The following is a 118,087-nucleotide window of genomic DNA, read 5'->3' as shown; positions in this document are numbered from 1 at the left end:
AACTCACCATTTTTACAGTTCCTTTTCCTTTTGGTTTTGGGTTTCTAGCTCTCTTTTTCTCTCTACACACATTTGCCTTTTCTTGGTGCCTTGGCTGGGTGTGCAGCATGCTTGGTGTATAGAGAGAGAGGTAGGTATTGGCAAATCTAGGCTCTTAACACTAAGCTGGCTGAGCATATCCAAGTGAGGGGTGGAGAGAGATGGGTTGTCCCCCCTTCTCTCACACAATCTCTCTTCCTTTCTTCGATCTATAGTGCATGACTATTGCATGGTATTGATTACCCCTCTCTCTTTATCTCTCTCTCTAGCGCATGCAAAGGCTTTCCATGAAACAATGGCCTGGCCCTATGTATCTGTCTTTATGGCCCAATAGTGCTTGGGCTTGGCTCACGCAATGCCAGACATGTACACATGCACATGTACATTCACACCCCGTCCCACGCACAAAATAGTATTAGTGGGGTTTGCACACATGCATACAGCTCTGGACAAATGAATCCCTTGTCTTGCATGAGTGCAACACTGGCTAGTGTCGATCTGTGACCACACACACACAGAAGTCTAGCAAAACACCCCCATCTATATATGCATCTGTGCTTATGTCTACATGTAATACTATACACTTTCCATATATGTAGACATTGTAGGTAATGTTCATCTCTATCTGCACACACGCATGAGAGCTACCTAGCTAGCTGCTGAATCGATCGATTTCGACGGACCTTTCCGGCAATTGACTTCCGCCTGCTTCCCGTTTGCGTTCTGATGATTCGCCTTCGTGTGAAGATCGATTGCACCTGGGGGTCATCAGCACATTCCTTTTTCTGATCTCCATCTCTTGATCATTATATGGCCACTGTTTATATTCTTACTTGTGCTTGTAGATTTGGTATAGCTAGTTCTGCAGTGACACCCCCAGCAAAATTAATTCGCTTGCATATGTGTTTGACTGCCTGCCCCTGTTCCGGTAGAAAAAAAAGAGAGGAGAAAATAGAGCAGTATGTACGTTTGCATATATTGGAGTATGACTTATCATAATGAGACAGGTAGCTAGAGACATAAAAATCCAGCTTACTGAATTTGTTGTCCTCTTTCTGATATAAATTAAATATTGTAGGTCTTCCCTATGGTCGACAGCTCCTAGCGACAATATAGTATCATCTTATATATGGCTAACAGCCTATGTGCATTACACACCGTTGACAGGAATGTTTTTGAATGTATGCTGGTTTCGAGAAGGCACTATTTGATTTGATCTGATTTGATATTGTCTGCATGTGTGCGGCGTGGTTATATAATTTTATATATAATCAAATGTTGTCCCCGGCCTAAAGATACAAATGCATGTGACCAGCACCCTCAATAATGGCCAGATTTCATGTCACTGGCGAATTTACTTCCCACCAGGTTTATGAGTTTATCTTTTAATGTAAAAAGAAGAAGATGTTGTTCTGAATATAAACTTATACTCCCTCCGTTCCATAGTTCTTGTCTCAAATTTGCCAAAAAAAATGGATGTATCTATTCCTAAAAAGTGTCTAGATACATGTAAGATTTCGACAAGAATTATGGAACGGAGAAAGTATATGCCAGTGCAACAGTATACTTTCAACGGATTTTTTTAAAGTGGTAGCTTGTCTAGTGGTGGATAAATAGTTAATTAGCGAAAATGTCTTGCATAATCAGAATCATTTAAGTTGGTCAATTAGATATATTCTATGCATTTCCAATCCATCGATCATAAAGCAAGAGGACATTCATGTACACATTCTTTTTCACTAGTTATTAGTTTATTTAAAAATTGTTGTCACAATTAGTCTATTCAATAATAAGTGAAACCAAAAATCAAAGAGGTATTTTGCTATAAAAAGAAGTAAAACAAAAAATGATAGTGCATGTTATGTACCTTAGACTGATTTATGGTTTCTTAGGATAGAAGAAAATCTAAAGGATACGATTCCAACCCATAGAAATTTTTCCTATGAAAAAAACGAAGAAATTTTTCATATGAAGGTCCTTTGGTGATCTTCCAATATTTCTATGGATTGTCTTACTACACTCCTAACAAGACGATAAGCCTGCTGGATTTTATTTTATTTTGCTCTGAAACAATGATCACAAACTGCAGTAGAAACATTGTAGGAGATGTGCAGTTTGAACTAGCAGTGAATGAACATGCAGGGTGAGATAAATAGTTGTGAAAACATATCTAATAGAATCTAGTTGTGAAGATCCCATCGGAACGAATACAAGGGTGAAAAATGACTAGATTCTATTTGAGAGCAGCGACTTTCTAAATGTTCCTAGTCTATTTTCAGAAAGATGAATTCTTTCTTTTTGAACTTTCAGCAAGATGAATTCGCCTAGCATTTTGCAATGTACTTACGTAGTTCTTTAGAACAAGAAAATACCAAACGTGGTATGCATGAACTACCGAAATGGTATAACCCGTTGGCAATCCGCTACACATTTCCTAAGACGTTTGCAGTTTTTTTTTCAGGGCACTTTCAAGTGCTTTCAGATTAAAAAACTCTTCCACCAGGAAATTCGGCCCGCTCTGCTACAAGCGTCTTCTTTCTCAACGATACTACAGTTTTTAATCAGCCGGGGCCCATTTAGCATGCATGAGAACATTTGGGCCGGTCCAATCAAGACCAATCCACAGATTGCGACCATATGTACTAACGGGCCAGAAGGTGAGAAATGATTGGTCTGGAGAAGGCCCAGGAAGCAAGAACGGCTCATCGTAGAGTATTTTGCTTTCGGAAGGCCGCACGTAGAAGATGAGCGTACTCCTTGCTAACGGGCGGCAGGAAGAGGCGCCGTTGTGCTCTCATCCACTTGAGATTCCCTGGAACATATTCTCGAGGTGTACAAAAAAAAAAATGAACCGGTTTCTTCCGCTTCTCGTAAGAATATTTTTGTTTTTCATACAACGAACCCATCATATCTCCTGCGCGGGATTCGTTTGAAAACGCCGGTAAACAAGGGAGATCTAGTGATCGAGCTTGATCGATTCGTATATATCGATCCTTTAATTTTGTCCAGGTGTGAACATGCATCTGACCCCAGCGTTCGTTTCCTTGCAACCGAAGCTTTTATCTGGACAAATCTATCTTTCTTTTGGAACCTGATTCCTTGGAATTAAATGATCTCAACTTACACTTTGGGTGGTAACGAATATCAAACAGCCTGAAAGCTGATCAAGCAAATAGTCGGAAAGGCTCGCCTCTGAGTCTCTGACGCGTCAAATGTATGGTCTGTTTGGTGCTTTGCATCTCATCTCAAGCTATAGGTGCCACCTTTCCAAGTCATCCTCCGTGCAGCCGCCGCCGCCGGCGCAATCCGGACCGTCGATCCAGCCACCAACTCTCTCCTTGGCTTTCCTGGGTACATGATCTCTTCTAGCTTGTGCCTTTCTTCTGAACAACAGTTAACCTTTGGTACTAGTCGGCTTCAAGAACAATTTCGATTTGTCAAAACCATTGAAACGGAAAAGGGATTTTGTTTCTGTCAGGCAGCGAATCCAGCTAGTTGTCAATCTCTGACCGGACCGCTCTGGACTGCTGCTGGTGGGTTGTCAAAAGGCGAGAGAACCATCTGTCTGTCTAGGCGTGTCCAAAGAGCCTGTTCCCGTTGCGCGCAGCCGGTGGAGTAGTGTGTATATATAGGGCATTTGGATCGTGAAGAGGACAAGCACCCACCATCGGCCAGTTGAATCCCCATCAACATTCAGCAAAGTAAGTATTCGTGATGGAGAACAACCGGACCAACCAGCAGCAGCCTCCGCCGCCGCCACCAGGTCTTGATGAATGAAGTTTCATTGGCATTCAGTTAGCCCTCCCTTGTGTTAGTTAGTGTCGATCGTCTTCAGATACTCAGAGGCTCTAAGACTATGTTGCTGGTGTCTGCTGCTTTTGGTCAATTACAGGTTACCCGACGTTGGATGGGGAGCAAGGCGTCGGCGGCGGGAAGAAGAAGGCCCGGACGTCGTCCAGGGGCGAGAAGGGCTTCCTCGAAGGATGGTACGCTCCATTGATTTGATCCATCGTCAAGCCTAGCTCTTGCTTACTTTGAGTACGTACTGGTGACATCGATTTTCAGGACTGAAATTAACCTGTGTTGTGATTTTTCAGTATCGCCGCGCTGTGCTGCTGCTGGATCTGCGAGATGTGCTGCGACTAACTAATTAACCAGCGAGCTAGAGAGCTTTGTGCTTCCACAAGACGAGCGACTACTCCATGGGCGTATTGTGTCACAGTGTTTGTTGTTTTAGGTTCCCCACGTACGTACGTAGTACTTCGAAATAACTGAAATTATCAGTACTATACCCAGCTAGCTGTATGTCGTGTGTGTATGTAGTGGTATTGTAACATTCATGTACTGTACGTGTTGGTGTGATATTCATGTAGTAGTATTGATATTTCCGATCGGTATAATTTAGCAAGTATTGAAAGTGTGCGGCGCCTGGTGGAGGCGGCCCGGCCTGGCCTTGCAGGAAAACCGTGGGCCGGCCTGGCCCGGCCCAGGCGGGGGACTCGACCGATTACGCACGTCTGCGCCGGCAGCGATCGCGACAAGCACTGTAACTACACATGTCAGCTTGTCGTGACGTTGAGAACGGGTCACGCACGTTGAGAACAGAGAGGTCTGCTGTCAAAAAAAACAAACCAGAAGAGGTCAAATACAAGTAAAATAAACGCGTCTTGATGTGCCAACAAAAGCGTGTCCATCGATCAACCCATCGCGAAGAACAACCAGTATCATTTTCTGAAGAGCGGCAGCACGTGTGGTATCTTCTTCAAAAGTTACTTTGCTTTGTAACATGAGTTTTATATCGTAAGATTCCTTTTCAAAGAAATTATGGATACATATGATTTTATAACGTACTAATACGCCATGTATTGAGAAAAATACGGGGCCTTGCTAGTTCACGGACGAATTCACTTGTCGTCAAATTCAGACAGCCTTGAGTCCTGCAATTCTGAATAAAATGAGGAAGACGGATTCTAATTTTTGTTTATAGATGAGCGAAGACGTTTATTTATACAATTTTAAAATTATAGATGAGCTTTCAACAAATGTTGAAACTTTCAATAAGGGGAAAACTTTTTTCTGTATGAACTTTCAAAATTCTGAGATGGGCTTTCAATAGTTTTGACGAACTTCCAAATTTTCTAGGATGAAACTTATACGAGTATTATTTTTACACAAAAACTCAGAAGAATCAGATAGTTTTTATTTTAAAAACTTACTCCCCCGATTCGTAACAAGGGTCACTGATTTAGCATAATCTTGTACTAAATCATCGACAATTATGAATCGGAGGCAGTACAATTTTTCAGAGACCAACATTTTACTTGATCATTTTTTATCAAATTATTAAAAACCAGATGGCTTTTTATTTTGAACGGGGGGTGGGGTGGGGGTCTCTTAACACTCCCTAGTGCAAAATCGAGGCAAGATTTCGTGAAGTCGGACTGGGTCTTTGTAACTGGGAAAACACGCCAAAGGAGGAAGTCAAATCACGCATCGTTCTCGCTTGACTCGCTAGCTCGCTGCCTTGTCGCAAAAATCGGAAGCTTGAGGCGGACAGACCCAAAGACAGCGACCCCCGGCGCTTCCCCGACCTCGGGCAGGTCGTCCCTCCCTCCCTCCCCCATGGACGACTTGACCTCTTCTTCTTCCTGCCCTTCCCCTCCAGGCCCTCCTCCCTGCTGCTACACCATCTCCACATCTCCACCCTCCACGCCGCATACACGTCCAACCAGCGCCGTCCGTTTCTCGGCGCCGCGCGATGCCGAGGGCGGTGGTGGACGTGGAGGACCTCCTGGTGCGCGTCAAGAACGGCGCCGAGCCCGAGCTCGGCGAGGTGGCAAGGGAGGTGGCGCGGTTAGCGCAGGAGGGAAGGCTCGGGGAGGACGACGATGAGGACGGGCTGCTCGTGCCGGCGCTGCTCGCGCGGCTCGCCGGCGCGGGCGACGCCGAGGCCAGGGTCAGCGTCATGGCCGCGCTGCGGCGGCTCGCGGGCTGCGCCGGCGGCGGGAACAAGGTGAGAGCGCTTCTGCTATGCATGCTCGTTGAGGTTTGGAGCTTCTGGTCGCCCGCACGCTTTGTGTTCGACGGTATGTTGTACAGGAGTAGTTGGCTACTTGGCTGCATTTTGAGGATTAGTAAAGCTATATTTAGTGTTGGTTTGGATCTTGAAAACACGGACAGTTTGTTGGACAAGTCGCCATTTTGGTGCACAGAGCCGTGGAATTACAAGTCTTGCAGTCGATTACTTGTTCTGTCAATTGCCCTGGAAGGATAAATATGTGCATTTCTTTTACTAAAATCATGTGGGCTATCTGATTATACATGTCCTTCCTTGATTGAAAATATGAGTAACCGAAACTAATATTTGATCATTATAGTCTGACGATTAGCTCGATGATGCTTCCGTCTCTGATCGGATTTGTCCATGGCTTTGCAGGAAAAGATGGCAAGCATTGAGGCGCTTTCAAGCATTGTGCGTTCCTTGTCTAGAGATGTTGACGAGAGAAAGGAAGCAAATGCGCTACTGCTGGATTTGTCAGACATCCCACAGGTTCGGCAGAGGATTGGCAGGATCAAAGGGAGTATTGTAATGTTAGTCACATTGAGGAATGCACATGAATCAGGCACCCACCATGACGACGCGGAGAAGTTGCTGCACATTTTGTCATCCAACCCACAAAATGTGCTGCTGATGGCAGAGTCTGGTTATTTTCGACCATTGATACATCACCTGAATGAAGGTATACATACTGACACTTTTGACCTTTCCAGCATTTGTGAACGTGAGTTCTCGTAGTATTCTTCACATTTGAGGCCTGCAAGGTTCGCCCCTTTTCTGTACAACAACTATGCATCTAAAAATTTCAGAAAATTTACATTTGAGATCTGAACCATTAAAAGGTAATACAAGAATTAATCACAGAGTGCAACCCAAACCGTGTGAAAATGAAGACAAAGACTGATGCAAGCTTCCAAAATTAATTTGACCTAATATGTTGGACTCCGAAAGTTGAATGAAAACCTCCCACTAATGCAGCTGTGATCTAACTATATGATCTTCTAAGCTTTATTTTCTGTTTATTTTGCAGGTTCTGATATGAACAAAATCCTAATGGCAACCGCTATTTCCAAAATGTTCCTCTCTGAACAGATGAAATCTTCCCTTGGAGAAGATGGAGCAGTTGAGCCCCTCGTGGAAATGTTTAAATCTGGAAACTTTGAAGCCAAGCAATCAGCCCTTGGTGCCTTGCGTAATCTCTCTAGTTCTCTACGAAATGCAGAACTTTTGATAAATTCTGGCATAACAAGACAACTACTCCAACTCCTTTTCTCTGTCACATCAGTGCTCATGACCCTTAGAGAGCCAGCCTCAGCTATACTAGCAACTATAGCACAATCTGATCGTATCCTACTCCATAAGGATGCAGCTCCTCAGATGCTCTCACTTCTTAACTTATCGTGTCCAGTAATCCAACTTCATCTTCTAAGAGCCCTCAATAGTATTTGTGGACACACAAACGCTAAAAGGGCTAGAGCTAGAATTAGACAAAATGGTGGAATGCAGCTCCTCCTGCCATTCCTGACAGAAAATAATGTTGATATCAAAACTGCTGCTTTGAATTTGATGTTTCATCTATCAAAAGATGCTTCGGCAGAATTAGCTCAACAGGTTAAGGAGACCCATCTTGAGATTTTGGTGAAGGTTATTTCTTCACCTGCATCTGGAAGTGAGAAGGCTGCAGCTGTTGGTGTCATAAGCAACCTCCCGGTGACAGACAAAAAAATAACTGAGTTTCTGACACGAACGAACTTGCTTCCTCTTCTAATCTCCTTACTGGAGGCAAATATCACAACATCGTCAACACTTCAAAGGATGTGGCTACTTGAGGGCATTGTTGGTGTATTAACTCGGTTCACCGTCCCTTGGGATAAGAAACTGCAAAGCTTAGCGGTTGGACATGGGGTAGTTCCTTGCCTTGTTAAGTTGCTTTCAGAAGGATCAGTAAATGCGAAATCTAAAGCAGCGACATCCTTGGCTCAACTGTCACAGAATTCAGTAACATTACGCAAGACAAAATCAGCAAGGTGGCTTTGTGTTCCTCCATCAGCTGAATCTTACTGCATAGTTCACAATTACCAGTGCACTATCAAAAGCACTTTCTGCTTAGTAAAAGCTGGTGCTGTCAGCCCTCTGGTCCAAATACTAGAAGGCGAAGAGCGCGAAGCAGATGGGGCCGTGCTGGAAGCATTGGCTACTCTCATGCAGGATGAGATTTGGGAACATGGAGGCATGGCGATCGAGAAGGCATCAGGTGTTCACGCTCTGCTGAGAGTCGCTGAAGCAGGTGGCTTGTCTTCCCAGGAGAAGGCGATATGGATACTGGAGAGGATCTTCCGACTTGAAGCTCACAGAGAGCAGTATGGCAAAATCGCGCAGGCGTTGCTCATTGATCTTGCTCAAAAAGGAGACCCTCTCCTGAAACCGATAATCGGCAAGATACTTGCTCACCTTCAGCTACTGCAGACACAGTCGAGCTACTTTTGAGCACGATGGACACACCTCTTGGCACGAGATTTTTTTTCAGAGATCTTACATGCAGTGCCTGCATTGATTTATTTTTTTTGTGTGTGAAGCTATTAATCATGAATTGAAGCAGATACGCACAAAGATGCATACATTGTTCATAGCACCCAACATGCCATAAACATGACACACACTCATCTCCTGGAGCTTGGAAAAAGCAGACAATGATTGATTTGATACACCTATACATCAAAGACGTGAATCATAAAGTGGGTTACTTAAATAAGTCTTAGAACAAAACTCAGCAAAAAAATTATTAAGAGGAACTAAAGTGAGCCAACCATACAAGTACAATGATTGTTATTGTATTTAACGCACAGAAATGTCCACCAACGTTATCATACAAATCATTTGCACACAGCTTCCAGAGGCTGCATATACATTGTTACATCCCAGCACCACAGCAATCAAATCTTAACCAGCAGTTCACAAGTTGCTACGGAACTGAAAATCTAGCAGAGCACTGCCATGCTATGTTCAAATCAACAAATATGTACAGAAACATCGGGCGCAAGGTTGCTTATGAGGGAGCCGATTCAGCCCCATCATGGAGAGCACAACACACGGTTGCTTTGTGATGTCCCTGGTACACCCTGATGGCCTCTCCGGTTGACATTGTCCACAATCTTGCAGTAGTATCGGAGGAAGCTGAAAGACAGCAAATAGTGTGCTCAGTAACTTTTGAATTGCTAGCAAGATGAACAGCATGATGTGAGTAGTTAGTGCTTACCAGTTATCAAATAAGCACCATCTACTGAGAATACACAATCCCAGACCCAACGCTGATGACCTGATAAGTTGAGTGTCCGCATTGTTTCAGGATATCATTCAATTTTTGACAACTTTTAACTGAAATTTAGAAGAAAACAGAGGCAGAAAATTACCCACTAAAGTCCGTTCCAACTTGAAGCCATCGACATTCCAAATCTTTACAGTGTGGTCAGATGATGCTGTTGCAAGATACCTACAAACAATGCCAATTATGTCAATTGCTATATCATTTAGATGATTTTTTTTTGGAGATGTAAGTGTGTAATTGGAGCTTTAGAAACTCAATGCTACTGGCTACTAAGACTTCCATGTGCACCAAATGCAATGTAGCAAATGAATGTGAATAGGAACTAGGAAGTGAAAACTAGTCACTATATATACCTGTTAGGGTCACAAAATTCAGGTGAAAGAAGGCACTTCAGGATGTAGCCATCATGTGCTTGCAGCTTATGGAGGGGCTCAAAGCTGGTGATTGTCTAAATAAAAGATTTCATCAGCTTAGAAATCCAGAAATCAGAAATTAATACAGCAGGTAGGACATTATGACTTACTGACCTGAGTACCTTTAAGCAAGCGCCAAACATAACATGTCCCACGGTTATTTGCAGCAACCACCATGCTCCCATCCCACATGACTGTCAGAGATCTTACAGCTGTGTCGACCTCAGGTACCTGAATAATAAGTGGAACCAACATATCAATTGTGTTCTTGCAATTCGTTTTATACACAGTAGTACCTAAAAACTGAAATGTGTGACTCACCAACTCACAGCTGCATGAATTAGCAGCCAAATCCCACACACGTATGTTTCCATTCTGATCACCAGATATTAGTTCTTTCTGAAAGATTGAGGAGACAATGTTGTAACTAAATGACATGGAATGAATGAACAGAATACCAGGACACACATGTGGCAAACAAGGACTATCCTTGTCGGAGTCATCCATTCCACGAGGTAACAGTCCATGCTATTTGGTTGAAGTACACAAAAGTGAAGTTCAAAGGGAAGTTAAAAGAAAGGAGAAAGTTGATAATTTCACGCTGATGCAAGCCTTATTTGGACTCTGATTCTTGAGCTACCCATGCTGAATTCAACTAGGGTGCAAGTGATATTGAGCATTCATGTGGCAAACCTTCTTGAAGTCTCATGAAGGCTTGCTGTAGGAATGCCACATCACTTAGGGGGGGCAAGTTAATGCTCAAACGTAGTGTATTTCAATGGCGTGACTACATAATGAAATTTGCAAAGTTAAGATCTCCCAAAACATATTCTGACCTGATTGGGATGTAGGACCACAGTGTTGACAGCTGCACGACTTTCATATTCTCGTTGGCAAGTGGCGGTCCTGAAACCATACACGCACAAGAACAAAGACGTATCAACGTCATAACATGCATATGGCCTGGAAAGGTAGTAACAAAAACAGTGGATATATTACTAGAAGGGTGACTGACTAGTTAATGCATCAAAACCACCATGCCTTAAAAAAAATTACAAGTACTCTAAGTTAGGTAAACTACAGAATGGCCATTCAATGAGATTTTGATGGAGCATATTTAAAGAGTCGATGTAGTAGGATCTCCCATACATGCTTACTCAATCTTTAAGGGGTTACCGGCAAAAACTACATTCATATGGCTAATCCCATTAAATCTAGTTCATCCAACCAAACCAAGTGGATTAACTTAGTCTGCATAAATAGCACCTAGAGATGGGTTTGCCTTGGATCCTCCTCTAATTAAAACAATTACTTGAGAAGAACTTTTCACAACAACGGAAGGTTAATTAAAATAGAGCTGTAGCCAAGCAACATAATAAGATGTGAAATATTACCGTAAATCCCAGATTCTCACGGTGCCATCCTCAGAACCAGAGTACATCCAGTTGCCATCACAATGGAATCCCACAGCCATCACATTACTAGTATGTGAATCATAGCTAATTACCTGTTAGGTTTATTTTTACTAAATAAGGAATGAAAACATGTTGGCACAAGATTGGTTGCTTTCAGAGAACATGTAACATACCGGTTGTGGGCTATTTGAGTTAACATCAAAAAGCCGTATATGAGAATTGCCAGCAGCAGCTAAGAATCTCTTGTCTGGGGTTATTTCAAGGCGATTGACTTGCTGCAACAGATAAGTTACAAACAGGCATACAGTGCTTAAGATTCCCAGCAAGTATTCAACTTTGTGTTGAAGCAAATCAAGTCCAAGCATTGACCTATAATTAATTATTTGTTTGCAGTCTTTTAGGACTGCCATAAGTGAATAATAGAAGGGATCATCCAGCTACCTTATGTACTTCATTAATTTGTTAGCATAAGAAATTGTATCCTACTAATTCTGACCAGATTAATGCAAAATTCTGAGAAAACACACATCTACAGAAATATTAATCGATTGTCCAACTAAAGCAAGAAAAGAATGAAACATGGGCTTCACAGAATAATAAACAATTGTGTTTTGTTCCAGCAGTTTGCTAGCTTATTTTACTCTGGTAAAACGTTGCAAGCCAAAAGAAAGGAACATTAAGAAACGAGCCAAAGCTAACCGAATCTGGATATTGAATAGTACGGTAACAGCGACCACTCTTGGCTTCCCAAAATCTGATTGTGTGATCATAACTTGCAGTTGCTAGAATGACAGAAGGTTGCGCCATTCACACCCCCAGCCTGCATATACATCAAAACACACTCTCAAAGGAAAAAAAATAAAGTAGCCAAGCAGCAAAGGTCCATATTTACAAACACGTAGATGAGGAAAGTCTAACATGAACAAAGGTACATATGTACCCCTTCTTGACTTTGTACACTTGTGGACTTAGGAAAAATCTCAAAATTGTCATGGTACTGCAAAATGTTGATGATAATTTGGACACAATATTCATGGTTCAACTATCAAGCTAATAGTACTATCAAACAAAAAAGGTGTCATTTTTCTCTTATTCATCTTGTCTCTCTGTAAGATTAAATTGAAACAACAAATTATCGAAAGGGGAATCATCAACTCCTCACATACGCATTGATCTGCACACAACTCATTGCATATCAATTGATCTGTACGCTAATCAACAAGCTCTAAACTAAAGAGCAAAAGATTGGGGCGAGGACAGCGGACAGAGGAGCAAGCAAAGTTGCAGTCACAGATGTGATTTACCGATTGGGTACTGGGCGTGGGAGTTGCCGACTCGGGGAGCCAGGGAGGCAGGACTGCGACCTAGCGCCGCGGGCGGGGCCGGAGGGCAGCCGCCCGTCGCGCGCGTCTGGATAGGCGAGCTGGAGTTGGGGAGGGGAGGGGAAGCTCCTGGAGGCGGTAAGACCGGCGCCGGCGGACTGACGGCAGGTCGGCGGCGGAGGCGGCGGGGTGGCGCAGTTGGGAGCAACGACCAACGAGTGCTCTGTTCCCCGATTCGACTCTCTCTCTCTCTCTCTGCGTTTTCCTCGGCCTCATGGCATGGGCCAGGGAGGTCCGACTGGGCTGAGACGGGCTGGGCCAAGGCCCAAATCTTTCATATTACAGGCTGCGAAAAATATGCACGATCAGGTGCCCAGGGAGGTCCGGCTGGGCTGAGGTAGGCTGGGCCAAGCCCCAAACCTTTCCTATTACAGGCCGTATGTGTGTGTGCGGGTTGACTCGCTCCAGTCAATTCTCAAAAAAAAAAAAAAGTAGAGCGTAGAGAGACCGCAAGGGAGTGAGCCGGCTGTGCCATGCTGGCGCTGGACGGCACGTATAAGTCGTGTTTGATTCTGCGAATCAGACAAGCAGCAGCATCAAATAAGTAGGATGGATTCCGACCGGCGTGGCTTCGTTTCGTTTCCCTTTCGGCGATTTAAACGTGCGTCGCGGCTGGCGATCGAGAGCACGTTCTGGGTTTAAAAGCCGGCCTGGGCCGTCGGCCGGTCTCGTTCCTGGCGATCCAGTCCGGATATGACGCTCGACAGAAGAAAATTTGGATGCATCTGCCTCGTGTCCCGTCGTCCGTCGATCACATGTACAAACAAAATTAACGACTGGATTCCCAGTCTAAATTGTCGCTATCAGTTATCACAGTCTGTAACTCGCTCTAGCGTCTTGCATGCATCGACTACCGGGTTGACCCATTCCGACACCAGGGATGCTGAAGCTAATGTGAGGCAAATCGGGCGGTCTTAACGAGGGTCTCTGCTCTAGATAGACCCCGTATTACGCGGAGAGGCTTTCGGGACGACACTATCACCCTAGCTTGCGGCCACACTATGCAGCCAGCCAAAGCCATGTTCGTCCCGCCGCACGTACATGCATGTCACCGCCCTGGCTTCGTTATTAGGAGCCTGACACCGGCATGCACCGCCCTGGCTTCGTTATTAGGAGCCTGACACCGGCATGCATGTCTATTTATCGGTCGCATAAAAAATACTCCATCTAATTTTAAATTCTTGATTCAAATTTGTCCAAATATGTATGTATCTATTCTTAAAAAGTGTCTATATATACATAATATTTCGACAACAATTTAGAATCGTAGAGAGTAGTTATTTCTCAGTCAACAATCGTAACCATCTAATGCAGATTTTTTTCATCGGACCTACATTAATCCTAAACGAAATGTTGATGATTGAATCAAAAACTTGTTATCATCGACTAAGAAATAGTTACGCCTTTCTCAGTCGTCTAAGAAATAGCAAAACCGTTTGATTTTTAGTTTTTTTCCCGTTTTACTGATCAAGAGTCGAATGTTTTTTAGTTAGAAATCAGTTGACGAGAAGAGAACGAAAATGAACCTCGGATATTAATCCAACAGATCAAATTGTCAACTTATATTTAAAATTTTTTGCTTGAAAATCAGATTAAAAATTAGTCATCCTTTAAAATTTAGTTTTTACCCTTGTGGATCTCAGTCTTCAACACTCACACATGTCGATCGACACGTATGTGCCTTTTTTTTATTTGGCCCCACTGATTTCAGCAGTTCCCAGAAGACCAGGGACAGAGATGTGTACAATTATACATATGCCCATTCCATCATCCCGTGTGCACAGTACACTACATACAATACACCTCCTATTTACTGCCACTCGCGCCCCTCTGACTCGATCAGCAAGACGCGTACGTTCCAGTTCCACCAAGGAAAAACAGAAAGATACACGCGTGCCGTGCTGTGATCTCTCTGGTAATAACTCGTTTTCTTACCAGACATGACGAGCAAACGGTTACGTACGCACGTAAAATGGGCGTGAACGGGGGGCAGATCATCGGCAGCTAGCACTAACTACAAAGCCCTGCCGTAACCACAGGTTTACTCCTACAACCATGTGGTTTGGAGTTTCCGTGCTACTCCAGCTTCACGGCGCTGTTCTGCACGCATTTGGGAAGTCGGCCACGATCGACCTTCGTGGACTGTGAGTGATGGGCTACTAGGAAGGAAGGAAGCTTCCTGGAAGTTTCATTCTTTCCTGTCACTCAGCGTGAAGTGGCCGCAGCATCTATATCTCAAGTTCTCAACTGAACCAACGGCCTCTCCAGCTCCATCGAGTGGGATTGGGAACGGCACGCATTCATTTTGGTGACGCCTTCATCACGCATTCCGATCGTATAAGATATGTTACTAAAGTAAACGGCAGTTGCTGCTGCTATGGAATGGAATTGTACTTGAAGGGATCCACTTAAATTTCGTGTCTCCATCACAAACTGACTGTCATGTAGGAGTAGTCATGTAGTGATAAACCGCGCTCAAGTGTTTTTCAGGATTTTGCAGCCAAACAGCTTCTGTTTTACTCTCTACTTAATACGGAGCCCTCCAGTACTCCTTAAATACATCATCTCCCATAGGATGCTGAATGAGACGTGTAGCGCAATTCAGTTTCCCGAGAGGCGCCAACAGCTACTCAGACACGGCTTTTCCACCACAAGCGGTGCTGTCGACTTGATGAGTCTACATATCAATCGGCAAAGATGGCATGCTCTCTTTTTGCTCGACCTACCTGAGACAGCAACCTTGGGAGTGAAGTCCTACAAATCATTCCCCGATATGATTTAGCCAGACAGAAAACATAAACACGGTATCGAACCGACCAGACACCAAATATACTACGCGATAAAAAATTAGCTGCCAATCAAAGATCTAATCGATCGTAGCTGGTGCCACTGATTGGCGCAGGCTGCACAAGTTGCAAAGATTCTGATAAGTGATTAATCAGCTACGCTTAATCATGGTACGTGCTCCACTAACATTTGACCAACAAGCAACAACCACGAATCATGCATTTGCAAACTGTAGCAATCTAAGTTTTCATATACATAATATCATCCTAATATCATTGTGAGATTGAACCATCGAGACACGTACGCATTCCAGAGGAATCTCGACACATCTTATCAACAAAAACACCCAGAATTATTTGGGTGTCGTTACATATATATCCATCGATGTACAGTAACGGCGACGCACTGTTCTTGCACGTTTATGCGAGCTTTCGCCAACGTTTCCTCTGATCACTGTGTGTATGAACAGCATGAAAATGAAATGTGGTCATCGATGACTGGCGATTTTTTTTAAAAATTAGTTTGCAGATTTTGAGGCCGTCGTTTTCGGCAACGAAGGCAGGTCGGCAGCTGCTGCAAATCCGGACACGTATGCCTAATCATGAGCAGATAAATTCAACTGCTCTCCCCAGAAAAGAAAAATATAATTCAGCCCCACAGACGTCTCGAGTTGGGCAAATTTGAAAAACAGGACAAGATGTTAACTCCACCTACTTCTACAGGGAGGATGGTTAGAGGTACAACCGATGCAGTTAAGAGTCTTTTTCAGATTAGTAATCGGTTGGTATCCATCCTTAATTCGGCCAAATAATAATGCATCAATAGGGTAACCTGCTCAAAGACTAGACCTTGCACAAAAGGGAAACAAATGACAGAGTGCACACAATGTTCTCCGGGGGGAAAAGAGAGAATCAAACTTAGTTTAATTTCCACTAGTTTCCTTGTCTTGTGCTACGTTGTTTGCTCTGTTTGTTGGAGGGTGGAAGCTACATAAACAATGTGAAGATTAAAATCTTGATCGAGCAACTCTGCGACAATTATCCTGAAGCGCCACCCGAATGAAGCCGGATTTTATATGCACAAGCTGACATAAAGCGAGAGACTTTTTCGTGGCAGATATTAAAGAAACATGCAACTAGCTTATAAGATATGGAGTTTTATATGTGCATGTATATGCGCCAGGACTACGAGGCCAACATGCTCCTGCGAAGACCAAAGCTCTGTTCATCCCAAAATATTCAGCGGATCCTCTGCGGCGGCCATGATCATCTCCCGCGCATATAAGATGGACAAAATTCGCGCCACTCGAGAAAGAAAAATATTGGCTAACGCTAAAATGCCAACCGAATCCAGCCGGACCGGACGGGACGGGACGACGAGGACGCAGCAAGCTGAAAATTCGCTAGTACTCCACGAAGGAAGCTTCCGCGAAGCTCACTTCCTCCTTCCCTATTTATCCAGCCCCCGCCTTCTTCTCCTCCTGTCAATCTCTCCATCAACCTCGCGTAGTGTCCTGCTTTCCTGCAAGTGCTCCCTGTGCGCCATTGTTCGTTGTTTGTTTGAGGTCGAGATGAAGCTCTCTATCCAGTCGCTGGCCAGGAAGCTGTCCCCGAAGCGGTCGGGTTCCGGGAAGAAGAAGGGGGGAGGCGTTGGGATCTCGAGGAGCGAGGCGCCGTCGTTCGCGTCGTCTTCGTCTTCAGAGGAGGCGAGTTCGGCGGCGGCGCCGAGCCCGAGGTCGGTGCTGCTGCCGCCTCCGGCACCGGCGGCGGTGGCGGAGATCTCGCGGCGGGAGCTGGAGGCGGTGCTGCGGCGGCTCGGGCACGGCGAGCCGTCGGACGACGAGCTGGACGCGGTGGCGGCCATGGCGGCGTCCGGGGACGCGGCGGGGGCGGATTCGGAGGAGGAGCTGATGGACGCGTTCAGGGTGTTCGACGCGGACGGCGACGGCCGCATCGACGCCGAGGAGCTCCGCGCCGTCATGGCCGCCATCCTCGGCGACGGCGGCGCCGGCTGCAGCCTCGACGACTGCCGCCGCATGATCGGCGGCGTCGACGCCGACGGCGACGGCTTCGTCGGCTTCCAGGACTTCTCGCGCATGATGATGATGTCCTCCTCCTCCTCCTCTTCCTCGTCCTCTTAATTTCTTCGGCTTCAATTTTTGTTTGGCGAGCGTCAAGAGGAAGAAGAAGATGACCACCATCCGCCACGCGGCAACTAGCTGTAGTACTATGAAATACTCGTATGAATGACTAGGTGCTCATCTTCAAGAACACCACCAACAAGGAAGGAAATTTCCTTCCTTGAACAACCACTACCAGCGGCAGCTAAAAGAAACTCGAGTTGTAAAATTTGTTGAAATGAGCACCGAGAGAGAGTTTAATGAATGGCAAATTAAGGGTGATGGATGCTTGACGGTTAAAATTTGGTTTTATTATGTCTTTTTCCTTTGTTATTTGTTGCCAAACCTAACCTACCTACCGCTGGTATAAAACATTCTCTCGCTTGGGAGCAGCATTGAGGAGGAGAATCTGTCCGCATTTGCACGTGGAATGCATGATTGGAGATTCCGATGAATGAATGTTGAATGAATGGTGGTCTTGGTTTGGCGATTGTTTACATTAGGTATATTTGCGGGAAAAAAAACTAAAATTACACTCGATTCAGGAAGCGTCAAGGAAATGGTAATGCAGGACATTAGGTAGGGATTTCCATGCGTCGAGCAGCGTTAATTACCGGATCGACGAGATCATTTCATTGAACGAGAAGTGAGTGGTTGATAAAGGTGGAAGGCGCTGGGTTTATTTTATGTTGGTGATAGCATAAATGCATACAGATTACATTTATCTACACGATTTTTACACATAGATACATCCGTATTTGGATAAGTTTGAGACAAGTAATACCGATGAAACACATAAATACATCCGTATTTGGACAAGTTTGAGACAAGTAATACCGATGGAATTAAGTATCAACATTTCTCTACACCTGCTGCGGCGAAAGATAAAACATTTCTCTTATTAGCTGTTTGATTTAGCTTCAGCTGCTAGACAACGGCATATATATAGACGATTTTTGTCTTCTCTTTTCCTGATAGTTCTTTGAGGCACTCTCCTGCTGGTTCACGAGAGTGCGGTAGCAGACTAGCAGTACTGCATGTGCATACTCTCGTTTATTTTAACTTATCAGAAATGTGTTTCATCAAGTTCCAAAGTAAGCTCGGAAATCAATAATTTTGGCTGTCGCTTATCAGAGCGTGTTCTGGACAGTTATGTGCTAGCCCCCTTGTTTTACCACTTGCACTTGACAGTTACATTTATTTTATTTTGAGATAATTTCGCCACTTCATCTCACCATATGTTTTGTCTTCTCTCTGCTAATTCGATTCCCAATCGCCTTTTTTCAATGCTGTTCAAAACATCCTATTATTTTCCCTAGTAAGTACTCCATAGTACACTAGTAGAAGATTTGCATGTCCAGCGTGCAGTTCTGCCTTTAGTTTCCTTCCTCTTTTTATATATTATGCTTGAAGCAACACTTTAGTGTAGTACGAAACCTGACACCAGATAACGATTAGCAGCTAGCTAGTGCTTGCTTAAAGCTAGTAATCATACACTAATCCTGCAGAAAGAAACAAGAAAGAGAAACACCATCATGTAGCTTCACATACTGTCTCCTAAGTTGTTATTACCTCATGAGGAGAACGGCGGTTGCCAGCGTGGCAACAAAAGGCAGCTAGTACTGTACTACGTGATTTCAGACTTTTAAGTACTAGTATCATAGTAGACCCTAAACAATTTGTCATGAACTTCATTCTGCATGCATGTGGCGCAAAGGAAAAGTTGTAGCAATTGCCTAGCAGATGTTGCTGTCTTGGCAGATACCACTAGTACCACCTTGGTAAACTGCCTTGGAGTTTCTTGGCAGAGACTCGATGCATTGGCAGCATCAGCTGTGTTTGACTAACACAGCTATTTGCGCAGGAAACTGCCCATCTTTTAAACAATCATCCTATAAAACAAACCAGCAACCCAAATTTATCGACCTTTCCTGTCCCTTTTGTTCCCCACACTTTTCTAGCCGCCGCCTATGTTCTGTGAAATTTCCAACCAATTCAGTGCCGCACGCAGCACGCTGGCATTCAAAAAAGAAGAGAGCAAAAAGGAAGCACTGGCGCCATTGCACGTCTGCTCCTACTATTCTCTCAAAGGAAAACACAAGGTTGTCAAATTAAGTGTGCTCTGCCCTGTTCTTGACCAAGGAGGAGGGAGTATCTGTATTAACCCTGTCATTGTAGTAAAGTGTCAATAAGATTAGATCAGGACTGACACGTGTCCTCTGTTTCATGTGCAAAGCTATTCAGTCAACCGAGAAGTAACTTCCCACGCATCTTACACCTTGTTTCCTTTGAGGAGGTTGGGCTCCGCTCCTCTCGTCGATGTACTCCGGTTAACTGAACTTTGCATGCCCCCGGTCCCCGAGCAGCTTTGCGTGGCCGGCTGCAACTCGATCGGCTGGCCAGCGCTGTTCCCGGCAAGTAAAAAAATCTAAGAATTCCCCGCCCATTAACTTGCAGTTGCAGCCTCTCCCCGGTGGTGATGAGCTCGCCGTGAGCGTGCTCTGCATATACTGTATTGCATGCGCCTGCCTTTTCCTCCAACTTTTTGGGTGGAGTTGGAATCTGTCCGTCAGTGATCAGACTCCTAAAAACTGGGTTAGAGCTTCCTCCAAAGCTCAAAGAAAGCATCAGCAACGCTATTACAGTACTGTTATTATACTCCTACTGTCCTGTACTCCAATAAGTCAGGTCATTGGGTTTCGCACGTGGTCAAGTTTGTCTTGTTCACGGCGCCCTGTATGCATGGTTTGGTGCACTTTCCCGTGCAGAGTAACTTTTCTTTTGCATCGATACAGTTCCAGCAGTGCCACCTGCCAATGTACCACTGTCTTTAGCTGAAACTTCAGGAAAAGGGATCCGAGGCGTGAGGTTTGATTTTCTCTTCTCTTCTCTTTGGTTCACGCAATGAGTGCTTGAGAACCTTCCCCGTTCTTTCCTCCTCTGCCTGCTTCACTACGTCTCCAGGTCTCAGGTCTGTCGGAGAAAAGCGATGGAGAAAATGCATATGCACGCTGGATATGAGAAAAGTGCTCTTAAATTGCAGTTTCAGGGCATCAAATGAGTCCCAACTCCCAAGTTTTTAATGAGTAATCCAGGGACTCCATCCCACGGGGGGAACCAGACAACGATTGCACTGGATGATATATGCATCTCTAATAAAACCCCGGGACCATCATTATGGCTGGAAACTGGTGTGCTCAAGTCCTTAACTCATCTGTTGTCCACACTCGTTTAGTACATAGGTAGTGCAAAGGATCAGACAAAACACAGCTAAAAAATATCATGGGCAGAGAGAGTAGTGGCCAGTGGGGGTCTATCCTATACGCTCTGCTCCACGGTAGCACCCACTCAAAGATGCACGCAAAATTCTCTAGCCAGTGCGCACCACAGGCAGTCGCACCTGCCATATTCGCCTCTTCATCAGCTGAATAATTTTCTTTGTAGTGTTCTCTACTTCTCTAGGACTAGATGTCTGGCTAAAGAATGTTTGATTTTTGTTCCTTTTTCTTTACTTCAAGTGCATGACGATGCAATGTCAAAGAAAATTAGAGAAATACAGGATTCTTTCTTTTCTGAATTCTAATGCTGCTCCAGGTTCGAACACACTTGATCTTTAATGCCAAGGCTCAAGCCAACCAATAGGTTGACGTACGATTTGAGATTCAGATAACCAATACTTTTGTAAATTCATCATTCGCTTTTGGCAGAAAAAGAAGTCCCGGGGCATCTATGCAGACGAGGAATCTGCAGAAATAGAGTCGATCTTCGACCTCTCCATATTATAGTCACCATTAAATACAACAACTTGCAAAACACAATAAGTTTGATCCTACAGCTTTTGTTTCTTTGCAGTACCTGAACTTTATTCTCTTTCTCTCTGCTCCACATCAAACAACTAACTTGCTGTGGCTGCGTGCCGCCACGTGTCTGCACATGCTGTTAGCCGAACATATGTTATCCAAATTCATTGAGTTCTTCCAGCCTTTTTCAAACTACACAAAACCCTCGGATGAAACTACAACAAGGAGTGAAACAGAAACCAGGGAAGATAGAGCGTGGCAGAACGTGTCCGTGGTAAGAATGCTCGTGCATATCATACAGCAAAGACCTCATCCTGCATCGTCACCACCAATGAATTCCCCATCAGCATCCCAGGGCCTAGTTTCGAAAGACTTCCCGATCATACTCCTCTTCTTGTTTACCGTCCCATCGTCGCGCGCATATTCAGGGAAATAGTCCAGAAAAGATTTGCTCCCGAGAGAATTCACTCCTTCGAATAGGAACTCTGTCACCAAATCCTGGATATAAAGGCAGTAAATAACTCCGCAAATACCATGAAGTAGGTGTATATAAACAAAGTGATTGCCAGAAGAGCAACCTTGGCATGGCTTTCACCAATTAATTTCTTCAAGAGTGGATAGCCAGGATCCTGCCCATCAGACAAAAGATATAAGATATACCAGGCAGCAGCTGTTTTATGAATGGTAATACCAAAGGGAGCAGTGGCTTGCGGGGAGTAATAGTAGAGCATACAACCACAAAGTCGATGAATATAACTTCCTAATTGCATGGTATTAGTATAAATACAGACCTTCTCAGCTCTCCATGTGAGATATCTATGTTGTGCTTCTCTGTTATGAGCAATTTTTGATGCGTCGTTTTCTTTAATTGCTTGATCAGCTAACTCAAGCCAAACCTGCAAAGTCAGAACACTGATAACTGGTGGCAACACACTAGGGATGATTTCCTCAGGAAATTCTGCCTGAAGATTTCTATTGGATAATTGGAAAAAAATCGGTGCATACCTTGTAGTAATCCATCAAAGCTGAATATAGGACATGATGGTTTTGTTCGGTTGGTTCAAATATAGACCAGATCACAACCGGAGAGAAGAATCTCAGTGACTCGCTCGTAATCTTGCCACCCCATGGCAGAAGCTGCATTTTCTCTAAATAAAGATACCGAGCTATGTATAAAACAAATAAAAGAAGAAGACTTGTGCAGTAATACATTGAGGGAAGGAAAGAACCAAGTACCTCGCTGTACTTCTGTATAAGCGGCATCAAATTCCTGAAGTATTTCTCTTTGTAATCCTTGTATAAAGTGATATCATATAAAGGATTGAGGTCCCTAAAAGCAAATCAAATAGTTCTTTCAGGTTCAGGGCATATTCATATTCTAGATAGCACTTCAGTACTGCACGTGGAAACGGATAACAACTGTTAATTGGAATGGCATGCATTTTCTGGCACTTACAAGACAACAATACTTTGAACAGGGGATGTAAACGCGTTGGCACAAAATATGGGAAGATCGTATTCAGGTTCAGAGAAAGCAGCAAAGTCAAGAACCTGCATGGGCATAAACGAGAACTTAATTAGCACTCTCTTTAGTCCAAACCGAATGATGTTTTGGACACGGGTATGGAAAATTTCACCACTGATTCAACTGTAGTTGTGTATCTACAACATATTGTACATAAAGATACCAATATACGAAGTTGTAAAGTTTTACTGCGTAATAGAAAGAAATAAGTTAAAGCATGCAAAAGACCAAAGTAAAACGACAATAGGATCTCTGGTTGATACTGTTGTGGCAACATGATGGAAAGATGCTCCAAATCTCTCTGAAGCAGAACCAACAAAATTCTTAAACCAGATTAGTAAGTAGCCAATGGTGGCTCATGGCAAACTTAACATGCAAACCAGTCTGGCAGTTCATTGTTTTTCGTGATAATCCTTGGAGTGTTTCAGTCAAGGAAACTTGACCTTGGAGCAGCAAGACAGATTGAAATACCTGAACTGAGTTTTCCTTCTCAATTGTCAAGCTGCGAAGCAGTCTGACTTTGGGGGCGCTGAATGAGAGAGCTCCAAAAACGGTACTATCGTCATTGGCTTTTATGCACTTGAACTTTTCCTGGTAGGATCCAGGACAAAATCATCTATTGCAACGAGAAAGAAATATTTGATAGCAGGTGAAAAAACAAAGGAGCGTGACTGGGGCTGGCTGATATTACAGGATTCATGAAGGGCCAGTCATATTCTAGATCGACAGTCGCATAACAATAGCAGCATGCTTCTTCGCCGGTCTATAATAGGGTCATAGAGAGAGTCATCTCAACTCTCTATTAGACCAATAACCTCAGGTCCTAGTGGGTTCTCCCACATTTTTTTCTCTTCTGAGAATCATTAGGGGGCAATAAAGCTTCCATTATTGAGAAAAGGCTACTTCGTCCAAAACACCACTAATTAGAAAACAACCAAGTGCAATCACTTGTTTGCATCTGCGGAAGCAAGGCTTTTGCTTCGGTCAATGTTTACAAAATCTTTGGTCTAAATTAGACCCAGTAGAGTCAGGAAAAAAAAGACCATAACCACAAAAAATTAAGCCTACGTCACACGAACTTGTTTGCATCTGTGGACACAAGGCTTTTGCTTGGGTCAGTGTTTACAAGAGATTTGGTCTAAACTAGGCTCAGTAGTGTCAGGTTACCAAAAGCACCAAAAATCCAGCATAGCAGCTAATCCAACACTACGATTTTGCTCCTGTCATATACGCACCGAGCTTTACCGAAGCAGGCGCATCCGATTCGCAGACCCAAATGACCTGAAAGGCAGCCTAGCACCAACCACTAGCATGCAGCTAAGCTTAAAAACGACCGGCCTCCTTCCTTGAGCTACATGACCGTAACTGGAGTAGAATAGTACTCCGTACTACTAGATTGCAGGAGGAACCGATCTGCGACATGGATGCAGACCTCGAGAGGGGGGCGCAGAGCCGCAGAGAGGGAAGCAGAAAGAGATGAACCTGCGAGGGATGCGGGGCGAGGGCGGTCCGGAGGCGGGTCTGCTCCATCGCCGAGTGGACGAACCTGTGGTACGACGAGCCGGCGCCCAACACGCCGCCGCCGCCGCTCATCCTCCGCTCCCTCCCAAGGCTACGAGCTCCACGCTGAGCCGCTGAGGTGAGCAAAGGGATGGTGTCCTGTCGGGCAACAGCTTACAGCAGCGTTTGCTCCATTTTTTCTTCTTTTTCCGCCGGAATGACGCTGTGCAAGTGCAACCGTGCAATGCATTTGTGGGCTTGGGCCCTTTTTTGGCACGATGGGCTCATAAAAGCCCAGATGGACCGGACTCGAAACGCACCATATAATATGGCATCTGCAGCCGTACTCATATTTTTCTTCGGCTGAACGAAGCAGAGCAACTTGCATGTCTTGGCAGCCTGCGAAGTGCGACCTGGACATAAAAATATGTGCTGTATTCGAGGCTTCGAGCAGGTACATGTACATCAGAAAAATGAACCGAGACCAAATCTTCCTGCCGCCGAGATAAACAAATTGTGATGCTGCAATCATCGCGGCACAATACTCTACTACTCCTGTATGACACCCAAAAAAATCTGAAGAATATTCCCGGCTTTCGTCCTCACCGGTCCATGTTCCAGCGCGTATTAGTAAAATCCTAAGATTATATTCCGAGATGAACTAGAGAATGTTTTAACAGGGTGGAATGCACAACATGCAGTATGTAGTACTAGTACGTTGGTTGCTGTACTTGTTTAATTCTGAAACGACCTGGGAAAGGTCCAGATCCTTTCATCAGCTAGTAGAAAAACTGCAGGTGCCCTGCAATGACGCCTCACCTCCCAGCCAGAAACGCTCCGTCGCAACTGCCCCGACTGAAAATTACTAGAAGCGACTGTTAATCCTTTTTACTGTTTTAGTAAGTACTCCATAATTCCGTAGTATATATGCCTGGCAGACGTTTGCATGTGCATTCTATGGATGGCAATTTGAAGCGGAATGTCTTAACACTGAATATGGCTTCTATCAAAGAGTACTGCCTTCCAAGTTCAGAAGAAAATTGGGTCTCCGATTTCAAGTGTATGTACTGTTCAATACTCCTCTTGGATCAGTACGTACAACAGGATGCATGCTGACAGTAAGTAGAAATCCATAACGACGGAGTCAAGATCTAGTTCATAAATAATCCGAACACAAAAACCTCTCGGTCTCCTCTTGGATCCAAACGGCAAGGTAACAGGAAGATGGAAGAACAAACGAAACATGATTTGCGTCTTCAGGAGGTTATGTTAATCCAGATTCCGATTAGTGGGAACGGGAAAGCAGATCCAAACATTCCAAATCCACAGACACGCATAGATATAGGAGAAATTGATCTAAAAATAAATATAGGAGAAATCGAAAGCAGATCAGAACAATGCAAAGTGTCACATTAACCTTGAACCGCTGATTTCCAGCCTCAAATTTTCCGAAAACTGATGATGTTCGCATAACAATTCTCGCGATTTTGCGATTATTAGTAGTAGAATCGAATCTAGCGCCTACAAACGATCTTCTTAATCCCATCTTATATACACTTAATTTTCCACGCGCTCGGATTAGGTGAGGAGAGGGGGGGGGGGGGGGGGATATTAGAGGAAACAAAAAAACCGTTGGAGAAATTAATTCGGTTACGCGATCTTGGCGAACCCGCCGCCTCCGTCCATCATGACCTTGAACTCTTCGAAGGAGATGAGTCCGTCGCCGTTCTTGTCGACGCCCTCGATCATGCGGCGGCACTGCTGGACGGTGGCCTTCTCGCCGAGGCCGTGTAGGACGCGGGCAAGCTCGGCGGCGGAGATGGCGCCGCTGCCGTCGGCGTCGAAGACGCCGAAGGCGAGGCGGAGGTCCTCCTCGGCGTCCCCGGGCGCGGCGGCGGCGTTGAGGGCGGCGAACTCGGCGAGGCTGATGAAGCCGTCACCGTCGGCGTCCGCCTCCGCCATCATGCGGGCCAGCTCGTCGTCCGTGGCCGCGTGGCCCAGGCTCTCGAACAGCGCCGCCAGCTCCGGCCGCGAGATCCGCCCGTCGCCGTTCGCGTCGAACTTGCGGAACACCCGCTCCATCTCCTCCTCCGGCGTCCGCGCCGGGGAAGAAGACCCGTCGCCGCACTGCTGCTGCTGGTCCTGCCCCAGCCCCTCCTCCTCCAGCTGCCGCTGCGACGGCGGCGACTTGGAGCGGCTCCGGCGGCGGAAGAGGGACGGCATCTTGATCTTGCCCATGGCTGTTGTCCTTGGGCTTCTTAACAAATCTCTCTCTCGCTCGCTCGTTCGAACGATCTCTTTGGGTTGGGGTTTCGTGTGTTTGCTCCGGCGGTAGGTTTGCGAGTTGGTCTCAGAGGGAGACGGCACCTATATATAGACTCAGGGACTCCATTGGAGATTCTGAGTCGATCTGCCAAGGAAAGGAAGGGACGGAGGAAAGAAGGAAAGAAGGAAGGAAGCCGTGCGAGGTGCGACGGGAAGCCTTGCGTGGCCCACGCTGGCAGCTGCGTGTAAGCTCCGTAACAGGTGGGCCTGCGAGGTCCACATGTCAGTATCACGAGGCGAGACATGCGACCAAAGTGCAAACTAACAAAGACGTCTGATCGAATCCGTCGGCCCCTCTGGTCAGCATCTAATTAAGGCCGGCACACGTAAAAAAGAGGCTATTAATTGTCCAATAAAAAACCCACCCAAAAATCACGCGACCTGCGTGACACGAACATATTATGCTACATGGTATAACACCCATTCTTTTTCGGTTTTGTTATTGATAAGTCGTCCGTTTTTTAGTTAGAGATGAATCGACGTGTTAGCCATGGGATCTTGATCCAACAATAGGAAATGAGAGACGAAAGAATGGGGATGACACTCGGATCGGATCTTAATCCAACAGATTTGAAACATTGACTGATATTTAAAACTTATTTCTCAAAAAACGTGCGATTTAGAAATAGCCACACCCATTCTTTTTTGTTTGCGAAGATATTTAGTCTTCCTTGGATGGATGGCTAGCAAGAAAAATATCCATGTAAGACTCAAAAAAATCATGCCAGCTTAGCAAGATATAGCAAGGCCATGTTAGCTTAGCTTGGCGACCGGGGGATGCCGAAGCAGCGCACGTTTAATTCCCTCTTCGTGCCGGACGGCCGGCGTTTTCTTGTGGTGTGTACTGTTACCCGTCGTGCCTTTTCGTTATTGGGTTAGGCAGATGGAAAGTGCAACGTATGCTAGCGTGCATATGGCACAAGTTTCTTTCTGGCATTGCAGCGTGCAGCTGTTTCTATAGATTCCTACGTACGTACGTAGTGGTGCTACATCACAAGTTCACGCCACGGCCGGTCACGTGCATGCATTCTGCACCGTCCTCAATTCGGTCCTGAAACGGGGGGAAAGCTAGGCTTCCTATGGATAGCTTCACGCGGTTCGTATCTTCTTCTTTCCGGACTGAAAGGAGTTCACGAGATTGAATCGTTGGAGAGATACTCAGTCTTACTGAGAATTTGATCGTGTGTTCAGCACATGGATGATCGTCCTTTGAACATTCGTAGGGTTGATTTAGCCCTTAATTGTAGGTTCCCTTACAAGCTAGTTGCAAGTCTACATGCAATGTTTGCGGTTATATCGCTGTCAATTGTTTGCGTTTCCCCTCATACCGCAGATCCTCAATCAGCGGCATGAATGAATGGCTTCAACCTCTGGACGCGTGACATTAAACAATTTGGAGCGTACTGAGTATATTATGTACTCCGGTCGCACAAATATTCAAAAACCTGCCATTTGAACAATTTGGAGTACATACGGGCTTGATTATCGTTTACTTACCCGGTCGCACAGACATTCTATTTCCGGGCATTCTATTTGAAGAGCAGAGACAAAAACCTGCCATTTCCAATTACGATTTCCTAACGAATCACTAAAACAACGCGCATTCTCTTTCTTTCTCTCCAACAATGCGCGTTCGGCTGGAAATCTAATCAAGACCGGCCTTGATCTAAACTCTGTCCAGCCAAGTGTTTGCTTCCAGCTAGGAACACAACACAATCCTTCACCCGGACGGCGCATGCGCGCTCCGCGTAAGAAGATGGGCATGATTGGAGTTGACATATGATATGAATATATGAGTATATATTCTTGGAACATGAGCTGCCATGCATGTTCACGACGGAAAGAAAAAAAACCAGCAATTTTTTTTTGTTTCAGGTATAATATCTTGAGCCACACGGTACGGAGAACCACTAGGACTGCCTAGCCCATGTCAAGATACTCCACCTCGGAGCGTCTCAGACGGAGGGAAGCGAAGGGCGCCGGCGCCACATAAACAAAGGCTGTCGTCGATGGAACGGAGCTGCTGCTGGAAGCAAAGCCGTTAGGAACGGGGGACCCACGTACTGGCTCTCTCTCTCTCTCCGTGATCGCTGGAAGCGGAAGCCGTTGGTTGGAGAAAGAAAGGGGAGAGAAACCGCGTGAAAAGGGGCTCCCGCTCTGGCCTCTGGCTGGCGCGGACCCCACCCGCCCGTGATTTCACTTTAATTTCCTGGGCCCCATCCGTCGCTGTCGTCTGTGGGGCCGGCCGGTGGTGGGCCCAGCGATCGGGCGCCGTTGCCTGGGTGGTGCTAGGGTGCTGTGTTGTGCTCGGGCTGGCCAAGTGCCGTGCTTGTGGTTCACCTCGGTTCGGCCGCACGGTTTTTTGTGTGGCTTCGGTGCCTCCGCGTGGCATCTCCAGTCTGCGAGGTTAAGTTTTCATTTGTCCTTGCCGTTTTTTAAAGAAATTTTTGACGTTTATTTTACTTACTAGTCTTTGACACGTGGGTCAGGTCGACAGTTGGAGACTTGCTATTCTCCATCCACGTTTGGAGGAGAGATGAGACGGGTGGCCAAGTTTTGTACGAATGAGGATCTTTTTTTTTTTGAGAGCATACGAATGAGGATCCTCGTTAAGTTATTTTCTTGGGAGTTGCCCTTGCTATGCGATCGGAGTGTTTGTCTCTGCCAGAACTGATTCATCATTGAATGTCGTAATTACTCCGTAGGCGGCAGCAGGAGTCCAGGACCGGAGGACGTGCAGCTAAACGTCAAGAGATGGATGGAGGATGTGGTAATGGAGCAATGGATCGATCACATGCGTCGTTGATGGGCCCTTTTATTGCCTTTGGCTACCATGTTGTTGGCGTCGTACGTGGGTGAAAGCGACCGAGTGAGCCCCGGCCTGGCTCTGATCGATTGGCAATCAATCAAGGAGAGGAAGCAGGCAGGCATGCACCGATGCACGAACACGGTCTCTTTCTTCTGCCAACCATCATGCTGTGTGTGTTATTACACATGGCGTGCCTGTCTCCCCGCCGGCCACGACGTACGTTCCTGCGCGCCCGCAGGCTACTTAACTAACTATGAGTACTTTTTAGTATCACTGGATCGCGGTACAATTAATTGGCAGCGGCAGCAGCACACACGCACTACAGCATCCATCGGGTCCGATCCGCGGAAAGAAATTAAGCTTGAGCAGCAACAGATTTACTCGCGCTCTACTGTCTTGTCCGTTGTGTACGTCAGACTGGCACGAACGACGAGAAAATTGCACAAACCACCCATCATTCGGAGAGGGTTGTTGCGCAAAACCCTGCTATTCGTCTAATCCGTTGCACATAACTCATAATCCAAGTTTTAACACGTTAACGACGTTCCTAACCATGGAACCCACCCGTCAGTGCCAACATGACAGCCTGGGCTTGCCTACATGGAGCGGGTCCATGCCGGTCGCCTTGTCTAGAACGGCGGCTCACGAAGGGCAGAGCGCGTGGCGGTGGGCCACCCGGGTGAGAACGTCGGCGGCGGGGTGCGCGTGCAGGGCCGTTTGGACAGCCCAGCTAATAATCCCCCGTTTTTTATAAGAGTAATCGAAAACGAACAGCACGACTGCACGAGTGCTATTGTTCATCCAGTCAGCCATGCATGCATAATCTTTTCCAACCCTTCGCGTGTCGTACTCGTCCGTAACGTAGCTTAGCGAACTGGACACCAAAAGCGCAGACAAGTGATCACAGACAGATAACCCTTTTCCAGATAACTATCGACCGAGGTACGGAGCGAATACACTTTCCAGGTGGAGTATTTTGGAACTGGATCTCGAATTGTTTTCTTCCCGAAGCGGTCGACAAAAGGCGCGCGCTCTCGTACGTGTGTCGTCCCAGTTGAACCATAAACGGAGGAGTATATTATATGTTGAGCAATCCATTTTTTGTAAGAGGTCCGGCCGGCCGGACAGCTCGTACCGCGTTCGTACGCCTTCCTAAAGCAGCAGAATTAATTGCTGCAGTTCGACGTGCGTATTGCTCCAGATCTGTAATGTGCACACGTACGACATGATTCAAACTGTGAACCGCTGCAACCAACTCTTTCACGACATACTACGACTGATTCAAACTACTCCCTCAACATGAATGCACTTTATACATATAATATGCGGCCGTAGGAGTAGATAACACTGCTAATTCAGACTTCGCCAGGCTTAGCTAGCTGCCAATACGTACGTCAAGTAAACTAACCGGTGACCGCGACGTTGGCGCTTAGCTAGCTAGCTAGCTAGTACCAGCTCCTAGCTGGCTAGCTAGCTGCCAATACGTCAAGTAAACCAAAGTACCAACCGGAGTCTGGACTAGCTAAACTAGGCCACGATTAATTGTAGCACTACATGTGTTTATTTCGTGGCAACGATGAGAGCTACGGATCCACTGCTTCCTCCGTTCCTGAATAACTTACGGGAGCTACAGCAATCAGCCGTGCGTTGTACAACTTGTGTTAATTATCTGGTCCACATGAAGTGGCTAATTCGGACAGTGTTGGTTGCTCTCGATCGAGGGCCAATGAAATGAGTAGTGGCATGCAATCCGTGGCCTGTGGCTGTGGGTATATGCGTGTGGTAACCGTTCGCCGAAAAAGGCGTAGAAATTGCAGTCAGTCAGTCACAGCACTAGGCAGGCAGGCAGCGAGAATATATAGCGCGAATTGCTGCAGAGTTTGATGTTGACCAGAATCAGGCTATACATATCCGGAGCAGAGCTTTGCGAAAACTTTTGTCCACCCAGAGGCGGCGTGTTCAGATTCTCAAAGACACAAAAAGGAATGGCGGCGTGTTTATACGAGCAGAAAGAATATGATGTAGCTGCATGAAATTCCATATCGTGGCATGAGTTTTGTTTCCTTCATGCACGCTACGGAGGTAAGTGGCTCTTTGGAATTTCGTCGCAACGCTGCCCGGGTTCCTTTTTTCTTTCTTTCTGTTTTCTTCGGACATTCGGATCCTCCCAGAATGAGCCATCGACGTCGGATTCCAGGCCGGCCCGATCGATTCCAGTCGAGGCCCTCTCTTTCTTCGTAGCCCAATACGCGTGTGCAGCCCAGGTAGGATGATGGAGCTCGTCCGGCAAGGCCCAGAATAGCGAAGGGTCGGCGGTCGGCGGCCTGCCGGGTGCGGAGGGAGCCCGGCACACAGTTTTTTACTGAAATGAAATTCGGAGACGCAAATATATTTTATTTTGACCCATCAAAATTTAAAATGTTGATGTTGGTGGAAATGTCTCTAAACTATTGTTAGGACAGTCTTGGCTTTTCGGTGGCAGCAGGTTTTTGTCCCATAGTGCCCAGGCCGACTCGGGCTGGGCGCAGTGGATTTTCTGTTGGTGTCCGGATCCACTTCTTTCCGCTTTTTTTTCATTCCTGTTCTTGCTGTATAACTATTTGAGACCTTGTTATTTCCGTTTTGAATGAAATGGAAAGTGGGGAGAGGCCCGATTCGGATTTTTTTTAAAATGTAAACCTTTGGTCGTTACATCTGGCCGCTGACCTTTATGTCCCACCGGCAGAGCAATCCGAGCCTAGTTTTTCCAGATACTATTCATGACTCTTTTCACTTTCACACGAAACAAAACTTCAGGTCGACAGTGTGTTTTGGGCAGCTGAAATGCTCAATCTTCCAGGCGAAGACTAGCAGCAGCAACGAAACATTGACCAACGACAGCTCCTATCTACTATAAATTACACCAGCCGTTTCTTGCAGTATCACCACTTCACTTCAGCACTAAACGACTTGAAAAATCCCCACAAACAACAACGATCGATGGGCGACGCGTTCGGCAGCGGGTTCAGCCACCGGGTGGAGGTGGCCCTGCGGCTCAAGGGAGTCCCCTACGAGCTCATCCTGGAGGACCTGAGCAGCAAGAGCGAGCTGCTTCTGAAGCACAACCCCGTGCACAAGATGGTCCCCGTGCTCTCCACGGCAAAGCGGCCATCTGCGAGTCGCTCGTCATCGTCGAGTACGTCGACGAGGCCTTCCACGGCAGCCATCCTCTCCTCACCTCCGACCCCGGCGACCGCGCCAACGCCCGATTCTGGGCACACTTCATCGACCAAAAGGCAAAGCTCTTAAGTACTGCAGCTCTCTATTATTGCAGACGATTGTCAACTGAACAATCAACAATGGCAAGGTTGCTTACTGACAGACACACTGTGCTGCAATGCAGTTTGCGAGGCCGTTCTGGATGTCGTTCTGGGCACCGGAAGACAGCGGCAGCAGCATAAAGCAGGAGGAGCTGATGAAGGAGGCCAAGGGAAACCTGAAGCTGCTGGAGGAGCAGCTGGACGGGAAGAGGTTCTTCGGCGGCGACGCCATCGGGCTCGTGGACATTGCCGCCAGTGGGCTGGCGCACTGGCTGGGCGTCTTCGAGGAGATCTGTGGGGTGAAGTTGGTCCGTAACGACGAGTTCCCTGAACTTTGCCGCTGGGCGAAGGCGTATGTCGAGGATGAGCATGTGAAGCGGTGCTTGCCGGACAGGGGCCAGCTCGTCGCATTGTTCTCCGCCTGTAGGGACATGTTTCGAGCAATGGCGACGGCGGCGCACAAGTGATCAATGGATGTGGTCTCATCGCCATGGCTGCTAGTTACGGCTAGTGTGGTTTTGGATGTAACGTGACTTTGTGTCTCCCTTTCTCAAATAATGAAATAGAAACGCTTCTGGTAATTCGCGAGCAGATACGGTCAAAGTGTCAGAAATGGATCGTCTAGGACTCCCGCTTCGCTCAATGGGATTGAGGGAAAAGATAAGTTTCTTTAACCTTAAGCGTTGACAGAGTACTTCCTCCCATACAGCCATACAGTGAGATACAGTACAGACAGGACGAATCGACTCTCTGATCGAAGTCAAAAATTAAACAGACACAATGCAGAAATAAGCTCAATCTTTCAAGAGAAGCAGCCGCAACGAAACATTTTACGACAAGTTGCTAACTTTTTTTCTTCGAGAAACCACACATCACTGCCACTGCACCAGTGAAGAGTTCGCTCTGAAGTTGTGGAAGCAAGAACACAATGATGGGTGACCCGGCCGTGAAGCTCGTCGGAGCCTTCGGCAGCGCGTTCAGCCACCGCGTGGAGGTGGCCCTGCGGCTCAAGGGAGTCGCCTGCGAGCTCGTCCTGGAAGACCTGCGCAACAAGAGCGAGCTGCTGCTCGCCCACAACCCCGTCCACAAGAAGGTCCCCGTGCTCCTCCACGGCAAAGCGGCCACTTGCGAGTCGCTCGTCATCGTCGAGTACGTCGACGAGGCCTTCGCCGGACCGCCGCTCCTCCCAGCCGACCCCCACGCCCGCGCCGCCGCCCGTTTCTGGGCTCACTTCATCGACGAAAAGGTACTGAATTACTTGCACGTCTGCATTGGTGTTGTTGCAGAAGACATGTATCGATCTCTGAAATATTTTGTTGATGGAGAGCACATATGTATGTGGATGCAGTGCATGAAATCGCTGTGGGCGGCGCTGTGGATGGAAGCCAGCGAGGCGCAGAGGACGTCCATGGCGGAGGCCAAGAGGAGCTTGGCATTGCTGGAGCAGCAGCTCAGCGAGAAGAGCAGGTTCTTTGGAGGCGACTCCATTGGCCTTGTGGACATAGCTGCCAGTGGGCTGGCTCTCTGGCTGGGAGTCATGGAGGAGATCTCCGGGGTGACGGTGGTCACCGACGAGGAGTTCCCTGCCCTTCGCCGCTGGGCAAGGCGGTACGTCGGCAATGAGGACGTGAAGCGGTGCCTGCCGGAGAGGGACAGGCTCGTCGCCATGTTCTCTGAGTGCAAGGAGATGTTTAGAGCAATGGCAATGGGTAGTGACGCTGAAACGGTGAATTGATCCAGGTCTCGTCTGCTCTTGGAGTCTGCCAGTTTGTTTCTGAGTTTCATCCCCTTCTCGCCTAGAGCCTCCTTATGAGCAGTGATAACGTATCAACTCAAAAGGACTTGCATTTATATGGTACTCAATAATTTATATGGGATTACTTGTGCCAGCTATACATACACTGAACGCTAGTGAACTAATACATTGCACGGTAAGTAGAGGTAATCTAAAGGGAGGACCCTTTTTTAAGTGGTTACATGAACTGATACCAAGTTTTTCAAGGGCGCCATGGCACATAAGACACCACCATGCTAGAGTAAACAAGGGATCTTCACAAACGATGGCACAAAATCATCACGAACGATGACCGAAAGACCAGCTAAACCGTTAGTGTGAAACCAGGAGCATCCTTAAGCCCACACAAGCTGGAAGATGTTTCTGCTAGCCCCTGCGTTTACCATACTGCTCTTGTTCTTCAACATCTCCTCTTGGGCACGCGTATTGCCATCCTTAAACATCACAGGGATTAAATTTAGTTCACAGAGATGTTAAGAGTATTTTCTGAGAGAAATAATAATAGTGCTAGGAACATTTGTTCTCACTTCTGAGTACAATTAAGTGCCGTAAATGAAAAAACATTGTATGAGTTAAAAGAAAGAGGTCTCACAAGCATGGAGTATGCCTGAGCAAGTGAGTGAAGAGTTGGGTAGAGATTTGTAACAGCAAGAGCAGCTTCTTCTGTCACTTGTGGCACCTGTTTTGTGTGCAAACCGATGAGAAAACTATGGCATCAAATGATCTGGCCATCTAACTTTGGTGAGGGTATTGCCAGGTTACCTACCTGCATAAGCTGACATGCGAATATATCACTCAAAGTGACCCTCTCGTTCTCAGAACACCTTTTCACAAACTCTTCATAGGTCAGGCAAAGTCGAGAAGCATCAGCACCGGTAGAGAAGTTTGTGCTGTAGTAATCAATTATCGAGCGTGTGAGATAGCCAAATCTCCTTTCAGTATCCGAATACCCTATGGTCCTTTGGACATCGAATCCATCAAGAATTTCAGTGGTGAAGCAACTGAAATAAAAGACAGGGAGCAGTTAAAAGGGCAGACACATGCTGTCCAAGTGTAAGAAACAGTAGAAATATTGAATAACGAGTAAAAAGTACTACTATTCAGGGATAACATGATCAATCAGGTTTCATGAGAAGTGTACACACGCTGTTTTAATGCTCTCTGATGCATCTACAGTGTTTGGATCACCTTCAACCAGGTATATGAGCTTCCTTAGCCCACATTTCTGCAAACGGTAGAACGAAGGATAGTGTCACATCTTATTGTTCCTAAAACAAGCAAAAACTGCTAGGAAAACTCGGTAACCCCTGCAAATCCATAGGAATGGACAAGAAATGCAATTTCTCTGGGAAGAGAGCAAAAATCTACAGGTTCAAGCTTAAATCTCCCAAGAATGCCAGCCTTCACCATCAAATTGCCCAATATGGGTTATGCTTTTCAATTAAGGATAACAAAAGAATAAGAAAAATGTCCTCAGTTATCATTAGAATCAAGCCACATTAGATAACTGGGCATAGCATGTGTGCATAAAACATGATTGGTCGGAAAGACGCATTCAACATGTTGAGGTACAATATAAAATCTAAAATAAACATGATATCTAAGACAAGTTATACTGAGTTCTTTGTCTAACTTTTATACATCAATACATGCATGTCACTATGCTGCCAAATAGGCTCACGAAATGGCCATCAATTTGATAGAGATATAGCCCATTGGCTGATGACAAAAACAATGTTTTGTGTTGCCACAATTACTGTTTGGGATTATGATAAGAATCTACAACACCAAATTTCCCGTCACTGTCTGTGAGATACTGAGAGCATAAAATGGGGAAGATGGGAGCAGGGGAGATCAACATGGAAGGTTTAAAATAACAATAACAATAAAAGTCAAAGCTAGTTCAGATGGTACCTTCAGCCTTAATTTTTGATCACTGTATCTGTTGTCTCTAATTGAGCCAATTAAATCTTCAACATTTTTCCTTTCAATAATGAAATCCAGAACATACTCTGTGCCAAATCCTCTATGACGAGCAATCCAAATACAATCTCCAACAGGCAAGTGTCTGATCTGGGTGACATGGTTGAAACAGCACGATCAAAGACTTTCTTTGGCACAATACATGACAAATTCAATCCATGGATAGCATTGTTGCTACTGTCTCCGTCCCGAAATAAGTGACGTGAATTTGTATAAGAATCCACGTCACTTATTTCGGGACGGAGGGAGTACAATATCGTCCACTTGTACACAAGCAATCAAACACTGAAGCCAGCAAGCATCCAGACAACAGGACAGAGACAAAAATAAATCAGACAACTAACCTAGCAATATACAGGACATCTAATTTAGACTTTAGAGCTGCACTGACGCAACGGAAATGATAATTAGTGACGGAGATGATATGTGCATGAATAATGCCCAAAGAATAACTAGTGAAATGAGAATAGTAAACATAAAACTGAATCTAACTAACCTCTACAGATAAGCGAAACTGTGAACTTATGTTAGCAGCAACTTTTCTTTTGTCATGGGGCCTGCATAAAAAGGTAGCTATCAATATATCATGAGAACTTCTAATACTTAAAAGCATATAAATGTGTGCGTCAGACAAGAACATAAACAGGTAAAACTTAAACATGATAACATGAAGTCAAAGTGTCTTCAAATTCACAACATGCTCCAAAAGAAACTAGACAAGTATGTGATAACCCTTATTTATCTTTTTTTCTAACAGAGCAATTATTAAATAAGAAGAGTTGGATGTCCTTTGAAATCAAAGAGAGAACAAAGACAGATGCTCAAAATCCACAGTTAGAATCCTAATATCCTATCAATCAAACCTTTCAAACTTGCTTGCAATCAAGGAATTGATTAAAGTTTTTATGTTGCTACGATCATACAAACCCTAATTTTTCACGATCATCCAATATCAGCACCACTTCATATGCTTCCAGAAAATTTTCATCAGATCGACGAAGTGGCATAGCCAGTAGAGAATCCTGGTGGGTGGAAAAGAAAAAATGTGTTATGTTCCATTTGAAAAGAAGAAGGTACAGTATGGGTATTCTCCACCCAGTCATGTGTACTAACCAATTGCTGTCCAGACACTCCTTGAGATGAAAACGGAGAATTAGAACATGAGCTTGCTGGCTTTCCAAAATTAGTAGTCCGTTCCTTGTCTGTAAAGAAAATGTCATTAACTAACAAGGTCGGTACAAAATAATATTTTATATTTTGATTGCATATCATTATGTTATCTGAACAGAAAGCATACTGGCATTGAGGGAACTGGGACTGAGTGCTTTCAATTTTGGAAGACCGCTCCTTTGAGTAGAATGTTCAGAACCTGCCATTGAGTAATCAGAATTTTTCTAGTGCCGCAGGAGTCAAATAATAGGTTATTTGCAAACTCATATGAACAGAAAACCAATCAATACCGATCAGAGGATTGTTCCCTTTATATGGTTCATCAGAATCAGAATCGCTGAGAATGACTTTTTCAGAATGGCTGGTTGTCTTTGGAGGTCCTGCAGGATCGTCTAATCCAGACCGTGCGAGACAATCACGAGCAGTCTCTTTACCTTTGTCTGTTAGCTTATACCTACAAAAAAATTACTTGTTTAGTAAGCTCCAAGCTGTCTTTGGCAACTTGAAAGAATATGTATGCTAGCAAACAAAGCCCCGACTAGAGAAATGAAATGTAAGCTGAACATCTTTCAAAAAGAAATGCAAGTTGAACAGATTTAGTTTCAGCTCCTACTCAGTATGTCAGGATGGAAACAAAATAAAGGGAGATAACTGTAAGATCAAAATACTGGAGAAACGTATCCGTTTTCTGCGGTAAAAAGCTGGCAGATATCTGGATCATGCTGCATGTGGTGATGTGGAGCTGTACACATTTGCAAGTTCATATTGAGTACTCCCTCTGATCCTAAATTCTTGACTCAAATTTGCCCAAATATGGATGTATCAATTCTTAAAAAGCGTCTAGATACATGTAATATTTCGACAATAATTTAGGATCGGAGGGAGTACCTAACAGGTGCAAAGGAGCTGTGGAATTGGACAAACCTGCTTCGCAGCAGAGGTGCATATTTAAGAGTTCTCTTTTCTCAATTTGTGCAAAAGATTAGAGACTTTTATTTTCCCTAAAGTGCATACGAGCATCAAATGGAAAATTATCAGATGGTGATTATCTGCTACTGTAGATATGTCTGTAAGGTGATACTCCCTCCGTCCCATATTAAGTTACTTTCTATTACATGTATCTAGACGCTTTTTAGGCATAGATACATCCATATCTGGAAATTTTGAGTCACTTAATATGGGACGGAGGGAGTACAATAAAAAAACACCAAAGGTTTGCCTGCCTATTGGAATTCCGTCCAATCCACACTCAGAGAAAAACAGGTAAAAGACTTTTATATCTGGTAAGAGGTAATGCTGAATTTATTGCGAGAACATAAATCTGATAAACTAGCACAAACACCACCCTATAGCTAATCTTTTGCGATTGCACCGAAATGAAACAAAACATATAATCTTAAAGAAAAATGGGATAAGAAAGGTTATGGTAGACATGGAGATGGGCCTAGCACATTACTTTGCAGGGTTACTCCACTTATGAACCACTTCATTAGATAATAGTGTCTTCATGCAGCTCCATCCAGTGTAGAAGTCCTTCTGAGAACTCCCCGGTTGTGCTTTATAGTTGTTTGCCCTACTCATGAAACAATGTACATACTTAGTGATGCACTAAAAATAGCAGCTGAAATTAGCAGCAATGTGAAATACTGAATCATTAAATATGTACCCAATTGCAAATTGTGACAGGCCACTGGCTTCAGCGGCATCAATAAGCTCTTTCTTCAACATAACATCCTTCCCTTTTATCATTTCCCTGTGGAGGAAACCAATTGTCATTGTCCTCTTGCATATTCAGGTACCTTCTCCTACTTTATATACATGTGTTCTTTGTTCTAAGGCACCCCACCCCCCCCACCCCCCCCAAAAAAAATAAAAAAATCATACCTGTAGAGTGTGATCACTATTGCATAAGCAGCGGAATTCTTCTGTGGCACATAAGGTTTTGTCTGCTTTCTTTTCTTCCCTGCAGAAAATAACAGTACTCTTTAGAGTTTAATGGAAAAAAACTGTTGTCATTAACTTCACGGTTGATGCAGAAGAGAAGAAGAAGCAACGGGCTGATGACGAAAAAGACGAACAGATTTCAGAGGTCACAGAACCAAGCATGAAAACTGTTACCCTTTTCTCCTGATGTATTGCTTTTTGGAGAAGACAAATCTAGGCTGGACTCTGGAAAGGAGTCTTTCATGATGTGAATGACCCATTCTCCGACGCCTCTGACAAAAATAATAGAAGAGAAGAAGCAATAGAGGTGATCAAATAATTAAAATAATGTAGGACTTCTGGTCAATCTGAAGCAATTCAAAGCACAAAATAACATTTGGTGCTCGATATATTCCATACATTAATCTAGTAGTGGAATGTTCTTGCGATTTCCATCTCTCAATTAAACACATAAAAAAAAGCACGGGGTTCTATGTGGATCCAAATTAAAACCATATGTTATAGGTATAGCACTCCTTTCGTAATAGACTTGCAAGTAAATCCCAAGCTGAACCGCAACTTTTAAGTGATGTGAATGTATTTAGCAACAGCAAGCCCATGGGTGAAAAATAGCTATCTGATTTGCATCTCTCAGACAGAAATGGGTATGTCCTAAAATCGGTTTCACCGTACACATGCAGCATATCAATGGTCATAGTAGATTTAATACATATGGAAAGTAAACTTATTTTGGCAAGGTATGCAATCTAGACCAATAGTATTAGTTTACAAACCAACTGCATGATGAGTCAATGAGATCAATTCAGCTGGGAACTCAAATCCACTAGAGGCCTGGACACGGAATATCATCAAACCATATTCAAATTTCTGAGTTAAGGTAGTGTTTGGTTGAGATCATGAACTGGAATGTAATGGAATGGCTCCAAAAGTTGAGATGATTCCTGTGTTTGGTTCTTAGAACACAGAGAAGTGGAATAGAACCATATGGTTCCTCAAAAGGGAATATTCTCTCAATATACCTAACCATCTCATTCCTCAAAAATGTAGGAATGAGTTGGTTCCAAGTAGAACCAGTGATCTAAGTGTTTGGTTCTTAGGATATAGAAAAGTAGAACTGTTCCATTACATTCCATTCCTATAAGAATAGAACCGTTCCGTTCCATTCCACCTCGCTCTAGAACCAAACACTACCTAAGGCAACCAAACCATCGACATGTCAACATCATACACAAAAATCCGCTCGTCTTAGAATGTTCCCACAATAATAAGGCGCATAAATAAACCTCTGATTCCCGTCTAACCCCGACTCCGAAGGGCAACATTGCCATCAAATCCAAAGCATTCGAACCGAAATCTACGAAAACCTAGTCGCACCATGAATTTCATCCCCAACAGGACAAACGAAAACAGTAGAAATGTGCGGGAACATGCGCATACTTGATACGGCGCAGGTCGTCGAGGGTTCGGATGGGATCCTTGGCGGAGCAGACGTTGCGGTACGCAGTGGAGAGCGTGCGATTCTGGTGCTCCGTGAGTTCGCCAAGCTGGTCCTTCATCGACCGGTGCTTCTCGCGGAGCACGGCCGCGACCTCCTCGTTCTCCGGGAGATGCACCTTGCCTTTCTTCGGCACCGACGGCGCCATCGATCTGCACGGGTTTGGATTTGGAAGGGGGGAGTGGTGGCGGGGGCAGTTGCGATGGAAGGGGAATGCCTGGCTGTGGGGGAGCTAGGGTTTGGGGTTTGGGACTTGGGAGTGGGGAGGAACAGCCCGCCATTATTTGGCTCTGGAGAGAGATCGGCATCTGCTTTTTTTTTAACAACTTGACTTGATCTGCTTATTGGGCCGCCAAAGTCTGAAGGGACACGCGGAGAGCCCATAGCGTTCTCGAGTCACGGGCTGGCCCATCCAGTCCTCGTCGCCCTCAGAGAATCCCCAACCGTATTTCGCCGTCTACGGTGCAGAGGCGGCGGCGGATTCGCACCGCAGAAGATGACCAAGCGCGGCAGGACACGCGATGAGATGGGCGGAGCCGGAGGTAATTTTGCTCCCGACCCAATTTCCTCCTCATCCATGACAGATTGTTGCATTTACTTGTTCGTGTTGCGATTTTCTATAGAGGATCAGGACGATCACGCCGACGAGATGACCAAGGCCGGCGGCGCAGTTGAGGAGGAGGAGCTCGCCTCCTTCACACCCAAATCTCCAATCAGCAGGCCTTACATTCCTGATGATCAGCTAAATGCTCCGACTGCCTATCCGGAGACGCACAACGCTTTCAACGAGGCCAATGCCAAATACGAAGCGAAATTACGTAAACCCCTCTACCTCCAATCCATCTATTCTTCTCAGGTTTTGCAACCTCCCGTTGTTGCGTGCTTAGTTAGTTGTACGATTCTCTCTAGGTCGGCGCTACCATCTCTTCACTTTCTCAGATGAGGGCAACTTGGCGCCTTCATGCCTGTTTAGTCATGAACATCTTCTTCCGATCCGTGAACCTGCAAAAAAGGCCGCGCTTCATGCTGCCAAATCCATCATCAGGCTCTCATCTTCTGTCGGTGCGTATGTTGTAGCATCGTGCTTGCTGATTAATATTTGCAGACAGGGGGAGCTAGCCGCTGATCGACCAAACGTTGTGATTTTCTGACTAATATTTGCAGGCGGAAAGCCGCTCGCCGACTGCTGTGGTTTGTGGATCAAATGGGAAGAGGAGAGCAAGACAGGCATCGTTTTGACAACCGCACATTTGATTCGCACAAACCATCCCACAAGAAACCACTGGGAAGGTAGAGATGAGTACAATCATAAAGCTAACGTGAGTCTCTTTCTTAACAGTCCATTTATATTTCCTTCGTCCACTTTTGTTAGTTTGTGCTGTCTCATTTTAATTATTTGTCATGTCTCTGTTACTAAACTCAGTTGGTTGTGTAGTGTCTTAATATTTGCAGCTGGCGTTTCAGGTTATTGTTCACTTGCTGGATGACACCACTGCACAAGGCCACTACCTCTACCACCAGGAGCATTATGATCTTGCTTTTTTTAAGGTTAGAGTGGATGAACCTGTTCAGGTGCCCTCTTTCAGTAGCAGTGTGCATTGTGGCCAAGACGTTTTCCGGCTTGGAAGAGATGACCATATGAATTTAAGGATAACCCATGGTAGGGTGGAATATTTGAATCCAGGAAGATATGAGAGGCATCACTACATGTACTTTTTTCATGAAAAAAATGATGATCTTCCCCATCAAAGAAATGATGGTTACCTTCCCCGTCGAAAAAATGATGACTATCTGGTACGTGATACTACTTAATTCTGACCCTGTTTTGCAATTCAATGTTGCTATTTTGTTGTTGTGGGTTGTAATTATTGTCTTGTTTGTCACTATTGTAGTGTGATGACGATGGAGGGTCCGTCATTGATTTGGATGGGAAGGTTGTGGGATTGGTTAACAAACAACTTAAAAAGCCTTTTGTACCTTCTTCTATTCTGGTTAGGTGCTTGGATTTGTGGTGCCAGTTTGGGTACGACTTTCCCCCTAAATTTGTTATCCTAACACATTCTTCTTTTTCATTTTTTCTGCTTGTTATTGGAGTTGAAAAACACAATTGATGACCTAATTAATGAGGGTTTTCATGAATTACTCGTGCATGTCCACATTGATTAAGAACATGGATCATCTGTAAAACAGTCATATTCTTCTGTATACCATCTTTTAGATGTGCTGTTGTGTTAACTGATTATGTTTGGTAAAGGTGCATCCCTCGGCTCCATCTTGGAATGAGGTTTACTTCCATCAGGCTTCTAGACCCTATTCATGTTGAGAAGATGTGACGCAAGTATAAAATTGAGGACGGCCTTGTTGTTTTAGAGGTATATAGTGTTTACTGTTATTTGCTTTCACACTTGTTATTAGTATTTGTACAAGTGTTTCTCCTGTGCATTTTATGGAGGAATCACGATCAATTGGCCATTAGGTGTCAAGAGAATCGCATGCTGAAAAGGTTGGAATCTGCCTTGGTGATATTATCGAACGTTTTAATGGAGAATACATTTCTACGACAGTTGAGGTAGGTGCATTGTGTATATATTGAGTTTCAAAATAAATGGAACGAGGCTATATATATTTCTGTTACCCTTATCCTCATGACTTTGTATTTTCGTCAGTTGGAAAACATGTTGCTTGGCAGATGCATGGACCATTTTGATCAAGGAAATCACTTGAATGCCCAAATTGATGTTTCAGTAAGTTACTTTTACGTTTTAACTTTAACTATGATTTACCTGATTAATGTCAATCATAGCAATAACAAATAAATTGTGGACTTTACAGATTCAAGTATTTCACACAGAGGAACGTCTCCGGAGGACTATACATTTGGCTGTAGATGTATCAGATGGTGGAGAAATTGTTAGAGGAAGTAAACATCTCACCTTTTAACATTGTAGAGTCAATTCCGATTGTGAATCTTAAGTTATCACATTTACCTCTCATGTAGATTCAGTATGTTTAAAACCAAACTCGCAGGTTGTATCTATTATGCAATAGACTCGTCAATTATATTCATGCAAAGCCGTACCTGAAAAATTCAGGGTCCAGTTTCAAATCCTAAACTAGACCTCAGATAGGAAAATGTAATCACAAAATAAGCAAGTTTATATATACTCCCTCCGTTCCAATGAATAGAGCCTATATCTTTTTTTGAAAAGTCAAGCAATGTAAAGTTTGACCAAACTTTTAGATAAAACTATCAACATCTATAATACTATATAGGTATCATATGAAAATATATTTCATGGAGTATCTTAAGATATTGATTTTGTATTATAGATATTACTCCCCCAGTTCTATAATTCTTGTCTCAAATTTGCCTAAAAATGGATATATCTATTCTTAAAAAGTGTCTAAATACATGTAAGATTTCGACAAGAATTATGGAACGGAGGGAGTAATAATTTATTCTAAAAACTTGGTCAAACTTTACATAGTTTGGCTTTTCAAAAAGACAATAAGCCTTATCCATGCAGCGTTTTTATACAACACCACAGCTGCAGCAGCAACAACACCATGACGGGGACGGGCATGCCTGCTAGAGGACGGCAGCACCTGGGCATGAGATGGACGGGGAAGGCGTTTCAAGCCCTCTGCAACCCATCCTTCGCCAGCGTGCTCCTTGTTTTCGCCAGAGCAGACCGCCCTTTGATTTCGCACCGGCTAGCTCACACCGGCTCCCCGTGGCACAAATTTCCTCTTCTCCATGAGCGATTCGGGAACCTCCAAGGCGCACCGCTCTTTCTTTCTTTCGTCGAACCGTTTTTCTTTTCACTTATCGGTGGCAACAGCAGGTAATTGTCATCAACTCTAGGGGCAAATAGGTCCAAAAAAGGCTGATAAATAATGTGTGTATTTATAGCTTGCAGTGCCTTGTTACTCCGTGCATCAGCTTAGAGGAAATTTGTTTCTTAATTTACATGTTTGCAGACCATTCGCCTTAATAGAGATGTTTTTATTTGTGTAGGATCTTACCCCATCACTGCTACAGAACGGGCGTCTGCTTCAGTGCAATCTAGCCAAAATGTGGCAGGCAAGTAAAGTAAACGTGCACGTTCACTGCATCTACAAAAAGAAAAAATGTATTGCAAACACTAAAATTCAAATGGTTGGATATCATGAAACAGCATACCTCTTTTGTCCAGTTACAAAAATAAGTGTGACATGTTTTCGCTGAAGCCATGAAATGACCCGAATTTACCATCGAGTCTTGTCCATCTCAATTTAGTTGCAGAATCTATCCCATGATTTATTCACTATGAAATTCTTCGAACGTGATATTTCATCGAGCTGCCTCGGCCATACAGATGATAGTTGGGAGGCTCGGTATTGTGCTTGGGAAGCTCGGCAGTGTGCTTGAATGCATCTACTGGAAAGGTACGCCTGTACAAAACTGAATGAATGTCCTTTCCATCAGTCTTTAGTCAGATTTATCTCGTAATATGACTGATGCTAGTAATGTCTCATGTAGCAATTTTTTTAAGGGAATAATGTAACTCGGAACACCTTTTTTTTGTTGTTAAACCAAGGTATCCATAAGCACAGATATGCCATTGGCAAAAAAAAGTGTGCATTGCCATAATCTTAATCACATATAAAGTAATATGAAAGAAATGTAAAATATGTACATGAGCATGTGTAAATCATTTGAAATTTGCACTATCTGAACTGAAATTAACAGGAGTTTCCACTTTCCTTGGAAGCATCAAACTCAAACCAGAACGGACCATACCATGTTGTTTAAGCATTGTCAAGCGGTATTAACAATTTAACATACTACCTCTGTTCCATAATTCTTGTCGGAATCTTACATGTATCTGGACACTTTTTAGGAATAGATACATCCAATTTTGGACAAATTTGAGACAAGAATTATGGAATGGAGGGAGTATATTCCACCAGACCACCACTTGAGCAAGAAAAATGGAAATCACAAAACATAAGTATGTAGTGTCCCCCTGGCAACGAGCATGGCATGGCAACGAGTTGAGGCTTCTCTCGTAGTAAACCTCGACAGTGATCTTCATTCACTTTGGCAGCCACGTTGCAACTTGCAAGTCATAGAATGTTCCGCAACCAACAATATACTCCAGTTGGACACATGTGCAATACAGCCATCAAATAAATACATGTTGCCTGCTCTCAACCGTCTAGAACTGCCATCAAATTAGTTGGATTAGATCCGCCCATGAACTGAACTGAACTGAAACCATCTATTAGTTGGATTAGATCCGACACTTCTGGTTGTTGTGTGTGCATAAATTTGGGTGGTTTTAGAATAATTATAGTTCGTTCCTTTAAGTAATTTAGAAATTTGAACCAACGGAGATGTTTGACATCAATCCTTGCTGTGTGCCATTCGAAGAAGGTTTTGAGATTAATCTTGTCTAGATGATTTTTGCAGGTTCAAAATGTCTTGCTGCCTCTTGAGCGGGGATGGAGAAAAGGCGCAGTGTTGGCTGCGTCTCGTAGACCGACTAGTGCAGTTATAAACTCTCTCCGTCTCATATTAAGTGACGAAATATTACATGTATTTAGACGTTTTTTGGTATAGATACATTCATATTTGGACAAATCCGAGTCATTTAATATGGGACGGAGAGAGCAAGTATATGTATGTAGTGTAGTACTCGTATACTTCAAATTATGGTGCTTAACCAGAGCAGAACCTGTTGTTTCTGGCTACTTATTCACATCCTCTTTGACTGACTGACTGACTGATCAATTGGCTAAGCTATAGTGAAATGTTGGCACAAGATTAGGAACCAGCGATAGAAAAACTGGTGCATGAAGCGTGCTGAGGAACGAAAAGCGTACGTACATCCAGCCCATCCGGCTAACTAGTAACCAACCTGGGCTGGGCCCATGCAGGTCTCCAAGTCCAAGAGAGAATTTCCGGCGTTACCAACCAACGCAAGGTAGCACCGCTAAAAAGTTTTTGAAATTTTTGAAATAAATTGAGTGGGTTTACAAGATATGTGTCTACCACCTTGTAAAGTTTCAAACCCAAATTCATTGTATGCGTAGAGAAACAAAAAAGACAAATCCTGATGTGAATAGGTCGCAAAAAGACAAAAACACAAAGGACAAAATTCCTGACACTATTCATGCTTACATTTGTCTTTTTTTTTTCTTTATGCATATGATGAATTTGGGTTTGAAACTTTGCAAAGTGGTAGACACACATCTTATGAACCTACTCAACTTATTTCGAAATTTTTGAAAACTTTTTAGTGAACCTACTCAACTGATGCAGGAGCAAACCCCAGATCTAGAGAGAATTAAAAGAAGGGACGGACACTGAACAAAGAAATCATTGGACAGTGCTAATTCAGACCAAGCATAAGTGTCAGCACCCAGCAGACACAAGATCTCCAACAGAGGAATGAATTCCACACTATTATCATCCTTTATTTATTCCCCGTCATTTCCTCATGCGCTACACGAACGAACATACAGAGATGGAAACAAGAAGCACAACCGGATTCCTCAATTATTTCTTTGTAATTTTGTACTAGTATACAAACATCCAATCGTGAAGTGATCGAATCGAATCCGTGGCGTCAAACGGCAAGCCCAGGTACTCTGCTTGGATCATCATCCCAGAGGTGCGCGCGGCGAGCCCGGGGTTTGGCCGCGGCGGCGGCGGCCCTGGAGCTCCTGCGGACATGGCAGAGCACCCAGTACTCGTCCTCCTCCCCTTCCTCAACCCGGCGGTAGCACCTGGGGTCCGTGATCTCGTACTCCGACATCACCCACCCGGCGCTGCTCCTCGCCGCCCCTCCACGTACATAGAAGCAGTACCGGGTCCGGCGCCACGGCACCACCACGCCCAGCTCCGTCGCCGACGCCCCGTCGCCCTTGGTCCCCCTGTGCATCCAGCTGCCTCCCTTTCCCCCGGCCGGGGACCGCCGCACCGTCCCGCCCCTGCGCCGGCGGGGCGCGAAGAAGTAGCCCCGGCCGCGGCGGCGCAGGCCGTGGCGCGCGAGCAGGTCCCAGGGCGCGCACCCGCAGGGGTCGGCCTCCTCCGCCACGGCGCCCGCCACCCGCGGCTCGAACCCGCGCAGCTGCGGGCGCAGGAAGTGGAGCACCAGCTCGTCCTCCGTCGGCTCGAACTCCTCCTCCTCCTCCGAATCTTCCTCTTCTTCCTCCTCTCCGGCGGCGGCGCCGGCGTGGTCTTCTTCTCTCCAGAGGACGCCGCCCAGATTTGCCCCGTCCTCCATTGGCAGAGTCTCTCCCCTGCCCTTCCGATGAAGTCAAGGCGATAACAAGGACAGGAGACAGCCACAGCGCAGGCCAAAGAGTCGTTAAATAAAGTCGAGTCCTTGGAGCATCCAGTCTTTAAAAAAACCACTTCTATAAACATCTCTAAGGGTCTCTAACCCTTGGAGGCTGCCTCCAAGCACTGCAAGAATGTGCCTCCAAGCAAACAAGCTAGAAAGTGCCGCTTCATCTGGAGGCAATCGCTAACAAATAAAAACATAATCGGGAGTTGGAAAGGTGGGGTTGGAGGACTAGTACTTCACGGTGGAAATAGTTTTTAATTACATGGTGGGACCCAACTTAGAGGTGAAAAGAGAGCTAACATCGCAGCATTCGGTGATAAGAATAAAGGCTTTTGTAGGTCCCAGCTTAGAGGCAAAATTGACTCTATATACTGTGGATGCCCTTAACCAAAGAATCTCTTTTCTGATTGAGCCCGCCCAGCACGAGAGATTCTTGGATTTATAGCCCGAGAATTTGGCCTACCTGAACCCAACTGGGGTTGCTGGAAACCAGTTTATTTTATTATTTTATTTTTGCAAGTAGGGAAACCAGAAACTATATAGTCCGGCAAGGCTGTAATTGGCAGTTAATCAATTTCGTAATGTTCGTGGTACGAATGTGGGGAGCATTAACACCGTGGTGACGATTATTTGGGATGAGCAATAGATGCGCATCAATCCTGTGATTGCAATATCACAATCGCCCCCCGTTACCGTGGAGGGACAACGTTCATGTCTGGCAGGAAGTCTTAGGGCGCGAACTCGCTCGCTGTCTTTGGATTTGCGTTGGAGGCTGAAGTAGAGGCATGGGACAGGGAAGAAGAGGAAGGGGACATTGATGCTTGGCGGCGACGGATCCTGCGGGTTTTTTTTACTTTCTCGTGGAACTGGGATTTGCGGTAACCACATTAATCGAAACATCTTGGTCATTTACCGGACAAGATGTTCGAACCAAATTTTGAATTTTAAAATTTGCTTTTGAGATAATTATGTATTGCATATAAGTGATCTCACAAAATGCAATAGATGGAGCTATCTCTCCCAATTAGTGGGTCACGTGTTCATTTGTGGCTTGAATTCAATTTTTTTTTAACATTGTTTTTCGTCCAATAAACCCCTTTTCTCGGAGAGGGGGAAGGCGATAACCAAAATCTCGATGGCGACAACAATGACGAGCTTGACGGTAAGGCATAAGGTAATGAGCTTCCGCTAGGAGTAGGAGGTAACACTTGGCAGCGGCATGAACTCCTCCTCGGCCAGTCGGATCGTGTGTGAGGAAGGAGAAGGGGAAGGAGGAAGAGGAAAGGAGCCCTGCCCTCCACGACATGATAAGCTTGAGGGCAGTGGTGACGGCCATTGGCGTCGAACGGGAACATGCTTCCGTCGGGAGTAGAAAGCGAAAGAGGCGTCAAGGTGTGGCTCGATGGCCATAGGAAGGGGAAGATGCAACGATGAGAAATGACATACACAGGAGGCTGTGGGGAAGGAATGTCAACATTTTCCATTGAATCAGAATCTATGTATGCATGTGGTCATGGCCAAAAACTAAAATAATAAATGGGTTTGCTATTCTTAGGTGATTGACATAACTATTTACAAGTCAGTGTCAACAACCATCCGATCTAATCGCCGAGATTCATGCAAGAACACATGGGTGAGGTGATCTTCACCTGAGACTATGATCTTCGGTCAATAGATAATTATTTATAAATTGACTAGGAAAGATACACTTGTACTTAACTAAAATCAAAACCTATTTGCAGACCATCAGAGTATAAGTGCTACAGTTTACAACCATTTACATCGCTCCTTAGATCCTCTCATCTATAAAACAATCACCAGCCCAGGCAATCACTGTAAAATGCGGTGCTATCAGAGTATAAGTGCTACAGTTTACAACCATTTACATCTATCACTCCTTAAATCCTCACCTCTATAAAACAATCACCAGCCCAAGCAATCACTGTAAAATGCAGTGCTATCAAGCAATTAAAAAAAGGTTAAAAAAATTCTCAAGCTCTTCCATCCAGATCCAGTATTAGATCACCTCAAGAACACACGGGGCTTGTGATCATGATCATCCTTGGTGCCCTTTTCATTCCGCTGCTCGTCGTCGCCATTCTGGCCGCTGGGCACCCACCAGACCCTGATGCTCTTGTCCAGCCCTCCGCTGTACACCATACACCCGTTGCTAGCCCTGCACCAGGACGCCTGGAGGCACTTCACGGGGCCCTCGTGGCCTCCGACGGCGCCGATCCTGGCGAGACCGCCGCCGCTCGTCTGCCGGCGCCACAGGCCCATGGTCTTGTCGGCGGAGCCGGTGCACACCAGGTCCCCTGCCACGCACAGGCACAGCACGGCCATGGCGTGCGCCTTCACGTCGCACGCCAGGCTCCACCGGACTTCCCCACCGCCGCCGAGCCTGTCCCAGCCAACGAGATGCCCGTCGGAGCCCGCGGCGTACACGCGCCGCCGCCCGCCGCCGTCGGCGCTCACGGCGACGGCGTTCCACGACACGCCGTCGCGGGCGATGAGGATGCCCTGGAGCGAATGCGATCCCCCGGCCTTGCCTTTCTCCCACGCCTTGACGCGGCCGTCGGCGGACGCCGAGTAGATGATGCCGGCATCGGCAGCCACGGCGTTGATGGCATCATCGTGGGCGCGTATCGACTCGACGCACCTGAGATCCGCCATGCGCCACACCTTGAGCGTCTTGTCCCAGGAACCCGAGTACACGTTCCCGTCGTGGAGCGCCAGGCAGGAGATGCTGTCGGCGTGCTCGATCCAGAGGCGGCGTCGCCCGCCTCGTCTCCGGCGGCTCTGCTGGGCGGCGCCGTCGTAGCTCGCCTGGCGGAACACCTTGCCTAGATAGTCTCTGGTAGTGGGGAGCGCGGTGACGAGCTTGAACGCGTTCTCTGACCTGTAGCACCGGGACACCCGCCACACGCGGACGCGGCCGTCCTGGTGCGCGGAGAACACCCTGCCGCCGGACGCCGCCAGCGCCTTGACGGCGCCCTCCCCGCCATGGCCGAAGCGGGCGAAGCGGCGGAGGTCCGGCTGCTGCCAGGCCACGATGTCGGCGCCCGTGGACGCGCTGAGCAGGAACTCCCCGCAGAGGGAGAGGCAGGACACGGAGCCGCCGCCCGGGTGCGCGTCCCGCAGCACGGCCAGCGCCTTGCAGCACGCGGTGTCCCTCGGCATCGGCATCGGCGCCGCTGCTGCTGCATCCGCCGCCGGTGAGGAGGAGGCCGAGAAGGAAGACGAGGTGGAGAGGGAGACGGGCCGCGGGAGGAGGGGTGCGGACAGTGCGGCGCGGTCTTGATCTGGCATTATCGCCATGGATCGATGGAGGGAGCTGGAGAAGGGAGAGACTTTGGGGAATTGGAGGCCTATAATAGCAGGGGAGACAGAGAGGCCGGGCAGTTTTAAGACGACGACCACCGGCTCTCGGTCGGTTTGTTTCCAGTAATAAAAAGGAGATTTTTAAAAGCGCGGCCGGGGTGTGGTCGGGTCTGGGGACGAAGGCGCGGTTCAACGGCTACTAGGCGCGGGAGGATGACTGCATACGCTTTACGTCTCCGTTTTCTATTCTGCAAAGCGGAGCTTCAGCGGGACAACCATTTCTCAAATTCCGTCGTCTAAAAAACCACTGACTATTCATCGCATATACATGTAGAACAAGAATAGCCATGTTAAATTAAAGGAGAAGAGCGCCATCTTCCATTTGTAAACTCTGTAGCAGATCGAGCAGAGTGGACCCTTTGATTGGAAACGTCCTTCCCTTCTTAGCTCGCTCTAATCTTTTAAGTCAGTTGATGCCTTGATGGAAGTATGATTACAAAGCTAAAGGGCACATGCGCGCACAAGCTTGTACCTGTAATATACTAATACACCTTTTGTTCTCGTTCGGACATTTGGGCAGTTAACTGCTCGGGCAGCAATCGGTCGGAACAAGCTAGCTAGCAAAGCAAAAGCAAGCAGCAACAGTTTGAATTAAAGTTGCATGAGCTATTGAGCTAGCTGCATGCATGTCGTCGTCGTTTCCGGACGAACCGATGCCATGGCATGCCATAACGTGCATCAGTAGCTGGAGTTCCCTTGAAGAGTAGTGCTCGACAGACTTTGTCTACTGAACTGAACAGTCTGAGAACTAATCACAAGTCTGCAGGCCGGCCGGCCGGTACTCGTATTATGCACCTACCCCTGTTACGAATACTGCTATCTGTCCACGGACCAAATTAAACCGTATACTAAGCCGGCCTTTTGTCTGTGGAGGAAGCAATTCGAATGTAGGGTACGATCGAGTAGACTACATAATGACTTTCTAAATTCAAAGCACATCGTCAACCGGCTGCGTCCAAATACACGAACTGCCTTTTTCATACCCGATCGAAATTCAAAAGGTGCTTTCTCCAACCGTAGGCCGGCAGTTGCTTTATGCGTGAGCTAGCTAGATAGTTTTAGCGAGGGGCCGATTTTAAAAACCAGATGCCGTACTGTGACTTTTGCTTGGAGCGTATAAAAATGCTCCCAAAAACTTTTTGAAATTACCTACCGCAATAGCGTTACATCATGCCTAACATCTCAATTTAAGTATACATCGCCTATCAGCTCGCGCGCTGAAGCCTGAAGCCTGTAGTTTCGTTTCTGCTATCAGTTCGCCGGAGTATGGAAGTTCATTTTACTGACCCGCTCTTGGTGTGGGTCAGATTTCCTGTCGTCAAAACTATCGCTCTAGATAGCTGAGAGTTTCAGCTCGGTGTAGTTTTGTTCTTCTTTCAGACTTTCCTTTTCTTTTTGTGGCCTACGGGCACACACTATTTGTAGTCTAAACTATGGTTTCCTTAATGAAACTGGGGGAGTTCCCCTTTGATCAAAAAAAAAATCAGCTCGCGCGCGTGGGTCAAAACAATCAAGCTAGTGACACCGTGATGACACAAATTGTGATTTGTGAGAACTGGACAAGCTTTCGACGATAGCTTGTCGTTGTTGCTGCTCAAGTAGAACCAGATATGCTCATCAGTTTCTACGTATCTCGATTTGAGACGAAGCATTCTAAATTGATCCCTTAATTTAGCCACCGTACATGAGCTGAATTAAGAGTTATGTTTTCTATTTCTCGGACGCTTCAGTTTATGCTAAATTCAGACGTGGCTTATCACTACCCATGCTGATGAAGATGTACAATTCCGGCCCAAGTATCCTCTCTCCCTTTACCTTGGGTGTAGCAGCTACAAGGAGGTGGGGCTCCAATCCTGCTGAACCTGGCCTCAAGCTGACGAAGACAATGAAGATCGAGGCCGTTCCTGGTTGTTTCCTGCCCTCCTATTTGTTTGGTGCCTTGTGTTTCTTTGCCCTTTAACAAGGTGGGGTTGTAGTTCTGGTCATCGATGGCGCGAGGGGTCACCACCACCGCAGGAGTGGTGTGGTGTATTACATGGAGGGAGAAGCTGCACGTCCCTGAATGTTTCTGATTAGTTGGTCTGTCAGGGTCGAGGTGCCGATCGATGCTGCAATATGTACAAGCACAATTACGGCTTCACAAGCTAGTCTCCTCTCATCCGATCGAGCTTACAATAAGTGCCACCGCTGAACACTTGCTTCCATAGCCTGGCTCGCTCGTCGCATATGGACGCCGCCAACGACGGGTCGTCCTCCCCGCTGCACATCGTCGTGTTCCCGTGGCTGGCTTTCGCCCACATTCTCCCCTGCCTGGAGCTCGCCGAGCGCCGGGCCTCGCGCGTCTGCGAAGCAGCTCCACGATCGTGAAGCAGCTGCACGAGATGGCTCTCGCCCTGGAGCTCGCCGGGGCGCGCTTCCTCTGGGCTCTCAAGGACGCCGTCCTGCCGCTCCCCCGGGGCTTCGAGGACCGCGCACGGGTTAGCTGGGTGCCGCAGACCGCCTACATGACGCACTGCGGCTGGGGATCCGCCATCGAGGCGCTTCAGCGCGGGCGCGCTCCCCATGGTCATGCTCCCGGCCTTGGTCGACCGTGCGGCTAATGGCGGACCGGGAAGTCGGGGTGAAGGTGCACAAGGACGAGGACGAGGCGTTGTTATTCCGGCGCGACAGCATCGCGGCAGAAATACGGCCATACGGGATGTCATGTGTGACGAAAAGGGGAGCGGCAGCAGGAGGATCTTTGCGGCGAATGCGCGCAAGATGCAGGAGATTGTGGCGGACAAGTGCCATGAGAGGCACGTGGATGAATTTGTTCACTACCTCAGATCCTACAAGCTGGGGATGAAAGAAGCTCGAGCTACATGACAATATGCACGCGGTAACTGAACGTGCGTTACTCATTGATCGAAATTCAGACCTCGATCCTGTTCAGTTTTTCTTCTTCATGATTCTACCTTACTCGTTGCAGCCAAGGTCTTGGACCTGAAATTCTCATACCAATTTGTTTTTCTGAAGAACTAATCTTTCAGAAATGCTTCAATATTTGTTTCTGTAGCTGCCGCAGCATGTATTCGAGCCACATGGACAGATGGATCATCAGTTTCTACAAATCGACGTTGGCGATGGGCCCTCGGAACCAGAACCGGGCGTGGAGCACCCAGGCACCGACGCTGAGCAGCAGCACGCCACCGACGGCCACGGGCGTGTAGTTGAAGTTGTCCTGTGCGACCGGGTACGCCACGGGCAGCGAGAAGAGCACGGTGAGCAGCGCCACCCAGAGCACCGCGGCCCAGCCGACGAAAACCCCATACCTGCCTAGGTGGAATGGTCCCGGCACAAACGACTTTCGTGCCGTGGTCACCCGGAAGAAGATGGGCAGCGCGTATGCGATGTACTGCCCCAGCGTGGCGATGGACACCATGGCCTGGAACGCCACTTGGCTCCCCAGCGACGTGAGCGCCATGGCGAAGGCGATCACCACGGAGAGCCACACCACGTTCAAGGGCACCTCGTGCTTCGTCACCCGGTGCCACACGCGGGACATCGGCATGGCCCCGTCCCGGGAGAAGGCGTACCCCATCCTCGAGTTGCTCGCGATGCACGCCACCCCGGCCAGGAAGATGCCCACGGCCACGACCCCCACGCACGCGATGCCGCCGGCGCCGCTGCCGTACCGCCTCCGGAACGCGTTGTGGAGCGCCTGCGCCACGGCGTATCCCCCGGCGTCGTTGCTTGTGTCCAGAAGGTATTGTATGTCGTCCGTCACGATCGATGTCAGCGCCACCATGAAGATCCAGCCGAATGCCGTGGACAACGCCACCGACGACACGATCCCCATCGGCCCGCTCCAGTCCGCCTTCTTCGTCTCCTCAATCTAACACACACACACACACACAATGAAATCGATCCTAATCTAAATTGTAATTACCAAGTCCTAATTTGAGGTTGAAGGAGATTTGGAACAAATGTCTGTGTACCATGTGGGCGGAAGCGTCGTAGCCGAGGAGGGAGTACTGGCTGGTGAGGAGGCCGAGGGCGAGGATGTAGGCGTTGCCATGGACGCCCATGCCGTTGTCGGCATTGAAGTGCGTGAAGATGAACTCCGGGCTGGCACGCTCCGTGGCGACGGAAGGGATGAGGACGACGAGCACGAGGGCGCCGGCGGTGTTCCAGAAGGCGCCGAGGTGGCCGAACCAGGAGAGGCAGCGGATGGGGAGGCTGTTGATGAGGCCGTGGAGGACGAGGACGAAGCCGTGGATGGCCAAGACGACGTACTTGGACGCCGTGTAGCCGCCGCCGTTGGCCCCGCCCGTGCCCAGCAGCACCATCACCTGGATCAGCTGCGCCAGCGAGAAGTCCGTGCTCGTCGTCGCAGCCCACTGTACATAGCACGTAAGTACAGTTCAAACAAGAGACTGTTGTCCTCACAGTAGCATTGCATTGTGGGACACCAAATTGGCTGTTGTTAGATACTTAGATGCTGTTGACGTTTGAGCATATATATACCTGGCCCACGATGTTGAACCTGTAAAATGGAGCACATGATGGAAGGAATTAATTTAGACTTGCACTAGTACTACAAGCAGTTGGGCTGTGATAGCACTCTGCTTTGTTCTGAAGAAGAGTTGAAGAAAGCAAGAGAGGCGTTCGTACCAGCCGGTGACCCAGGAAGCAAGAGGCGCCCAGTCGTTGCCGGCGAGCTTGGCGCTCCAGTAGTAGAGGCCTCCCGAGGTCGGGTAAGCGGAGCAGATCTCGGCCATGGACAGCGCCACGCAGCCGTTGAAGAAGGCCACCACGAGCCAGCCCAGGGTCATGGACGCCGGCCCGCCGTACCGGAGCCCCGCGTTGTACGTCGTCGTCACGCCGGCCATCACGGAGATGATGGAGAAGGAGAAGGCGAAGTTGGACATCAGGCTGCATACATACACGGCCAGACCCCAAATTAAAGAACCTCAAACACTTGCTGGTGATATAAATCGATGAAGCTCGAAGCGGCTGCAGGGTTCGTACGAGAGGCCGCGCTTGAGCTCCTGCTTGTAGCCCAGCTGGTGCAGCCGGGCTTGATCCGCGTCGCCGGCGGCGGCCGAGCCGGAGCGTGACACGGCCATAGATCGTCGTCTGTAGAGTGTATCTACCAAATTCCTCTGCTTTGGCTATGCTGCAGGTTGGTTGCTGTCGAACTGTCTTGTTGTCCTCCGTAGTATTTACTAGTTATTTACCAGTGAGGCAGCGAGTGACCCAGTGAGCTTGTCGGGAAGTAGTCTTTGGAGCAGAGGAGCCGCCGGCCAGTCAACAGGAGAGAGGAGTGAGCGGAAAAGATCCACGCCCGGAGCCATTATTTCTGGGAGGGGGTTTCCCTTTCGTAGAATTCCCCATTGTTGACGGCCGAGAACTCTAGTTTATGATTGCAATTGGCTTGTAGCGCGTCTGTCTGCGGAAGCAAATTATTGCTGTTGGAAAGTCACCGTTTGACAAAGATTCAATCGCGTGAATGTGAGTGGCCGGATAAGACGGCAAGATCGTTTTCAGTTGATTTTGATCTTCATCTCTCCTTTGATTTTTCTTCTTCTTCTTCTTCTTCTTCTTCTTCTTCTTCTTCTTCTTCTTCTTCTTCTTCTTCTTCTTCTTCTTCTTCTTCTTCTTCTTCTTCTGTCACCATGAACGGGTCCTCTCCTCTGGTCCAGGAGTGGACTGTATTTATTTGGGAAAACGACCTCCCATTATAAATGCAGTGCGAGCGATCACTCTCTCTCTCAGGCTATCCACATGTGACTTTCAGGCTTTGCATTTCCGGCTGCCAACATTTGTACCTGGGAGTCTTCACGTACCATATACAGTACCAAAATCCTTATCTCTGACCACTAGCGATACATTTTAGCGCCTATGTGGCTAGATTGAATATCATATCGATTGCACCCAAAAAATCTAGCAGAGAAATCAATACCAATCTGTAGCAAATCTAGTCACACGAAGAACTAGTAATTGAAGTGTACAAGATAGAAAATTTTAGTATGTTTCCGTGTTTACAATGGGTCCTTTGAACCAGAACCGTGCATGGAACACCCATGCGGCAACACTGAGCAGCAACACGCCCCCGACGGCCACCGGCGTGTAGTTGAAGGTGTCCTTGGCGACCGGGTATGCCACTGGCAACGAGAAGAGAACGGTGACAAAAGCCACCCAGAGCACGGCCGCCCAACCGACAAGAACCCCAAACCTGCCTAGGTGGAACGGTCCGGGCACAAACGACGTCCGTGCCGTGGTCACACGGAAGAAGATGGGCAATGCGTAGGAGATGTACAGCCCCAACGTGGCGATCGACACCATCGCCGTGAATGCCACCTGGCTCCCCAGCGATGTGAGGGCCATGATGAATGCGACGACCACCGAGAGCCAAACAACGTTCAAGGGTACCTCATGCTTTGTAACCTGGTGCCAGAAGCGGGAGTAGGGCATGGCCCCGTCGCGGGAGAAGGCGTACCCCATCCTAGAGTTGCTGGTGATACAAGCGACGCCGCAGAGGAACATTGCAACGGCGACGACCCCTAGGCAGGCGATCCCGCCGGCGCCGCTGCCGTACCTCCGTTGGAAGGCAGAGTAGAGAGCCTGCGCGATGGCATACCCACCGGCGTCGTTCTCGGTGCTCAGTAGGTACGGTATGTCCGTCACTATCGATGTCAGTGCCACGAGGTAAACCCAACCGAAGATGTTTGAGAGAACCACAGAGGTGATGATCCCGATCGGGCCGTTCTTGTCCGCGTTCTTCGTTTCTTCGGTCTGCACATATGTAAGAGCAAAAGACATCATAATCTGGCTTCCAGTTACATCAATGTTTCGGAGGGTGCGGTAACTGAAGTTTAATCACAAGGGAATCAACACCGAGAGTCTACCATGTGAGCAGAGGTATCGTAGCCGATCATGGAGTACTGGCTCATCAACAACCCCACGGCAAGAATGTAAGCGTTGCCATGGATCCCCGTTCCGTTGTCCTTGTTGAAGTTGGTGAAGATGAACTCGCTGCTCGCCCTTTCCTTGGCGACAGACGGAATCAAGATCACCAGCACGAACACGCCTGCCAACAATCATCGTTCAGAGTTCACACATCAGAAAACTTAATCTTAGACCGGTGCGGTAAGATCAAATCTTAAACTACAAATGACCTGCGGCGTTCCAGAAGGCGCCGAGCTGGCCGAACCAGGAGAGCCAGTGGATGGGGAGGCTGTTGATGAGGCCATGGAGGACGAGGATGGCGGCGTAGATGGCCAAGACGACGTACTTGGAGGCCAGGTAGCCGCCGCCGTTGGCCCCGCCGGTGCCCAGCAAGACCATCACCTGGATAAGCTGCGCCAGCGAGAAGTCCACGCTCGTAGAAGTGGCCCACTAGGCCGGTCAAAACAAGAGGCTGTCAGTCAGTAACGTAATACCAATATTCTACTACAGTAGTAAGTTTTTTTAATCAATTTTTTCGAAGCATGCACGAGTTTGTTGGCTGGCAGAATCAAGCCCGTATCGTTGAATATTGACATGGGACGATCTGAGCTGAGCTCTCATCACGCTACCATTATTATTTTTTGTCCAAACTATAATATAATAAAGTAGGAAGGAATATATGGTTCAGGGCGTCATGCAAGTACAAGGCTACTGATAGTGTGGACATAGCAATACGTGGGCGAACTTGGTGTATCCCGTTATCTTTTGATAGTGGAATCCTATCGTATGATCGTTTATAATAAAAAAATACAAGGCTACTGAGTCCCTAGTACTTGTATTTTACTTGTTGTTTCCAAAAGGAGAAGTGGAGACACTCTGAAAATAAAGCGCCAGAGCTCTGTATACGAAAGCTGCAGCCAAATGTGCAGAAATGTTCAACGGGGCCTGGCAAGAAGCTGGAATACCTGTCCCACGATGTTGAACCTGTAAAACAGAGGATAAGACCAAGATTAAAGTCTTAGACAGAGAAGCAAGCTCATTTTTCCTCCGATGGAAGTAAGAGCGCAGAGAGTTGTTTGTTTACTGGACGATCATATATATGGCCGCGTTTGTGGATATTGAAAATTTGAGAGAGATAAAAATTACAAGAAAGATGAACTTTGTGTGCAAATGTTTAAAGTAGACGAACCAGCCGGTGATCCAGGAGGCAAGAGGCGCCCATCTCTTGCCGGCGAGCTTGGCGCTCCAGTAGTAGAGCCCCCCCGAGGTCGGGTACGCGGAGCAGATCTCGGCCATGGAGAGCGCGACGCAGGCGTTGAAGGAGGCGACCACGAGCCATCCCAGAGTCATGGACGCCGGACCGCCGTAGCGGAGCCCCGTGTTGTATGTGGAGGTGACCCCCGTCAGCACGGAGATGATGGAGAATGAGAAGGCGAAGTTGGACACCACGCTGCCAAAGACGAAAGAATCGCGTTCCATATTTGCACAGGACGTCAGAAATCAAATCAATGGAATTATGGAACGATCGATGGAGCTCCTGCTAGAAGCTGGAATACGTACGAGAGGCCGCGCTTGAGCTCTTGCTTGTATCCCAGCTGGTGAAGCCGGGCTTGGTCGGCGTCGGCGCCGGCGGCAGCCACGGACACGGACACGGCGGCGGAGCGTGGCGAGGCCATGGATGGAGCGATGTTCAGCGTACCTCTTCCTCTCTACCTTGGGAGGAAGGAGGATTGCACGCGGCAGGTTGCTACTACCCTTGTGTTTATAGCCGTGTTTGCTTGCAACTCTAGTGCAGAGTCTGCAGACGGGGGTTGGGTGCGTGGAATGGAAACGATCCACGTACGGTTGCGCCGTTGCGGCAATCGGCATGCGCGAATCGGTATACGGCTAGTCAGCTGCTACTTGAAAGGGGGGAAAATGTATTACGTACTACTAACAAATTTAAAAGGGAAAATGTTTTTTTAAAATATTTCTCTGATCCTAATTTCTTGACTCAAATTTACCCAAATATAATGCATCTATTCAAAAAAACATCTAGATACATGTAATATTTCGACAACAATTTAGGATCGGAGGGAGTACATCTCAGGTGTATATATTGGGATACGCTATGACTATGCTGTAGGAGCCAAGAATCCACCATGGGTTCCACAGTATCTTTTCCTTTTTTTGCCTAAACGAGGGATGATGCAACGCCCAAAGCCAGAATGGCCGGCATATACATGCAGAGATCACCCGGGGTCACGATCCGCCAGATCCGAAGGCACGGAATGTGAGTGTTTTTGAGTGTTGGAGACGAAATATCAGGCGACGAGTGCAGCTACTTACACATCACCATGATCTCTTGATGGTGAGCAAATATGCAGAGAAATCAAGATCAAAACACAACAATACACAGTAGATATGGTCGCACAAATGCGCGAGCCGCCCTGTTGATTAAGTTTACAAGACAAAAAAAACTCTAGTCTATGTCAACATTTACGATGGGCCCTTCGAACCAGAACCGGGCGTGAAACACCCAGGCGACGAGACTGAGCACCAGTACACCGCCGACGGCCACCGGCGTGTAGTTAAAGTTGTCCTTGGCCACTGGGTATGCCACCGGCAATGAGAAGAGCACGGTGACGAAAGCCACCCAGAGGACGGCTGCCCAACCCACGAAAACCCCGTACCTGGCGAGGTGGAACGGCCCCGGCACAAATGACTTCCGGGCCGTCGTCACGCGGAAGAAGATGGGCAGCGCGTAGGAGATGTACAAGCCCAGCGTGGCGATTGACACCATCGCCTGGAATGCCACCTCGCTCCCGAGCGACGTGAGGGCCATGGTGAAGGCGATGACAACAGAGAGCCAAACGACGTTGAGGGGCACCTCTTTTTTTGTCACCCGGTGCCAGACGTGGGAGTAGGGCATGGCCCCGTCACGAGAGAAGGCGTACCCCATCCTCGAGTTGCTGGTGATACAGGCGACGCCGCAGAGGAACATGGCGACAGCGATGATGCCCAAGCATGCTATCCCGCCGGCGCCACTGCCATACCTTGCTTGGAATGTGCTGTAGAGAGCTTGAGCAATGGCGTACCCACCAGCATCGTTATCGGGGCTGAGGAGGTATGGTATGTCTGTAACGATTGACGTCAGCGCCACCAGGTAGATCCACCCGAAGATCGTCGCGAGGCCGACGGAGGTGATGATCCCGATCGGGCCGCTCCGGTCCGCGTTCTTCGTTTCTTCGGTCTGCTCATACAAGGAACCATGTTTAGTTGGGAGCCTCTGTTAATTCCTAAGTAGCTTTAGAGATTCTTATTTCTAATTCAATGATCATGAGCATTTAATCATTATGCAGTGTGAACTTTGCAGCTGCATATTTTACAAGCTTTCCCCACCTGCATACAAGGTTTTAGAAGTTGTGTGTAACTCTATCAACTTTTTTTTTTTAAATAACCAACTGTTTACCAGTTTCAGAAATTTAGCATGATTTTGTTATACTCCACGTGAAAGGAAGTGAGAATTATATTCCAGTACCATGTGGGCAGATGTATCGTAGCCGACGACCGAGTACTGGCTCATCAACAGCCCCACGGCTAAAATGTAGGGCTTCCCATGGATACCCGTGCCATTCTCCGTGTTGAAGTTGGTAAAGATGAACTCGATGCTCGCCCTTTCCTTGGCGACCGCCGGGATCATGATCACCAGCACGAACACACCTGCAGTTAACACGCCGTTGTTCAGTTTTCAGACAAAGTCCCAACTTAAAGGACATCAGCAACAAAGCTGATATCTATGACTTTGCATTTGTCTGGACTCTGGAGCTAGCAAGGATCAGATGATATATATACCTGCGGCATTCCAGAAGGCGCCGAGGTGGCCGAACCAGGAGAGGCAGCGGATGGGGAGGCTGTTGATGAGGCCATGGAGGACGAGGATGGCGGCGTAGATGGCCAAGACGACGTACTTGGAGGCAAGGTAGCCGCCGCCGTTGGCCCCGCCGGTGCCCAGCAGGACCATCACCTGGATTAGCTGCGCCAGCGAGAAGTCCACGCTCGTGGTTCCAGCCCACTGAACAGTCAAAACAGGAGGCTAGAGTTCATATTTTTTAAACTGTTTGAAGCCTGAGTTCACTGCATGTATGCTCGCTAGCAGCCGGACAGGGGTACATCTTAAGTTGAAATAGTACTAGTTAAAAGTATCATGTACTTATTAAACATTTGATTAACTGCACTTGTATACAGTTGTATACTCCCTCCGTCCCATATTAAGTGTCAAAATATTACATGTATCTAGATGCTTTCTAGACATCGATACATCCATATTTAAACAAATTTGAGACACTTCATATGTGACGGAGGGAGTAGATAATACTAGTACTAATTTGAAGCTGCAGCCAAATGGCCTGCATCACTCGAGGATCGAGAGAGCCTGTGAAGTTGGAGCGCACGACGTACCTGTCCCATGATATTGAACCTGTAAAACAGAAGATGAGATCAGCTAAATCAGTCTTCAGTTTTCTCTCTGAAAGAGACGTGCAGCTTGTACGTGAGCGGCGGCCGCGCGTGTTTATATGACTAGGAAATGCACCAAAACGACCAAAGATAGACCAAATCCCCAAATCGAAAGATATATCAAAACGATCAAAATCATGCATACAGACCACATATATCAAATCAATCAGCCAATCAATCATCACCCAACAACACGTCCAAATCAAATCGGTCTCTCATTTCCTCATGACAAAAGAGAAGATTACCAAGCATGAACATATGCACGTACCAGCCAGTGACCCAGGAGGCAAGGGGCGCCCATCTTTTTCCGGCGAGCTTGGCGCTCCAGTAGTAGAGCCCGCCGGAGGTCGGGTACGCGGAGCAGATCTCGGCCATGGACAGAGCCACGCAGCCATTGAAGGAGGCGACCACGAGCCAGCCCAGCGTCATGGACGCCGGCCCGCCGTAGCGGAGCCCCGTGTTGTATGTCGAGGTGACCCCCGTGAGCACGGAGATGATGGCGAAGGAGAAGGCGAAGTTGGACACCACGCTGAGCCCGCGCTTCAGCTCCTGCTTGTACCCCAGCTGGTGAAGCCGGGCTTGGTCCGCGTCGACGCCGGCGGCCGTGTCTTCGTCGCCGCCGGGGGCCACGGCCACGGCCACGGAACGCGGCACGGGCGCCATCGTCGTCTTCTACCTTCAGTTGGGGTAGCCACAGCCCACAGAGGTCGCCAGCTGCTGCCGTGCTAGCTAGCTCCAAGTTCTTGGTACTAGTAGTGGTAAGCTTGTTTGAAAGTCCTCCGTGTTTGGTGCAGAGAGAGTCAAGGGGAGGAGTGGAAGAGATCTCCGCAGTTGTTGAACTTGCGCCGGCGGCATGCATAGAATTCTAGCTGCTCCAGAAGTAGAGATTCGGTTTTGTTTGACCCAAGAATCCAAGATGGAAAATATATACATTACGTTGTGTGACCGCAATTCACGTGTAGCCAATCAACGCGCCGTAAATACCACATGTCCACGTTAGCAACGCCCTAATTAGAGACAATAAAATGGGACGGACTCCGAGCGTTCTCAGGCCATCTGCCGCGCCAGCCGTCCGATCTGAACCCTGATGAATGCCTGACCGTCCGATCCGTTGTCTCGATGGACGCTGCTCCGCCAGGAAAATCCCGATGCGCTGGTTCATTGGGCCGAAAACGAGGCCCATCCACGGACAGACGAGAAGGAGAGAACCTGTACAACCGCATCGTCTCCCACCGCTGCCTCGCCTCCTCCTCCCTGCCGCCTTTGTCTCCTCCCTGCAGTCCCGTTGCCTCCTCCCTGCTGCTCTGTCCTGTTCACACGACAAATACCGTCCAGCATCCTCACATCGCCGACTCGCTTCCTTGCGCTTGTGTCGCTTCTCCTCCCCGCCGTGTTGGTCCTCCATGCCCCCCGCCCAGTGCACTGCTCCCATCCGGCTCCAGGTGGCAGTAGCAAACGCCGTCCACCGTCTTGAACCACTTATGTGTTGAGGAACGCGGTATGCTACGCTAGCACAAAATAAAAAATTCTACCGCTTCCACCCGGATCAATGCTGTAGATAATGGATCACGAGATTACCACTAGACGCGCAGACCCGTAGTGGAAGTAGAGTCGATGTAGCGCGTCGATGCCGAGTAGTCGAACAGCCTGCTCCTCCTCGCCGATCCCACGAACAGTTCGTCCAAGCGCCGCAGGTGCAGCGCCTCCGAGGTATCCACACGTATAGGGAGGAACTCCGTGCGGCGGACTGCTAGATCTGATCGCAAGGCTTTTGGGCATGGAGGTGTGATGGCCGAGTCTAACTCGCGTCTGTACTTGTGTAACCCTAGACGGTTTGGTCTCCTCCACTTATATAGACGTCCCTAGTGGGCTCAACACTTGAGGCCTGTTAGGAGTCTAAGCCCGATACGAGTTGGATCCGATCCAACTCGGTTCCCACCCCTTAAGCGTGTGACCCTTCAGGTTCGCGGTTAGTCGGACACGACTACGAGCTCGGACTGCAGGTCCAAGTAACACCTTACTCGTCCACTGGCACCGACTCAAGTCGATAGTTGGTAGCGGCGCCTAGCAGCACGTGCCAACTCTCGAGTAACCACAAGGTATATTGACGAACCATACAATGTGTCATATGCAACATTCCTTTTGCCTCACGATATGTGTGTCGAGCTCAAGGCGAGTGCTTGTCATCCTTGTGGATAGCTCGACTCTCTTCTCGTTCCTGTGATACAGATTCCCGAATGGGTTAACACTTAACCCAAGTCGCATGGCCATGCTTTCCGAATCTGATCACTCGAGAGGGCCCAGAGATATCTCTCCGAACAAGAGGGGCAAATCCCATTTTGATCAACCATGACTCGCAGCATGCTTCTCAGCAAACCCGAAAGCTACCTTTATAACCACCCAGTTACGGAGTAGCGTTTGGCAACCCCTAAGTAAGCCGATTCACATCCCAAGCTCATGCGATGACCTCAGGTCTAGGATTGGCATATACATCGTACTTGAGACTAACAAATGACAATCATCTTGTTGTGTCTCAGTGCGGGTCTGTCCGACTCAACAATCTCATTGTGGAGTCCATGCTATCAGTCGGCAACACCTTGCCCTATGACTTGTGAAACATAGTCATCATATTGATTCACATTGCTAGTCTAAATTATGTGTCCGCATAACCTCAATGACCAGGGACCATTAGAACAACATCATAGAATACATAGTCTCACAAACAAATCATGTATTTATTGATACATATCAGTGATGATGTTCAAGGACAATAACAATAACTCATGAATACATAGAAAATAACATCATCACATGATTGCCTCTAGGACATATCTCCAACATTATGGCCATCTACGCCGCTTCTCCCACAAGCGGCTCTACCTCTGCTTCTCCCCGACCCTGTATCCGCCACGGCCGCGACGCTTGTTGCTGGGTTCGTTTCTATTAGTTCGCTGTTGTACAGGTTCTCTACTTCTCGTCTTCGATTCTGACTGGATTGTTGTGGTTCTAATTACTTCTCCCTTCTCCCTTCAAGTATCTAATATAATCATGTGTTCCTGGATTAGTTAATCTGTAACCTGTCCCTAATGAGGTCCTCAATTTCAGGAATATGATGCCACCGATAGCTGGAGAAGGGTGATTAGCTACTATGGCCTATGGCTAACCAGGAATGGAGGTTATTAGTCCAATTAACATCCCTTTTTTGCTGAAACAACTGCAAGAATATAGGCCTAGCAAATTAATTATCGTCTATGCATCATTTGTCTGCTGTGAATACATGACTCTGTTCCTGCCTCATCCTTGTCTCTAATCTCTAGGCCAGTTCATTGTCTCCAGGATAGGTGTAGTGCTTGCTTTTATTGTTTTTCTTCCTTGAGAATCTGCGCTTATTTATGTTTTTTTGTTCATTCTTCTTTTAATCTTCATTGATGTGGCAATATCTGATTTCCTTAGATGCAGAACACATGATCACATACTATGGGAGAAGATACAATGAAAGCAATTCTACCCAAGTCAAATTATATTGCTCTTGCAGATACAGAGCAATCTCACTGTTGAACACGGTAAAAAAACAAATACTTGTATTTACTTTTTTTGAAACACAAATGGTTAGGATTATGCTGGTAGCAACTATGTCCATTAATTTGATTCAATCCAAAATAGATGGAAAGCTGGATGAGTACAATTGCTATGGTGGTCATGGAGCTGATATATGTGTCTGAACATGAGGTGTAATGCAGCAACGAATTAAGCTTAATTTTCTCCCCATGTTCAGAGATTAGCACAATTAATTCTTTTGGCAGCTTAGATAAAGTGCCAAGAGATACTTCACATGTTATCTGCTTAAATTAGTTGATGTGCCCGGTACTTACTTTATATATAGCTCTGCTAAGGTGCTAATACAATGATCTTACACTTGCAGGGCTTTTTATCATGACTCTAATACATGCTTGTTTGATGATATACTTAGTGCGGTTGAATCACAGGGTTCATCATAGATCATGCAAAAAAAAACATGATGGAGCCCAAACTGAAAGGAAAACATGATTATTAAGCACCCCCAGTTTCCAGGTAATTGTATTTTAATCTCACCCAAACAGACTGTACTATGAATATAAATGACACCAAAAATTTTACTGGAAGAGTTAGACAAAGTTCGCAAAATGATCACAAGGGTTTAAATAGGCAAGCCTTTTTGGATTATGCTGGCAACAACCTTGTCCATTAATTTGATTTGATCCAAAATAGATGGGAAAGCTAGCTAAGTACAATTGCTATGGTGATCTTTGAGCATATATACGTGTCTGAACATGAGGTGATGATGCAGCAACGTGTGAAGCTCAATTTTCTGCCCATGATAAGAGGTTAGCACAATTAATTCAGGCTTTGGCAGCTTAGATAAACTGCTGAGAGATTCCTCATATGTTCTCTACTTATATTAGTTGATGCACCTAATACTCACTTTATAGCTCTGCTAACAGAAATGATCTTATACTTGTAGAGGTTTGTATCATGACTCATATACCTGTTTGATGACATACTTATAGTGAGGTTCACTCACAGGGTTCATCATGGACCCTGAAAAAAAAAACATTATGGAGCCCAAAATGAAAAAGGAAACACGACTATTATTCCCCTCCCCCCCCCCCCCACCCCACACACCACCACCACAAGTTCCCAGGTAATTGTCGGCTTCTTCAGTTTACTTGTTTACTTGGAACTCTTATTGTTGCTGTTGTGTTATTCGGAGATGAAAATATAATAATTTTACTATGAATTTATAATGTGGGAAAGTATTGTACTCAAACAAACTAATCCACCTAGCTTTTCCTATCAGGCCAGCTTATTTGCAACGAAGTACAGATACAGTAGATCCATTTCTTTTATCATTCTTCACATGCTTCCATTTATTTATCATGCCTTTGAGGACCTCCATCCACAGAACTAAAAGGACATTGCAAGGAGCAAATGTGCGGTAGTTCACGGTTCATCTTGTCAGCCTAAAATAGATTTACAATGTGGCTTCGGATTTTTTGTTTTTCTTTCTATAATTGGTATAACAATTTATTACACTGTATATATGTCTTTACTTTTGGAGCAATAAACTAAGGTTATGTGCAATTCATTATGTCATTATATTAGTTTGCACTCACATCTGTCCTTCGCAACTATAAGGTCGGGCGCTGCAATGCGCGCTATCATGATCTAGTACTACTATATTACCAAACCTAAACTGTGCACAAAACCTAAGTGTTTGTCCCAAGGAGTACTATTTTTTTTTTATTTTTTTTTTGATATAGCTAGAGATGAAGAGGTCATTCAAGCTGATCGATCAGGAGTCAAAGATACGCCCTCGGTTCAACCTGCAATTATTTGCTTGTGGCAACACGACGACCTGGTCGCCCGTGGAACTGTTTTGATTTGATTTTTTGATGCAATGCAATACAGCTGCGTGTATGGGTATGATTCGCGTGGTACTTACAGAGGAGGGCTCGAGAGATATGCGTTGTGTTTTCCTGATTTTGTTCTACGCTGTGGACAACCGAATCGCAGATTCTGCTGGAGAAAAACAACTGTGCACAAATTGATAAGGCACAAATCGAACAAAATGAAAATCAGCTGATTCGGTTGCCTGACACCGTCTACCTTATCTGTTGTTGTGAAACTCTTGGCACTGTATGTAAAGAGTTTTGTTTTTTCCAAATTATGTGTGACTTTATTCAAACTCGAAAACGTAGCTCCACAATTATGGAAAACTGAAATCCCATAATTAAGAACTATAATAAAATATTTCGTAGATTTTTTTTTGTACCAAAAAGCTCGAGAGAAAAAAGACCAATCTATGGATTTCTGTAGGATCTTTTTCTTTCTTTGAGACAACGGATTTCTTAAGGAGGGTAGTAAGCATGATTGGCACCAAGCGGGCTGAGCCCAGTTGCCGCCTAACCCCGCCACGGCCCACTGGGCTGGCGAGTATGAACCGTGCAGGAGACAGAGTTATGCGACACCCTTCTCCTTCCTCTCCTCGATCTCTTCCCCCGCCAGCGCCATGGGCCTCCTCACCGCGGTCCGACGAGCAGCCGCCGCCCTTCCGCAGGATGCCTCACTCCGTCCTTAGCATCCCATCTCCGCCGTTTACCCCTTCAGGTGCTCGCTAGCTCATCCCCGCCTGCCACTCTCGGCGCTCCGTTTCTGTCCAAATGCCAATCTCTCTGAAATCTCTTGTTTTTTACTTGCTTGTGTGTGTTATGATACGTATGCAAAATACTTTGATCTATCTATCAAATAATGCTGGCTACCTTTTTTTTCTTACTGTGATTTGATAGAATGGAAGAAGCAATATGTTTTATCCGTTTCGGTCACAAGACTGTTTCATGTCAACCACAATTACGGCTGATATCTTCTTGTTGTTTGATGTCTTTACCATAGAAATCTCCATTCTCCTAATGGATGGATATGAGCATGAGGTCTCCAAAAGTTACTAGTACTATTGCAGTCTTTGTTGTTCCATAACCACATTGTTTTTCTTCCTTACGAGTCGTGGTATTCACATCTGTACAAAATTTCAGTTGATATGCAGGTAGACTATGAGAGCCATCCCCCACTCGATGATACAAAATCTCTGGCGAAAGAGTCAACGCTAAATGTTGCAGTCTCTCAACTTGCAGGTGATTTTGATAGAGAGTCTAATTTATGTTTGGAGCGGTTCTCCCGGACAAGGCGTGCATCTGTCATTCCTACTGGTTCTCTTAAGCTTGACCTCGCTCTTGGCATTGGAGGATTACCAAAGGTTGTAATTCGTTTCCATAATATTCAGAAAATCAGAACAATATATTCACATGATAAATTATTTAGATTTATGATTTTTTTTGAAAAGGAGATTTATGATTTTATAAGTATACTCCAAGCTAAATTTAGTTGCCCCTTTCAACAAATTACTGAATTTATTTATTTGACAGGGTAAAATGGTTGAAATATTTGGGAAAGAGTCATCTGGGAAGACAACACTTGCACTTCATGTTGTCAAGGAAGCCCAAAAGAGTGGAGGTCGATATTTCTGTTGTTTTTCCTGTAGTTTTTATATTGGATTATCATGAAATCTAGCTGTACATGAGATTACTAGCAACCTTTCAGCGTTTTTGTATTGAAATATCCTGTAGTTTTTGTTCCTTTTTTCTTCAGTTTTTAATACTTTACCCAACATGCATTAGTAATGATTTTTGTTAGCATACCCGTGTCGGTACTATGTAAAATTGCCTCCTTGCAGGCATATCTAAACAGTACTCATTCTTTTTAATGGAAATACTGTTCTAATTTGATGACTCTTTTCTTACATGTTACAATACTGGCTAGTGACCAAGAAAAAGTTTAATCCAACCGATTAAAGTATTCTTCTTTTGAAGTACTTCCATAGAGCTATTCTGTACTTTCTCTTTATGCTTTGTTGTTCATTACACTTGATGCTTGATATGCTTTTCTTATTGCTAAGTAGAGTATCTGATCGTTATCTGTGATTTGGCATGCTTGCAGGTTATTGCACCTATATTGATGCAGAAAATGCTTTCGACCCTTCATCTGCGGAAGCCATCGGCGTGGACACTGAAAAACTCCTAATAGCTCAACCTGATTCTGCTGAAAACTCTTTAAGCATAGTGAACACTCTTGTTGGTGGATCTATTGATGTTGTTGTTGTGGATAGCGTACGTTACTTCACTACACCATTTCCATGAATCTTTCGGTTCTCTTTTGTTGCTTATTATGTTTACTTTGTTATAACTGAACTTTTAAGACCACACATTTCCTAGTTATACAAAAAAAATGTAGATGCGTCAGTAGTTATTTTGTCTGATAGTTGGATTATTAAATCAATGATTTAAGAGCAGTGCATTATAATTGGAAGAACTGTTAATCTGCATCTTAAGCACGCTGCGTTTGACATTGTCGGGACAGGATATGCTCTTTCAGTTTTAGATATTTTTTTATTCAAATATACAATGCTCCATCAACTTTATGCATTTGTTATATAAATTATATTATATTTTGTTTACCTTTTGTAATGGATTTATGACAGGTAGCAGGACTTATTCCCAAATGTGAGCTTGAAGGCGAAATGCACACGAACTATGGAGAAACGCAATCCCGTTTAATGACTCGAGCACTTCGAAAATTCAATACACATTAAGTCGGTCAGAAACACTTATTATTTTTGTGAATCAGGTCTGAAGTTCATTGTGTTTCTTGATGTTGTTGCATTGAATCATATCCACGAAACTATTAATTAGTTATATTTATAGGTCAGAACAAGGCGGAGCTCAAAAGAATTTTCTGGGCTTTACAAGGAGGTGGCCTGTGGTGGCAACGCATTAGGGTTCTATGCAGCAATCAGAGTGAGGACTTCGAGAAAGGAACTGCGCTACACTGATGACCAGGTATTGCACATAGTTTTTCTCGATTCTTAGTTGCTGTTTCCCCCTTAACCTTAGCTGATTGCACTAGAGAGACCAATGCACATTGTTCTACTAAAGGCTTAAGGTATCCATGACTTTAGCTTAACCATCAGGTACATTCCAACCTTGCTATGATGGTAACAAATTCTGCCTTTTCAGGCTACCGGCATTGGCATATCAGTGCAAATCATCAAGAACAAATTAGCTCCAGCAGTTCTGAAGGAAGCTGGCATCGACATTACGTTTGGGAAGGGAATCGCCTACGAATCGGAGATTCTGGAAATGGCTTCTTCTCATGGAGTTATTGTGAAGGAAGGGTGTGGGTATTGGATCAATGGTGAGTTCCTGACAGACAAGGCAGCAGCTGAGAAATACCTACTTGAAAATGTTGCTGTGGCAGATGACATCTGCAGTACCATGAGAAGCCAATTATTTGAAAGATGACAAACGAAGGCCATTGGAAAATTGGTTCTCTATAAAATTCTCATCACCAAATCGACAAAAAGTAAATATTGAAATTTGGAGAGAAACTGTGTGTACAGTTAGGGCACCATTTAAGTAGCTAATTTGTCATTTATGTGGTCTGGTGCCGATAAGGGGTTGGTGGTCAGTCAGGGTTGATTGCCATCATCAGGCAGAGATATATATTGTGATGCCAGAAGGTGTGAATTTCTGCCCTCTGGATGTATACTCTAGCTTCAGTAGTTGTTGTATCAAATGTACTTATGTATTTCTTGTGTAACTTCTAGGGACTTTTCTGTAACTTAAACAATTTTTTTACAAAAGTAACTTATACATCGTTAATGGATCCCTCGAGCATTGGAACTTTTGAGTCACATTTACGAATTTTACCATGTATCATTTGTGGTATACCGGGTAGTAAGGAACACTCGATGTACAGTAAAAAAAGGAACAGTCGATGCTACATTAAAAGAAAAGGATAGGTTATGAGGTGTGGACCTCTAATTCCAAATTTGCACGCCACAAACATGGTTTGGGCATTTGCAAAGGTTGAACCTTAATTGACTCTTATTTGAAAATTGCTAATGAGAAAGAAAGAGAAATATGAAAGAGAAGAAAACTAAGAGTCAGCAACATATTCAAATCCACCTCCACACATGGATGGATCCAACTCAATGACAACCACGATGGAAGTTAATCAGCACATCTTTTGATTAATCTGGTGATATCTTACCAGGGCACCAGATTTAAAAGGAAATGCATAATGGTCACATACTCTTTAGAGGAAAGGAATGATTGAATGGATATAAATTAATAAAGCTCGAAACGGACAAGAAGTTTAATTTAGTTGTCGGAATACCAGCTCCTCTCCTCCTGGTCACCGGCTCTTATATCTGCAGAAAAAGGGAAGTTTTGAACATGCATTTTTCGTCACTCGGCCCGTGCCAGTTGCGGATGTGATCGTTAGTCAGTCGAGAGACGATCACAAATAATTTGCCAAAGAAAGATCTTGATCTTAAAGGGACCACAACCTCCAAACCTTGCCGAAGTGGCCAAAAGCTACCCCTTAACAAATATGGTCACATGCTCTTCCATTTGGTAAGTTCTCATATGTCCAGTTCTCTTATGGTGGCATGGGAAATGAATGCTGGGGTGTCACATCTGATTATCCAAATTCAAGTCTAAGTAAGAATTCATGGTCATTGATTCGAGAATAAATACGGCACGCCAGCTGCCGATTTCCATTTAAGGCAGAAGGAGGGTCGTATCCCCTTTGATACCATAGATCAAACTACTCCTGTATACGGTAAGGGAGAGATCAGCCATCCATAAAAGCAAAACCAGAAACAATGACAGGTTTGACCCTGTAGAATCCGGTGCCCTTGCACTGGTGTCGTTGGACCCTGGCGTCATTTCGCAGGCTGGCCACGAACATAAATACAGGTGCCCCTGCCGGCCGGCCCATATCAGCTCTTGTAGATACATCGATAATCCAGGGCCGTCGGATATGACGATGATCTTGTCCGGATCCGGCGAGCAAGGCGGCCTTGCTGCTCCGATGCTTCGTCTTGCATCGGCTCTGCTACTCGTTGGAGTTCTCATCGCCTCCGTTCCTGCAGGTATGTTTAGGCCCGTTTCAAAGGCTAGGTATTTCTTCCTATAGATTTTTTTTTGAGAGGTCCTATTGGATTCTTGGAAACAACAACGACGCGTGTGATGGTCCTTTATAACCGTGGAGAATTCTCTGTTAACTGACTTAACTTAAGTCATGCAAGTTTATATATCTTTCTTTTCTTGATAGATTTGTTGCTGAAGAAAGAGAGAATTTTGGTAATGAATTATATGTCGTTATACATAAATTTATGATCAGAATCGAACAGCTTGAAGATGCAGGTCGATTGCAGAACAGCTCTAATTAATGTCTCACCACGGGAGTGCATCTAGACTATCGCCTCCTTGGGTGTATCCAGACGCCATTAGCGATTTGGCTGTTTAATTTTGTGAACGTTAGACAATTCGGCAGCCTAATTACCTACAGAGAAGAAAAATCGTCAAATTTTTTTCTTTATACATCTACTACTCCACTAAAGAAGCAGAGCATGGATCGTAAAACAATTGCATATCATTGGGCGTTTTATTTTGACGAAGAAGCCACATTTGTTATCGCTCCCAAAGTGTAAGAGACACGAAGGAAAAACCTCTAAAAAAAAGAGAAAGAAAGAAAAAAAAACTGAAAATGACCAATCAATGTGTACCATCCGATATGATACACATTTTGGGTAGTTTTACATTGTACCGCAATCATCTATCATAAATATCCATCCAAGCAAAATCTGGACTATACTAATTGCATATATATGCTAATGCCAGGCGTGGAGTCCATCGGCGCGTGCAACGGCGTGATCGGCAGCGACCTCCCACCAGCCCACGACGTGGTGCAGCTCTACAAGTCCAACGGCATCACCGCAATGCGCTTCTACAACCCCCAACCCGAGCTCCTGGACGCGCTCCGCGGCTCCGGCATCGCCGTGATCCTCGGCACCGCGAACGCCGACGTGCCGCTCCTGGCATCCAAACCGGGCTACGCGGCCTCCTGGGTCGCCACCAACGTGCAGCCATACTACCCCTCCGTCAACATCTCCTACATCACCGTCGGCAACGAGATCACGGGCGACCCGGCCTTCAAGTCCAGCATCCTGCCGGCCATGAAAAGCCTCCACTTCGCTCTCGCGGGCGCTCTGGGCGCCCGCGCCGCGGGCGGCATCAAGGTGTCCACGGCGCTGCGGTTCGACGCGCTAGTGGACACTTTCCCCCCGTCCAAGGGCGCGTTCAAGGACGCCGAGACCATGGTGCCGCTGGCGGGGTTCCTGGCGTCCACGGGCGCGCCGCTGCTGGCCGACGTGTACCCGTACTTCGCCTACAGGGACAATCCCAAGGACATTGCTCTCAGCTACGCCACGTTCCAGCCCGGGAGCACGCCGGTGAGGGACGACGGGAGCGGGCTGGTGTACACGACCTTGTTCGACGCCATGGTGGACGCGTTGTACTCGGCGCTGGAGAAGGCCGGGGAGCCCGCCGTGAGAGTCGTCGTGTCCGAGTCCGGCTGGCCGTCGGCGGGCGGGTTCGGGGCGACCGTGGAGAATGCCAGGGCTTATAACCAGGGCTTGATTGACCATGTTGGCAAGGGGACGCCCAAGAGGCCTGGGGCGCCCGTGGAGGCGTATATTTTCTCCATGTTCAACGAGAACCTGAAGCCCGGGGATGAGACGGAGAGGCACTTTGGGCTGTTTTACCCCAGCAAAGCGCCGGTTTGCCCCATCAGTTTCCATGGGGTTCAGCAGCCAGCGGCAAAGCAACGCCAGCACGCTCCCCTGAAGAAAGGAGCCAAGAACCACACAAATTACTAGTTGTGCGTATAGCATGGGTTTCGTAAATATTATTAGATCATTTAGATGTACTTTGTATTGAGAACGAAATGAAATTGAAATAAAGCCCTGATCGATCGATCTGTGTATCAGTGTATGTGTTTGATCTGCCGCCCTATGACGAACGTGGAATATTAGTCGATCGAACAAAATGAATAGGGGAACTCTTGGATCTTTCTTTTTTTTTGATAAAGGGGAACTCTTGCATCAATCGAACGGATGAATTGTTGTCTTAAACCTAAGGGCCTCTTTGGACTGAAGGATTTCCAAAGGATTGTTACGAGATTTTAGTTCACTGGATTTCTTACATGGAGGCTCTTTGATTCAAAGGAATGGATCTTCAAAATTTTCTAAGGTTTGCTTTTCTACTCTCCAATCCTATAGGACTTACGGCATGATGTTTGATTTATTGGAAAAAAAAAATTATCATTTGTGACCAGGACAACGATGCCATGCACTAATGGCCTGTACGAATTCGAATTTCCTACATTTTTCCTACGGTACAGCCAAACAATCTCTATCACTGATTCAATATGCCATTGTGGTTTCAATTCATGCATTATTCAATATGCCATTGTATCATATTCCTACGTTTTATGATTAATCCTTTGATCCAGATAGTCCTTAAATTTTTCCAATTGTACGGTTTGCACGGTGTTCTACTAATCCCGAGTAAAAAGCACCCCAAGCATATCAATTTTAGTGACAAGAGCAGTTTGGTTCATCTACTTGTAAAATGTAGCAAACACATCTATAACTTGCCATTCTTGTACAGGGTAGGTTAATTTTAGGTTTAGCCTGTAAACCGTGTTCGTGCGGATGCGTCAACACGCAGACGAGGTTTTGGGCGCGAAATGTTCACGCATGTAGCAGGGTTGGTGGCTTTTCTAGTAATTTAGTCAAGGTTAATAAAGTTTAATTTAGAACAACCAAAAATATACTTTGAGCAAATATACTACGGAGTACGTTAAGAAATAGAGACAGTAGAGTACACTTTGATCGCTCCAGTAGGACCAGTACTAATTTTCGAATGGGCTTTTCTTTATCTCGAAATAAAACAAAATGAAACGAAAGAAAATAAAATGGGCTCGCACCTTCGCACAACGCCATCCTCCTCTCCCCTCCGTCGCGCTCGGCTCACCGGACGCTGAACACACGACGGCGGCGCCACAAGCTTTCCACCTGGCGCCGCCTAAATCCACGCGCACACCTAAGAGGCCCAGAGTGTTGCCTCTCCCCCGCCTCCGTCGTAGCTCCCCCCCGCTTGGATCGACCGCCGGGATCCCGCGCCCACCTCGACGCCGGCGGTTTCCCTGCCCACCGATGGCCTCCCCCAGCGACTACGAATGCGGCTGTGCGAGGGACATCAAGGATGCCGTGAGGGAGAGTCGTGCGCCGGCGCACGCTGCGGGGGAGCTTGTGTTCCTGCAGGCTACAACGACATCAGCCGATTCGCGCCCAACATCGCGCCTTCAAGCTCCTCGCTTTCCTCTCCTCAAGGTCCATAACCAAAAGTATTATTACTACTGTTTACATCTATTTAGTTCATTCAGTTGGCATCGCAGCAATGCCAAACTTGTCAACCAGACCATGCTAACCTGTTAACAATGGAGTAGTAGTAGGATTATTTTTCTTCCGGTCTTCACTGACCCCAGTTAATGCAGTTGTTGCTACTGCAACTCGAAACGCAAACCTGGGAAGAGAGATGGACACCACAACTACTCCCTCCGTCCGGTTTTAAGGGGCATATATTTTGAACTGCTTCGTCCAGATTTAAGGGGCGCATTTGCACTTGTGGCAGTTGCAGGACCAAAATGCCTCTCCGTATACATGCTTGCTTGAATTGATTTATGGTACCTTCCTGAGGCAGCGGTTTTCTCTTCCTCATGCAGGTACCTTTTCCTCTTTACTTGAAGAACATGTACTACACGGATACCAAGACAGAAAAGAGGATGACATGTGGGTCCATCAAGAAAAAGAAATTAATAAAAAAACAAGAAAACATATTGAAAAGGACAGAGAAGAAATTTAGTATCAACTAACATTGGAGATACCCTGACAACCAACAATGAACAAGTCCAACAAAAAGATGGACGACCCAACGTCTTCCACAGATCACAGCACTAGGTGTTAATGTCTTGGAATGTGAAAAGTCTCCGTGAGAAATACTTCACTTTATAGGTGTGTTGCTACCCTTCATGAATGACCATTGCCTCTAGTCTGGCCTTTGTTGCTGCCCTTTCCGTCCCTTGGAGCTCCCTTCATAAGTAAGCTTTGGATGCTCGATCCCTTTCCTCTTGAAACATCCTGAATCCTACAGCACCTTGGTAAGGTTCTTCTTACAAATCTCACTCTTCGTTTGCAATTTAACCATGTGTCTTTTCATCTTCTGCTTTGATTTCTTTCTTTCGACAATGAATAAGCAGACCTCAGGGGCTCAGGGCAGCATTTGCTGAGATTTCTTTGTTGTTATTGTTGTTTCTAGACAAAAAAAAATCCATACTCTTGGAAGATTTTATGAAGTGCGTTTGGTTGTAGATATTCAGAGGTGGAATTCGGAATTGGTATTCCCCTGCCTCTAATTCAGGTGTTCGGGTGGTATTAGAATTGAAACGAGGATTTTATGTCATCATTACTAGTAGTCTTGAAAGATCTTATGGCATCTCACCAGTTACACAAACAGAGGTTTGAATAACGCCATCTGACATTCTTATGATGCGTTTTATAGGAAGTCTCTAAGATGAGAAATCCTTGCGGATGCTGCCAGAGTAAGATACGATTTATCAGGCATATAAATGGCAATTATATGCATAGCATGGTTAGCTCTCTATATTTTTCCTAGTTCAGTGAGTTCCCTCAACCTTTTAGGATTTTTTTTGGTTTGGCCTCAATTTTTCTTTGCACCATTGCTGCTTGCGACAGGTTATACCTGAATGGGTTATAAACCATTTTGGAAGAAATATCGTGGGGAGCATCAAACTAGAAGCCCCTAATGGTAACATATATGATGTTGGAGTTACTGTGAAGATGAACACAACATTCCTCCAGTCTGGATGGAGGGCATTTGTGGATGCCAATCAAATAGAAGAAAATTTTTGTTTGATGTTTCGATACCGTGGAACCTCCCGATTTGAGGTTACAATATTTGATTCCAATGGTAAGGAGAAAGTCCCCTGCCGTGACTCGATGGGTAGTGATAGTGCTTCTCAGTCATCAGCAGGCGAGGGATCAGATTCAACAGCATATTCTTCTAAGGAACTGCCAGGTTAAGTAGTGTACTAAGAGTAATCAGTCACCCACCACCATATGCTCTCTTATGCTAGAAATTCTTTTGCAGCAGAAAACAATCCATCTCTAGATGACTCTATGGAGTCAGATGATCTTCAAGTGCTTTCAAAATATTATGTCTTATCAGGGCTGTGCGATCTTACAGAAGAACAGCTGACAAAATTACATGCACTTGTCGGGAAAATTAAACCTGAAATCCCAGTGCTTGTTGTACTGATGAAGAAGAGCAATGTAAATCATAACTTTACTCTGGTACGTTAGTCTTACCATGCAAATTTCGTGTGAGCTATTAATTTCCTGCAGGAACAAACATTTTCTCCTTTTGATATTGTTGGGGAAGTGGGTGTTCTGATCATAACTGTCGCAAACCTCTGAAGAATACTTTTATACGTTACTGAATCGGCAGTATGGTTGCTCTATTTTACAGTTGAAGTCATGTGTATGACAACAACCTAGCCTTTGTGACAGTCTTGAGTACTTTAGCTATCAGATAAAACAGCTCATTTTGCCCCTTTTTCAATTAGATAATACGGAAGGATTATGCACGCGAGTACTTCCCACCCAAAAATACAACTATCATACTCCAGCTGCCTGGGAAGAGCAAGCATTGGAACTGCAAATTCTACATCCTGCCATCTGGCGAGTCTAAAGCAGGTCGGTGCGACCTTAGTATTGGAAACTTTGTCCGCGATAATCATGTTCGAAAGGGTGATATCTTCCTCCTGCAACCAATCACAAAAGTTAAGGGACACATTTTTACGGTGACGGTCCATCCACTTCACAAAGCAAGCATTGATCACTCCCCTGATGGAAGTACTGATATTGGCTTAAATCACGGTTGTGCAAGCACAAAGATGGCCTCGACTGCCAGTGTTAAGGAAGAACCAATTATCGATGAAAGCACAAAGACGGCCTTGACTCCCCGTGTTAAGGAAGAACCAACTATCGATGGTACGGGCGTACGGCACATTTCAAATCACATATTTTCAATTCATTGCCCATGCCAGATCCATATGTCACATTTCAGTTCACATCTTCTTTGTTTGATTCATGTGAAATCTTGTCCAGGTGAAGAGATATCATTTTGGGGCCATGCAGAGCATGGATCCTCTGACAGTTCCGAGGAAGATTCCCAGCCTCGCATCCTGTTAAATCACGGTTGCGCAAGCACAAAGATGGCCTTGACTGCCCGTGTTAAGGAAGAACGAACTATCGATGGTACGGCACATTTCAAATCACATATTTTCAATTCATTGCCAACGCTAGAATCCATACGTCACATTTCAGATCACATCTTGTTTGTCTGATTCATGGGAAATCTTGTCCAGGTGAAGAGATATCATCTTCGGGCCATGGAGAGCATGTATTCTCTGACAATTCCAATGAAACTTCTGAGGCTCGCTTCATGCCGCTAGACACATCCTGTCTATTGCGAGCGCAGGAGAAGAAAATGATGGAGAAAATTGAAGCCATTAAGTCAGAACTGCCCATTTACTGGAAGGTGATGAACAAGAGCGATGTTTGTGTCCACAAGCGTGGCAGCCCCTCTCCAGTAAGTTCAGAAGAAACAGACGTTTTCCTGTACTCAGTTTGTCAACTGTACCTGTATCCTTGGATCACATCTCTGCATCTGTTTTGACTCCCAACATCCTTCCTGCGTATGTACATAAACAGGTCTTTAGCTCGCAGTACATATCCCGGTACCTCGCAGAAAAGTATGCTACGGGACTAACTGGTGTTCGTGGAAGGAGGGGAGCAATCAGTTTGCTCCTTGAACGGGATGGGAGGAAGAGGAGGACGTGGTCCTGCCAGCTGCGACGCTCGATTGATCGTACGAGGATCGCTAAAGGATGGCCGTCTTTCGCCCGCGACAACCACCTGCAGGCGGGTGACCTCTGCCTATTCGAGGTGCTGAGGAACGAGGAGCAGCTGAAGATGGTGGTCTACATCATTCGCCGTGAAGAGTGTTAGCTTCAGGCTCTTGTGTGCTGCTTGGATGATTTTGAACTCCGGAAGTGAAAAACAATGCGTCTTATCTTTCTGTTTTCTGGAACCTGGCAATGCTGCTTAATTATCTCCTAATGAGTCCGGTAAGAAAAAAACTAGCTATTTGTATATCGTTAGAGGTTAGCTCAGAGGTTTCTTAGTTCTGTGAGTACATTTGTTGGAGTAGACAAATTTTGAATGGTCAAGTACTAAAGTTTGAACAACTTCTGATAAGTTGCTGGTGTTTGAGGGAACATGTTTTTGCATGGGGTTTTGTGGGAGCTGCGATATGATATCTATTGAGAATTAGAGACACCGCGGTGTTAATTGGGGAATGAGTATGCACGGTATGATAAGTAACCTGAACATTATAATGAGTAGCTATGTTTAGCTTCGATCAAATTAACAGACCCGTAATCTGATCGGGAGGGGATTCGGTCATCGATTTCGTCGGGGACACGCAAGTCCAAATTTGGTCGGGGTTAACTTTTGGTACGAGTATGGGCCGTGCTCGTTGAGTCGGCGGCGGCCCGGGAGGACGGTCTCTTGATGGCGAGCAGGCCCGTCAATGACCGCCGGCCTCTGTATTCGGGCACGTTTGAGGTGTCGCGCTACGACGAGCGGCGCCGGGCTCTCAGCGCCATCCGCACCGCGTGTGGCTGGAACACATCCACGAGCCTTCATACGCCCCAGTACGTACCCAAGCCCAGTAAAACCTGGACCAGGAAAGTGCATCTCAGCCCAGGCCCAGTCACCATCGTCCTGGATCAAAACACCGACCGGGCTCGCGTTCCCGACGCGCATCATAGGCTGCCTGGTAGACCGCTCAAAAAAAAAAAGGCTGCCTGGTAGAGGGCACAACGTCAGCTTCTGCGTACCGGGGCGTGGTGTGCAGGGGCCCTTTTCGTATCGCAAATTCCAAAGCTGTTGGTTTTTGCCGTACGTTGCACCAGAGTCTCCTTCGTGCAGTTAGGTTCAGTTCAGCCAAATAGGCAAGGAGAATTTAGTGACCGTCCTTTTCTTGTGTGGCTTCAAAGAGTTCTCCAATAAAACAAGTGTGGATGTTGTTAATTTTATGTTATATAAGGTTGGTCAAAATGTAATATATTTTTTGACAATCAATAAAAAATTTAGTACTGCATCTTGCATTTGAGACAGATGGAGTATTTAGTTGGTCCGGAGTCACTAACATTCTAGCCAGGCATTTATGCAGTGAATGAGGTTAAGGAAACTAATTAACGACCATGCATTTTAAGCTCCGCGGCGCGGAGGTTGCAACCAGCATCACGAGCATATTCTCTGCCTACGACAACAATCCATCCGCATATTCCAGCCCCTGGCTGATAAACCTCAACAAGTGTCTCTGTCTAATAAAAACCTGAGTAGGAGTAGTATAATCTTGTGCATTCCTTTTTCCCTAATCTAACATTACCAACGTCCAACGATACGTCTTCAGCGGCGGCCCGATGAGAGGCAGGAGATGAAGAAGTGCCACGTCTGTCCTGGTCTGTGATTGTGACGCAGGAGCAGCTGCATTTCATGGCACCAAGAAGAAGAATCTGCTTTTCTTCTTGGAAGTTGAAACTTTTCCCCAATCCCCAAGACTTCGGATTAAAGTAAGACCAGCTGCCACCGCCACACTTGACAATCTCCCCAGCTCGATAGATCGCCACCGAGAACGCACGCACCGGATGCGGCGGCGCTGGCAGCACCTCCTCGCGGCGGCAGCCGGGGCCCTCCTCCTTGCGCTGGCCCTGGGGGGAGCCTCGGGGCCGGCAGAGCACCACCGGCGGCCGCTGCCGCTGCGGTTCCCGCCGTGCGGCCGGTTCAAGGCGGCGCTCTTCGCGGACCTGCATTACGGCGAGAACGCCTGGACCGACTGGGGCCCCGCCCAGGACGCCGGCTCCGACCGCGTCATGGCCGCCGTCCTCGACGCCGAGAAGCCAGGTCCGGTTGCTTGTCTCTTGTCTATCTGTCGTCTCCTTCCGATTTCACTGCGCCGCAAGCGTTTTAGGGCAAAAATCTCTTGAATTTTTTCGAATTTCTGGTAGATTTCGTGGTGTACCTGGGCGACCTGGTGACGGCGAACAACGTGCCGATCCGGAACGCGAGCCTGTACTGGGACAGGGCGCTGTCCGCCGCCAGGCGCAGGGGGATCCCATGGGCCACCGTCTTCGGCAACCACGACGACATGCCCTTCGAGTGGCCGCCCGAGTGGTTCTCCCCCGCCGGCGTCCCGCCGCTGCGCTGCCCATGCCCGCCGGCGTCGGTTTCAGAGTGCTGCAGCTTCCGCGGCACGCCGCGGATCGAGCTGATGGCGGCTGACATCGCCAACGAAGGGCTGTCGCACTCGTCGAGCGGCCCCGAGGAGCTGTGGCCCGGCGTGTCCAACTACGTGCTGCAGGTGCTCTCGCGCGAGGAGGAAGAAGAAGATGACCCGGCTCTGCTCATGTACTTCCTCGACTCCGGCGGCGGGTCCTACCCGGAAGTCATCTCCGGCGCGCAGCTCAAGTGGTTCCAGACCCAGTCCCACTTCCTTAACCCAGATGGCAGGTCGAAAGTTGATGATAGCCTGAATGAATTCCTACTCTGCATCAATATAATTCCCTGGGATAAAATTTTGGGAGCGCTGCAGGATTCCTGAGCTGATATTCTGGCACATACCCAGCACGGCATACGCGAAGGTGGCTCCCAAGGCCAAGACCCGGATAAGGAAGCCCTGTGTTGGATCAATCAACAAGGAAGATGTATCACCGCAGGAAGCTGAATGGGGCATGATGGATGCCGTCGCCAAGAGGCCATCAGTCAAAGTACTACTACTACTAGTAAATTTCAGAATTTCTCCTGTTCTTGAGAATGTGTAAGATGTGGTTGTGTGTGTTTTTGGACAGGCGATCTTCGTGGGGCACAACCACGGGCTGGACTGGTGCTGCCCCTACGAGGAACTGTGGCTCTGTTTCGCGCGGCACACGGGGCACGGCGGCTACGGCGACTGGCCAAGAGGAGCAAGGATCGTTGAGATCACCGAGAAGCCCTTCTCCGTCGTGTCCTGGATCCGGATGGAAGACGGGACGACGCACAGCCGTGTGACCTTGAGCTCTTAAACTTGACCTCTTTTTTGCATCCGGACTGGTCTGGAGTTTGTAGTCGAGAAGATTTGTAATTAACTCGCGGTGTATTTAATCTGTGAGACGAAACCACGAAACAGGGGCGCCGCAAAATTAAACCGGAAGAACGCCATCGATAGATCGATCGCCATGAGCAGCTCGAGCCTGCCGGACGAGGTGATCCTCGAGATCCTGGAGCGCCTGCCGCCGTAGCCTCAGGTGCTGGCCCGCGCCTCCGCCGTCTGCAGGGACTGGCGCCGCGTGCTGAGCGACCCCGGCTTCCTCCGCGGCCGGCCGGCGGTCACCATGGGCTTCTTCCACAACTTCGGCGCGAGCACGCGCAGGTTCGAGCCCGTGCACGCAGGCCTGCACGGCCCCGCGAGCTTCTCCTTCGATGTGCACGGCCTGCGAACGCCCTGGACTGCCGCCACGGCGCGCAGAACCGGTTCCTGGTCTGGCACCCCATGACCGGCCACCGCAGCCTCGTCCTCGCCAGGGAGCTCAACGCCGCCCATGGCGCGCCCCGCGAAGACCACCGCTTCAGCGCCGCCCTGCTCTGTGGCTGCCACGGCGATGATGTCGACCAAGGCGGCCAGATCGCCGCGCCGTGCCATGCCAGCCCGTTCCGCATTGCCGCCTTGTTCAATCACAGGCAATCAGGGAACCTACGAGGAAGCGTCTTCTCCTCGCGAACCGGCCGGTGGATCCCGACTGCAGGGGAGCTCCCGCCGACATGCGTGGTCCGCCATGTTCCTGGCGCCGCCATCGGCAGCACGTTCTACCAGCCGCTGCACTACCATCTCGTGGCGGCCTACGACACGGAGGAGCAGAGCCTGGCCACGTTCGAGCAGCCAGACGACGTCGACACCAATAATGTCCGTCTCTTCAGCTTCAAGGCGGCGGAAGGCGGCGGCGTGCTCGGCATTGCCGGGGTGCAGGGGTTCGTCCTGCGGCTGTGGGCACGGGAAGATGAAGCTTGGGTGCTACGGAACACGGTTGATCTGAGCGAGGTTCTGCCGGAGGTGACGCTGTCGATCAGGCGGGGATTCGGCCCGTACTTCGTGCCGCCGGTGAAGATCGTCGGGGTCGCCGAGGAGAGCGGTCCGCTGTTCCTGTGGAGCACGGTCGGCGTGTACACGCTCTGTCCCGAATCCATGGAGCTGACCAAGGTGCGCGAGGTTACCGATGAGGACGACACCATCGCCATGGAGACAGTTTATCCTTACACCGCCTCGTATCTCCCCGCTACTGCAACATTCGCGCCGCCAATCTAAGTCCGTTAGAGCGTCTTCGGCGGTAGCCCATAAACAAGGTCCCTAAATTGCATACAGGAACTCTTCTCAAATTTTAGGATCCTAAAAAATACAATTGTCTTCAACAGTGCTCCCTGTTTCACAGTCCCTATTCTATTTATGACATGCGGGACCGACTTGTCAAAGATAGAGTTGCCTTTTCTTTTCTTTTTCATTTTTTCTTTCTTCTTCTTCTTCTGCCTCCTCCTTGATCCCAATCCATCGTCGTGCGCGAGGAGAAGCAACGTGGTGCCGTTGCCTTCTTCCCCGAGGGCGCCGGCCATGGACGACGGAGGCGGCGCGGCCAAGGGCGCCGGGCGCGGCGTGGCGGAGGGGCGCGGAGGCAGGGGAGGTCGTCGGAGGCATAGGGGCGCGGGGGCGCCGCAGGCCGACGATGCAGTTGAACAGGAGCGAGGGCGATGCGCGGGGCGGGGCAGCGCCACTGCACGGGGAGTAGAGCAGCGGCGGAGGGAGGGCGCGGGGCGGCGGCGGTGCTCGGCGGCCAGGGGCAAGAATCGACGGCGCGCGGAGAGTTGGCAGTGCATGCGTGGGAAGAAGACAGGCAAAATATGACGTGGAAGGTAATAGGGGCTCCCTTGGGTCCCTGGGAATGGGGGCTTGAGGGGGAAATCTAGGAAGCTCCCTAGAACAGGATCCTCAATAGGGACCCTGCTGAAGATTTTTTTTTGCCTCCAGCCCCTAAAGACAGGATAGAGGCCCTGCTGAAGATGCTCTCAGAGCAACATGGTAACTCTCAGGTATCTTTTGACTCTCTTTAGTTCAAACAAATGAACTAGATTTTTAAAAAATTGTGCCATTTTAAAATTTTAGTTCATTTGGTTGAACTAAGGAGAGTCAAAGGGTACCCTGAGGGCCACAATTTTGCAGCTCTAAAGTCCGTCCACCATGTGTTTGCTTCAAAGTTAAACTGGGTAGTGCAATAAACCGGCGCACTACGTGGTCCGCTTTAGCTTCTGACTTCCGTGCCCTAGCCGCCACCCAAACAATAGATCACATCGCCACACGTCTTTACCTCCTCTCCTTGCAAGCCACACGTTTTAACCCCCAAAAAGTTAGAATTTGGGCAATCGGCAGCGGCGCTATAATGGTGATGACGGCGTTGTACGGGTTAAGAATAAATTTTTTCCAACTCCTTGTCTATCTCGTCGACGGCGATTTTGCCAGTGGCGTTGAGGAATACGGTGATGTTGGTCGCTGCTTTTCCGGAGTGGTTGATCTAGATTTGTGTTTGTGTTTTGCAGATAAGTTGTGTGTCTTGGTTTATTGGGTTTCTTTTCCGATCGGCGAGCTCGGTCAGTTTCGACCTCATCGTGGATTTAGTGAGGTCAGGTTTTCTCGGATCCGTCTGGCCGAATCAGGGGTGATCGTCCAACCCTCTTCGTCGCCTTCTTCTTCGGAACAGTGCTTTGTTTCTCATATCACTGTCGCCGGCGTCTTCTGGCTTCGACCGGCGATTTTCCGACTGCTACGTCAACAACGTTTTTCTGGCTCCGACGTGGTTCGAAGGTCCAGAGGCAGCATCGAGCTTCGGTCACGGTGCGCCACCGGCGAGTGCAGGAGAAACTTGGGCCAGGCCAACTGGGCGGACTGCTCGTGGGCTCTTGGCTGGCGGACTGGCTAGGCCCATATTGCAGGAAGGGATGCAGAGAGAATCGCGGCGGCGGCAGGGGCAGCAGAAGTAGAACGCGCGTCGCGCGCGGAGACCGCAGATCAGCGATTGGAAAAAGGAGACCCAGAATAGCAGCTCGCCACGACCAACTCGCCCAACTATTCTCGACCGGAATCCTCTACTATATATATCCAGGGTGCTTTCGCTGCTCGGGCACACATTCATGCAAGAAATTACTAGCAGGACACCTGCCTAGCTAGTGCCCTGCAACCGCTCGCAGAGTCGAGTACGTGCATCAACTGTTTTCCAGCTACTACTCCTCCACTACTGTATACCTGGATTAATCGAGTACCTGCATCAAACGGGCGCCCAAGATGGCTGCAGCTTCTGGCCAACGCGCCTCCGCGCTCGCCGTGGCGTTGCTCGTCGCCGGAATCCTCGCATCCCTCCCCACCGGTAATTAGCAAGCAATGCGCGTGAGCATAGCAGAGCACCCATGAATCAAGAGAAATCTACTCTTAATTTGCACTAACTGTTGTGGAATTGAACCGGGCAGAGGTGCGATCCATCGGCGTGTGCTACGGGGTGAACGGCGACAACCTGCCGTCGCCAGCGGACGTCGTGGCGCTCTACAAATCCAAGAACATCGCCGGCATGCGCATCTACGCCCCGGACGAGGCAACGCTCAAGGCGCTCTCCGGGACGGGCATCGAGCTCGTCATGGACGTGGGCGGCAGCCTGGCGGCGCTGGCATCGGACCCGGCCGCGGCCACGGCCTGGGTCGCCGCCAACGTCAAGCCCTTCGTCCCGGGCGTCAAGATCAAGTACATCGCGGCCGGCAACGAGGTGGAAGGGGACGCCACGGCCAGCATCGTCCCGGCCATGACCAACCTCAACGCGGCGCTCGCCGCGGCCGGCGTCAGCGGCGTCAAGGTGTCCACGGCGGTCAAGACCAGCGTGCTCGGCACCTCCTCGCCGCCTTCCGGCGGGGTGTTCAAGGACGCGTACATGGCGGAGGTGGTCAGGCTCCTGGCGTCCACGGGCGCGCCGCTGCTGGCCAACGTCTACCCCTACTTCGCCTACGCCGGCAGCCAGGGCAGCATCGACCTCAACTTCGCGCTCTTCCAGCCTAGCTCTACCTCCGTGCCGGACAACGGGTTAACTTACACCAACCTCTTTGATGCCATGGTGGACGCCATGTACTCGGCCATGGAGAAGTGCGGCGGGCCGACCGTGCCGATCGTCGTGTCCGAGAGCGGCTGGCCGTCGGCGGGGGGCGGCCCCGAGACGACCGTCGACAACGCAAGGACGTACAACCAGAACTTGATCGGCCATGTCGGGAACGGCACGCCCAAGAGGCCCGGGACGCCGCTCGAGACGTACATCTTCGCCATGTTCAACGAGAACCTCAAGGGAGGGGCTGAGACCGAGAAGCACTTCGGGCTGTTCAACGGGGGACCGGACAAGGCGCCGGCCTACCCGATGACTTTCTGAAGTGTGCGGATCAAGTACGTACATAGATTTTTCCATGTCTATAATCGTTTTTCTTTTCTTTTCAATAAGCTTTCCCGTAAGATGCATGCAAAATAAAAGCGGGAACTGAATTTATTGGGTTATATGAGATCATATGAAGAAGAGAAGAGATTATTTTGTAAAAAAAAGAGAGATTAACAACCATTAGGATGGCAAGATCCAAGATGGGTGGTTTTGATACCGTTGTGCTGTAAACTTGTACTCCCTCCGTCTCAAAATAAGTGGCGTGGATTTGTATAAAATCTACAAATCTATACAAATTCATGCCACTTATTTTGTAACGGAGGAAGTAGTATGTATTTTATCCAGATTTGCTATTTCTCGGCCTCTTTGTTTTAGAGAGGAATTTCTCAGGCTTTCTTGTGCTGTAAACCCGAGAACCGTCTGATTTATTGCTGAGATTCATGGAGAAAAGCCTGTATATATGTTGACGTTTGGACCGGAAAAACAGGATCTGGGCCTTTTGTTCATCTATCTGGTTTGGGCCGATCAGGGACTTCTGTTTTTCCCTAAGCATTGGCCAAGAGTTTCCCGTCCGAACGGGCCTGGGGCAGAATGTAAATTTTTCTTTGAGATTCGAGACAAGCATCTCATATCATAACTACGGAATTGACGAGGAGCAGCAGACAGAAATCTACTTTATCTTACTGTGTATAGAGCCAATTCCTAAGTGGCTAATTTCCGAGTAGATTAGTGGCCTTGAGGCTTTGATGTTTCAGTTGCTCACCTGATTCCCCGAAGGAGTGCTAATACTATTAAGGGATCGGAGAGCCACGGGAGAGCAACAAGGCTAGTTCATTTCTAGAGCAGCTAGCTAGCGCACCTACAGCCAGCCTCTCTTGCAAAAATACTAGGTATACTACTCTCAAAATCACTAATGGCAGGCATTGTCAGTTCTGCAATTGTTGGGGAAGCAGTTAGCCTAGTCTTTTCTGGTATTGCCACCACCACCAGAAAAGACGAGGACACATCAGATCAAGAAACAACGGAAGGTGGCCTGGAGAGGCTAGAGATGGCGCGCATCAAAATGGAGGCTGCGCTGGAGACGTCTGGCAAGTGGCATATCACCGACGTGTCGCTGCTCCACTGGCGGAAGAAATTGAAGCGCGCAGCTCAGGACTGTGACGATATAGCACGCAAATGCAGGCGACTCTCTCAGGAAGAAGATGAGAGGGAACAGTTGGTAAGCCAATCCTCGTTTCCTAGACGGGTCGCTCATGCGACCAAGGCATTCGTCTCTTCCCTTTTTGGTCGCAGCAACGACAATGATCATTGCTCAGCTGGCGGTAGCATCGTCGCCTCTGTCAGAAGATTTGAGAGGCTCGCGAACGGTGCTGGTGAATTCATGAGGTTTGTGGAGCTCGGCGGAACACGCCATCGACCGCATCTGTTCTTTGACCCTCTCGTCGGGCACATCTTCGCAGGCGAATTGTTATTGTATCGGGTGTCACATCCGGGAGGCCAACGTCGCTCTTTTGGCATACGGCCGATGGATTTCAAGGATCGTGGACTGGAGGTAATGCTGTCATTCATGTACGAAGATCATAAGAGGCTTGAAAACAATTTCCGCCTCATGTTCATGTTGCGACTCTCTGAGAGCACAGACATAATAGGAACCATAGTCAAGTGCTTGCGACTGGTTACACCTCACTTCAAATCCACGGCTGATGACGCCATCAAAGAGATCACCCAGTTGCCCACACAAGATTTCTCCCGTGTATCATCAGAGGTTATGTATGCCCAGAAGGAAAAATGGAATCCGGGTATAACTTTGACCGGATGGTTCCGCCCAGATCCATTATGTTGTCAAGGATATGAGCACAGAAACTCACCTTCTTATGGCATCGGCAATGGCGTGAACAATAGTAATGGTCGTAGTAGAAACAAATTGAGGCTTTCAAACATATTTCCAGAACCAGTCTCCCAAGTGTTTTTGCAGCGTCACATCTCTCTATCTGAGTATAATAACCTCGGGCATGTATCATCAACCGCAACCACCAGTAGCTATAATGATGTGTCTGCTTCTCTAGAGAATTCCCCCCCTTTGAAGCTCGGGATTCTAATCCTGCCTCATGATTCTCTGGAAGTGGACCCAAAGTCTGCAGGAGAGTCCGGCTCTACGATAGAGGCGATCAACGGAGAGAAGCAACAACACCTCTCACATGTTGATGTTCATCCGGACCAAATTGACGAGATGCTTATGCCCAAAGCAATAGATTATCTTTATCATAATGACGAGGCTACCACATACCAGATATGTTGGAGGTCTAACCATGGCAGCGCACATATATGTGTGGAGAAGAAAAGCATATTGGTCGGAGTACGTAGATCCACACGACATCATAGGAACATAGGTAAGGTGTTTAGTCAGATGCAACAGGATCAGGAAATAAGGAAAAGGCAGTGTAGGGAGATAGCCAGAGATTTTCTCAAGCTATGGGTTGTGCGTTGCTCTGAGAGGTTGCGGAGCTCGATTTTGGCGTGGCTGAAACAATGAGGACAAAATTAGTGGTTAATGGCCTAATTTCATAGGAATCCATGCTATCTACTTTCCCCGTGAATTTCCTTCAAACTTTGTTTCATGTATGGAAATTAAAGAGAGCTGCAGGACCATTTGTTTAGTTGTACCTCTCGCATCCGTTACCTGTATACCATATACTCCATCTGATCCATAATAAGTGTCTTAGTAGCCAGAGATTTCCTGAAATTACCGGTGGTGCGTTCCTCGGAGAGGTTGCAGTTGCAGAGCTCAATTTTGGATGGCTGAAGCAATGACAAAATTTGTGGTTGATAGCTAATTTAATACTAGGAACCTTTGGTAGCTAGTTTCCTCATGAATTTTCTTTGAACGTTCTTTCATGTATGGAAATTAAAGAGAGCTGCAGGACCATTGTTGAGTTGTACCTCTGTGGCATCTGCTACCTGTACTTATCATATAAGTATACTAGAAGACTTCGACATGCAACTGCAACCAATAAAATTACTCTGAGACGCAAGAAAAAAAAATGACGCATCAAAGTAAATAACAGTCTATCATGACTAAGAAACCATTGTAATGGCAAGATCCAAGCTTCGGTTCTGGCCCAGATCGGAGGGCTATAGTTCGTTATGTATCCCCGCCTCCGGCCGCCCATGACTGGCCAACTACGCGTGGCAAGCCCGGCCCCTTCCACGTGCATGGCTGTGGCCCCTCCTGCAGTCCTGCTTGCCTGCCTGTGTCTTGTGAGCTGGTTTCTAGCCTACGCTTTGGACGGACAGAGGCTGATCGCTGTCTCCTGATCGACTGCCAAGAATATCCGGGTCGTTCGGGTCGAGGAACGGGAACCCGGGTTATTCTATTGCTGTGCTTGTTCCTAAGTGCCTAATTTGAGAGTAGATTAGAGTTCTTAATTGTCTAATTGTCTGCAAATATTTTGGAGGTTGTTGTAAGCTAGTATAAAGCCATGATGGTCTTTTTCACTAAGGCTTACGGTGGAGTTCGGATCGCAAAATGACGACAGCGATGTCGTATCGTATCGTATAAAGATTGAAAAGTGTCAACTGTCAAGCACCTTCAGGCTTTGATATATCAGTCGCTCACCTGATTAATTCACCCAAGGAGGAGTAATAAAACCAGTTGAACTGAGAGCAGCGGAGAGCAGCAAGGCTAGCCCATTTCTTTAGCAGCTAGCTAGCGCACCTCTATACTAGTACTCAAAATCAATAATGGCAGAGATCGTTAGTTCTGCCATCGTTGGAGAAGCTGTTAGCCTGGTCTTTTCTGGTATTGCCACCAACGCTACAAAAGATGAAGACAAATCAGACCAAGAAGCAGCAGAAGATGGCCTGGAGAGGCTGGAGATAGCGCGCATCAAAATGGAGGCTGCGTTGGAGATTTCCGGCAGGTGGCAGATCACCGACGTGTCGCTGCTCCACTGGCGGAAGAAATTGAAGCGTGCTGCCGAGGACTGCGACGACGTGACACGCACATGCAGGAGGCTCTCGAAGGAAGAAGACGAGAAGGAACAGTTGGTAAGCCAATCCTCTTTTCCTATACGGATGGCTCATGCGACCAAGGCATTCGTCTCTTCTTTTGTCGGCAGCAACAAGAACAATGATATTGATCATTGCTCAGCTAGTGGCAGCATCGCCGCTTCTGTCAGAAGATTTGAGAGGCTTGCGAATGGTGCTGGCGAATTCATGAGGTTTGTGGAGCTCGGCGGCACACCTCATCGACCACATTTGTTCTTTGATCCTCTCGTAGGGCACTTATTCGCTGGCAAAATGTTGTTCCATCGGGTGTCACATCCGGCGGGCCTACGCTCCTTCGGCATACGGCCGATGGAATTTAAGGATCGCGGACTGGAGGTCATGATGTCATTCATATACCAAGATCATAAGATGCCCAAGAACAGTTTTTGTCTCTTTTTCATGCTTCGACTCTCCGATAGTACAGACATAATAGGAACCGCAGTCAAGTGCTTGCGGCAGGTGACGCCTCACTTCAAGTCCACGGCTGATGTCACCATCAAAGAGATCATCCAATTACCCACTCAAGATTTCTCATGTGTACCGTGGGAGGTTATGAATGCCCAAAAGGAACACTGGAATCCAGGGTTGTGGAATCACATCCATATAACTTTGACTAGATGGTTCCGTCCGGATCCATTATGTTGTCAAGGATACGAGCACAAAGACTCACCTTCTTGTGGCATCGTCAATGGCGTCAACAATAATAGCAGCGGTAGGAGAAACAAATTTCCAGAACCAGTTTGCCAAGTGTTTTTGCAGCGTTACATCTCACTCTCTGAGTACAATAACTTACAGCCGGTATCATCAATTGCAACCTCCATTAGCTGTGATGACGCGACTGCTTCTCTGGAGAATTTCCCCCCTTTGAAGCTCGGAATTCTAATCCTGCCTCATGATTCTATGGAGGATGACCCGAAGTCTGCAGGCGAGGCCGGCTCTGCGATAGAGGTGATCAACGGAGAGAAGCAACAACACCTCACACATGTCAATGTTCATCCTGACCAACTTGACGAGATGCTTATGCCCAAGGCGATAGATTATCTTTATCATAACGCCGATGCTACCACATACCAGATATGCTGGAGGTCTAATCATGGCAGCGCACATCTATGTGTTGAGAAGTCAAGCACAATGGTCGAAGCACGCAGATCCACACGACAACGTAGGAACGTTGGTAAGGTGTTTCATCAGATGCAACAAGGTCAACAGATAAGGAAAACAGAGTGGAAGCATGTAGCCAGAGATTTCCTGAAACTATGGGTGGTGCGTTCCTCGGAAAGGTTGCGGAGCTCGATTTTGGCATGGCTGAAGCAATCAGGACAAAACTAGTGGTTAATGGCCTAATTTCACAGGAATCTCTGCCGGTTTCATGTGAATTCCTTCAAATTTTATTTCATGTATGAAAACTAAGTAAAACAATCCGGACAAAGCAGTTTAGTTTGATTGTATTAACCAGTTTGATTAATGGGTTTCAGAAACAAAATCTCATTGGTGACACAATTTTTTTTTGTTCGGATAAACGTTTAATCTTCTTGTTTTTTTCTTTTTACTTTTTTCCACCTTTTTCCAGAATATCAAACTAAGCATTCGTCGTTATGGATGGCACCCGACGGGTTCGGGTTCGGGTCCGGGTCCGGGTCCGACAATACAAAACCCGGACCTGACTCGGGTCTTCCAGACCCGCGGGTCTACCCGACCCGGCGACTGGTTCCAGTGAATTTACAAGAAGGTCCTTCACTTTTACACAAAGAACCCTGAAGCAAAATAAAAAAAGCAATCAAGTCCTCACCACAGCTTGACGTCGTCGAGGACGAACCAGGGCTCGACTGCTCGAGGTTGCCGTCGCCTCCCTCCTCTCTTGTGTCCCTGCCTAGCGCGCCGGATCTGAGGTCGCGTCGGAGGGGTGGAGGGAGGAGGGAGGAGAGGGAGAGGGGGGAGCTCAGGGAGGGTATGGCCGCTGACGGGCTGTCCGCCGGCGAGTGGCGGCGCACAGGTGATGGAGACTTGGGGGAGAGGTGGCATCGGGTAGAGAGAGACGGTGAGAGAGCACGGGATCGAGAGGAGCTCGGGAAGATTCCCGATCGTGGAGACGTGGAGTTGTGGACTCGTGGTGGCAAGTGGGAATGGGATTGGTAGGTAGTTGTTTTGTGTATGACCGGGCTTATGCACTGGGTCTTATGTGCGTGGGATCGAGAGACGTGGATTGGGCCTGCTGGGCCAACGATTGCTTGTCGGCCGGGTACGCGGGTTTTCGGGTTGGGGTAAGACACTGCCAGACCGGGACCCGTCAGACCCGACGGGTCCGAAATTTTCCCATTTACATTTTCTCGCATCTAATCGGATCTGGATCCGTCGGGTAATCGGGTTTCAGGTACTCCTTGCCATCCGTATTCGTCGTGTGTGGCAAGCCTCTCATCCTCAGAAATATGCAAACAAACGTGCGATTAACATCTGAATTTGCAAATAATTTAATATGATGAATGAGGGAAAAAAACATGCCAGAACAACCTCCTCCAAGACCGATGTGTGGACCTAGACTAGCCCAGATTCTAGATTCCAAGCTGGCGGCAGCGGATAATTCTCTTGGGCCATAGTATTATAAGCCGACGGCAATAACAAAGTTGTTTAGGGCTTTCAGGACGGCTTCCCCGAAAATGGGCCAATAGTTAGTAAAGTCGCACCGGGCAGCGGCCTGCGGCCCAAGAAGCTATGATTTCCGGCCCCGCGCGCGCGGCGCTGCCACCGGGTGCAGCGATAAGAAGAAACGGCCGCGCGCATTGGGCCTGGGCTGCTTTACCGCCATCTCTCCTCCGTTCCGTTTCCCTTTCACTGAAACAAATTAAGGACCCTTTCTTTACCATACTCACTCAGTTTGCAGTTTACGAAAATGAGTTGAATATAGCTTGATCACTGCAGGTTTTCAGTGTAGCTGTTCCTGAGCCCTCTCAAGCGGAACCAAATTAGGAATACTAATTAACTAAGCGGCCCAGCCCAGTGTGGAATCCTGTATAAATACTTAAATAGGGCCTGGTTGCCTGCTTGGTAGATACACAAGTTTGCAAGGAGCAAAAGGAACTGGATCTGCACTACAGCTCTCCGTATAAAAATGGCACGGCAAGATGGTGCTACCTCTGTGCTTGCAGCCATGCTGGTCGTCGTCGGGGTCTTTGCATCCATCACTGGTATGAAACTATGAACTATATGAACCATATGCATGCTAAGAAGTACTATTATTTGCCTGGTTAATAGTTAATTTTGCGCCGTGAGTTAACTGATGAGACGACGACATGCATATGCAGGGGTTCAATCCATCGGCGTGTGCTACGGGGTTCGCCGACGAGAACGTGCCCCGCATCGCCTCCTCCGCCTCCGTCGCCGCTGACTGGGTCAAGCTCAACGTCCAGCGCTACCCCGGCGTCGCCTTCCGCTACATCGCAGTCGGCAACGAGATCACCGGCTCCGCAACGCAGAACATCGTGCCGGCCATGAGGAACCTCAACGCGGCGCTCTCGGCAGCCAGGCTGAGCGGCATCAAGGTGTCCACGGCGGTCAGGATGGACGTGCTCGCAGCCTCCTCGCCTCCCTCAACAGGCGCCATCAGGGACGCCTACATGACGCAGGTCGTCAAGATCCTGGCCAGCACGGGGGCGCCATTGCTGGCCAACGTGTACCCTTACTTCGCCTACACGGGCACCAAGGGCATCGATCTCAACTACGCGCTCTTCAAGCCCAGCTCCTCCACGGTGCGCGACAACGGGCTTACTTACACCAACCTCTTCGACGCCATGGTCGACGCTCTGTACGCGGCCGTGGAGAAGGCCGGTGGGTCGAGCGTGCCCATCGTGATCTCCGAGACCGGGTGGCCGTCGGCCGGGGGCGCCGCCGCCACCGTCGCTAACGCGCAAGCGTACAACCAGAACCTCATCAACCATGTCCGTGGGGGAACGCCTAAGAGACCTGGGGCAATCGATGCCTACTTGTTCGCTATCTTCAACGAGAACCGGAAGACAGGAGCCGAGACTGAGAAGCACTTTGGGCTGTTTAACCCGGACAAGTCGCCCGTGTATCCAATCAAATTCTGATTGATGTCAACCGTGTACCATGACATATGATAAAGCTGCAAAATTGATGCATGCAATTAGTACTTTAATTTGTGCTAATTTTTTCAGTTGTGATCTGAATTGATGTATGCGTGACATGACATATATATTTGTTTGCTGCATGTAGAGCTGGTTTTCTGAAATTTCGACAGTAGTGATCTGAATTTTCTGAAAGTTAACCTGTCGGGTTGGGGATGTATCCGTAACAGCTATACTTACAGCTGCTAGATAGCTGTTTCATTTTTTTTCGTCAAAAAAATGATGCTTGTTTCATTTCAATGGAAATGATGCGGGACATGAGTATTTGTGCTATTTGCATCTAACTAATTTTGGCACAAACCATTTAGATAAACATGATTTTATACAGTTAGGGACACTTAATAATAGTATAGTATTCTATTCAAACATGTCTTGTAATTTTTTTTCTCCGAACCAACACACGGGTATTGTGCTAGTAATTTACATATTTCATCAAGTTGTTGCAAGAAATCCTCCTCTCTAATCCATCTAGGAACTAATGATTTCCTTCTTTGCATCAAGAATTGATCAGAAGAATTGATCAGGAGTACTGGAGTAGGACCATATGGATAACCCGCCGGGCGTACAATCAGAACCCGGTCAATCATGTCCGGAAGGGCACGCCCAAGAGGCCTGGGCCGCTCGAGATGTACATATTCGCCATGTAACATGGCCCATGTTCAACGAGAACCCCAAGGCATGGGCTGAGACGAGAAGCACCTTGGACTGTTCAACAGCGCCAACAAGTCGCTGGCGTAACCTTGAATTTCTGAGATTCGACTACGTAGATTGTCATTTATACTCTTTTTTTTCCGAATAGATTGTCATGTATACATTTGTATGTAGCTACTATGATGACGCTTTCAATAATCTGTCCCGTTAAAAATGCATGCAAAATTATGCGCAAAAAAAAAGTGCATGCAAAATTCACACGGGCGCTGGATTTACTAATACAGTATGATATATGAGATCATATTATGAATAAAAAAACATTATGATGTCCCGACCCTAGCGTCGGTGGGGCGTCATCGCAACAGCCCAGCAGGCACCAGCTGGCCGGCCCAGGAGGATACCGAAGCCCAACCCACGTTTGAGTTCCGGACGGACGGCCGGCCCAAGACCAAGGTTGGAAAGAAGGACGAGGCACCTGTTCTCTGTCACGGATTATGTTCCCAGTCTTTGCTTCATGTTCCAATACCTGTAACGATCTGATCCAGTGATCCTGAGGAGTGAATGAAACCAAGAGCGTAACATATGATGGCAAGATCCATGGATAAGTTGTCCTCGCGCGTTCGATGGACAAGTAGAAATTGTATCTGTTCTTCCTCAAGTTTTATGCTTACACACACTGGCTCATTACATGGTCAATGCTTTTTCTTTGGCTCCCGGAGGACTAGGAGTTTGTTATGACAAGTACGTTGGATTCTCGCCTCTGCTCTCTCAGTTCAGTGTATTCTTTGGGACGAGACATGCACGTGCGCCGCAAAACTGAACGAACGCGATTCCACCAAAATCCTCAGACGTGCATGCATATATGCGCGAGAATTCTAATTCGGTATTGCCGAGGAGGGGGATGCTTTGTTTCTTCAGTCAGACCAAGATCGGCATATTCATGCTCTCTCCTAGATCCATATATGGAGGCGATGAAGGGCACGAGACTAAGCGATGATGAATTTAAATTTGCTCTGAGATTAGATCATTAGAGACAAACATATACTGTACTATGCATGGAATTGAGGAGGAGTAGCAGACAATTCTACTTTATCTTAGTGTTGTGCTAATTCCTAAGTGCCTAATGTCCGAGTAGATTAGTGCCTTGACTAATTCTTGTCTCCTAATATTTCGGAGGTTGCTGTAAGTGAAGTCATAATGGTGTTTTTCACGAGGCTTACGGTGGAGAGTCCGGATGGCAAAGTGACAGACAGCGATGCCGTGTTGTAAAGATTTATGCACAGCTGCACTTTGATGTTTCAGCCGCTCACCGGATTCACCGAAGGAGTGGTGATAAAAGCAATTGAAGTGAGAGCCGGGGGAGAGCAGCAAGGGAAGTCCATTTCTCGAGCAGGTAGGTATAGAATCAATAATTAATGACCGAGATCCTGAGTTCTACCATTGTTGGGGAAGCAGTTAGCCTAGTCTTTTCTGGTATATTGCCACCACCACTAGAAAAGACGATGACAAATCGGACCAAGAAGCAGCAGGAGATGGCCTGGAGAGGTTGGAGATGGCGCGCATCAAAATGGAGGCCGCACTGGAGACGTCCGGCAAGTGGCAGATCACCGACGTGTCGCTGCTCCACTGGCGAAAAAAACTGAAGTGCGCTGCCCGGGACTGCAATGACGCAGCACGCAGATGCAGGAAGCTCTCTGAGGAAGAAGACGAGAAGGAACATCTGGGAAGGCAATCCTCGTTTCCTAGACGGATCGCTCATGCGACCAGTGCACTAGTCTCCTCTTTTGTCGGCAGCAACAACAACAATGATCATTGCTCAGCTGGCCACAACGTCATTGCCGCTGTCAGAAAATTTGAGAGGCTCGCGGATGGTGCCAGTGAATTCATGAGATTTGTGCATCTCGGCGGAATGCCACGTTGGCCGCATCTCTTTTTCGACCCTCTGATTGGGCATATGTTTTCAGGCGAATCATTAATGTATGAGGCATCGCATCCAGGAGGCCAGTACCACTGCTTCGGTATAGGTCCAATGTGTTTCAAGGATCGTGGACTAGAGGCCCTGTTGTCCTTCACGTACCAAGATTGCAAGGTGCCCAAGAATAATGTTCGCCTCGGCTTCATCTTGCGTCTCTCAGAGAGTACAGATATAATCGGAACGATAGTCAAGTGCTTACAACTGGTGACACCTCACTTCAAGTCCATGGCCGATGTCGCTATCAAAGAGATCACCCAGTTGCCAACACAAGATTTCGCATGTGTGCCAGCTGAGGTTGCGAATGCCCAAATGGAACAATGGAATCCAGGGTTGTGGAATCATGTCCACAAATCTTTGACTGGATGGTACCGTCAAGATCCATTATGTTGTCAAGGATACGAGCACAAAGGCAATGAATCTTCTTGTGGTGGAGGCAGTAGCAACGATATTGAAAACTACTTGAGGCTTTCAAGCATATTTCCGGAACCAGTCTGCCTAGTGTTTTTACAGCGTCACATCTCACTATCCGAGTACAATAATTTGGTTGTTCCCGTATCCTCATCCACAAGCTCCGTTGGCTATGATGACACATTTGCTTCCCTAGACAACTCCCCCTTGTTGAAGCTCGGATTTCTATTCCTTCCCCATGACTCTTTGGAGGAGGACCCAAAGTATGCAGTTAAAGCCGGATATGCAATAGAGGCAATCGATGAAGAGAAGCACCAACACCTCACACATGTTAATGTTCACCCGGACCAACTCTGACAAGATGTTTCTGCCTCAGGTGGTAGATTATCTTTATCACAACGTTAAGGCTACCACCTACCAGATATGTTGGAGGTCCAACCATGGCAGTGCACACCTATGGATGGAGAAGATAAAAATGGTTCGAGCACACAGATCCATGAAAGGTAGGAACACTAAAAAGGTGCTTCATCCGATGTTGCAGGGTCCGCTAATAAGGAAAGTACGGTGGAAAGAGACAGCCAGAGATTTCCTAAAATTATGGGTTGTGCGTTCCTCAGAGAAGCTGCAGAGCTCGATTTCAGCATATATCGGTGAGAAAAAAGCTATTGGTTAGTGGCCTTTCACAGGATTATCTGGTAGTTTCCTTGTGAAATTCCTCCAAAAAAGTTCATGCAACTAATTAAAGAAAGTTGTGGAACCGATTGTTGAGTTGTGCTTCTTATTTTTCCATATGATCTTTCGGTCTAAGTCCACTATCATCAAGATAATGGAACAAAAGCAGTCCCCACCACATATAGTGTTGAGTGGTACTTTTAGCATTTGTTGCCTATCGTTGTATCATTTTCCCCCCCATCCCATAAATTGCTCAACTGTCTAATATAGCCTTCGGACTTGGATAGGTCGACCATGCCGAGCTTGACGTAAGAAGCTCAAACTTTGTTCTTCCCCGCAAAAAAAACACTTTGTTCTAGTCCTTTTCCGAGGTAAAGGTCAGGAGAAGCGGACTGCTAATATCTAGCACGCCTCACGGCTTGGCTCGGTTTGAAAAGAAAGTGTTTAGTTTGATTGTAATAAATTGGTTTCTTGATTATGTAACAGCGTGGGTTTTGAAAACAAAATTCTCATATTTGTGATACCATCTTTCGTTAATTTTTTTATGGTCTGGTTAAACAACCTTTTCTTGTTGTTTGAACCTTTTTTCACGACAGAGTATAAAAAAGTGTTACTCCTGGGTGACCGATAGCGAAATAGTACCGAGAGGGAAAGGTGAAAAGAACCCCCAGTGGGTAGTGAAATAGAACGTGAAACCGTGCTGAACTCCCAAGCAGTGGGAGGGGAAAGTTATCTCTGACCGCATGCCTGTTGAAGAATGAGCCGACGACTCATAAGCAGTGGCTTGGTTAAGGAACGGAACCCATCAGAGCCGTAGCGAAATCGAGTCTTCATAGGGCGATTGTCACTGCTTATGGACCCAAACCTGGGTGATCTATCCATGACAAGGATGAAACTTGGATAAAACTAAGCAGAGGTCCAAACCGACCGATGTTGAAGAATCAACGGATGAGTTGTGGTTAGAGGTATTTGTTAAATCGACAACCTTTATTAATCAAGGATCGTATGGATCCTAGCTTCTCCTGCTCTGATACATGCAAAAAATATGATTAACAATTGAATTTACGAAAGAAGTCTGTTTAGTGCCGAAAAAGAATATGCCAGAAGGGTCTAGGGTTTAGGTATGGTTGCCAACCATGAAGAACATCAATGCCGCACTCTCATCCGCCGGCCTCAGCGGCGGCATCAAGGTGTCCACGGTGGTCCGGATGGATGTGCTCGCGGCGTCCTCGCCGCCGTCCGCGGGCACGTTCAGGGACAGCTACATGACGCAGGTGGCCAGGCTCCTGGACACAGCACGGGGGCGCCGTTACTGGCCAACGTGTACCCTTACTTCGCCTACACGGGCGCCCCCCAGGGCGCCATCGACACCAACTACGCGCTTTTCCAGCCCGGCTCCACCGTGGTTTATGACAACGGGCACGACTACACCAACCTAGCTCTTCGACGCCATGGTCGATGCCCTGTACTACGCGCTGGCGAGGGTGAATATACTGTCGACGGTGCAAATCGTGATCTCAGAGACCGGGTGGCGCTCAGCGGGCGGGGCCGGCGCCACGGCAGCGAACGCAAGGACGTACAACCAGAACCTGATTGACCATGTCCGTGGTGGGACGCCCAGGAGGCCGGGTAAGGCCATCGAGGCCTACTTGTTCGCCATGTTCAACGAGAACCAGAAGACAGGGGCCGAGAGCGAGAGGAACTTTGGGCTGTTTAATCCGGACAAGTCGCCCGTGTACCCGATCAGATTATATGATTTTAATGTCGTTTCTTCATGCCAGTGTGCCGTGATGTACGATTTCAGTTAATAAAAGGTGCGGTTTTGCTAGTGATAAGTCGCATGTTTTTTAGTTAGAGATCAATCGACATGTTAGTCATCGGATCTTAATCCAATGATAGCAAGTGAGAGATGAAAGAATATGTTAAACCAACGGTTATGAAACGCCTATTGATATTTAAGGCTCATTTCTTAAAAAACAGGCAACTTAGAATGCAATCACCTTTTAATTTACAAGATGAATCTCGCGAAGCAGCTGAATTTTCTGTTGCGTGCGTGCGTGCGGCAAGGTAAGATTCCAAGGAAAGCCTACGTACCTTAACGATGCAAGTTTGATAACCAGCTGGCTTTGTGTTCTCACATAACAGATGAGTTTCCTTTCTTTTCAAAAAGAATTATGTAGTATATGTAACTTTTTTTCGAGGAATATATATGTGAAAAGCAGCAGCTGCATTACGTAACCTCTGTGGTATTACCACCACCGTTAGCAAAGAAAGTGACAAATTGAAAGAAGCGGTGGGAGGCTGGGAGCTGGCCTAGAGAAACTGCCAGAAAGTCTTATGAAAAGCCACTAACCATTAGCTTTGTCCTCAACAAGCCATGCCGAAATCAAGGTGTACAACCTATCCGAGGAACGCACGACCCATAATTTAAGCAAATCTCTAACTACCTGTTTCCACCGCGATTTCCTCATCTGTTCATTCTGCTGCATCCGACGAAACACTTTATTATTACTCCTACCTTGTGTGGGTCTGCCTACTCTGAACATTTTTGTTTTCTCCATGCATAGGTGTGCACTGCCATGGTTCGACCTCCAACATATCTGGTACGTGGTAGCCTCAACGTTATGATAAAGATAATCTATCGCCTTGGGTAGAAACATCTCGTCGAGTTGGTTCGGGTGAACATTGACATGTGTGTGGTGTTGTTGCTTCTCTCCGTCGATCACCTCTATGGCATAACCGGCCTCACCTACGTACTTGGACTCCTCCAAATAGTCATGAGGCAGGAACAAAATTCCGAGCTTCAAAGGAGGGAAATTCTCCAGAGAAGCACACATGTCATCACATCCGGTGGAGGTTGTGGTTGATGATGCTGGCACCAGGTTATTGTACTCGAATGGTGAGATGTGACGTTGTAGAAGTAAGTTGTAGACTGCTTCTGGAAATATGCTCGAAAGTCTGAATTTGTTTCCACTATCACTGCTACTGGCTACGATGTCGCTGCCACCATAAAAAGGCACGTTGCCTTGGTGCTCGTTTCCTTGACAACATAATGGATCTGGACGGAACCATCTTGTCAAAGTGTTGTAGACATGGTCCAACAATCCTGGATTCCAATGGTCCATGTGGGCATTCGCAAGCGCCGGCCGCACATATGAGAAATCTTGCGTTGGCAACTGGGTGATCTTCTTGATGACGACATCTGTCGTGGATTTGAAGTGAGGCGTCACCAGTCGTAAACACTTGACTAGAGTTCCGATTATATTTGTGCTCTCTGAGAGACGCAACATGAAGTCGAGGCGAAAATTGTTCATGGGCACCTTGCGATCTTCGTACACGAAGGACAACATCGCCACCATCCCACGCTCCTCAGAGTCTGCCGGCCATATGCAGAAGTTGTACCGTCCATCCATATGCGACACCTGATATAACAACGATTCGCCGGCAAAAATATGCCCGATGATAGGGTCAAAGAACAAATGCGGTCGACGTGGTGTTCCGCCAAGCTGCACAAATCTCATGAATTCATCGGCACTGTTTGCGAACCTCTCGAATCTTCTGACGGCGGCGGCGACGCTGCTGGTAGCTGAGCAATGATCACCGTTGTTGTTGCCGCCGACTAAAGAGGAGACGAATGCCTTGGTCGCATGAGCGATCCGTCTAGGAAACGAGAATTGTCTTACCAATTGTTTCCTCTCGTCTTCTTCGTGAGAGAGTTGCCTGCATCTGCGTGCTGCGTCATCGCAATCTCGGGTAGCGCGCTTCAGTTTCTTCCGCCAGTGGAGTAGGGACACGTCTGTGATCTGCCACTTGCCGGATATCTCTAGCGCGTCCTCCATCTTGAAGCGCGCCATCTCCAGCCTCTCCCGCTGCTTCTTGATCTGACTGTCCTCATCTTTTTTGGTTGTGGTGGTAATATCAGAAAAGACTTGGCTATCTGTCTCCCCAACAATGATCGAACTTGCGATCTCTGCCATTATTGATTGTGAGTAGTAATATACCTGGTACTATTTTGTACTAAGAGAGGCCGGCCGTAGGTGCGCTAGCCGCTAAAGAAATGAACTAGCCTTGTTGCTCCCCCTATTCCCTCCTGCTTCGGTGAATCAGATGAGCGGCTGAAATATCAAAGTGCAGCTGTGCAGGTGCTTGACAGTTGACACTTTCCAATCTTTACAATACCACATCGCTGTCGTCATTTTTTGAGACCCGAACTCCACCCCGTAAGCCTAGTGAACAAGACATTATGACTTCAAAATATTAGCGGACAATAATTACTCAAGACCACCAGTCTACTCGCAAGTTAGGCACTTAGGAATAACCACATTAATAAGATAAAGTAGAATAACGTCTGCTACTCCTCGTAATTAAATTCCAATGTGATGCTTAATTGTCTTTAGTCTCGTAGCAAAATTAAACTCTTAATTGATTCATTGATTAAAATTTAATAAATTTCAGGCGGCGATGGTGCATTAACAGGACAGGGAGCTCCAGTTCTCGTGCACCTTAATCCCCTCGGGAGATTAACTGAAATTAGTAGACGATTATGCATTTTAGCAATTCTGTATTTCTATTTTTTTTAGGGTTGCTAGTCATGGGTGGGTGTGTCCAGCCTGGGTCAGGCCAGGCTAAAATCCCAAGCCCACTAGCCCAGGCTAGGCCCGTCCTGAAACCCAGAAAAAATGACCTTTTGTATTAAGTTAATCATTGCAGGATAAAAAATGATTTTTATGCCTATTTTAAAAAGTACTTTTAAATCTATTTCGGGTTTTCCTTGTGTGACTTTGGCGGGAAATTGAGGCCCAGGCCCAGCCCAACACGCCGGGCTTCCAGTCGGGCGTCCATGGCCAGGTCTACTGGTCTAGTGTGTACTTCCAGGAATAGGCTACTACTACGAGCATCTTGTCCTCTTTGCTACCTCGCAGATGCAACTTTATTATATACGGCGACAGCAAGATCAATCGATGTGGATTTTTTAGCTTATCTTTTGCTTAATTTGAAATCGTGTTTCTAAACCTCTACCCTGTGAATTCCCATTCTATTTCAACTGCATTCTTGGATTGTTTCTTCCGTTCCTCCCTTGACAATAAATAACGTACTCGTTGAAACTATTGCATAAAAAAATGGATAGGTTCCAAGTAGATTAAGTGACAGTTGGGATGGCCAATAAAGTGACAGGCTGACAGCGACCGGAAGATTGAAGCGTGCCACACTACTGGAAAATCTGTCTTTGCCTGAAGCCCAGGGCCGCCGGCAAAGGCTTTGCCGGAAGCTTTTCCTCGGGGCCGTCGGCAAAGGGCATCGGTATCAAGCCCAACCGGTAAAGGCCTTTTTGCCGGCGGCCTTTTTCCGCGCCTTCAGCAAAGTCTTCGCCGTAGGGTTTTTTCTACTCTTGGCAAAGAAAAGGTACAGACGGTAGGAACTAGACGGAGACAGAGTTTTCTTTGCCGTAGGAGGTAGTTTGTAGCCTTCGGCAAAGAAATTAAAGGAAAATAAAAAAAAGAAATTTGATGCTCGTCCCGCCGCTGCATCTCGCCGTTGTTGCACCCACCGGCTGCATCTCGCTGCTCGCGCCGCCGCTGGTTGCCCCGCGCGCTCGCCCGTGCATCCGCCGCTGCCACTTCTGCTTGCCCCGCCCGCCTCCGTGCGCGCTGCTGCAACTGCAAGCCGGAAGCTGCGTGGAGGCCGTGGCTCCTTCGGCGATGGCCCGCATGGAGAGGGAGAGAGAGGGGGTGGGAGAGGGAGCTACGCCCTGCTGCTACTGCCACTCGCCCCACGCCGCCGCGGGAGAGGAGGACTGGAGGAGCTCCAGCGCCTGGACGGAGGGAGAGAGGGCGCACAGGGAGAGGCCGGGCTGCCGCCTGCCTGCTGCAGCTGCGCACCGGCAGAGGGCGGCGCCAACATCTGGAGAGAGGAGAGAGGAGAGAGCAGGGAGGAGGGAGGAGGCGAAGGGATAAAGAAGAGATGAACAGCAGGGATTAGAAGAGATGAACGGACCATAGCCTGCCACGTCATCGATCCGCGCCGCAGTCACCCGGATCGGTGACGTGGCAATTTTATTTGCCGGCGGCCAGGCCTACGACAAAGATATTTTAGTCTTTGCCGGAGGCAAGCCTCCGGCAAAGATTTTTTTTTTGGCTGTACACATCTGATAACGTTTGTCCCATTTTAATTTCGTGTATTGATCTAAAATTTTTATGACAAGCTTATATAGCCATAATGTAGCACCATGCCAAAAATTGTTAATTTTTGATAAAATTTTAATATTATTCATATTTTCCTATTAAACGGCTCTAGAAAATGATAAGTAATTATTTTTACATAAAAATTGGTGGTTTTAATTCACATTAGTCATCATTAATAGTAAATGAAACCATAGTAAAAGAGTAAACTCAAAAGGTGAAAAAATATTGCAAAACTTGGTTCGGGTCTCAAATTGGACGTTTGAGTGCTCATTTCGGGAACTTATATGAAGATTTTGCAATTCGTGAATCATGTACCATTTTGATTTTGTGTATGGACCTGTAGTTTTTATCCCAAGTTTTTATATCCATGAAAGAACACCTTGCCAAAATTTGTTCTTTTTTGACAATGTTTTAGTATTATTTCATTTTCCCCTATTAAACGGCTATAGAAAATGATAAGTAATTATTTTTACACAAAATGTGGCGATTTTAATTCATATTAGTAATCATTAATGATAAATGAAACCATAGTAAAAGTTTCAACTAAAAACTGGGTCAAACTAATGCAAAGATTGGTTTGGAACTCAAATTTGGAGGTTCACTCTTGAGATCGTACATTTTGTGAAGTATGTACCATTTTCCATTTGTGTATTGACTTGTAATTTTTATCCTAATGTTGTATACCTATTAGTTGGTACCATGCCAAAAATTGTGAATTTTTGACAAATTTTTAATATTGTTTCATTTTTCCCTATTAAATGGCTCTAAAAAATGATAAATAAATATTTTTACATAAAAATTTATGATTTTAATTCATATTGCTCGTCATCAATGCTAAATGAAAGTACAGTAAAAATTTCAACTCAAAAAGTGGTGGTTTACATCAAATTTGAAACTAGAGAGGAAAAGGATACAAAAGAAAAAAACATCAAAGAAGCTCATCCATTTTCTCACCGTTAGGCAGCGGTCAAGTACACGTGGGCCACCTTTTTTTGCCGGCGGCCTTTTTATTCTTTGCCGGAGGCTTTTTTTTGCCGGAGGCCTTTTCTATTCTTTGCCCTAGGTATTTTCTTTGCCGGAGGTCTCTTCGGTTTTGCCGTCGGAAAAACCTTCTTTGCCCAGGCCGCCGGCAAACTGGATTTTCCCGTAGTGTCATGAGTTCGTAGAGTACAAAGATGAAACATTAATACAGTCATGATGGACAGTAAAGATGAGACTAATTCAGCACAGAGCAACAAGACGCCTAGTCCATTTCTTGAGCATGCAGCAAAGGGCCGGTCTCTTATATACTTAAGTAGCTGAAATATTCTCTGGTGTTACCACCAGCAGCAACAAACAAGATGACAAATTGGAAGCAGCAGGAGCTGTCCAGAGAAACTACCAAGAACCCCGTGAAAAGGCCGCTAACCATTAGCTAGCTTTGTCCTCACTGAGCCATGCAGAAATCGAGGTCCACAACCTCTTCGAAGAACGCACAACCCAGAGTTTGAGGTAATCTCTGGCTATCTGCTTACACGGTGCTTTCCTTATCCGTTGACCCCGCTCCATATGACGAAGTAGCTTATTATTGTTCATGTGTTTTGTGGATTTGCGTGTTCTCACCATTTTTGGCTTCTCCAAGCACATGTGTGCACTGCCGTGGTTGGACCTCCAACATATCTCGTATGTGGTAGCCTCAGCATTATGATAAAGATAATCCGTTGCCTTGGGCAGAAGCATCTCATCGAGTTGGCCCGGATGAACATTGATATGTGTAAGATGTTGTTGCTTCTCTCCGTCAATCGCCTCTATCGCATAGTCGGCCTCACTTGCAGATTTGAGGTCCATCTCCCAAGAGTCATGAGGCAAGAATAGAATTCCGAGCTTCAAAGGGGGGAAATTCTTCACAAGAGCAGACGTGTCAATATAGCCAGTGGAAGTCGTGGTTGATGACACGGGCACCAAGTTATTATACTCAGATAGTGAGATGTGATGCTGCAAAAACACTTGATAGACTGGTTCTGGAAATATGCTTGAAAGCCTCAATTTTCTTCCACTATCACTACTGCTGCCTGTGGCATCGGTGCCACCACAAGAAGGTAGTACATTGCCTTTGTGCTCGTATCCTTGACAGCATAATGGATCTGGACGAAACCAACCGTTCAAAGTTTTGCGGACCTCTTCCCACAACCTTGGATTCCAATTGTCCATGTTGGCATTCGCAACCTTTGGTGACACACATGAGAAATCTTGGGTGGGCAAGCGGGTTATCTCCTTAATGATCACATCGGCTGTGGATTTGAAGTGAGGTGTTACTAGTTGTAAGCACTTGACTGCAGTTCCGATTATGTCTGTACTCTCTGAGAAACGAATCATGAACCCGAAGCGAAAGTTGTTCTCGGGCACCATGCAATCTTCGTACACAAAGGACAACATGGCTTCTAGCCCACGCTCTTCATAATCCATGGGTTGTATGTATAAGCGGTGCCGACTTCTCGAATCCAACACTTGATACAACAATGATTTGCCTGCAAAAATATGTCGGACGAGAGGGTCGAAGAACAGATGTTGTCGACGTATTTCGCGGAGCTGCACAAACCTCATGAATTCGCCGGCACCGTCCGCCAGCCTCTCAAATTTTCTAACAGAGGCTGCGATACTACGGACAGCGGAGCAATGATCATTGTTGTTGCTGCGAGTGAGAAAAGAAGAGACGAATGCTTTGGTCGCATGAGCGATCTGTCTAGGAAACGAGGATTCGCTTACCAACTGTTCCCTCTCCTCTTCATCCTGAGAGAGTTGCTTGCTTCTCCGTACTGCATGGTCGCAGTCCTGGGCAGCGCTCTTCAGTTTCTTCCGCCAGTGGAGCAGCGACAAGTCGGTGATTTGCCACTTGTCGGACGTCTCTAGCGCGGCCTCCATTTTTATGCGCGCCATCTCCAGCCTCTCCAGGCCGTCTTCTGCTGCTGCTTGATCTGATTTGTCCTCATCTTTCCTGGTTGTGGTGGTAATACCAGAAAAGACTAGGCTAACTGCTTCCTCAACAATGGCAGAAGCCGCAGAACTAACAATCTCCGCCATTATTGATTGTGAGTAGTAGTATACCTAGTACTATTTTGTAAGGGGCTAGGTGCGCTAGCTGCTCAACAAATGGACCTGCCTTGTTGCTCTCACTTCAATTGCTTTTATTACTAATTGGCTGAAATACCAAAGCCTGCACATGCTTGACTTGACACTTTTCAATCTTTACATTACGACATCGCTGTTGTCACTTTGCCATCCGGACTCCGGCCACCGCAAGCCTGGTGGACAACATGACTATTTATGACTTACAACAACCTCCAAATAGCAGACAAGAAGTAGTAGTCAAGGTCATTAATCAACTCGCAAATTAGGCGCTTAGGAATTGGCACAACAGTAATAAGATACGTATATAAATTCGAATTGTCTGCTACTCCTCGTCAATTCCATACGAGTAGTATACATGTTTGTCTCTAATCTCACAGAAAATTTCTTATCTTATCTTACTATTCGTTCCGTTTCTAAGTAGTTGTCTTTAACTGTTCTTCGTACGTCGTCTGACCTCCCCCGACGCACGCCTTGGGTCGAATCGTTTTTTTCCTCGTCCCCCCCCCCCCCGACCCCCCTGCCCCAAGCCCCCAGCCCTCGCGCGCGCATCCTCCAAACCACATCCTCCGCCGATCCAATACCCCATCCTGATCCAAAGCTCCGCCGCCGCCTTGATGGCCGTGCGTTGCAACGTAGAGAGGCGCTGCCTCCTCCGTGCCCTTCCCCACCTCCGCCGCCGCCCCAACTCCCCGCCGTCCCCCTTCCCACATGAATGAGAGGCACCGCAGACATAATCGATGCCCCGGACGGGTTGACTACGACCTCCGACGCCGTTCCCCGTCGTTGATGAGCGGGGCACCGGAGGAGGAGGATGGAAGGTCGAGAGCTCGGAGGCCGGCGTTGTGTACGGCGGCGGCAAGGGATGGTCCAGCCAGCGGGTCGAGTAGGCGGAAGCGAGGGATCCGGCGCTGCGCCGCTGCCTTCATGCCGCCTTCAGATCAGCGGCCGCACGCCTCCTCCGTTCGCCGCTGCGCGCCTCTGTTCTCCCTCGCTAACCATGGCGCCTCTCCTCCCCCTCCGACCGAACCGCCTCTGCCCCTTCCTCTGGCCCCCGTCCCAATCTCTGGCCGCGGCAGCCGCCGCTGGAGATCCCCTCCAGACCCGGTGCTCTCTCCTCCTCCTGTCCCTTGATTTCTCGAATCATGCTCTGATTTAGCTGCTCTGCATTTGAGATGCTTCATGTCGCGTGGTAATTTGGTTGTTTGCTTACAGGAAAAGAAAGCATTGCCAGAAGGGAAATTGAAACAAGAGGAGAAGTTCATGTGGGCAGTAGTCGATGGCACTAGAGAAAAGGTCCTATTTCTGCACTTTGATTTTCTTGTAAACTTACTTTGTTGAATCATAGATCTTTCCTTTCTTTTTTATTTATTTGTTATCATGCATTTGTGCTAGATAGACACACTTTCTTATTAGTCAGCAATAGATAGGTTGACATTACTCAATCAAGATTTTTACACCAGATGCACATAATTACATGTTAACAATTGATAGATGAATTCCTTATCAAGAATAATTGTTACGTTGCTGTTCCAATACCTGGCTGCTTGTACATGCATAGCAGTTGTATCTTCTGGGGTAAACTGTGTTCATTTCAGGTTGGCACTTTCAGAGTAGAACCACCAGGCTTGTTCAGGGGACGGGGAGAGCATCCAAAGGTGGGGTTGGAGAATGTTTGCTACTCCCTCCGACCGGTATTACTTGTCTCAAATTTGTCCAAATACGGATGTATCTATGTGTAAAAAGCGTCTAGATACATGTAATATTTTGACAAGTAATTCCGGCCGGAGGGAGTAACATAATTTGCTGTTTCTAAGTGAGGACCTTCATTTTTAAGGCTTTCTACTGTTACATTGTTTCAGATGGGAAAACTGAAGCAACGTATATTACCAAGTGATATTTAAATAAACATTGGAAGTGGAACTCCAGTCCCAGAGTGTTCAATGGAAGGAGAAAGGTACCATAAAATCCTCTCAAATCCGCCTGATTCTTTTTAGGTCTACCTTGATTACCGCGATTGGTGATTAGTGTTGTTTTGGTTCTCCTACAAAGATTATCAGTCATGATACATTTATAATTTTCAGAAGGAAAGGTATTGTTGTCTTCTTCTGAGAGAGCCGATTATAGAGACAAGTGTCCGATGAAAGGCAAGATCCATGTGAGATATTTGCGAGCAGTAGATAATTTGTGAATACCGTTGCTGTTTGGCGGGGATGACTTGTTGTCACAGGTGTTCAATTTCATATATCTCATCTTGTGTTGTAGTTTCAGTGGCCATAAGTTCCAGTACGTTTTTTCAGTTCCATATAGGAGTTTAACTCAGGCTGAAAACTATTTTATGCGCAGAGGTATATTTGGGATAAACTATTGCTGTTGGAGGACAGAGACCTGTTTGACTTGCCCTACCTGTCATCATGGGTATTCAGTTTCAGATATCTCATTTTGTGCTTTGTCCAAACTTTATTGGTTCTCTTTTAAAACGACGATTCAGTTTGTATTATTTGGTAATTTCATAGATGGGTTTAACCAGAAATTTTATACCTGCAGAGTAGTGTTTGAGGGCCAAGAGTCTTATGATGAAGATCCATATAGCAGATGGTATGAACTGCAAGATACTCTAGGTAGCTACTCTAGGTAGCTTTTGCTGCTGTTGTTGCCTTTGGACTGCGGCTTCCTTGTCATCACAGGTGTTCGATTTTCAGAAGGAAATGTATTGTTGTTTTTTGAAGTAGAATTTAGAGAAGTTTTGATGCATGTCTTTGAGTATGTCATTTTATTTTGTTGTTCCGTTTAACATCATCCATTATCTGTAGATTGTGGCTGGACGGGAAGGAGCAGAGGTTCGATTACTCACAAAGCAACAAAAAAGAAATATTACTCCTTATATATCTCTGCAATTGAATTATATTTGTCCAGTACATATTTTACTTTCCTATGAATCTGAAGTAATCTTGTTGTACACCCATTCCTCTTGTTAGGGATCAGCTATCATAACATTAGCCATTATGCTACTACTATATACCCCCTAGCTAATTCCTTTTTCTATTTATTAACATAGATCTTAGAAATACAGAGACATGCCTGATGTCAATTGAGTCCAATAAATGAACCGTCAGCCTAACAAGAGGCAGGAAAGAGTGTTGCACAAAAATCATGTGCCTACATTTTTCCTTAAGTTATACTTTGTCGTTGTTTTAGTTCAAATTTGCACTAAAACAACGACAACAATTTAGGATTGGAGGTTTTGCAGAAATAGCAAATATGGGGTGTGTATTAGTTTTGAGGTCTTGTACTAAGGTGAATTAAACTCTGAATACGGCTATGGTTTGTCAATTTTTTATCCTTCCATAGAAACTTGTCATGGAACACTTGAATTTTGACTTGTTAATCCAATGCACCCCATATAAATAATGGTTCCATAGAAACTTGTTTGTATATAGGGTTTAATTTGTTCAATTGTTTTGAACCTAAATAATTTGTGAATACCGTTCCAACGCACGGGCACTTAGCTTGTGCAGTCAGGGTGGTTTGAAGGGCATCAGGAGAGAGGTCATATCATATTTTCTATCAACTGTGCTCTGGAGCTTCTCCTCTTCACAGAAGTAATCACACCGCCATATTGATGTTCTTGTTGTTGCAATTGGAGTTATATTAAGGGTCCTCCTGTTAAGGAACACATGTATCCCGCATTTCTTTGTATCTCCTCTGTGCCATTTTTCTAATCTGTTATATGCATGTGCTGTTGCAGAAAAAATATTTCTGAGAGACGCCGATTATTACAATTACTTGAATACGCCTATTTACACTAGATACAGTCAATACGCCTATTTACAAAAGTTCACTGGTTGATTTCGTCCAACAGGCTATTCGAGACGGAGCTAGGAAAGGATAAATGGGCGAGCAGTTTAGAGATCATTGGAGCTAGGTAACTGAATTGGAAGTAACAGATCTGTCTTGCTTGTAATGTTCAAGTGTGTGAAACTGAAGTACTTGTATTTTGACAATAAGTACTTCCATTTTGACGATATGGAACATTGTCGAAACTTCAATTTTGTTTTATCAGTTAAATTTTGCTTCATATCTTTTGGGAAGTGAATTAGTCTGAAACCATTGGCTTTCATTTGATTGATGTATATTAGGTCTAATTTTTTAGCCAAATTCCCAAGAGGGACAAACCAAGACAAAGCCTCATTAGAACCGGAGAAGATGATCGAGGATGCGTGAGACAAAGTAGCAATGATGAATTCATGGTCCACATATGGGGATACATGGGTTAGTAAAGGAGAAAACATTCGTTGAGACGAGGCAAGCTATGGCATGCTGCATGGTTAGCCGTAGCAACGCACGGTCTTCTAACCAGTAAACTCTTAATTGGTTGATTAACACACTCGAACGTGTGCCTACTTTTTATATAGAAGAAAGCCGAGGCCAGTCCACAAGTACAACAAAAAAGGGGCCGAAATAAAAGACTCACGGAAAATACGCACCTTGTCTTGTCTGCTATTATGCGCACGATTGCCAGTAACATCGAGATAGAAGGTGGCGTAAGGATCAACTCAGTCTGCTGCACCTTCATCGGCTCCATGGTTCTAGGAAAGAGCATGAATATGCTGACTGTGGTCTACAGAAACAACGCACCCGGCCCAGTCCTACGCAACCCCGATGATGCGCGGTTGGGAGAAAGTAAAAGGGAGCGCCGTCTGTGGCAACTGGCAACCGCAGGGAGAAACTTGGCGAGAGGATCGATATCAGACGAAGGAGCCGTTGTCAGGCGGGCCAGCCACAACACAATCACCCAACAGGCCAAAGCCATATTTTCTCTAGTTGGGCCGAAGAGGCCGCTGCGCCATGCGAGCTTCTTGGTGGCCCGATCCATCAGGTCTGTCAGGCCTGTCCTGTGTTCTGTCATCTGGAATCGTGGCCCGATCCATCAACCCCCACCATCCATTTGTTCTGGCCCAACAAAAGTATTCACTTTCCCTAAAGAAAAAAGTATTCAGTTCGGCCATTCGAACGATCTGAATGGACAGACTCGAAAATTTCCCCCATTTGAAACTCGGAATTCTTCTGCCGAAAGCTACTAATTGCATGCATTAGTTTGCAACTTTTATTAACTGAAATCATAATCATATGTCATGGTACGCGCATACATGATACGGTTGACATCAATCAGAATTTGATTGGATACACGGGCGACTTGTCCGGATTGAACAGCCCAAAGTGCCTCTCGCTCTCGGCCCCCGTCTTCAGGTTCTCGTTGAACATGGCGAACAAGTAAGCCTCGATGGCCTTACCCGGCCTCCTGGGCGTCCCCCCACGGACATGATCAACCAGGTTCTGGTTGTACGTCCGCGCGTTCGCTACCGTGGCGCTGGCGCTGCCCGCCGAAGGCCACCCGGTTTCCGAGATTACGACTTGCACCGTCGACAGTATATTCACCTTGGCCAGCGCGACATACAAGGCATCGACCATGGCGTCGAAGAGGTTGGTGTAGTCATGCCCGTTATCATGAACAATGGTAGAGCTGGGCTGGAAGAGCGCGTAGTTGACGTCAATGGCGCCCTGGGGGGCGCCCGTGTAGGCGAAGTAAGGGTACACGTTGGCCAGCAGCGGCGCGCCCGTGCTGTCCAGGAGCCTGGCCACCTGCGTCATGTACGCGTCCCTGAACGTGCCCGCGGACGGCGGCGAGGACGCCGCGAGCACGTCCATCCGGACCGCCGTGGACACCTTGATGGCGCCGCTAAGGCCGGCAGATGAGAGTGCCGCGTTGAGGTTTTTCATGGCCGGCACGATGTTTTGCGTGGCGGAGCCCGTGATCTCGTTGCCGACAGCGATGTAGCGGAAGGCGACGCCGGGGTAGTAGCGTTGGATGTTGAGCTTGACCCAGTCGGCGGCGACGGAAGGGGAAGAGGCGAGGCGGGGCACGTTCTCGTCGGCCACGTCCATGATGACGCCGATGCCTGAGCCGTTGAGGGCCAGGAGCGTGTTCACGTCTGGCTCGTAGAGGCGCATGCCCGTGATGCCGTTGGAACGGTAGAGCTGCACCACCTCGGCCGGCGACGGCAGCCGGTCGCCGTGCACCCCGTAGCACACGCCGATGGATCGCACCCCTGCATTTCAAGTTATGAACCCATCAATCAACCAACAGTGCACGCAAATTTAACTACTACTCGGTCAGAATTACTTGTCGCGGATTCATGACAAACTTGTACTATATCAACGACAAGTAATTCCGGCCGGAGAAAGCAGTATATTAAGTCATTAACCAACCTAGCGCTGCATGATGTTGGCTTCATACCAGTAGGGATGGATGCAAAGACCCCGACGACGAGCAGCATGGCGGCAAGCACGGAGGCAGCAACACTTTGCCGTGCCATGATCTTCGCGGCTCAGATGATCAGTTACTTGAGGTGTACCTGGGCTTGCTAGGTGTGGTGTAGCTAGCGTATACCTCTACATTTATACAGGATTCCACAGTGACGCTAGCTAGTTACTCCGTATTAGTGCAATTGAATCCCTGAAAACGGGCATAACTGGTAACTGCAGAGTGCAGACTGGGATAAGCAAAGCTACTCTCTCTCTGCAGTCAATGTAACGCCAGAGTTAAAAGGAAGAGCAGTCTCGGCGCAAAGAACGGGAAACGGAGGAGATCAGGCGAGGTCACTGGCGGCAAAGCAGCCCAGGCCCAGGCACGAGCAACCGGGTGCGTGCGGCCGTTTTTTCTTGTTTTGACCTTTAAAATCCAGACTTGGCCCCGGCGGCACACCCCGTGTACGCTGGGGCGGAATTTATACTCCCTCCGTCTTAAAATAAGGGAGTAGTATTTTAGGTATGTGATCTATAATTAATAAAAAAATTGAAAACAGTCTCTTATGCTCTGTTGTCTATAAATACACTAATATCTCACATAGTTATTAATTAACAATTATTTTAGATAGAAAACAGCAAAAGGTCATGCATTGAGGCGGTGGTCTCTTAGCATTTATTTGCACGAAGAGATAACACCTAAGATATTATGTAATGGGAGAAACCCCAGGCGGGTAGGCGGTTGAATCCATCCGAGTCCCTTATCCTCTCCTAAACCGCCTCCCACTCCCTTATCCTTCTATTCTATTCCCACGTCTCCCTTATCCTTCTACCACTCCCTTATCCTCCTATTATGTGTCTATATCTCTCCGCCCCTTATCCTCTACCTTCCGCGCGAGAGAGTGTTGCTCCACCCCGCACACCGCCTCCGCGTCTCCTCCTCACCGACAGACCTTGCTTCTCCCCATGTGTCCCGGCTACTCTTCCTTGCCGCCCGACCATGCCATTCTCCCACGCATCACCTCTACGGCTCTTCCCAATGGATCGAGTCTAGCCACACCATCTCGTACGGCCTCTACAACAACTAGCCGAATGGTCTAAGGCCTAAAAGTTATTTCAATAGATTGAAATTTTAAAAAAGGAAGTCAGAAAAACTGAAAGTTAAAAGAGTAAAACTTGAGAAAATTGAATGTTCTTTTCAAATGAATAATGAAAGTGGAAACAACTGAAAGTTCTTTTTAAAAGAGTGAAAATTGATTTTTCTTTTTAAGTTATTTCAAAAAAGTGAAGGTTATTTCAAAACAGATTGAAAGTACAAAAAATTGGAAGTGCAATGATTTACCGAACAAAATGAGAGGTACTCCCTTCGTATGGGTTTACAAATCTTCCTTTAAAAAAATGATATAACCAAGACATAGTAAAAAAGTAAATATCGATTTAACTAATGCTGAAAAATATTAGGGCGGCTGCAGGTCGGGGGAAGTAGGCAAGGAGGACACACTCCAAAAGGTTTATGCATGCTTCTGAGACGGCATCCTAGTCACCACCACGTCAACCTGACTAGTGGGCCCAACCAGTCAAAAGCAAGGAAAATTATTAAATGAGATAAACCTTGTCACAATGTAAGAAGATGAGGATATAATAATATGTCATAAAAATTTAAATGGGGTAATTATTTTCACAAAATTATGAACAAATGGTGAAAAGTGGAATTCACTCTAGTCTTCTTGTTTTTTCGAGTTGAAGACCCTTATTGTTTCCAATCAAAAAAGTTGAAGGCCCTTACGTTTTTCAAAGTAGATAATTACGATTCGAACACAAACATCAGGTTTGCCCACTATTTATATGATGCTAGCCAGTGTGCTGAGGCACTTCTCACCCGCAAGCCCGATCGAACAATAACGAGTTCTTGCCGAATCACAAGTTTTCCAATGGTTCATATATAGTGGCACTTACTGATCTAGTAAATTGAAAGTGCTAATTGCATGCATCAATTTTTCATCTTTATTAATTGAAATCATATGTAAACCATTGACATCAATCAGAACTTGATTGATGTACACATACATGAGACAATTGACATCAATCAGAATTTGATTGGATACACGGGCGTCTTGTCCGGGTTAAACAGCCCAAAGTG

The 118,087-nt window shown here is 47.0% G+C and overlaps 22 protein-coding genes, 2 long non-coding RNA genes and 5 pseudogenes across 35 annotated transcripts; 16 read left to right on the top strand and 13 right to left on the bottom strand.

Annotated features, from left to right (window-relative positions):
- Positions 1 to 3,617: 3,617 nt before the first annotated feature.
- On the top strand, positions 3,618 to 4,450 carry LOC112270553 (cysteine-rich and transmembrane domain-containing protein WIH1-like). The gene is made up of 3 exons (XM_024458211.1): positions 3,618 to 3,802; positions 3,932 to 4,025; positions 4,137 to 4,450. Exons 1-3 carry the CDS (start codon positions 3,754 to 3,756, stop codon positions 4,183 to 4,185), a joined length of 192 nt encoding a protein of 63 aa, XP_024313979.1. The 5' UTR covers positions 3,618 to 3,753; the 3' UTR covers positions 4,186 to 4,450.
- A 1,132-nt stretch (positions 4,451 to 5,582) lies between these two features.
- On the top strand, positions 5,583 to 8,724 carry LOC100830917 (U-box domain-containing protein 43). Of its 2 annotated transcripts, none has more exons than XM_003565015.4 (3): positions 5,583 to 6,052; positions 6,476 to 6,779; positions 7,128 to 8,724. In XM_003565015.4, the coding sequence occupies exons 1-3, from the start codon at positions 5,798 to 5,800 to the stop codon at positions 8,582 to 8,584; spliced, it is 2,016 nt and encodes a 671-aa protein (XP_003565063.1). In that variant the 5' UTR covers positions 5,583 to 5,797; the 3' UTR covers positions 8,585 to 8,724. The 2 variants fall into 2 exon arrangements, with proteins under 2 accessions (XP_003565063.1, XP_010232817.1); XM_010234515.3 differs by having other exon boundaries at positions 5,941 to 6,125.
- Positions 8,725 to 8,908: 184 nt separating this feature from the next.
- LOC100830609 (protein LST8 homolog) lies at positions 8,909 to 12,832 on the bottom strand. 2 transcript variants are annotated; one of them, XM_003565014.4, is made up of 11 exons: positions 12,555 to 12,832; positions 11,950 to 12,070; positions 11,424 to 11,525; positions 11,230 to 11,342; positions 10,672 to 10,741; positions 10,157 to 10,234; positions 9,950 to 10,066; positions 9,776 to 9,870; positions 9,508 to 9,587; positions 9,354 to 9,413; positions 8,909 to 9,271 (listed from the first exon to the last, which is right to left on the bottom strand). In XM_003565014.4, exons 2-11 carry the CDS (start codon positions 12,055 to 12,057, stop codon positions 9,144 to 9,146), a joined length of 951 nt encoding a protein of 316 aa, XP_003565062.1. In that variant the 5' UTR covers positions 12,058 to 12,070; positions 12,555 to 12,832; the 3' UTR covers positions 8,909 to 9,143. The 2 variants fall into 2 exon arrangements, with proteins under 2 accessions (XP_003565062.1, XP_024313978.1); XM_024458210.1 differs by lacking the exon at positions 12,555 to 12,832 and having other exon boundaries at positions 11,230 to 11,316.
- Positions 12,833 to 16,646: 3,814 nt separating this feature from the next.
- On the top strand, positions 16,647 to 17,850 carry LOC100830303 (probable calcium-binding protein CML35). Its single transcript, XM_003565013.4, has one exon. The coding sequence runs from the start codon at positions 16,681 to 16,683 to the stop codon at positions 17,557 to 17,559; it is 879 nt and encodes a 292-aa protein (XP_003565061.4). The 5' UTR covers positions 16,647 to 16,680; the 3' UTR covers positions 17,560 to 17,850.
- A 3,414-nt stretch (positions 17,851 to 21,264) lies between these two features.
- Positions 21,265 to 24,605, bottom strand: LOC100829998 (phytochromobilin:ferredoxin oxidoreductase, chloroplastic). 2 transcript variants are annotated; one of them, XM_003565012.3, is made up of 8 exons: positions 24,346 to 24,605; positions 23,335 to 23,454; positions 22,795 to 22,889; positions 22,575 to 22,668; positions 22,344 to 22,475; positions 22,130 to 22,234; positions 21,917 to 21,967; positions 21,265 to 21,836 (listed from the first exon to the last, which is right to left on the bottom strand). In XM_003565012.3, the coding sequence occupies exons 1-8, from the start codon at positions 24,454 to 24,456 to the stop codon at positions 21,648 to 21,650; spliced, it is 897 nt and encodes a 298-aa protein (XP_003565060.1). In that variant the 5' UTR covers positions 24,457 to 24,605; the 3' UTR covers positions 21,265 to 21,647. The 2 variants fall into 2 exon arrangements, with proteins under 2 accessions (XP_003565060.1, XP_010232816.1); XM_010234514.3 differs by lacking the exon at positions 23,335 to 23,454 and having other exon boundaries at positions 24,346 to 24,603.
- Positions 24,606 to 25,750: 1,145 nt separating this feature from the next.
- Positions 25,751 to 26,829, bottom strand: LOC100829687 (probable calcium-binding protein CML10). Its single transcript, XM_003565011.4, has one exon. It carries the CDS (start codon positions 26,599 to 26,601, stop codon positions 26,014 to 26,016), a length of 588 nt encoding a protein of 195 aa, XP_003565059.1. The 5' UTR covers positions 26,602 to 26,829; the 3' UTR covers positions 25,751 to 26,013.
- A 4,515-nt stretch (positions 26,830 to 31,344) lies between these two features.
- Positions 31,345 to 33,377, top strand: LOC100843045 (annotated as a pseudogene).
- Positions 33,378 to 33,422: 45 nt separating this feature from the next.
- On the top strand, positions 33,423 to 34,668 carry LOC100842742 (glutathione S-transferase U8). The gene is made up of 2 exons (XM_003567420.4): positions 33,423 to 34,042; positions 34,145 to 34,668. The coding sequence occupies exons 1-2, from the start codon at positions 33,725 to 33,727 to the stop codon at positions 34,529 to 34,531; spliced, it is 705 nt and encodes a 234-aa protein (XP_003567468.1). The 5' UTR covers positions 33,423 to 33,724; the 3' UTR covers positions 34,532 to 34,668.
- On the bottom strand, positions 34,622 to 41,475 carry LOC100829380 (crossover junction endonuclease MUS81). Its single transcript, XM_003565010.4, has 15 exons — positions 41,126 to 41,475; positions 39,863 to 39,960; positions 39,629 to 39,707; positions 39,411 to 39,497; positions 39,201 to 39,317; positions 38,035 to 38,198; positions 37,872 to 37,943; positions 37,688 to 37,776; positions 37,502 to 37,596; positions 37,071 to 37,131; positions 36,506 to 36,664; positions 35,737 to 35,816; positions 35,358 to 35,592; positions 35,184 to 35,270; positions 34,622 to 35,025 (listed from the first exon to the last, which is right to left on the bottom strand). Exons 1-15 carry the CDS (start codon positions 41,329 to 41,331, stop codon positions 34,927 to 34,929), a joined length of 1,728 nt encoding a protein of 575 aa, XP_003565058.1. The 5' UTR covers positions 41,332 to 41,475; the 3' UTR covers positions 34,622 to 34,926.
- A 90-nt stretch (positions 41,476 to 41,565) lies between these two features.
- Positions 41,566 to 46,951, top strand: LOC100842435 (annotated as a pseudogene).
- Positions 46,952 to 47,620: 669 nt separating this feature from the next.
- On the bottom strand, positions 47,621 to 48,569 carry LOC100842126 (NAC domain-containing protein 45). The gene has a single exon (XM_003567419.4). The coding sequence runs from the start codon at positions 48,455 to 48,457 to the stop codon at positions 47,798 to 47,800; it is 660 nt and encodes a 219-aa protein (XP_003567467.2). The 5' UTR covers positions 48,458 to 48,569; the 3' UTR covers positions 47,621 to 47,797.
- A 1,614-nt stretch (positions 48,570 to 50,183) lies between these two features.
- On the bottom strand, positions 50,184 to 51,939 carry LOC104582959 (protein JINGUBANG). Its single transcript, XM_010234511.3, has one exon. The coding sequence runs from the start codon at positions 51,836 to 51,838 to the stop codon at positions 50,543 to 50,545; it is 1,296 nt and encodes a 431-aa protein (XP_010232813.1). The 5' UTR covers positions 51,839 to 51,939; the 3' UTR covers positions 50,184 to 50,542.
- A 1,950-nt stretch (positions 51,940 to 53,889) lies between these two features.
- On the top strand, positions 53,890 to 54,957 carry LOC106866096 (annotated as a pseudogene).
- Positions 54,672 to 57,586, bottom strand: LOC100829081 (amino-acid permease BAT1 homolog). Its single transcript, XM_003565009.4, has 5 exons — positions 56,912 to 57,586; positions 56,555 to 56,815; positions 56,408 to 56,426; positions 55,879 to 56,280; positions 54,672 to 55,775 (listed from the first exon to the last, which is right to left on the bottom strand). The coding sequence occupies exons 1-5, from the start codon at positions 57,007 to 57,009 to the stop codon at positions 55,005 to 55,007; spliced, it is 1,551 nt and encodes a 516-aa protein (XP_003565057.1). The 5' UTR covers positions 57,010 to 57,586; the 3' UTR covers positions 54,672 to 55,004.
- Positions 57,587 to 57,791: 205 nt separating this feature from the next.
- On the bottom strand, positions 57,792 to 60,687 carry LOC100828477 (amino-acid permease BAT1 homolog). The gene is made up of 6 exons (XM_003565007.4): positions 60,392 to 60,687; positions 60,021 to 60,281; positions 59,797 to 59,815; positions 59,062 to 59,281; positions 58,792 to 58,973; positions 57,792 to 58,678 (listed from the first exon to the last, which is right to left on the bottom strand). Exons 1-6 carry the CDS (start codon positions 60,505 to 60,507, stop codon positions 57,908 to 57,910), a joined length of 1,569 nt encoding a protein of 522 aa, XP_003565055.1. The 5' UTR covers positions 60,508 to 60,687; the 3' UTR covers positions 57,792 to 57,907.
- Positions 60,688 to 61,179: 492 nt separating this feature from the next.
- On the bottom strand, positions 61,180 to 64,285 carry LOC100841217 (amino-acid permease BAT1 homolog). Its single transcript, XM_003567417.4, has 5 exons — positions 63,597 to 64,285; positions 63,272 to 63,290; positions 62,666 to 62,885; positions 62,352 to 62,533; positions 61,180 to 62,063 (listed from the first exon to the last, which is right to left on the bottom strand). The coding sequence occupies exons 1-5, from the start codon at positions 63,989 to 63,991 to the stop codon at positions 61,293 to 61,295; spliced, it is 1,587 nt and encodes a 528-aa protein (XP_003567465.3). The 5' UTR covers positions 63,992 to 64,285; the 3' UTR covers positions 61,180 to 61,292.
- Positions 64,286 to 69,392: 5,107 nt separating this feature from the next.
- Positions 69,393 to 72,519, top strand: LOC100840914 (DNA repair protein recA homolog 2, mitochondrial). The gene is given in 8 exon segments (XM_003567416.4): positions 69,393 to 69,475; positions 69,997 to 70,118; positions 70,288 to 70,375; positions 70,859 to 71,028; positions 71,400 to 71,493; positions 71,496 to 71,545; positions 71,623 to 71,757; positions 71,935 to 72,519. Coding segments are annotated over 8 exon segments (993 nt in total). The 5' UTR covers positions 69,393 to 69,426; the 3' UTR covers positions 72,220 to 72,519.
- Positions 72,520 to 73,728: 1,209 nt separating this feature from the next.
- LOC100828178 (glucan endo-1,3-beta-glucosidase GV) lies at positions 73,729 to 75,742 on the top strand. Its single transcript, XM_010234510.2, has 2 exons — positions 73,729 to 73,856; positions 74,608 to 75,742. Exons 1-2 carry the CDS (start codon positions 73,745 to 73,747, stop codon positions 75,642 to 75,644), a joined length of 1,149 nt encoding a protein of 382 aa, XP_010232812.1. The 5' UTR covers positions 73,729 to 73,744; the 3' UTR covers positions 75,645 to 75,742.
- A 997-nt stretch (positions 75,743 to 76,739) lies between these two features.
- On the top strand, positions 76,740 to 81,190 carry LOC104582958 (B3 domain-containing protein Os03g0620400). 3 transcript variants are annotated; one of them, XM_014899190.2, is made up of 9 exons: positions 77,021 to 77,162; positions 77,555 to 77,989; positions 78,391 to 78,480; positions 78,585 to 78,927; positions 79,000 to 79,202; positions 79,475 to 79,901; positions 80,019 to 80,168; positions 80,279 to 80,502; positions 80,625 to 81,190. In XM_014899190.2, the coding sequence occupies exons 3-9, from the start codon at positions 78,403 to 78,405 to the stop codon at positions 80,919 to 80,921; spliced, it is 1,722 nt and encodes a 573-aa protein (XP_014754676.1). In that variant the 5' UTR covers positions 77,021 to 77,162; positions 77,555 to 77,989; positions 78,391 to 78,402; the 3' UTR covers positions 80,922 to 81,190. The 3 variants fall into 3 exon arrangements, with proteins under 3 accessions (XP_014754675.1, XP_014754674.1, XP_014754676.1); XM_014899189.2 differs by lacking the exon at positions 77,555 to 77,989 and having other exon boundaries at positions 76,740 to 77,162; positions 79,003 to 79,202; XM_014899188.2 differs by lacking the exon at positions 77,555 to 77,989 and having other exon boundaries at positions 76,740 to 77,162.
- Positions 81,191 to 82,286: 1,096 nt separating this feature from the next.
- Positions 82,287 to 84,168, top strand: LOC104582957 (probable inactive purple acid phosphatase 16). The gene is made up of 4 exons (XM_010234505.3): positions 82,287 to 82,883; positions 82,988 to 83,489; positions 83,572 to 83,746; positions 83,828 to 84,168. Exons 1-4 carry the CDS (start codon positions 82,628 to 82,630, stop codon positions 84,038 to 84,040), a joined length of 1,146 nt encoding a protein of 381 aa, XP_010232807.1. The 5' UTR covers positions 82,287 to 82,627; the 3' UTR covers positions 84,041 to 84,168.
- A 2,551-nt stretch (positions 84,169 to 86,719) lies between these two features.
- On the top strand, positions 86,720 to 88,591 carry LOC104582955 (glucan endo-1,3-beta-glucosidase GII). The gene is made up of 2 exons (XM_010234503.3): positions 86,720 to 87,421; positions 87,522 to 88,591. Exons 1-2 carry the CDS (start codon positions 87,340 to 87,342, stop codon positions 88,457 to 88,459), a joined length of 1,020 nt encoding a protein of 339 aa, XP_010232805.1. The 5' UTR covers positions 86,720 to 87,339; the 3' UTR covers positions 88,460 to 88,591.
- A 2,880-nt stretch (positions 88,592 to 91,471) lies between these two features.
- On the top strand, positions 91,472 to 92,699 carry LOC112271177. The gene is made up of 2 exons (XM_024460293.1): positions 91,472 to 92,509; positions 92,613 to 92,699. The coding sequence occupies exons 1-2, from the start codon at positions 92,204 to 92,206 to the stop codon at positions 92,679 to 92,681; spliced, it is 375 nt and encodes a 124-aa protein (XP_024316061.1). The 5' UTR covers positions 91,472 to 92,203; the 3' UTR covers positions 92,682 to 92,699.
- A 403-nt stretch (positions 92,700 to 93,102) lies between these two features.
- LOC112271178 lies at positions 93,103 to 94,669 on the bottom strand. The gene is made up of 2 exons (XR_002964150.1): positions 94,299 to 94,669; positions 93,103 to 93,814 (listed from the first exon to the last, which is right to left on the bottom strand). It is a non-coding gene; the product is annotated as an uncharacterized LOC112271178 (long non-coding RNA).
- A 761-nt stretch (positions 94,670 to 95,430) lies between these two features.
- Positions 95,431 to 96,591, top strand: LOC104582956 (glucan endo-1,3-beta-glucosidase GII). The gene is given in 3 exon segments (XM_024460292.1): positions 95,431 to 95,691; positions 95,809 to 95,843; positions 95,845 to 96,591. Coding segments are annotated over 3 exon segments (858 nt in total). The 5' UTR covers positions 95,431 to 95,615.
- A 2,260-nt stretch (positions 96,592 to 98,851) lies between these two features.
- LOC104583380 lies at positions 98,852 to 102,162 on the top strand (annotated as a pseudogene).
- Positions 102,163 to 107,822: 5,660 nt separating this feature from the next.
- On the bottom strand, positions 107,823 to 109,614 carry LOC112271004. The gene is made up of 2 exons (XM_024459865.1): positions 109,282 to 109,614; positions 107,823 to 109,174 (listed from the first exon to the last, which is right to left on the bottom strand). Exons 1-2 carry the CDS (start codon positions 109,594 to 109,596, stop codon positions 109,157 to 109,159), a joined length of 333 nt encoding a protein of 110 aa, XP_024315633.1. The 5' UTR covers positions 109,597 to 109,614; the 3' UTR covers positions 107,823 to 109,156.
- Positions 109,615 to 110,157: 543 nt separating this feature from the next.
- On the top strand, positions 110,158 to 113,723 carry LOC104582954. 6 transcript variants are annotated; one of them, XR_002963465.1, is made up of 7 exons: positions 110,158 to 110,748; positions 110,857 to 110,937; positions 111,240 to 111,299; positions 111,504 to 111,598; positions 111,726 to 111,871; positions 111,988 to 112,059; positions 112,189 to 113,723. It is a non-coding gene; the product is annotated as an uncharacterized LOC104582954 (long non-coding RNA). The 6 variants fall into 6 exon arrangements; XR_002963466.1 differs by having other exon boundaries at positions 110,158 to 110,937; positions 112,189 to 112,328; positions 112,455 to 113,723; XR_002963468.1 differs by having other exon boundaries at positions 110,158 to 110,937; positions 112,189 to 112,481; positions 113,151 to 113,723.
- A 983-nt stretch (positions 113,724 to 114,706) lies between these two features.
- On the bottom strand, positions 114,707 to 116,388 carry LOC100827869 (glucan endo-1,3-beta-glucosidase GII). Of its 2 annotated transcripts, none has more exons than XM_024459797.1 (2): positions 115,912 to 116,388; positions 114,707 to 115,751 (listed from the first exon to the last, which is right to left on the bottom strand). In XM_024459797.1, the coding sequence occupies exon 2, from the start codon at positions 115,651 to 115,653 to the stop codon at positions 114,811 to 114,813; it is 843 nt and encodes a 280-aa protein (XP_024315565.1). In that variant the 5' UTR covers positions 115,654 to 115,751; positions 115,912 to 116,388; the 3' UTR covers positions 114,707 to 114,810. The 2 variants fall into 2 exon arrangements, with proteins under 2 accessions (XP_024315565.1, XP_014755124.1); XM_014899638.2 differs by having other exon boundaries at positions 115,940 to 116,388.
- A 1,635-nt stretch (positions 116,389 to 118,023) lies between these two features.
- Positions 118,024 to 118,087, bottom strand: part of LOC106865393 — a 5,190-nt pseudogene continuing 5,126 nt past the window's right edge.

This window comes from Brachypodium distachyon, chromosome 2 (assembly GCF_000005505.3).
Source record: "Brachypodium distachyon strain Bd21 chromosome 2, Brachypodium_distachyon_v3.0, whole genome shotgun sequence".
Taxonomy (NCBI): domain Eukaryota; kingdom Viridiplantae; phylum Streptophyta; class Magnoliopsida; order Poales; family Poaceae; genus Brachypodium; species Brachypodium distachyon.
This window is presented reverse-complemented; position numbering and strand designations above follow the sequence as displayed.

Excerpts from the sequence above, each read along its gene's own strand:
- LOC112270553 (XM_024458211.1), top strand. The coding sequence starts at position 3,754 with ATGGAGAACAACCGGACCAACCAGCAGCAGCCTCCGCCGCCGCCACCA. Across the intron at positions 3,803-3,931 it reads GCCTCCGCCGCCGCCACCAG|GTTACCCGACGTTGGATGGG; the intron begins GTCTTGATGAAT and ends GGTCAATTACAG. Across the intron at positions 4,026-4,136 it reads AAGGGCTTCCTCGAAGGATG|TATCGCCGCGCTGTGCTGCT; the intron begins GTACGCTCCATT and ends GTGATTTTTCAG.
- LOC100830917 (XM_003565015.4), top strand. The coding sequence starts at position 5,798 with ATGCCGAGGGCGGTGGTGGACGTGGAGGACCTCCTGGTGCGCGTCAAG. Across the intron at positions 6,053-6,475 it reads GCGCCGGCGGCGGGAACAAG|GAAAAGATGGCAAGCATTGA; the intron begins GTGAGAGCGCTT and ends ATGGCTTTGCAG. Across the intron at positions 6,780-7,127 it reads GATACATCACCTGAATGAAG|GTTCTGATATGAACAAAATC; the intron begins GTATACATACTG and ends TTTATTTTGCAG.
- LOC100830609 (XM_003565014.4), bottom strand. The coding sequence starts at position 12,057 with ATGGCGCAACCTTCTGTCATTCTAGCAACTGCAAGTTATGATCACACA. Across the intron at positions 10,235-10,671 it reads TGGTCCTACATCCCAATCAG|AAAGAACTAATATCTGGTGA; the intron begins GTCAGAATATGT and ends TCAATCTTTCAG. Across the intron at positions 10,067-10,156 it reads ATTCATGCAGCTGTGAGTTG|GTACCTGAGGTCGACACAGC; the intron begins GTGAGTCACACA and ends CTTATTATTCAG.
- LOC100830303 (XM_003565013.4), top strand. The coding sequence starts at position 16,681 with ATGATCATCTCCCGCGCATATAAGATGGACAAAATTCGCGCCACTCGA.
- LOC100829998 (XM_003565012.3), bottom strand. The coding sequence starts at position 24,456 with ATGAGCGGCGGCGGCGGCGTGTTGGGCGCCGGCTCGTCGTACCACAGG. Across the intron at positions 22,669-22,794 it reads GTTCAAAGTATTGTTGTCTT|GGACCTCAATCCTTTATATG; the intron begins GTAAGTGCCAGA and ends ATTTGCTTTTAG. Across the intron at positions 21,968-22,129 it reads TCACATGGAGAGCTGAGAAG|GATCCTGGCTATCCACTCTT; the intron begins GTCTGTATTTAT and ends TCTGATGGGCAG.
- LOC100829687 (XM_003565011.4), bottom strand. The coding sequence starts at position 26,601 with ATGGGCAAGATCAAGATGCCGTCCCTCTTCCGCCGCCGGAGCCGCTCC.
- LOC100842742 (XM_003567420.4), top strand. The coding sequence starts at position 33,725 with ATGATGGGTGACCCGGCCGTGAAGCTCGTCGGAGCCTTCGGCAGCGCG. Across the intron at positions 34,043-34,144 it reads CTCACTTCATCGACGAAAAG|TGCATGAAATCGCTGTGGGC; the intron begins GTACTGAATTAC and ends ATGTGGATGCAG.
- LOC100829380 (XM_003565010.4), bottom strand. The coding sequence starts at position 41,331 with ATGGCGCCGTCGGTGCCGAAGAAAGGCAAGGTGCATCTCCCGGAGAAC. Across the intron at positions 37,944-38,034 it reads AGGGAACAATCCTCTGATCG|GTTCTGAACATTCTACTCAA; the intron begins GTATTGATTGGT and ends ACTCAATGGCAG. Across the intron at positions 35,026-35,183 it reads CTCAGGCATACTCCATGCTT|GATGGCAATACGCGTGCCCA; the intron begins GTGAGACCTCTT and ends GTGATGTTTAAG.
- LOC100842126 (XM_003567419.4), bottom strand. The coding sequence starts at position 48,457 with ATGGAGGACGGGGCAAATCTGGGCGGCGTCCTCTGGAGAGAAGAAGAC.
- LOC104582959 (XM_010234511.3), bottom strand. The coding sequence starts at position 51,838 with ATGGCGATAATGCCAGATCAAGACCGCGCCGCACTGTCCGCACCCCTC.
- LOC100829081 (XM_003565009.4), bottom strand. The coding sequence starts at position 57,009 with ATGGCCGTGTCACGCTCCGGCTCGGCCGCCGCCGGCGACGCGGATCAA. Across the intron at positions 56,816-56,911 it reads GAGCTCAAGCGCGGCCTCTC|CCTGATGTCCAACTTCGCCT; the intron begins GTACGAACCCTG and ends GTATGTATGCAG. Across the intron at positions 55,776-55,878 it reads ACGACGCTTCCGCCCACATG|ATTGAGGAGACGAAGAAGGC; the intron begins GTACACAGACAT and ends TGTGTGTGTTAG.
- LOC100828477 (XM_003565007.4), bottom strand. The coding sequence starts at position 60,507 with ATGGCCTCGCCACGCTCCGCCGCCGTGTCCGTGTCCGTGGCTGCCGCC. Across the intron at positions 58,974-59,061 it reads CGCCTTCTGGAACGCCGCAG|GCGTGTTCGTGCTGGTGATC; the intron begins GTCATTTGTAGT and ends GATTGTTGGCAG. Across the intron at positions 58,679-58,791 it reads ACGATACCTCTGCTCACATG|ACCGAAGAAACGAAGAACGC; the intron begins GTAGACTCTCGG and ends ACATATGTGCAG.
- LOC100841217 (XM_003567417.4), bottom strand. The coding sequence starts at position 63,991 with ATGGCGCCCGTGCCGCGTTCCGTGGCCGTGGCCGTGGCCCCCGGCGGC. Across the intron at positions 62,534-62,665 it reads CGCCTTCTGGAATGCCGCAG|GTGTGTTCGTGCTGGTGATC; the intron begins GTATATATATCA and ends TGTTAACTGCAG. Across the intron at positions 62,064-62,351 it reads ACGATACATCTGCCCACATG|ACCGAAGAAACGAAGAACGC; the intron begins GTACTGGAATAT and ends TTGTATGAGCAG.
- LOC100828178 (XM_010234510.2), top strand. The coding sequence starts at position 73,745 with ATGACGATGATCTTGTCCGGATCCGGCGAGCAAGGCGGCCTTGCTGCT. Across the intron at positions 73,857-74,607 it reads CATCGCCTCCGTTCCTGCAG|GCGTGGAGTCCATCGGCGCG; the intron begins GTATGTTTAGGC and ends TGCTAATGCCAG.
- LOC104582958 (XM_014899188.2), top strand. The coding sequence starts at position 76,986 with ATGGCCTCCCCCAGCGACTACGAATGCGGCTGTGCGAGGGACATCAAG. Across the intron at positions 77,163-78,390 it reads CTCGCTTTCCTCTCCTCAAG|GAAGTCTCTAAGATGAGAAA; the intron begins GTCCATAACCAA and ends TGCGTTTTATAG. Across the intron at positions 78,928-78,999 it reads TTCTTCTAAGGAACTGCCAG|CAGAAAACAATCCATCTCTA; the intron begins GTTAAGTAGTGT and ends ATTCTTTTGCAG.
- LOC104582957 (XM_010234505.3), top strand. The coding sequence starts at position 82,628 with ATGCGGCGGCGCTGGCAGCACCTCCTCGCGGCGGCAGCCGGGGCCCTC. Across the intron at positions 82,884-82,987 it reads CCTCGACGCCGAGAAGCCAG|ATTTCGTGGTGTACCTGGGC; the intron begins GTCCGGTTGCTT and ends AATTTCTGGTAG. Across the intron at positions 83,747-83,827 it reads CCAAGAGGCCATCAGTCAAA|GCGATCTTCGTGGGGCACAA; the intron begins GTACTACTACTA and ends GTTTTTGGACAG.
- LOC104582955 (XM_010234503.3), top strand. The coding sequence starts at position 87,340 with ATGGCTGCAGCTTCTGGCCAACGCGCCTCCGCGCTCGCCGTGGCGTTG. Across the intron at positions 87,422-87,521 it reads CCTCGCATCCCTCCCCACCG|AGGTGCGATCCATCGGCGTG; the intron begins GTAATTAGCAAG and ends TGAACCGGGCAG.
- LOC112271177 (XM_024460293.1), top strand. The coding sequence starts at position 92,204 with ATGGCAGAGATCGTTAGTTCTGCCATCGTTGGAGAAGCTGTTAGCCTG. Across the intron at positions 92,510-92,612 it reads AAGACGAGAAGGAACAGTTG|CTAGTGGCAGCATCGCCGCT; the intron begins GTAAGCCAATCC and ends ATCATTGCTCAG.
- LOC112271004 (XM_024459865.1), bottom strand. The coding sequence starts at position 109,596 with ATGGCGGAGATTGTTAGTTCTGCGGCTTCTGCCATTGTTGAGGAAGCA.
- LOC100827869 (XM_014899638.2), bottom strand. The coding sequence starts at position 116,018 with ATGGCACGGCAAAGTGTTGCTGCCTCCGTGCTTGCCGCCATGCTGCTC. Across the intron at positions 115,752-115,939 it reads CTTTGCATCCATCCCTACTG|GGGTGCGATCCATCGGCGTG; the intron begins GTATGAAGCCAA and ends CTTGAAATGCAG.